The sequence below is a fragment of the Oculina patagonica genome, chromosome 2, assembly GCF_052425735.1.
Source record: "Oculina patagonica isolate OP01 chromosome 2, crgOcupat, whole genome shotgun sequence".
Classification (NCBI taxonomy): domain Eukaryota; kingdom Metazoa; phylum Cnidaria; class Anthozoa; order Scleractinia; family Oculinidae; genus Oculina; species Oculina patagonica.
This window is the reverse complement of record NC_135759.1, coordinates 34,073,095-34,181,910: the sequence shown is the minus strand read 5'-3', so window position 1 is coordinate 34,181,910 and position 108,816 is coordinate 34,073,095. Positions and strand designations below refer to the sequence as shown.

At 38.8% G+C, this 108,816-nt stretch overlaps 17 protein-coding genes and 2 pseudogenes across 30 annotated transcripts in view; 10 read left to right on the top strand and 9 right to left on the bottom strand.

The window, feature by feature from the left end:
* Nucleotides 1-1,464: 1,464 nt before the first annotated feature.
* LOC144644332 (uncharacterized) lies at nucleotides 1,465-12,272 on the bottom strand. 4 transcript variants are annotated; one of them, XR_013569093.1, is made up of 6 exons: nucleotides 12,246-12,272; nucleotides 5,873-5,989; nucleotides 3,280-3,358; nucleotides 2,522-2,634; nucleotides 1,816-2,287; nucleotides 1,465-1,748 (listed from the first exon to the last, which is right to left on the bottom strand). XR_013569093.1 is itself a non-coding variant. In XM_078503798.1 (5 exons), exons 2-5 carry the CDS (start codon nucleotides 5,906-5,908, stop codon nucleotides 1,988-1,990), a joined length of 528 nt encoding a protein of 175 aa, XP_078359924.1. In that variant the 5' UTR covers nucleotides 5,909-5,989; nucleotides 12,246-12,272; the 3' UTR covers nucleotides 1,761-1,987. The 4 variants fall into 4 exon arrangements, 3 of the variants coding, with proteins under 3 accessions (XP_078359924.1, XP_078359927.1, XP_078359925.1); XM_078503798.1 differs by lacking the exon at nucleotides 1,465-1,748 and having other exon boundaries at nucleotides 1,761-2,287; XM_078503801.1 differs by lacking the exons at nucleotides 1,465-1,748; nucleotides 12,246-12,272 and having other exon boundaries at nucleotides 1,761-2,287; nucleotides 3,280-3,355.
* Nucleotides 12,273-12,547: 275 nt separating this feature from the next.
* Nucleotides 12,548-16,219, bottom strand: LOC144644341 (uncharacterized). Its single transcript, XM_078503809.1, has 4 exons — nucleotides 16,126-16,219; nucleotides 14,788-14,866; nucleotides 14,226-14,341; nucleotides 12,548-13,550 (listed from the first exon to the last, which is right to left on the bottom strand). The coding sequence occupies exons 1-4, from the start codon at nucleotides 16,159-16,161 to the stop codon at nucleotides 13,311-13,313; spliced, it is 471 nt and encodes a 156-aa protein (XP_078359935.1). The 5' UTR covers nucleotides 16,162-16,219; the 3' UTR covers nucleotides 12,548-13,310.
* A 3,423-nt stretch (nucleotides 16,220-19,642) lies between these two features.
* LOC144644343 (uncharacterized) lies at nucleotides 19,643-24,846 on the bottom strand. Of its 4 annotated transcripts, XM_078503814.1 has the most exons (5): nucleotides 21,859-23,309; nucleotides 21,020-21,098; nucleotides 20,246-20,358; nucleotides 19,835-19,970; nucleotides 19,643-19,785 (listed from the first exon to the last, which is right to left on the bottom strand). In XM_078503814.1, the coding sequence occupies exons 1-5, from the start codon at nucleotides 21,892-21,894 to the stop codon at nucleotides 19,667-19,669; spliced, it is 483 nt and encodes a 160-aa protein (XP_078359940.1). In that variant the 5' UTR covers nucleotides 21,895-23,309; the 3' UTR covers nucleotides 19,643-19,666. The 4 variants fall into 4 exon arrangements, with proteins under 4 accessions (XP_078359940.1, XP_078359938.1, XP_078359937.1 ...); XM_078503812.1 differs by lacking the exon at nucleotides 21,859-23,309 and adding an exon at nucleotides 24,656-24,846 and having other exon boundaries at nucleotides 19,643-19,970; nucleotides 21,020-21,095; XM_078503811.1 differs by lacking the exon at nucleotides 21,859-23,309 and adding an exon at nucleotides 24,656-24,831 and having other exon boundaries at nucleotides 19,643-19,970.
* An 831-nt stretch (nucleotides 24,847-25,677) lies between these two features.
* On the bottom strand, nucleotides 25,678-28,816 carry LOC144644339 (uncharacterized). The gene is made up of 4 exons (XM_078503807.1): nucleotides 28,664-28,816; nucleotides 27,292-27,370; nucleotides 26,751-26,866; nucleotides 25,678-26,077 (listed from the first exon to the last, which is right to left on the bottom strand). The coding sequence occupies exons 1-4, from the start codon at nucleotides 28,697-28,699 to the stop codon at nucleotides 25,838-25,840; spliced, it is 471 nt and encodes a 156-aa protein (XP_078359933.1). The 5' UTR covers nucleotides 28,700-28,816; the 3' UTR covers nucleotides 25,678-25,837.
* A 4,598-nt stretch (nucleotides 28,817-33,414) lies between these two features.
* Nucleotides 33,415-38,264, bottom strand: LOC144644329 (uncharacterized). Of its 5 annotated transcripts, none has more exons than XM_078503794.1 (4): nucleotides 37,995-38,264; nucleotides 34,952-35,027; nucleotides 34,172-34,320; nucleotides 33,415-33,973 (listed from the first exon to the last, which is right to left on the bottom strand). In XM_078503794.1, the coding sequence occupies exons 1-4, from the start codon at nucleotides 38,028-38,030 to the stop codon at nucleotides 33,668-33,670; spliced, it is 567 nt and encodes a 188-aa protein (XP_078359920.1). In that variant the 5' UTR covers nucleotides 38,031-38,264; the 3' UTR covers nucleotides 33,415-33,667. The 5 variants fall into 5 exon arrangements, with proteins under 5 accessions (XP_078359920.1, XP_078359918.1, XP_078359921.1 ...); XM_078503792.1 differs by having other exon boundaries at nucleotides 34,952-35,030; nucleotides 37,995-38,254; XM_078503795.1 differs by having other exon boundaries at nucleotides 34,208-34,320; nucleotides 34,952-35,030; nucleotides 37,995-38,157.
* Nucleotides 38,265-38,464: 200 nt separating this feature from the next.
* LOC144644346 (uncharacterized) lies at nucleotides 38,465-41,403 on the bottom strand (annotated as a pseudogene). Its single transcript, XR_013569097.1, has 4 exons — nucleotides 41,292-41,403; nucleotides 40,336-40,417; nucleotides 39,347-39,456; nucleotides 38,465-39,069 (listed from the first exon to the last, which is right to left on the bottom strand). The product of XR_013569097.1 is annotated as an uncharacterized LOC144644346 (transcript).
* A 1,360-nt stretch (nucleotides 41,404-42,763) lies between these two features.
* LOC144644342 (uncharacterized) lies at nucleotides 42,764-45,840 on the top strand. Its single transcript, XM_078503810.1, has 4 exons — nucleotides 42,764-42,893; nucleotides 43,737-43,815; nucleotides 44,768-44,880; nucleotides 45,277-45,840. Exons 1-4 carry the CDS (start codon nucleotides 42,858-42,860, stop codon nucleotides 45,505-45,507), a joined length of 459 nt encoding a protein of 152 aa, XP_078359936.1. The 5' UTR covers nucleotides 42,764-42,857; the 3' UTR covers nucleotides 45,508-45,840.
* Nucleotides 45,841-45,989: 149 nt separating this feature from the next.
* Nucleotides 45,990-50,760, top strand: LOC144644331 (uncharacterized). The gene is made up of 4 exons (XM_078503797.1): nucleotides 45,990-46,288; nucleotides 47,946-48,033; nucleotides 49,357-49,463; nucleotides 50,120-50,760. The coding sequence occupies exons 1-4, from the start codon at nucleotides 46,241-46,243 to the stop codon at nucleotides 50,402-50,404; spliced, it is 528 nt and encodes a 175-aa protein (XP_078359923.1). The 5' UTR covers nucleotides 45,990-46,240; the 3' UTR covers nucleotides 50,405-50,760.
* A 1,042-nt stretch (nucleotides 50,761-51,802) lies between these two features.
* LOC144644333 (uncharacterized) lies at nucleotides 51,803-55,590 on the bottom strand. The gene is made up of 4 exons (XM_078503802.1): nucleotides 55,424-55,590; nucleotides 53,611-53,689; nucleotides 53,353-53,495; nucleotides 51,803-52,696 (listed from the first exon to the last, which is right to left on the bottom strand). Exons 1-4 carry the CDS (start codon nucleotides 55,457-55,459, stop codon nucleotides 52,451-52,453), a joined length of 504 nt encoding a protein of 167 aa, XP_078359928.1. The 5' UTR covers nucleotides 55,460-55,590; the 3' UTR covers nucleotides 51,803-52,450.
* A 1,453-nt stretch (nucleotides 55,591-57,043) lies between these two features.
* On the top strand, nucleotides 57,044-59,828 carry LOC144644334 (uncharacterized). The gene is made up of 4 exons (XM_078503803.1): nucleotides 57,044-57,369; nucleotides 58,020-58,101; nucleotides 58,665-58,774; nucleotides 59,147-59,828. Exons 1-4 carry the CDS (start codon nucleotides 57,331-57,333, stop codon nucleotides 59,399-59,401), a joined length of 486 nt encoding a protein of 161 aa, XP_078359929.1. The 5' UTR covers nucleotides 57,044-57,330; the 3' UTR covers nucleotides 59,402-59,828.
* Nucleotides 59,829-61,375: 1,547 nt separating this feature from the next.
* LOC144644338 (uncharacterized) lies at nucleotides 61,376-65,195 on the top strand. Its single transcript, XM_078503806.1, has 4 exons — nucleotides 61,376-61,500; nucleotides 62,833-62,914; nucleotides 63,468-63,577; nucleotides 64,599-65,195. The coding sequence occupies exons 1-4, from the start codon at nucleotides 61,465-61,467 to the stop codon at nucleotides 64,842-64,844; spliced, it is 474 nt and encodes a 157-aa protein (XP_078359932.1). The 5' UTR covers nucleotides 61,376-61,464; the 3' UTR covers nucleotides 64,845-65,195.
* A 2,953-nt stretch (nucleotides 65,196-68,148) lies between these two features.
* On the top strand, nucleotides 68,149-73,419 carry LOC144644337 (uncharacterized). The gene is made up of 4 exons (XM_078503805.1): nucleotides 68,149-68,284; nucleotides 69,623-69,704; nucleotides 70,337-70,446; nucleotides 71,492-73,419. The coding sequence occupies exons 1-4, from the start codon at nucleotides 68,249-68,251 to the stop codon at nucleotides 71,735-71,737; spliced, it is 474 nt and encodes a 157-aa protein (XP_078359931.1). The 5' UTR covers nucleotides 68,149-68,248; the 3' UTR covers nucleotides 71,738-73,419.
* Nucleotides 73,420-73,688: 269 nt separating this feature from the next.
* LOC144644335 (uncharacterized) lies at nucleotides 73,689-76,708 on the top strand. The gene is made up of 4 exons (XM_078503804.1): nucleotides 73,689-74,028; nucleotides 74,896-74,977; nucleotides 75,104-75,201; nucleotides 75,682-76,708. Exons 1-4 carry the CDS (start codon nucleotides 73,993-73,995, stop codon nucleotides 75,943-75,945), a joined length of 480 nt encoding a protein of 159 aa, XP_078359930.1. The 5' UTR covers nucleotides 73,689-73,992; the 3' UTR covers nucleotides 75,946-76,708.
* A 488-nt stretch (nucleotides 76,709-77,196) lies between these two features.
* On the bottom strand, nucleotides 77,197-87,953 carry LOC144644320 (synaptotagmin-6-like). 2 transcript variants are annotated; one of them, XM_078503783.1, is made up of 4 exons: nucleotides 87,601-87,953; nucleotides 83,926-84,638; nucleotides 82,872-82,998; nucleotides 77,197-77,925 (listed from the first exon to the last, which is right to left on the bottom strand). In XM_078503783.1, exons 1-4 carry the CDS (start codon nucleotides 87,689-87,691, stop codon nucleotides 77,615-77,617), a joined length of 1,242 nt encoding a protein of 413 aa, XP_078359909.1. In that variant the 5' UTR covers nucleotides 87,692-87,953; the 3' UTR covers nucleotides 77,197-77,614. The 2 variants fall into 2 exon arrangements, with proteins under 2 accessions (XP_078359909.1, XP_078359910.1); XM_078503784.1 differs by lacking the exon at nucleotides 87,601-87,953 and adding an exon at nucleotides 84,710-84,899.
* LOC144644326 (uncharacterized) lies at nucleotides 79,254-81,030 on the top strand. Its single transcript, XM_078503789.1, has one exon. The coding sequence runs from the start codon at nucleotides 79,462-79,464 to the stop codon at nucleotides 80,518-80,520; it is 1,059 nt and encodes a 352-aa protein (XP_078359915.1). The 5' UTR covers nucleotides 79,254-79,461; the 3' UTR covers nucleotides 80,521-81,030.
* A 5,869-nt stretch (nucleotides 87,954-93,822) lies between the features above and the next one.
* Nucleotides 93,823-95,515, top strand: LOC144642021 (uncharacterized). Its single transcript, XM_078501021.1, has one exon. It carries the CDS (start codon nucleotides 94,037-94,039, stop codon nucleotides 95,228-95,230), a length of 1,194 nt encoding a protein of 397 aa, XP_078357147.1. The 5' UTR covers nucleotides 93,823-94,036; the 3' UTR covers nucleotides 95,231-95,515.
* Nucleotides 95,516-97,042: 1,527 nt separating this feature from the next.
* On the top strand, nucleotides 97,043-99,210 carry LOC144642020 (uncharacterized). The gene has a single exon (XM_078501020.1). The coding sequence runs from the start codon at nucleotides 97,174-97,176 to the stop codon at nucleotides 98,326-98,328; it is 1,155 nt and encodes a 384-aa protein (XP_078357146.1). The 5' UTR covers nucleotides 97,043-97,173; the 3' UTR covers nucleotides 98,329-99,210.
* A 5,125-nt stretch (nucleotides 99,211-104,335) lies between these two features.
* LOC144644309 (uncharacterized) lies at nucleotides 104,336-107,605 on the top strand. Its single transcript, XM_078503766.1, has one exon. It carries the CDS (start codon nucleotides 105,065-105,067, stop codon nucleotides 106,493-106,495), a length of 1,431 nt encoding a protein of 476 aa, XP_078359892.1. The 5' UTR covers nucleotides 104,336-105,064; the 3' UTR covers nucleotides 106,496-107,605.
* Nucleotides 107,606-107,773: 168 nt separating this feature from the next.
* Nucleotides 107,774-108,816, bottom strand: part of LOC144644307 (proton-coupled folate transporter-like) — a 7,434-nt pseudogene continuing 6,391 nt past the window's right edge. Inside the window, exon 5 of the transcript XR_013569087.1 lies at nucleotides 107,774-108,816. This exon is cut by the window's right edge and continues 511 nt beyond it. The product of XR_013569087.1 is annotated as a proton-coupled folate transporter-like (transcript).

Genomic DNA, 108,816 nt, shown 5'->3' with positions numbered 1-108,816 from the left:
CTCCGTCTAACTGTTCTTGACGGTCAGTAGTTTTGCCACGACACGAATATCGCCGGCCCACTCAGGTGCGCCGCCGTGCCGTTTTTATTTTCGATAATGATTATGTATTTAATAATACACTTTGGCTTAGTTTTATCTTAAAATACTACGCACAAACAGCACATTATTCAAATTAAAAAGGCTCTTTGAACTCATTTCCTGGTTAGTACAGCCCTAGTTCTATATCATCTATCATCTGATTCGCAACGCTCTTAGAATATGGCAGAGATTAAATATGTATCAACCTTTCGCCGTAACTTAATTTAAAAGACTACTCTAAATGGCATGAAATTTTTGTCCGCAAAATTACTCAGTATCACAAAAACCTTTTCTAGAATTTACACTTACACGTAGACTTTAATCATTGTACTTTGGATGTACCGGAAGAACAATAAATTTCCATTTGTGTGACAGACATAATGATGAAATAGTATTTACGTTCAAAGAGTCGAAAAGAGCAAAGTTTTCTGCCATGGCTGCATCATCGAAAAATTCACTAATTATTTGTTCACAGTGGTTGGTTTTCGTTTGGTTAGTTTTAAGTTACTTAATTTTCTGGGGAGTAGCAAAGATTTAATTTCCTCTGTCAGTCTTAAGTAAATAGCAATTTTTTGTGAATTTTGGCTCCTCAAAACCCAAAACATTGCACCAATCCACGCGAAGTATAAAAACCCACGAGCGCAAAAAGGCTTTAGTCATACAATGAGCCTTAAAACTGGAATGAGATGTAGTAGTCTCAACTGCTTCTCGCAGAAGAGTAGAAAACGTAAAAATACCTGCTGGGTTCATCACAAGTTACGAAATTGATGAATAAAGCAGTGCCAGTAAACGTTACTGACTTTTTTGATTCTTTTCCTCTATGCGTGGTGCAGTCAGCTTTTCTTCTCCAAGATTGAGCTGTTTTTCTCCTAACATTTATAATAGTTATCAATGATGTTTTCAGGCTCCAATGAATTTTTTTCAAATTGCAAACACTGCGTATAGACTGCCACGACAGTTTACTTAGTAGAAGTGACTAGTTCGGAATGAACTGCTTCGGAGCATTCTTCGGAGCCTGTCGGAAAGGGCGTAGGACAGGGAAAACCCGAACTTCGAATGTCTCTGAGCTGGAGAAATCCGGAAAGAGCCAGCTCGCTTGCAAAACAATGTATAAGTTTAAGTTTTTTGCACAGCCGACGTGAGCCAATGTTTGTTTTTGTGGCTTGAAAACGCAAATCTTAGTAATTTTGTGGTATCTTTAGTAGTATGGCACCAGACGACAATGAACACATCAGGTAAAGCAAATTTCTCTCTTTGTTGTATTTTATACCTTGGGACCCATCGGTAACACCAGGAGCATATGCACACCGGGTAACATCTAAACACTTTCTATTGTCACGGTATTACGACACATGGACACCTGACACACGGTCAGTTGTGTGCGTTTCTTGTGGTTTCTTCTGATGTTTAATATGTTTTGTTGGAAAACAAGAATTTAATTACATTTCAACAAATACAATAACAAGTAAGATATATAAATATTTTTATCTTCGGTTACAGGTTGATTAACCCAGTAACAAAAGTAAAGGGAATTAAAATGCTTGGCATTTTAACGAAAAAATTACACAATGTTTGTCGATTTCCAAAACCAACCCATCCTCTCTTCTTTCTGATTAAAAAATGCCCTGCTTAAAAAAAAAAACACATAATCCTATACAATTTGTGTTAACCTTCACCCTCCCTTCTCTCTAGTTAAAAATAAACAACAACACATAATCTTATACAATTTGTGTTGACCTTCACCCTCCCTTCTCTCTAGTTAAAAATAAACAACATAACAATGCAAATGATAGTCTGAACCCAGGAGCATCAATGTTTCGACGCTCTGTGCAGTAACCATCTTCAGAGCCACGTTAAAATACTAAATATTCATAATTTACAAAGGTTCCTGCTTTTAAATGTCACATTTTTATTGTAACCAGTGCATAGTCCACCAGATCAGGTTCTGTCCTGTCAGTCTTCGGTTGATTTCCTGCAGAGCACTTGGAAGTCTGGACACTAGTTCTGGTGGGACGGCAGTTTTGCTTTGTGTCGCTGACCGTGGAGCCGGACTCTGGGCTTGAGATTGATTTGGTACAGAGTCTATAATTGGGCGTGAAAGTGTTTTGGGTTTTATTCGTCGCCGGTTGAATGTTTTTGATCCCGCAGATGTGTAAGCCTTTGGTTTAAAGGATGAGCGGATGACTCCAGTTTCATCTGTCGTGTTGGTCTAGGAATGAAATTACAAAATATAAAAACATATAAGTGCTGATCACAGTGAAACAAGCCCATAAACATCGGCACCGCTTAATTTTCACGTCTACGTGTTCCTTTATGGGATACGTCCCATAACTGATGGTTACGCATTATCCATAAGAGATTTATTCATGAACTTCCTTAGGTTTAGCGTACAATTATTGCTCACAACTGAATTTCTGATTAAACATTTTCCAATTCTTAGTACCATGCGTTCTTTTAGTGGTTTTGACTGTTTGTCGTTCTGTGCTTTTCTGTTTTCCCGCGTAAGTCTCTTCATTCTTCTGTTTTCCAAACGCTGATATAGTTCCGCTCGATATTCTGAAAAAGAAATATAATAGTATAGTGAAAATGAAAAATAATATTAATAGCATGATGGCTCAATAATTAAAGCTACTACAAGTCTCCCCCGTAAGATGGGTATCAGCTACACTTTCAATGTAATTTCGTGTCATAACGTGAACTTCTGACTGACTTCAGTCGTGAAGATCCTAAAATAACACACACTTAAAAGAATCTTCTCAGAGATATTTCTGAAAAATATGGCTTGATTAAGATATGAAATGAAAGATAATACTAAAAACTTCGAAAATTCAGCTCAACGGTTTATACCCTCTTACCCCCTTGTCTATTGATATAGCTCCAACCATTAAGTTTGCGACATCTCAGTGATTTGTGTGAGTGTGACCATAAAAATGACAGCTACAGTTGAGCAGTAGGTACTCCCATGTGGCAGTGTCTGTTATGTTGAACAAGGTGTTTCTAACTTTCAAGACTCTGGACGAAACGTTAGCGTTTGACCAGTTTTCATGTGGTGCTGTTTATTACACTATCTGAGGTGGTTCTAACCTGTAGACGTCTCTCGGGTAACTTTTCGTCCAATAATTTCATGTAGTGTTGCAAGTTTCTCTATATTTCGTATAATACAATTTTGGAGTGTTGAAGCTTTAAAGGGTTTTTTGTTACCTGAAAACCTCTTTCCGCCAATCTGCTTCGAGTTCTCAAACACGTGACCACATACACAAGACGTACACGAGTCAGTCTTCTAAGAGGGAAAACGACATCATTGAAACAGATATCAATCACCCAGAAAAATGTTTGCGAGACAGATCGCTCAATCATTTGTCAACTGACCCTTAGCTTCATCTTAAATGCACAGAAAAGTTTGGCGAATTCAGTAAATATTAAAGGGATATAAAGGTTTTACAAGCATTTTTCAGCTCCAAGCTTAATTAATCAGCGCTTTTATTCTTATAGCTGCTTTCATTTTACTATTTTTTTACTATTTCAAAGGCTTATTCCGAGGTTTAATTCTATTACGAGTATTTTGTAAGTGAGAGAATCATCTAAAATAATGCGACTTCAGTAGCCCCATACACTGTAACACGCGCGCGTGTTTGTCGTCACCAGGAAGGGCGGACCGTCTAGATCCTTCCACAAGCCTTACTCGTAACTACATGAAATACTTATGTTCAAAATTGTTTGAAATAAACTTAGTCTGGTAAAGGAATCCCATTACAGAAAATAAAAAGAAGCCTTCACGAGTCAGTAGAGCCTTGTTCCATGCGGACTGAACTGACGAAACAGAATTGTCACGTTGGGAAGACAATACGAAAATTATCAAACTAAGACAAATTTGAATATTCAGTCTAGGTCAAGACAGCTGGAAAAGGAGGATTCGAGCAAAACAAGCTCTTAAGAGTTCGAGTTTTCCTTACCACAGAGTTACAAGCCAAACACTGTTGAAGGACCATTGTCGGTAGGTTACTGAATCGCTGGCAAGGAATTTCTAGGTGTCAGCGACTCACTGATTCACTTCACACGGCTTGATAATAAGCCACAAGCCAGTCTACCTCAGTACTCAGTGACGTCATCCTTCAATTTGAATTGATTAGAAAAAAGACAGGTGCGGAGGTGTCTGTTAGCTGTTGAGCAAGGCTCGGCTGTAGCCTGGCACATCAGCGTTGCCTAGGTTTGGCTTTTTTTTGGTAAAAGCCTCTGGCACTATCGATATTCACGTTAAAAAGTTTCGCTGACAGATAAGGAGACAGAGAATATTTAATAACCAGTCTTATTTAAAGTACCGGTCACTATTTTGCAACAACCAATTTAAGAGAACCGTAGGGAAGCGAACATAGAAAAGAATTTTGTGGCAAATAGCTAAAGTTATATATATTAATTAGTTATCGCATGAATTTCTACTCTCCAAAATTTTACCTTAGTTTATAGTATACGTTTAAGGGCTTTAACCAAGTTTTAAGCTACAGTTTTGGTTATACCGTTATTTTACAGGTGATGTCAAAAGATATTGTTGCAAAATAAAAACAAACTTTTAAAGCGTTGATTTGTTTACCCTGTGATCTTTATGAGAGGAGTTTTCAGTATTTTTTTTCTTTTTTATCCTTTCTTATAAGAAATTCGCTAAGTTACATATGTGCTCACTACTGAGGCAAATCAGTTTCTAAACCGTTGGTAAACCGCAAAGCATCACAAAAACGGTAAAATCAAAATATGTACCTCCATGAAAATTACAATAGCTTTTGCCGCAAAAATATTGGATTCCATATGATTTGCTCTGATTTTAAACCTAAATGACAAAAATTTAATTTGCGCTTCTTCGTAATCCATCTTAAACCCGCTAATCTCTCCGTTTTTTCTGAGTTGTTACACGTTTCAAATTTTCAAACTGATTTGCGCGTTTCAATGTTGCTATAACATGTATGTTCAGTGTTCGGAGGTGTTTCTCGCACTTTCGCAGAGCAGTGAGCAAGGGCATGAAAGGGCTATTCATTATTTGCTCTGCGGATAAAGGAGTAGCACTCAGTAATAATTCTCAATCTATTTTTAAAGGCAAAAATCCCATTTGTTTCCGGCTATTTAGCACGCGACATGTCTTCTTCCCACCTTGACCACTAAATGGAGTAGGCTGGCCCCGTTATTTATTAGGCCTATTGTTACTTGTTGTTCTCGTTGTTTTGGTTTACTCGATAGCTTGCGGTACTTTTTGGAGTGTTAATTATAACCACAGAATGGGCCTGTACGTATACTTGGAATTTAATCCATCCTGAAGGTTTGTTATCAGACAAAAGAAGGCGTGATCAGTTAACAGGGTGTAACGAGCCTAACCGAGGAATGCTTGCGCTTTGTGATACACAAAATATATCAGTGCGATATAAATACATGTAAGCTTGTCGACAAACATGGCAGACAGTGTGAGGACATCAGCTGCAGACGAAAAGTAATTTCGACTTTCAAACAGCAGCCTGGGTGGTAAATTAAAGTAAAATTAAGCCATTTTTCTCGGACTTTAACCAGCAGACAAAATTGAAAAGCAGCTTTGTACACAAGCCTGAGTAACGGCTCATTAAATCTGATTAATCATTATAAGCAATCTTTCCACTATTAAAGTAGAATCGATCGCTGAAATAGAAATGTCTGAAATCATAATACAAAACATTCAGATGAATTATGACCAATACCAATGATTCAGTGGTCATTTACATGACGTTCCAAAGAGTTCATGTCATCTCAAAAAAATACTCAATTCTTATAGTCTTACCAACAAGTTGCATGCAATACACCGCTCAAAAACCATCGTTGAACTTCAAGCTGTACGTCAAGATGAAATCGGGCAGTGAAATGGTTGCAAGTTATTTCCTGCTGATTCATGTATTAACAAGAACATTGAGAAGCTTGAGAAGCTTAAAATCGGGCGCTTTGCCTTGAAAGGCAGGGTTCAGTACAGCAGAAACCACGAAGCAGTTACTTAAGTAGCACTCAGTCCGACTGTGTTTGTGTAAGTCACAGGGCTTGCATGAGCTGTATTAGTGTGCATAATATAATATCTAGAACGTTGTCGAGATTGCATTATTACTTAATGACATGATGGTTTCAATTTATAAATGTATCTCACACAATACAAATAAACGATTGAAGTAGACGACTAGACAATGTAAAGTTTGACTTAGCAAAGTGCAGTGTATTGGTAATACTGTAAGGTGCGGTTTCACCTGACGGTCGTGTGCTTTTCGGTATTTTCCAGGCATTGCACTTTGATGGGACAGTACTACAACTGTTTACCGGGGAACTACTATTGTCAAGAAAATGATCACAACTTGTTGATGAATGATTGAACATTTTTTTCATACCATTACTGTAATAGCAATTGATGAAGGCTTTTAGTACTGAACCAAAGTATAAGGACTGGGAAATACTGAAACCCATTATCAGCCACCTTAAACGGAAATATCTTGTTGGTGTTTCAAGGAATACAAGGAAACTTCACTCATCCCATGTATCTATGTATTGCGGTATTTTGTAATTTTTTGAGTGATTTTTGGGGATGTTTGGCAGGTGATAGTTTTTTTAAAAGAATTAGTAAAATTTAGACAACTAAGAAATATTGAAAATTTAATGTGAATTTAACATTGGAATTTGAAGTTAGAAATTGGCAGACGGACACCAAACAGTCCCGTGACATCCTGGAGTGTTTTTGCATGGGGGTCAACTGTGTGATGATGTTTCCATTTTTTTCTTCAATCCCCACTGATAAAGAACTGTTGTTGGTGTTATGTTGGTGTTATCACATGTCAAGCCTTTAACAAGGTATGAAAGAACACAAGGATTTAAATTATTCTGGTGCTCAATTTTTGCGTAACTAAAATTAACGTTACTCAAATTCCTGATGGATTCTGTCTTAAACTGTTACGAGCTTAGTATTTCCAAATTATTGCATGTCAATGTAAGGCAAGACAAGACATGCCTTGGTTCTTATGTAATTCTCTTAAAAACACATAAGATATTGACTATAATTTTGTCTGTGCTATGGCAATTCACAGTGGGGTGGTCTTGATGTGTCTTTAACTTGTAGACTGGACTGGACTAGTAAAACGCGGACTTGTAAAACGCCTCTAGACACTTCGAATTCCTTGGCCACAATCATCTTACGGCTCTCTTCAATACATAATGTCTCAAAAAAACAGTAACCTCAGAAAGAAGTCAGAAGCAAATAAGGTCGAAAGACCGAATTTGAACATATAACGGCAAATGTTCTAATGTCACGAACGTAGGAGTCGTGTAGGCCCGTCACCTTTATTTACCACATACTGCCCCCAAATTAAAACAGTACCCTCAGAAAGAAGTCAGAAGCAAATAAGGTCGAAAGACCGAACTTAAACATTTAACGGCAAATATTCCAATGTCACGAACGTAGGAGTCGTGTAGGCCCGTCACCTTTATTTACGATTGACTGTTGATTTCTGGACGGGCCCCGTTCTACCTCGTGCGAGCAATACAAACGACTGCACTCAACAGACGTCAAGTAGTGGAAAGAAAGAAACATATGCACACAACTCATAGCATCAATCCCGTTGTTTTAGTAGGGGTTTGCAGAACGAACATGTGCTATACTGCAAAAACATCTCCACGCTAAAACAGACCATAGAGTGCTCAAAAAAGCTAGAAATATGCCGTCGAAGAAACACACAAGAGCTTCAAACACAAATTGTTTCGCTCGCTAAACCGTTTAGTTTCCGTTTAGTGTCCGCGTTCTACAAGTCCGTGCTTAACAAGCCCTCGTTTTACAAGTCCGCGTTTTACTAGTCCGCGTTTTACTAGTCCGCCTTTTACAAGTCCGCGTTTTACTAGTCCGCGTTATACTAGTCCGCGTTTTACAAGTCTGCGTTTTACTAGTCCGCGTTTTACTAGTCCAGTCCAGTCCTCGAAATACAGTATGCCAAAACTCCCCGCCCTCTAAAGATAAGTCCTTGACGGTTCTTGTCGTTTTTCGGTGCCTATTCATCTTCGGCATATTTCTCATCCACCTCTCGTTCTGTCCTGTGTCTGTCATCACACGAAAGAAAAGCTGATTCTCAAAAAATCTGCCACAAAAGGAAATTGACGAAAACAATATGAAAACCATATATCGAAAGTTTCTTATTCTAAAATTTTATCATACGTCTTAATTCAGAGCTACAAAGAAGTTCCTCCTTTTGAGTTATTGATACTGTTCTTACAGTACCTCTTTCCACTAGCGAAATTTTACAAAATTCCTTCGCGGCGAAAAGGTAGCGCGAATCCAGAACAGACTCCAATCGAGCGTGGGTTAATTCTAGATTACTATTAATTAACTATTACAACATTCATTTTTAAAATAGTTTCCCAAGCCGACTAAGCTAACTAAACGTCGAGTGTATCTTTCAGTAAACAAAACATGCCGTTATGACGCCGGAAATCCAGCTCACGCATACTATACCCCGTGACTCACGCAAACCTCCGACTTACGTGCTACTACAGTCATTCCTTTCTAAACATTTTTTTTTTACCACCACCGTACCTTTCTACCCAAAAAACTCATGAAACCGCCCGGTTTTAACCTGTTTTAACCTTTCAAAAATTAGAGCGTTCGAAACTAAATAAGATCCGTAATCACAAACAACATACAGCCGTTTACCAGCACTCTTTAAAACTCCTGAAACCCTTCAAAATCAGGCAAAATAAATCTTTGAAATAACCTTTATCAATGTTTCTTATTTTTTATTCAGTTCTATAAAATGCCTTTCATACACTACTGTCAAACAAAAATTTCAATTTCCTCAAAGTTTCAAGACAAAAGAATAACAAGAACTGCAAGCAGTTTATAATCGTGCGGGCAATGTTTGACCACCTGACCTCTTTCAGTGCTTTGGCTTAAAGGCACGGCGCCGCACAGTAAAATCTTTAGAAAAGCAGTCACTTGAGAAACACACAAGTCGTGTTTGCGTTAGTCACGGAGTGAACGTGACATGAATTTCCTTTACCACATCATCTTTTGCTTTTTAAAACCACATGCCTAGCCGGAAAAATGCCTGCTTACGCATGCAAATATTTATTTTGTTCCGAATGTTCAATAAAATAAACCCAAACCAGTTCATTTAAAAGAAAGCAAAATCACGTCAAAATAAAGAGTAGAGTAAGGCCATCCCATTGTGTTTCTCCGTTGAGCGTCTTTCGACTCCCCTGGCGCGATGACGTGTATCCCGTGCTTTGACACATTCTTGCTGAGCTTGCAACTTTCGTTTCGATTCTCAAAATACCGTAAACTCAAAACAAAAATTGGGATATCCAGAAAATAAGTCGTCGTTTTGCAATATTTAACACGTTCCGGGTAAATTGTACGACTTGTACTCGCTCCGAGCCAAACGCTTGAGTAACACAACAATAAATATTTCACACAAACAGAGCGCAGATTATTCAAACAGAAAATAGGTGAATGATTATTTATAGCTACAAGCAAGAGATCGCGTGACATGGGTCTGACGTAGTGGTAGTTTTAAATAGCTTGGACATGTCCAAGCGGTCTTTGTTTTCGCTATGCGATTTTATTCAACCCTCTCTTCTTGTAAAATATGGAATGGAACAAAATTATACATTTCAGAGAGCAGAGTGTTCATGTTAAACGCGAGTGATCGGGTGATTGCTATTAAATATTAAATCTTGCGTGACTGTTACAGAAGAGCCGGCTGGGCCGCGTGGGTCTGGATCGATTTACCGACAAAACAAAAAAATCTGACACAGATTATGAATCGGGCCCAGGCCCCGCCCGATTAACAAATATTTCGTGCACAATGTAATTTGATTAAGCCAATATTATCACGTCTAAAAATACTTCAAGCAATTCAGTGAAAACCCGTTTTTTTTTTCGTATCAACGAAAACCACTTTCGAATAATCAATACATGAAAATAACAATAAGATCAAAAGGAAGAAAGGAACCTTTCTAATTATTTGAAGACTTTCAAAGCCGTGATATTATGCATCCAATCCGCGATAAAATTTAATTACAACAAAATCCAAGTTCTCATTTTGAATTCCATTTTTTTCAGTTGATACCTTTATCCAACTTGTGAAAAATTCCATTCAAGTTCCTATTAATACTGTACATTTCCAATGTTTTGCTCAGGTCTTCAGAAGCGTCTTACTAACCAAATCTAAAATAATTCCAAAACATGCTGTACAAACATTCTACTCTTTGTGACAAACGACTTGACGACCAATTGTTCGAAATGAAAATCGACACAGTTCTTCCTAAATAAAAAAAAAGTTTTACGGCGGAGTCAGGCTCAAAAAATATACCGCAAGATCACACCCCCATTCATAGTCAGAAACCAGCAAACCATCTAGTTTGCTAAAAAAAACACTGCGTGACATCAATGACGTTACCTTTTTCATTTACAAAAATAACTTTAACTTGTCAAAGTAAGTGCAATTTCACAATGGTGAATATATCGGCCCAGTTCTCGGCCGGGTCCAGTTCTCGGCCACTTTGTGTTTAACGCGTTTTTTCACACTCCAGTTGAATCAAAAAGAAAAGGTATTTCCTTCAAACGATAGACTGATTCATGTGCTTTAAGTATCTTGAGTTTGATCGTTCAATTCGATATAGAAAGCTCACACGTCGAGTTTACGCGGAGGTAGTTGTTTGTTTACGGCTCCAAATTCATGGATGTAGTTAAATTCGTATTTTATCCAAAAGCCCCCACCATACGAGCTAATTTTTGGCATGTGAAACGTAGAATAATTCAGCTTTCTGCTTTAGTTAACTTTTCGTTGAATCGTTGTATTTTTTGGTCTTAATTTACTTCGAAATTTTTTCTTGCGACGTTTGCGTATTTGCCAGTTCTCGGCCACCCTGCTCGCTATCACAGCTTAGCGCTTGGTTTTTAATATAATTTCATCTGCTGCTGCCAGAATGAAAGAAATAAATGTTTTAAAAATAAAGTTCAATCTTATCTCTAAGTTTTGAGCTGACTCTTGTCTTGTCTATTATTTCTACAACACCTAAATATTTCAAGACCTTTTCACTGCAAAATAAACCATCTAAATGCACGGGTCACACAATGCGGTTTTGCCAGAACCTGCACATAGGCAACTAGGCGCGTTAAAATCCTTCTTTTCTAAAGTAAAACAAAGCATCATAAAAATAATTTGGGATCGATATAGTATAAATAGGTTTACAGAGTGATTTTATGACTGTGAAAATTAATTGAGCATTTTTTTACAGATAATTACGCACAAGCTTTTTAGTGGCTGAGAACTGGGCCAAGGTGGCCGAGAACTGGGCCCACAAATGGAGCTTTTATTTTTATTATTGCTCGGGCAAATTAATTTTTGACCGGTCGATAGCTTTACACCAAAAAGCTGAATAATGTAGCTAGCTCTGGGAGAAATTTCAAGTTCCTGCGGTTCTTCTGAGGTAAGAAATACAAGTTTACGTCAAAAGTGGCCGAGAACTGGGCCAAGGTGGCCGAGAACTGGGCCCACAAATGGAGCTTTTATTTTTATTATTGCTCGGGCAAATTAATTTTTGACCGGTCGATAGCTTTACACCAAAAAGCTGAATAATGTAGCTAGCTCTGGGAGAAATTTCAAGTTCCTGCGGTTCTTCTGAGGTAAGAAATACAAGTTTACGTCAAAAGTGGCCGAGAACTGGGCCAAGGTGGCCGAGAACTGGGCCCACAAATGGAGCTTTTATTTTTATTATTGCTCGGGCAAATTAATTTTTGACCGGTCGATAGCTTTACACCAAAAAGCTGAATAATGTAGCTAGCTCTGGGAGAAATTTCAAGTTCCTGCGGTTCTTCTGAGGTAAGAAATACAAGTTTACGTCAAAAGTGGCCGAGAACTGGGCCCCATACTGTACTTTGCACCGTAAGCTTTTTTCTCTGTCCTTCCGCCGAAGCAAAAAAACACAACCTGATTACACATTAACCCAAAAGTCGACCAAGTGTGCCTGCAACGATTTCCTGTCAAAACTAAAATGAAAACCATTGCGGTATGCGTCACCCGTAGCGGTTTTGTAGCAACCCCGAGCTATCCCCGTCTTTTTGGCCGCGCCAGGAGACTACGCTCTAGGACGACCAAAGGGTAAACCTTAAATCGGCCACGCCCGATTAATCAGCTTTTTAGAGAGCTATCTCGCCGTTATCACGTGATTGTGACGTAACAGGTGGTTTGTGATGATTTATGATATCATCAATATCTCTAGTTCTATGAGCGCGCTGAGCAGAGGAAGGATCCCGGATGTGCGTAGGCGATGGAGTCCTGATTAGCAAACGTAATAATTTTGCAGATCTGGAAACTCATGTTCATATGAAACGGTCCTCTTAGCCCTGTTTCGGTTATTGTTGACACAAAAGGCATTTAGGCTCTATAAATACGAAAAGTTCCTCTGTGGTAAAACTTTTTTACTTTTGAAAAGAATCTTTCTCGATCAGTTGCTGATTAAATTGTCTTTATATCGTCCACGAAGCCTTTATTTATCTTTTCAAGTAGACAAAACAAACATTCTTTTCTTTCCTCAGTCAGTTTTATTTTCACATTTTACCATAAGCGGCATGCATTACTCTCATTTTTATGCAGTCTTCGTTTACATAGCCCAGGGGTTAACTATCATGTGCACTTTTACTTTCCGCGCAGTCAATCTCAGCTTGTTCCTGTTCTCTGGGAACGGCTTCCTTGTTTCCGGTGTATATTGCAAGATTTTGAAATACTTTCAGGAACTTCTGTTTGAGCCGGAGCCGTTCAGTCATCTGTAAAACGTGAAAGGATTGCTCTCAAACTGTTTTCGTTTCTACTCCTTCTGTAACGCCAGCCACATAATATTCTGTACGAGTATTCTTCGGTTTATTTCCTTGAGAACGCTTGGCAGTCTACTCAACAGCTGTGGTGATACAATACTTCCTCTGCTTGGTTGCTGCTTCAGCGCAGAAGACAGATTTGTCTGCAATCTAGAATATCGTTTTCTTCTTTTCCTTTTGTCGGAAATGTTTCGCTCTGAGATGTGTTGAACGTAAAAATTCATCGCTAGTAATAGCAAATTAGGTTGGGTCTTTTCCAGCAATTCACCAAATTCAAAGCCTAAAAATAGAAATCAGATAATCCAAAAATAGATTTAGAATGATTGACGTGGGTCAAGAGGGCTGGTTCCCTTGGCCATGCTCTCCTCGTCTCGTTTAGTATCTACTGCAACTGCATTGTCCACCACATCAGGTTCTGTCCTGTCAGTCTTCGGTTGATTTCCTGCAGAGCACTTGGAAGTCTGGACACTAGTTCAGGTGGCACGGCAGTTTTGTTTGGTGACTGGTTTACTGGACGTGAAAATCTTTTGCCTTTTATTCTTCTGTGACACGTTTTCGGCTTAAAAGAGTTTTTCGTGGGTTTGAATGTTAAGGTGGTGACTCCGGATTCTACCGCGTTGGCCTATCGGAAAAAGGAAACGGAAAACAATATTATATACCTGATTGAAGAATCGTTGACCCATGAAAAGCATAAACCATGAACGATGCGACCCAAATGTTTACTGGGAAACTTATCAAGGCTGTCTACCCATAATACCATTGGGTCTTATCGTTCATGGTTTATGCTTTTCACGGGTCAAATTATTTTTTAATTAGGTGTATAACAATAAATCTTTACTTAATCAATTAATCAATTCAGTCTAAATGAAGGTGGGAAGGAGGAAAAGGAGGAGAACAGATACTCCCTAAAGTGAACACTTAGTTGATTATCAAGCAACTGGTAGTTGATAAGTCCGCCGTAGCAAATAGTGAAAAGCTGACGTTTCAAGGTCCGACGAAGTAATAACGCTCGAAACGTCAGCTCTTCATAATTCGCTACGGCGGTTTATTTTGCTTTATCAACTCCAAATGGATAATTTTAGTTCACATGCGGATGCTGCAAAGGAGCTATAGTGAAGTGTGCATGACTGTGCTGATTACAATTTCGCCTTCTCTCTCTCTCTCTTTAATTTGCTTTGTAGCCCTACCCCGTCAAATTACCCATGAACAGCGAGTCCAGGGGTCAAAACGAGGAATTCGGATTTCTTTTATTTTCCTAATTTTCAGCGGAGAGTCCACTCGTGTATTTCATACATACCTTTTGTTCTTTGAGCGGTTGCCGCCCCGACTCCTTTTCATTTGCTTTTCTGTTTCTCCGTGCCACTTGTTTTATTCTTCTGGTCTGCAGACGGGTATACAACTCAGCACGGTATTCTGTAATAACGACAGTGATAGAGCGGTTTTCATTTGAGTGTCGTCTTGTTCTCACTACTACCTTAGTGATTGGTTTAAAAATCTCGCGCTACTTTCTCAACCAATCAGAAGTAAAACCAAAACCAATCGTGACTCGCTCGCGCACGTTTTCCACGCTTCGCGTCGGCTACATGTATTTGCTTCGAATTTTGATTGGTGCACTGGATTGTCTGTGTCTTTTTTGACTGGCTAGAGTAATTTTGTTTTAGCTCCACGACACTCAATCGAGGACCAATGATGTGTGGATTATAATATAGGTAAGATAGCTCAAGCATAAAACTGTTAAAGCAGAAATAACGTTCTTAAAATTCACGGTTGATTTATAAACCATGTATGAAATGATTCACCCTTCACACCTGCACAAATCGAAAAGAAACTGGTTTTACCACATTAACTAGAAAGATTACCTGAAAATCTTTTCCCACCAATCTCCTTGGCGTCTTCAAACACGTGACCACATACGCAGGACTTGCACGATTCTGATATCTGGGGAGATGGGGTGCATGAGGATGATAATGTCAATATTCGTGCAAACGTTCACAACTTCCGCATTTCAAAAATGTGAAAGTTAACACGACATGAAATTACGAGCAAAATTTATAAATCTTTTATTTGCGGTGGTTTGAATTAAATAAATTTGAGGTGATTTATGTTGTTTGTGATGTTTTGTGGATTATACTGTAGGTTCTAGATAGTGGTGTTGGTATTTGGCCATCCACGGACATAATTTTCTCGCAATGGGCGTAAGGATCGATAGTGCAAGTTCTGTTGTTGCTGAATAGTTGTATATAACACGGTACGTTAAGGTCAACGATTCATGTCGGGAATTCGTTGTACAGAAATACAATAGGGAAGCTTAACCTCTAAAATCTATCTAAATTAAAGAGGGAAATTTGTCACAATAAAAGAAAGAAGAAAAAAATCGAATGATGGTCGCATACGCTTCCTGTCTTGCTCGCGCTCGGGCACGCAGCACCGAAAAGGGTCAAGTCGTCTCCAATATTCACACGCGGATGTAGTTCAATCGACAACTTTCTGAGAAAGATCGACAAATACATCTCTAGAGCTACCTAGGTTCAAGAAGAAGGAAGTAAATGTGAACATTTTCGCTATTTGGTGTATTTTTTCGTTGCCGACGACACAGCGAAAAGAATTTTCAATAAACTTTGATCAGTTTAGTCTCGTTCCGCCCACACCTGAACTCCTCAGACCGGAGAGAGCGATGAAAGGAAGTGTTTACTACCAGGCGAACAGAACTAGTGAAACGTACCGTCTCTTATAATGTAAGAACAGTTGTATTTAAGAAAATAAATTTCTCATTTAATTGTAGAGCCATTTACGGCTGGTGCGTGGTCATCGAAAGAGAATGCAGTGCTGAGTCACTGGTTCAGTTCAGTTCCTTGTCTTCGGCGAGGGCCGCCTCGCTGTGTCCGGAGCTGTGACCGCCAACGCTCGCTGATACGCGCCTAAAACTCGCCGGGAATCTCTCAAAACAAGCCTAGAAATTGGTAAATTATAGTTATTAATTAATCCAACCTTTCCTTGAGGGAAATTATCGATAAAACTGCAAAATTACGATTAGTTTAAGTGGCGCGCTGTGCGCTGTTGTGTGACGGAATAGGGCCGTTAAAAATATGAAAATTAACGAACGAAAGCAAATTTGAATATCAGCGAGTCGAGCAAGTCTAGTAGAATTATTGATGTTATTTTATGAGAGAATCCATCTTATTTCCTTAAAAGCTTACCACGGTATTGCAAGCCAAGCACTGTTGAAGAACCATGTTGAATCTCTCGGTGTACTTGGGAAGATCTCGATGCGGTAACTGACGAGCCTAAAATACTTTGCGCAACCTGACATAATAAGCCACAAGCTGGTTTTGCGTCGGTGATGTGTGACGTCACGTCTCAGGGCCGCTCTGCGTTACAAAACTAAAACTGTTCAGTGATCATTTCATTTTCAAGATAAAAAAACCATATTCACTGGACGAGAAAACGAAAATCCCGAAACTACTTGTTACCAATAATAAGAAATCGAGGTAAACCTTACTGAAAAAATTATCGTCGGGCCGATTTACTTATCCCACGTAACGAACGTACATTGTCAACTCGTTTTACTTGTTTTGTCTCAACTGGTTTTTTATCCGATGATTTTCTCAGTGATCAGACATTTTACCTTCTTGGTCTTCAAGAACCGAAAGAGGTGATCAGTCAAATATCGTAAGACAAGTATCCGTTTAAAAAATGATCAGTAAATAAAACAGGTTAATATTCCATTCGCCCTTGTTAAAACATGAGATGATTCAGTTGGCATGCCGCTACTCGGTGCCGGGACTCGGTGCTGGGTACGTACATTTATATCGATTTTATCATTCTTTCTCCGAATACCCATAGCAGAGCAACCTTTCCTGTTCTAAATTAACTTGAAGTTTTGTATTTTCGTTAAGGCCGGGATCAAGTTTTCATTGAGCGTTTGCCTCAAGCCTTTAAAAGCAAATCGTGAATTGAAGTGTCGACGAAACCGACCTCGTGAAAAGCAGAGCATTACGAAAAGTTCATGCACCTGGTACTGTAATGACGTAAGGCGCTTTATACCATGCCATAGAAAATACAGCCAATCAGAATTTAGGAAAGCCGTTGTATATTCGACGGTATTCAACTCAACCTTCCCATCATGCGCTGCGATCTAATTCTCGACGAGATTTAGTAAGCGTATTTTCTATGGCATGGTATAAAATAGTTACACAACACTTTCTCGTGGTATACTATGGAATATCCCACTTGTCACTTGTATTTTCTCGGTATACACACGAGCCTTTAGGCGAGTGTGTATACCAAGAAAATACAAGTGACAAGTGGGATATTCCATAGTATACCACTCGAAAGCGTTGCATAACTAGTATATCCATGTCGATTATAGCTATCGCTTTCCTTTACATGTTGTAAGGTTTCCCTCATCCGGACTGATCTAAATCAAAGATGCACTGAGTGCGTTTTCTGACTAGATATAAGTCATTCAGTTTTAGTCTTTTTCCCATGTCTCACTCAGTTTGTATTTAGAAATGTTTCTAAGAAAACTGATGCTGCATGCAATCATGGCAAACAGTGGGCGAGAGCTAATGTTTTTTCTACCGAACTATAGATTTGCTAGAACTACTAAAACGTAAAGACACATAATGAACTGCTTTTGTACTGAAGCGATATTTTGCTCAACAAGGACGTCTAACGGTTCTTGACGGCTCAGTAAGCTTCAGTACTTTCGCCACGACACGAATATCGCCGGCCCACTCAGGGGCGCCGCGGTGGTTTTTATTTTCGTTAATGATTATGTATTTAATAATACACTTTGGCTCAGTTTTATCTTAAAATACTAGACACAAACAACAAAATTATTCAAATTAAAACAGCTCTTTGAACTAATTTCCTGGTTTCAGAGTAAAGCACTAGTTGACTATATCATCTATCATCTTATTCGCAACACTCTTAATTTATCATGATGGCAGAGATTAAGTATGGGTATCAACCTTTCGCCGTAACTTAATTTAGAAGACTTCTCGCGAAATCGCATGAAATTTTTGTCCGCAAAATTACACAGTATCGCAAAAACCTTTTCTAGAATTTACACTTACACGTAGACTTTAATAATCATCGTACTCTGAATGCACCGGAAGATCAATAAATTTCCATTCGTGTGACAGACGTGATGATGAAACAGTATTGACGTTCAAAGGGCAAAGTTTTCTACCATGACTGCATCTTTAAAAAATTCACTTTTTATTTGTTCCAGTGATTGGTTTTCGTTCGAGTTTACTTAATTTTTTGGGAATATTAAAGATTAAATTCCCTCTTTAATTATGTAAAATATCAGTCTTAATAAGTAGCAAAACTTTTCAACACTGAACTTTGTCCCCTCAAAACCCAAAACATCGCACCAAAATTCCACGCGAAGTTAAAATCTCACGCGCACAAAAAGGCTCTAGTCATACAATGGATCTTGAAACTGGAATAAGAGGAAGGGGTAGGGAAAACGAAAAATCCGCTGGGCTCAGTGTAGACTTGCCTACAAGTCGAGCAGACAGAGCGCGAAGCGCGACAGTGTGTGCAAAGCGTGAAAGCGAGCGGGGTATACTACCACCAAACCCGCGGAAACGAGAAGCGAAAGACTTTGAGAAAGTCTAGCTATAGGTTCAGTGATATATAATTGGACAAAGCGCAGTGCCAATAAACGTTACGGTCTTTTTTCCTTTTTTGATTCTTTTCCTCTTTGCGTGGTACAGTCAGCTTCTCTTCTCCAGGATTGAGCTTTTTTTTCTCTAACATTCATAATAGTTTTCAAATATGTTTTCAGGCTCCAATGAAAATTCTCAGATGCAAACTGACTGCGTATAGACTACCACGACAGTGACTAGTCCGAAGTGAGCTGCTTCGGAGCCTGTCGGGAAGGGCGAAGGACAGGAAAACCCATACGACCGACTGTCTCATGGCCGAGCTGGAGAAATTCGGAAAGAGTCAGCTTGCTTGAAATGCAATGTATCAGTTTAATTTTTTTAACACAGCTGACACCCTCCTGAGACTATGTTAAGTCTATATTTGTTTTTGTGGCTTGTAAAGGTAAATCTTAGTAATTTGGCTACTTCTCAGGATCGGTTTAAAGCCACCGGACGACAACGAAAACATCAGGCGAGACAGTGGTAAGGCAAATTTCTCTCTCTGTTCTATTTTATACCTTGGGACCCGTCGGTAACATCAGGAGCATATGCACCTGATAACACCTGAACACTTTCTATTGTCACGGTATGACGACACATGACACCTGACACGGTCAGTTTGTGTGCGTTTTTTGTGAATTCTCCTGATGTTTGACATGTCTTGTTGGAAAACAATAATTTATTTACATTTTACCAAATACAATAAAGTAAGATATATAAATATATTTTTTACTTCAGTTACAGGTTGATTAACCTATTAATAAAAGTAAAGAAAATTAAAATACTTGGCATTTTAACAAAAAAAAATACACAATGTTTATCGATTTCCAAATCCAACCGATCTTCTCTTTCCCCAGTTAAAAAAAAATTATAAAACACACATAATCTTATACGATTTTTGTTGACTTTCACTCTCCTTTCCCTCTATTTAAAAACACACCACAGAACATTGCTAAAGGTCTGAACCCAGGAGCATCAATCTGTAGTTGTTCTTGGTGACTAACGTTTTGAGGCTTCAGAGACACCATACTATTAAAATATTCATAATTTACAAAGGTTCCCGGTTTTCAATATCACATTTTTATTGTAACCAGTGCATAGTCCACCACATCAGGTTCTGTCCTGTCAGTCTTCGGTTGATTTCTTGCAGAGCACTTGGAAGTCTGGACACTAGTTCAGGTGGCACAGTAGTTTTGCTTGTTGTCGCTGACCGTGGAATCCAGCGGACTCTGGGCTTGAGATTGGTTTGGTACAGAGTCTATAATTGGGCGTGAAAGTGTTTTGGATTTTATTCGTCGCCGGTTGAATGTTTTTGATCCCGCAGATGTGTGAGCCTTAGGTTTAAAGGATGAGCGGATGACTCCAGTTTCATCTGTCGTGTTGGTCTAGGAATGGAATTACAAAATATAAAAACATATAAGTGCTGATCACAGTGAAACAAGCCCATAAGCATCGGCACCGCTTAATTTTCGCGTCCGTCTACGTGTTCCTTTATGGGATACGTCCCATAACTGATGGTTACAATGTAACCGGGACTATGTCCTCTTAAAGAAAGCAAAGCATTATCCATAAGAGATTTATTCATGAACTTCCTTAGGTTTAGCGTACAATTATTGCTCACAACTGAATTTCTGATTAAACATTTTCCAATTCTTAGTACCATGCGTTCTTTTAGTGGTTTTGACTGTTTGTCGTTTTGTGCTTTTCTGTTTTCCCGGGTAAGTCTCTTCATTCTTCTGTTTTCCAAACGATGATATAGTTCCGCTCGATATTCTGAAAAAGAAATAAATAGTATAATAAAATGAAAATGTTATTTATGTATAGCACGAAGGCCCAATAATTAAAAGCTACTACCAGCCCCACTCCCTCTCCGTGGTTCAGCTTGATAAAGACCCCAGATAAACTTAAGATGTAATTTCGTGTCATAAAACATGAGCTTTAGCCGTGAAGATCTTAAGAGAAAACACACTGAAAAGAATCTTCTCAGATATATTTCTGAACAATATGGCTTGATTATGATGTGAAATGAAAGCTATTACTTAAGCCATTGTACATTCAGCTCAAAAGTATTTCACCCTTTTAGCCCTCATTTCTGTTGATATAGCACTACCCATAAAATTTGTGACATCTGAGTGCGCGTGAGTGTGACCATTCAAATGACAGCTACAGCTGAGCAGTAGGTACTCCGCCATGTTGCAGTGTCTATTATGTTAAACAACGTGACGCCGTTTAACTTTCAAGACTCTGGACGAAACGGTAGCGTTTGACCAGTTTTCACGTGGTGCTGTTTATCATGCTGTTCAAGGTGGTTCTAACCTTTAGAGGTCTCTAGGGTAACTTTTCGGCAAATAATTTCATGTAGTGTTACAAGTTTCTCTAGATTTCGAAAAATATAATTTTGGAGTCTTGAAGCTTTAAAGGGTTTTATTCTTACCTGAAAACCTCTTTCCGCCAATCTGCTTCGAGTTCTCAAACACGTGACCACATACACATGACGTACACGAGTCAGTCTTCTAAGAGGGAAAACGACATCATTGAAACAGATATCAATCACTTAGAAAAACGTTTGCGAGACAAGTCGCTCAATCATTTGTCAACTGACCCTCACCTTCATCTCAAATGTCAGGAAGAGTTTGGCGAATTCAGTAAACATTAAAAGGATATAAAGGTTTTACAAGCCTTTTTCAGCTCCAAGCTTAATTAATCAGCGCTTTTATTCTTTTTAGCTGCTTTGTTTTACATCACATGAAACTCAGAATCGCGCCGTCTTAATCCGTTGCCAAATTGTAACTATCAGTTCTGTACGTCTCCGCGCGATTTCTAATTGTTTTTTTACTATTTCGAACGCCTTTTCCGAGGTTTATTTCTATTATGAGTACTTTGTAAGTGAGAGAGTTATCGTAAAATAATGTGACTTCAGTAACCCCATACACTGTAACACGCGCGCGTGTTTGTCGTCACCAGGAAGGGCGGACCGTCTAGATCCTTCCACCAACCTTACTCGTAACTACATGAAATACTTATGTTCAACATTGTTTGAAATAAACTTAGTCTGGTAAAGAAATCCCCTTACAGAAAATGAAAAGAAGCCTATCACGAGTCAGTAGAGCCTTGTTCCGTGCGGACTGAACTGACGAAACAGAATTGTCAAGTTGGGAAGACAATATGAAAATTATCAAACTAAGACAAATTTGAATATTCAGTCTAGGTCAAGACAGCTGGAAAAGGAGGATTCGATCAAAATGAGCTTTTAAGAGTTTGAATTTCCCTTACCACTGAGTTACAGGCCAAACACTGTTGAAGGACCATTGTCGGTTGGTTACTGAATCGCTGGCAAAGAATTTCTAGGTCTCAGCGACTCACTGATTCACTTCACACGGCTTGATAATAAGCCACAAGCCAGTTTACCTCAGTACTCAGTGACGTCATCCCCCAATTTGAATTGATTAGAAAAAGGACAGGTGCGGAGGTGTCTGTTAGCTGTTGAGCAAGGCTCGACTGTAGCCTGGCACATCAGCGTTGCCTAGGTTTGGCGTTTTTTTTTTTGTAAAAGTCTTTGGCATTATCGATATTCACGTTAAAAAGTTTCGCTGACAGATAAGGAGACAGAGAATATTTAATAACCAGTCTTATTTAAAGTACCGGTCACTATTTTGCAACAACCAATTTAAAAGAACCGTAGGGAAGCGAACATAGAAAAATGTTTTGTGGCAAATAGCTAAAGTTATATATATTAATTAGTTATCGCATGAATTTCTACTCTCCAAAATTATACCTTAGTTTATAGTATACGTTTAAGGGCTTTAACCAAGTTTTAATCTACAGTTTTGGTTATACCGTTATTTTACAAGTGATGTTAAAAGATATTGTTGCAAAATAAAAACAAACTTTTAAAGCGTCGATTTGTTTACCCTGTGATCTTTATGCAAGGAGTTTTCAGTATTTTTTTTCTTTTTTAACCTTTCTTATAAGAAATTCGCTAAGTTACATATGTGCTCACTACTGAGGCAAATCAGTTTCTAAACCGTTGGTAAACCGCAAAGCATCACAAAAACGGTAAAATCAAAATATGTACCTCTATGAAAATTATAATAGCTTTTGCCGCAAAAATATTGGATTCCATATGATTTGCTCTGATTTTAAACCTAAAAGACAAAAAATTAATTTGCGCTTCTTCGTAATCCATCTTAAACCCGCTAATCTCTCCGTTTTTTTTTCTGAGTTGTTACACATTTCAAATTTTCAAACTGATTTGCGCGTTTCAATGTTGCTATAACATGAATGTTCAGTGTTCGGAGGTGTTTCTCGCACTTTCGCAGAGCAGTGAGCAAGGGCATGAAAGGGCTATTTATTATTTGCTCTGATAAAGGAGTAGCACTCAGTAATAATTCTCAATCTATTTTTAAAGGCAAATATCCTATTTGTTTCCGGCTATTTAGCACGCGACATGTCTTCTTCCCACCTTGACTACTAAATGCAGTAGGCTGGCCCCGTTATTTATTAGGACTATTGTTACTTGTTGTTCTCGTTGTTTTGGTTTACTCGATAACTTGCGGTACTTTTTTGAGTGTTTATTATAACCACAGAATGGGCCTGTTCGTATACTTGGAATTTAATCCATCCTGAAGGTTTGTTATCAGACAAAAGAAGCCGTGATCAGTTAACAGGGTGTAACGAGCCTAACCGAGGAATGCTTGCGCTTTGTGATACACTAAATATATCAGTGCGATCCAGGCATAACTAATCGATGATCAATGACATCAATTGGTAATCAATGAGTAATCGATGGGTAATCAGTTGATTAGTCATTGATTATTGGCGATGATCAATGAGTAATCGATGAGTAATCGAAGCCCAAAAATTTTGTGGCCTATCGATTACTCATCGATGATATCGATTACTCATTGATGTAATTGATTACCTATTGATGTTATTGATTACTCATCGATGACCCATCGATTACTCATCAACTATCATACTGCACACAAAAGACACATTCCTTGCTTTCTTGTACCATTTTTTGTGATTTTTTTTCTCTGTGTTAGTCATATTTTGCTTTATAACTGGCATTCTTGTTGACGAAATTACGCCCTCACAAAAGGTCAAATAACCTTCCGGCATATCAAGACGTGAAGGGCTAAGCACAAATACTGATGATATTTCAATATTTTACTTTACCCAACTCTTTATTTAATAAAAAAACAATTGAACAGGAAAACCAACCAGTCTGGAAAGAAACTAACAAGTACGAAGACAAGAATCGACTACGTGGTTATAGATTTTGATCGGTGGATGTTTGTCAGCAAAGTAAAACTGCTTCGGCTTAGGGAGACAGCCATCATAAGCACTTACATTACGCACCGGAACAGCTGCAAGCACTTTTACTTTCTGTACTTTTTTCACGTGTTACCATGATATTGTTAGATTGTTATAGCCTGTTATACTTTTACAAGTTCCGGTTTTTAACCACGAGACTATATCGATGAGTATTCAATGCAATCAATGACTAATCGATGCAATCGATGACTAATCGATGACCAAAAATTTTGTGGCCTATCGATTAGTCATCGATTACTCATTGATCATCGGCAATAATCAATGACTAATCAACTGATTACCCATCGATTACTCATTGATTTCATTGATGTCATTGATGTCATCGATTAGTTATGCCTGGTGCGATATAAATACATGTAAGCTTGTCGACAAACATGGCAGACAGTGTGAGGACATCAGCTGCAGACGAAAAGTAATTTCGACTTTCAAACAGCAGCCTGAGTGGTAAATTAAAGTAAAATTAAGCCATTTTTCTCGGACTTTAACCAGCAGACAAAATTGAAAAGCAGCTTTGTACACAAGCCTGAGTAACGGCTCATTAAATCTGATTAATCATTATAAGCAATCTTTCCACTATTAAAGTAGAATCGATCGCTGAAATAGAAATGTCTGAAATCATAATACAAAACATTCAGATGAATTATGACCAATACCAATGATTCAGTGGTCATTTACATGACGTTCCAAAGAGTTCATGTCATCTCAAAAAAATACTCAATTCTTATAGTCTTACCAACAAGTTGCATGCAATACACCGCTCAAATACCATCGTTGAACTTCAAGCTGTACGTCAAGATGAAATCGGGCAGTGAAATGGTTGCAAGTTATTTCCTGCTGATTCATGTATTAATCAGCTTTTTAGAGAGCTATCTCGCCGTTATCACGTGATTGTGACGTAACAGGTGGTTTGTGATGATTTATGATATCATCAATATCTCTAGTTCTATGAGCGCGCTGAGCAGAGGAAGGATCCCGGATGTGCGTAGGCGATGGAGTCCTGATTAGCAAACGTAATAATTTTGCAGATCTGGAAACTCATGTTCATATGAAACGGTCCTCTTAGCCCTGTTTCGGTTAATGTTGACACAAAAGGCATTTAGGCTCTATAAATACGAAAAGTTCCTCTGCGGTAAAACTTTTTTACTTTTGAAAAGAATCTTTCTCGATCAGTTGCTGATTAAATTGTCTTTATATCGTCCACGAAGCCTTTATTTATCTTTTCAAGTAGACAAAACAAACATTCTTTTCTTTCCTCAGTCAGTTTTATTTTCACATTTTACCATAAGCGGCATGCATTACTCTCATTTTTATGCAGTCTTCGTTTACATAGCCCCGGGGTTAACTATCATGTGCACTTTTACTTTCCGCGCAGTCAATCTCAGCTTGTTCCTGTTCTCTGGGAACGGCTTCCTTGTTTCCGGTGTATATTGCAAGATTTTGAAATACTTTCAGGAACTTCTGTTTGAGCCGGAGCCGTTCAGTCATCTGTAAAACGTGAAAGGATTGCTCTCAAACTGTTTTCGTTTCTACTCCTTCTGTAACGCCAGCCACATAATATTCTGTACGAGTATTCTTCGGTTTATTTCCTTGAGAACGCTTGGCAGTCTACTCAACAGCTGTGGTGATACAATACTTCCTCTGCTTGGTTGCTGCTTCAGCGCAGAAGACAGATTTGTCTGCAATCTAGAATATCGTTTTCTTCTTTTCCTTTTGTCGGAAATGTTTCGCTCTGAGATGTGTTGAACGTAAAAATTCATCGCTAGTAATAGCAAATTAGGTTGGGTCTTTTCCAGCAATTCACCAAATTCAAAGCCTAAAAATAGAAATCAGATAATCCAAAAATAGATTTAGAATGATTGACGTGGGTCAAGAGGGCTGGTTCCCTTGGCCATGCTCTCCTCGTCTCGTTTAGTATCTACTGCAACTGCATTGTCCACCACATCAGGTTCTGTCCTGTCAGTCTTCGGTTGATTTCCTGCAGAGCACTTGGAAGTCTGGACACTAGTTCAGGTGGCACGGCAGTTTTGTTTGGTGACTGGTTTACTGGACGTGAAAATCTTTTGCCTTTTATTCTTCTGTGACACGTTTTCGGCTTAAAAGAGTTTGTCGTGGGTTTGAATGTTAAGGTGGTGACTCCGGATTCTACCGCGTTGGCCTATCGGAAAAAGGAAACGGAAAACAATATTATATACCTGATTGAAGAATCGTTGACCCATGAAAAGCATAAACCATGAACGATGCGACCCAAATGTTTACTGGGAAACTTATCAAGGCTGTCTACCCATAATACCATTGGGTCTTATCGTTCATGGTTTATGCTTTTCACGGGTCAAATTATTTTTTAATTAGGTGTATAACAATAAATCTTTACTTAATCAATTAATCAATTCAGTCTAAATGAAGGTGGGAAGGAGGAAAAGGAGGAGAACGGATACTCCCTAAAGTGAACACTTAGTTGATTATCAAGCAACTGGTAGTTGATAAGTCCGCCGTAGCAAATAGTGAAAAGCTGACGTTTCAAGGTCCGACGAAGTAATAACGCTCGAAACGTCAGCTCTTCATAATTCGCTACGGCGGTTTATTTTGCTTTATCAACTCCAAATGGATAATTTTAGTTCACATGCGGATGCTGCAAAGGAGCTATAGTGAAGTGTGCATGACTGTGCTGATTACAATTTCGCCTTCTCTCTCTCTCTTTAATTTGTTTTGTAGCCCTACCCCGTCAAATTACCCATGAACAGCGAGTCCAGGGGTCAAAACGAGGAATTCGGATTTCTTTTATTTTCCTAATTTTCAGCGGAGAGTCCACTCGTGTATTTCATACATACCTTTTGTTCTTTGAGCGGTTGCCGCCCCGACTCCTTTTCATTTGCTTTTCTGTTTCTCCGTGCCACTTGTTTTATTCTTCTGGTCTCCAGACGGGTATACAACTCAGCACGGTATTCTGTAATAACGACAGTGATAGAGCGGTTTTCATTTGAGTGTCGCTTAGTGATTGGTTTAAAAATCTCGCGCTACTTTCCCAACCAATCACAAGTAAAACCAAAACCAATCGTGACTCCCTCGCGCACGTTTTCCACGCTTCGCGTCGGCTACATGTATTTGCTTCGAATTTTGATTGGTGCACTGGATTGTCTGTGTCTTTTTTGACTGGCTAGAGTAATTTTGTTTTAGCTCCACGACACTCAATCGAGGACCAATGATGTGTGGATTATAATATAGGTAAGATAGCTCAAGCATAAAACTGTAAAGCAGAAATAACGTTCTTTAATGCCGGTTGATTTATAAACCATGTACGAAATGATTCGCCCCTCACACCTGCACAAATCGGAAAGAAACTGGTTTTACTGGATCAACTTGAAAGATTACCTGAAAATCTTTTCCCACCAATCTCCTTGGCGTCTTCAAACACGTGACCACATACGCAGGACTTGCACGATTCTGATATCTGGGGAGATGGGGTGAGGATGATAATGTCAATATTCGTGCAAACGTTCACAACTTCCGCATTTCAAAAATGTGAAAGTTAACACGACATGAAATTACGAGCAATATTTTTAAATCTTTTATTTGCATTTTTATTTAAGGAATGGTTTATTAAGCGAATTTAATAAAATTTGAGGTGATTTCTGTTGTTTGCGATGTTTTTGTGGATTATACTGTAGGTTCTAGATAGTTTCGAGGGTATTTGGCCATTCACGGGCATAATTTTCTCGCAATGGGCGTAAGGATCGATAGTGTCAGTTCTGTTGTTGCTGAATAGTTGTATGTAACACGTTACGCTACGATCAACGATTTATCACGGTTTGGAATTATCCGTACGGAAATAAAAACAGGAAAGCTTAACCTCAAAAATTTATATAAATTAAAGAGGGAAATTTGTCACAATAAAAGAAAGAAGAAAAAAAAATCGAATGATGGTCGCGTACGCTTCCTGTCTTGCTCGCGCTCGGGCACGCAGCACCGAAAAGGGTCAAGTCGTCTCCAATATTCACACGCGGATGTAGTTCAATCGACAACTTTCTGAGAAAGATCGACAATTACATCTCTAGAGCTACCTAGGTTCAAGAAGAAGGAAGTAAATGTGAACATTTTCGCTATTAGGTGTATTTTTTTCGTTGCCGACGACACAGCGAAAAGAATTTTCAATAAACTTTGATCAGTTTAGTCTCGTTCCGCCCACACCTCAACTCCTCAGACCGGAGAGAGCGATGAAAGGAAGTGTTTAATACCAGGCGAACAGAACTAGTGAAACGTACCGTCTCTTATAATGTAGGAACAGTTGTATTTAAGAAAATAAAATTGCTCATTTAATTGTACAGCCATTTACGGCTGGTGCATGGTGCGTGGTCATAGAAAGAGAATGCAGTGCTGAGTCACTGGTTCAGTTCAGTTCCTTGTCTTCGGCGAGGGCCGCCTCGCTGTGTCAGAGCTGTGACCGCCAACGCTCGCTGACACGCGCCAAAAACTCGCCGGGAATTTCTCAAAACGAGCCTAGAAATTGGTAAATTATAACTACTAATTAATCCAACCTTTTCTAGAGGCAAATTATCGGTAAAACTGCAAAATTATGATCAGTTTAAGTGGCGCGCTGTGCGCTGTTGTGTGACGGAATAGGGCCGTTAAAAATATGAAAATTAACGAACGAAGGCAAATTTGAATATCAGCGAGTCGAACAAGTCTAGTAGAATTATTGATGTTATTTTATGAGAGAATCCATCTTATTTCCTTAAAAGCTTACCACGGTATTGCAAGCCAAGCACTGTTGAAGAACCATGTTGAATCTCTCGGTGTACTTGTGTAGATCTTGTTGCGGTAACTGACGAGCCTAAAATGGAGTGAACTTTGCGCAACCTGACATAATAAACCACAAGCTGGTTCTGCGTCGGTGATGTGTGACGTCACGTCTCAGGGCTGCTCTGTGTTAACTAAAACTGTTTGGCGATCATTTCATTTTCAAGCAAAAAGAACGTATTGACTGGACGAGAAAACGAAAATCCCAAAATTACTTGTTACTTCTAATAATAAGAAATCGAGATGAATCAAAGCCTAAAAAGACTGTACCTTTCATTTAAAAAATTGTCATCGGGAGCCGATTTACTTATCCCACGTAACGAACGTACATTGTAAACTGGTTTTACTTGTTTTGTCTCAACTGGTTTTTTCATTCGATGATTTTCTCAGTAATCAGGCATTTTATCTTTATGGTCTAACAGAGGTGATCAGTCAAATATCGTAAGACAAGCATGCGTTGGAAAAATGATCAGTAAATAAAACAGGTTAGGGGGGGAGGAAAAAAAAAGAAGGGGAGGGGGGCAAACGAAACGATTCCATTCGCCCTTGTTAGAACATGAGATGATTCAGTTGGCACGACGCTACTCGGTGCTGGGTACATATATATCGATTTAATCATACTTCCACGAATAGTATACCCTTACCGCAACAAACTTTCCTGTTATAAATTAACTGTGTTTTAGTATTTTTTTTAGGTTAATCAATTTTTCATTGGCGTGCCCGCCTTTAAAAGAAATCGTGAATTAAGTGTGCCACGAAACCGACCTTGCGAAAAGCAGAGCATTACGAAAAGTTCATGCACGTGGTACTGTAATGACGTAAGGCGCTATCCATGTCGATTATAGCTATCGCTTTCCTTTAAGGTTTTCCCTTATCACCGATCTAGATCGAAAATGCATTGAGTGCGTTTTCTGCCTAGTTATATGTCATTCAGTTATCGTTTATTTTTTCCATGTCTCAGTTTGTATTTAGAAATGTTTCTAAGGAAACTGATGCTGCATGCAATCATGGCCAACAGTGAACAGTGGGCGAGAGTGCTCCGAGTACTATTAAAAATAGTATTAGTTTTCAGTAATTTCTACCGAATCTATAGATTTGCTAGAACTACTTAAACGTAAAGACACATAATGAACTGCTTTTGTACTGAAGCGATATTTTGCTCAACAGGAACGTCTAACGGTTTTTGACGGTCAGTAGTTCCCCAATTCGCCGGCCCATTCAGGGGCGCCTGCCGCTGTGGTTTTATTTTCGTTAATGATTATGTATTTAATAATACGCTTTGGCTCAGTTTTATCTTAAAATACTACGCACAAACAGCATTTTATTCAAATAAAAATAGCTCTTTGAAGTCATTTCCTGGTTAGTACAGTCCTAGTTGACTATATCATCTATCATCTCATACGCAACGTTCTTAGAATATGGCAGAGATTAAACAGGCAACCTTTCGCCGTAACTTAAAATTAAGACTTCTCTAAATGGCAGGATATTTTTGTCTGCAAAAGAGACTCAGTAACACAAAAACCTTTTCAAGAATTTATTCCACTACTTACATGCAGACTTCAATGAGTTAAATCATTGTACTTTGGATTCACCGGAAGAACAATAAATTTCCATTCGTGTGACAGAGGTGATGATGAAATAGCCGGGTTGATATTCAAAGAGCAAAGTTTTCTGCCATGACTGCATCTTCAAAAAATTCACTAATTATTTGATCACAGTGCTAGTGGTTGGTTTTCGTTCGGTTAGTTTTAAGTTACTTATTTTTTGGGGGAATAGCAAATATCAAATTTTTCTCTGTAATTATGTAAAATATCAGTCTTTAGTAAATAGCATTTTTTTGTGAATTTTGTCTCCTCAAACCCAAAACATTGCACCAATCCACGCGAAGTATAAAAACCCACGTGTTCAAAAAGGCTCTAGTCATACAATGAGCCTTGAAACTGGAATGAGAGGTAGATAGTCCATCAGCTGAGATCATAAAATTTGAGTTCATGGCTCACTTTCGGGGAACAAACGAAACATGTCTTATCTTAATCCTTGCCTATTGAGCATCACAAAAATGTATGATAGCAAGGTTGGAACGGTAGCTTTCACTTATAAATCGAATTTTAAATTGGCTCCCCTATACGCTTCTTAATTTGGCCGCCATCTTGGATTTTTGGGGTGAAAAAGCTACAAAGCTGCCTGCATTCTTTTAACGTAAACGAATCGCTTTCAAACGCAAATTTAAAACTTATTGGAACTAACAACATGATTTCGTTCATTCGAGTGTTTCAAAAACAACAACGTGATGTCATATGTGACGTCGCCACGGCTGATAATTGTTCACAATATGACTGTTTGTACCACAAAATAAAGCAAAAAGTGCAGATTTAAAAATTATTTCACGAAGAAAAGAGAACGCGTAGATAAAATACCATTGCCATTCAAGTGTCTTGAATAAATCCCCCTAAAAAACAATCGTCATTTTCCAACCCAGCCCTTTATTTCAAACATATCGTCCCACGGACATGCAAAGTACTTTAAAAAAGAGGGAAGAGGTGCGAAGACCAGAAAAGTGGAGCTTTGCCAACGTACGAAACGTACGTCCGAGCTATGGCAATTAGCGGGGAGGAGTTGCAGTATCCGAGGTGATCATTAAAGATACGAAAGCATAAGTGTATCAGCTGTACGAGAAGACGTGTCAGAGTGTGGATGTGCTGTGCTAGGAGATTCACGGCGCCAGGGAAAGTGAAGCCAGAAAAAAGTGAACGGCGCCGGGGAAAGTAAAGCCAGAGGTTCTCCCACCACGCGAGGCATCTCCACTAACCGAACTCAATGTTACAAGAGGAAATTTTCAAGCCACAATCTAGAGAAGAGCTTTTGATTCTCTTCCGGTAATTCCTTCACCGCTCCAGAAGAGTTGACAGAAGCATAGCAGCAGTGAAGGAGGACTTTATACGAGTGTGGCGATTCTGTCTGTTCTGTACTCAACAATCTCTTAACTGAGCCCTATTCTAACCTTATGCGTGGACGTAGCTATGTAATCTGATTTGAGGTATACTGATTAATGGTGTGGTATACTTGAAAAAACGTAGCACTGCGATGGAACGCCTTTATGGTAATTTTGTTATTTTAGATGATTGAGGAGCAAAAGGAAAACGAGCTGAAAACAAAATGGCGGACATTGCGACCTCATTTATTGCGTTTTTTGCTTTTATTACCGTAAACAATGCTAAAATAATGTCCCGAATATGTAGTACCTCTCAAATATATATCTAAGCAAAAAATCAGTAAGTATTTAAGAACGAATAAAAAAAATTAAGGATTTTTGTTTTAAAATCCAAGATGGCGGCCAAAAGAAGGATATGAGAGCAAATTTCAAAGTCGATTTACACAGTGAAAGCTACCGTTTTATCCTTACTATCACACATTTTTATGATGCTTAATAGTCAAAGAGTAATATTAGACAAGTTTCCTTTGTTCCCCTTAAGTGAGCCATACAACCCCACTAGCTGATGGACTAAGAAGTCTCAACTGCTTCTCGCAGAAGAACAGAAAACGTGAAAATACCTGCTGGGCTCAATGCTATCACAAGTTACAAGATTGATGAATAAAGTATTGCCAATAAACGTTACTGACTTTTTCGATTCTTTTCTTCTATCTTTTCCAAGATTGAGCTGTTTTTCTCCTAACATTTAAAATAGTTATCAATGATGTTTTCAGGCTCCAATGAAATTTTTTAAAATTGCAAACACTGCGTATAGACTGACACGACAGTTTACTTAGTAGAAGTGACTAGTTCGGAATGAACTGCTTCGGAGCCGGGAGAAGGGCGTAGGGCAGGAAAACCCGAACTTCGACCGACTTTCTCCGAGCTGGAGAAATTCGGAAAGAGCCAGCTCGCTTGCAATGCAGTGACAGACTGATATTTTTTTAACACGGCCGAGACCCACGTGAGCCTATGTTCATATTTGTTTTTGTGGCTTGTAAAACGCAAATCTTAGGGCATTAGCTACTTTAGGATAGTAAAGCCACCGGACAACAATGAACACATCAGGCGAGACAGTGGTAAAGCAAATTTCTCTCTTTGTTGTATTTTATACCTTGGGACTCGTCGGTAACACCAGGAGCATATGCACCTGGTAACACCTAAACACTTTCTATTGTCACGGTATTACGACACATGGACACCTGACACGGTCAGTTTGTGTGCGTTTCTTGTGGTTTCCCCTGGTGTTTGATATGTTTTGTTGGAAAACAAGAATTTATTTACATTTCACCAAATACAATAAAAGTAAGATATATAAATATTTAAAGATTTTTTTACTTCGGTTACAGGTTGATTAACCCATTAATCAAAAGTAAAGGAAATTAAAATGCTTGGCATTTTGACGAAAAAAAATACACAACTGTTTGTCGATTTCCAAAGCCAACCCATTCTCTCTTCTCACCAGTTAAAAAGATGATTGTCATGTAAATGTAAATGTAAAATGTAAATACAATTTTAAAGTCCATACGCCGACTCAGGGCTCATGTATAAGACGTAGGACTGATACAGATCGAATTGGAATTTGGAAGTGTTGATTTTTGCGGAGGGGGAAAACCGGAGAACCCGGAGAAAACCCTCGGAGCGAGGACGAGAACCAACAACAAACTCAACCCACATAGACGCCGGGTCCGGGAATCGCCCGGGCCACATTGGTGGGGGCGGTGCTCTCACCACTGCGCCATCTCCGCTCCCCCAACACACTACAATTTTATACACTTTTTGTTGACCTTTACCCTCCCTTCTCTCTAGTCAAAAATACACAGCATAACATTGCTAAAGGTCTAAACCCAGGAGCATCAATAAGAAGTTCTTCTTGATGACTGACGATTCGACGCTCTATGAGCTAGTCAGCTTCGGAACCACGTTAAAATACTAAATATTCATAATTTACTAAGGTTCCTGCTTTTAAATGTCACAATTTTATTGTAACCAGTGCATAGTCCACCACATCAGGTTCTGTCCTGTCAGTCTTCGGTTGATTTCTTGCAGAGCACTTGGAAGTCTGGACACTAGTTCAGGTGGCACAGTAGTTTTGCTTGTTGTCGCTGACCGTGGAGCCGCCGGCGGACTCTGGGCTTGAGATTGGTTTGGTACAGAGTCTATAATTGGGCGTGAAAGTGTTTTGGATTTTATTCGTCGCCGGTTGAATGTTTTTGATCCCGCAGATGTGTAAGCCTTAGGTTTAAAGGATGAGCGGATGACTCCAGTTTCATCTGTCGTGTTGGTCTAGGACATGAAATTACAAAATATAAAAACATATATAAGTGCTGATCACAGTGAAACAAGCCCATAAGCATCGGCACCGCTTAATTTTCGCGTCTACGTGTTCCTTTATGGGATACGTCCCATAACTGATGGTTACGCATTATCCATAAGAGATTTATTCATGAACTTCCTTAGGTTTAGCGTACAATTATTGCTCACAACTGAATTTATTAAACATTTTCCAATTCTAAGTACCATGCGTTCTTTTAGTGGTTTTGACTGTTTGTCGCTTTGTGCTTTTCTGTTTTCCCGGGTAAGTCTCTTCATTCTTCTGTTTTCCAAACGATGATATAGTTCCGCTCGATATTCTGAAAAAAAAATATAATAAAATGAAAATGTTATTTATGTATAGCACGAAGGCCCAATAATAAAAGCTACTACCAGTCCCTGGTTCAGCTTGATAAAGACCCCAGATAAACTTAAGATGTAATTTCGTGTCATAAAACATGAGCTTTAGCCGTGAAGATCTTAAGAGAAAACACACTGAAAAGAAGCTTCTCAGATATATTTCTGAACAATATGGCTTGATTATGATGTGAAATGAAAGCTATTACTTAAGCCATTGTACATTCAGCTCAAAAGATTTCACCCTTTTACCCCCATTTCTGTTGATATAGCACTACCCATAAAATTTGTGACATCTAGTGCGCGTGAGTGTGACCATTCAAATGACAGCTACAGCTGAGCAGTAGGTACTCCCATGTGGCAGTGTCTATTATGTTAAACAACGCCGTTTAACTTTCAAGACTCTGGACGAAACGGTAGCGTTTGACCAGTTTTCACGTGGTGCTGTTTATCATGCTGTTCAAGGTGGTTCTAACCTTTAGAGGTCTCTAGGGTAACTTTTCGGCGAATAATTTCATGTAGTGTTACAAGTTTCTCTAGATTTCGAAAAATACAATTTTGGAGTCGTGAAGCTTTAAAGGGTTTTGTTCTTACCTGAAAACCTCTTTCCGCCAATCTGCTTCGAGTTCTCAAACACGTGTCCACATACACATGACGTACACGAGTCAGTCTTCTAAGAGGGAAAACGACATCGTTGAAACAGATATCAATCATTTAGAAAAACGTTTGCGAGACAAGTCGCTCAATCATTTGTCAACTGACCCTTAGCTTCATCTTAAATGCACATAAGAGTTTGGCGAATTCAGTTAATATTAAAGGAATATAAAGGTTTTACAAGCCTCTTTCACTGAGCTCCAAGCTTAATTAATCAGCGCGTTTTTATTCTTTTTAGCTGCTTTCATTTTACATCACATGAAACTCAGAATCGCGCCGTCTTAATCCGTTGCTAAATTGTAACTATCACTTCTGTACGTCTCCGCACGATTTCTTGCTCTTTGTTACTATTTCGAACGCCTCAGTTCCAAGGTTTAATTCTATAAAGAGTATTTTGTAAGTGAGAGAATCATCTAAAATAATGTGACTTCAGTAGCCCCCATACACTGTAACACGCGCGCGTGTTTGTCGGCACCAGGAAGGGCGGACCGTCTAGATCTTTCCACCAGCCTTACTCGTAACTACATGAAATGCTTATGTTCAAAATTGTTTGAAATAAAATTAATCTGGTAAAGAAATCCCCTTACAGAAAACTAAAAAGAAGACTTCACGAGACAGTAGAGCCTTGTTCCGTGCGGACTGAACTGACGAAACAGAATTGTCACGTTGGGAAGACAATACGAAAATTATGAAACTAAGGCAAATTTGAATATTCCGTCTAGGTCAAGACAGCTGGTAAAAGAGGATTCGAGCAAAACAAGCTCTTAAGAGTTTGAATTTCCCTTACCACTGAGTTACAGGCCAAACACTGTTGAAGGACCATTGTCGGTTGGTTACTGAATCGCTGGCAAAGAACTTCTAGGTCTCAGCGACTCACTGATTCACTTCACACGGCTTGATAATAAGCCACAAGCCAGTTTACCTCAGTACTCAGTGACGTCATCCCTCAATTTGAATTGATTAGAAAAAGGACAGGTGCGGAGGTGTCTGTTAGCTGTTGAGCAGTAAACAGGCACGGCTCAACCCCGCCACATCAGCGTTACCCAGGTTTGGCTGTTTTTGGAAGGCCTCCGGTACTATCGATACTTCATGGTAAAAAGCTCGGCTTTCGCTGACAGATGACGGACCAGTTTAAAAACCAGTCTATTTAGAGTACCGGTCACTATTTTGCGACAACCAATTTAATAGAACCGCAGGGAAGCGAACATAGAAATATTTTTGGTGGCAAATAGCTTAAGTTAGTTATCGTATGAATTTCTACTCTCCAAAATTATACCTTAGTTTACAATATACGTTTAAGGGCTTAAACCAAGTTTAAAGCTACAGTCTTGGTAATACCGTTATCTTACAGGTGATGTTAAAGATATTGTTGCAAAATAAAAACAAACTTTTTAAGCGTCGATTTGTTTCTCTTGTGATCTTTATGCGAGGATTTTTCAATACTTTTAATTTGTTTTTCCTTTTTAACCTTTCTAATAAGAAATTCGCTAAGTTACATATGTGCTCACTACTGAGGAAAATCAGTTTCTAAACCGATAGTAAACTGCAAAGCATCGCAAAAACGGTAAAGTCAAAATATGTACCTCTATGAAAATTACAACAGATAAAGCCGCAAAAAAAATTGGATTCCATATAATTTGCTCTGATTTTAAACCTAAAAGGTAAAAAAATTAATTTGCGCTTTTTCGTAATCCATCTTAATCCCTCCTAATCTGTCCGTTTTTCTGATAAGTTGTTACACATTTCAAAATTTCAAACTGATTTGGGCGTTTCAATGTTGCAATAATCTGAATGTCATTCAGAGGTGTTTCTCGCACTTTCGCAGAGCAATGACAATGAAAATGACAATGACAATACAATTTTATTGTCCATACGTGGGACGAGGTCTCCCTCAATGTCCGAGCCAGAGGCTCATGTATAAAACGTAGGACTAAAATTAAAATACACTTAAGTATATGCTATTAAAAATATAAAAAAATTATCCCACCCATTAAAACTAGAATGAAAAACAAGAACAAAACTAACACCATCCCCCTCTCCTTACCCCATACTGTATAATTAGTTTAAATCAATGGATCAAGTGATAACAATAAAATATCTATAAAAACGCACAAGGATAAAAAGATAAAAATACATCAAAAGATAAAAATACATCAATGAGCAAGGGCATGAAAAGGCTATTCATGATTTGCTCTGATAAAGGAGTAACACTTGGTAATATTTCTCAATCTATTTTTAAAGGCAAATACCGTATCCTATTTGTTTCCGGCTATTTAGCACACGATAGGTCTTGTTCCCACCTAAACCACTAAATGGAGTAGGCTGGCCCCGTTATTTATTAGGCCTATTGTTACTTGTTGCTTCGTTGTTTTGGTTTTCTCGATAACTTGCGGTACTTTTTGGAGTGTTTATTATAACCACAGAATGGGCCTGTTCGTATACTTGGAATTTAATCCATCACGAATTGAAGGTTTGGTTATCAGACAAAAGAAGGCGTGATCAGTTAACAGGGCGTAACGAGAGCCGAGGAATGCTTGCGCCTTTGTGATACACTAAAAATATCAGTGTATTATAAATATAAGCTTGCCGACAACCATGGCAGACAGTTTGAAAACATAAGGTGTAGACAAAAGTAATTTCGTCTTTTAAACAGTAGCCAGAGTATTTTCTGTAAAATCAACGTCTCATCAACAAATTAAAGTAAAACTAAGCAATTTTTCTCGGACCTTAAAACAGACAAAATTGAAAAGCAGCTTTGTACGAAAGACTGAGTAACGGCTCATTAAATCTGATTAATCATTATAAGCAATCTTTCCACTATTAAAGCAGAATCGATCACTGAAATAGAAATGTCTGAGATTATAATTCAAAACGTTCAGATGAATTATGACCAATACCTTAGATTCACTAGTAAGTCATTTCAGTACATATAGTTTTAAAGAGTTCATTTCATCTAAAAAATACTCAATTTATATAAACTTACCAACAAGTTGCATGCGATACACCGCTCAAAAAGCATCGTTGAACTTCAAGCTGTACGTCAAGATGAAATCGGGCAGTGAAATGGTTGCAAGTTATTTCCTGCTGATTCACGTATTAATCAGCTTTTTAGAGAGCTACTCGCCGTTATCACATGATTGTGACGTAACAGGTGGTTTGTGATGATTTATGATATCATCAATATCTCCAGTGCTATGAGCGCGCTGAGCAGAGGAAGGATCCCGGATGTGCGTAGGCGATGGACTAATTAGCTAACGTTAGAATAGACTACAAGTGGCCTACGCAAAACGTTTCTGATCTGAAAAGATGATTTTTTTGTTCATTTTCATGCAGATCTGGAAACTCATTTTCATGTGAAATGCTTCTCTTAGCTCTGTTTCAGTTGATTCAGACACAAAACGCATTTGGGCTCCCTAGATCAGTTGCTAATTAAATTGCAACATAGTCTTAATATCGCCCACGAAACCTTTATTTATTTTTTCAAGTAGCTAGACAAAACAAACATTCTTTTCTTTCCTCTGTCAATTTTTTTCACATTTTACCATAAGCGGCATGCATTACTATCATTTTTATGCAGTCTTCATTTACATAGCCCAGGGGTTAACTATGATGTGCACTTTTACTTCCGCTCAGCTCAATCTTAGCCTCTTCCTGTTCTCTGGGAACGGCTTCCTTGTTTCCGGTGTATATTGCAAGCTGCTAAAACAATTTTTAGCAACTTCAGTTTGAGCCGTATATGTAGCCGTTCAGCCATCCGTAACAGGTGACAGGATTGCTCTCAAACTGTTTTCTTTTCTACTCCTTCTGTAACGCCAGCCACATACTGTTTTGTACGAAAATTCTTCGGTTTATTTCCTTGAGAGCGCTTGGCAGTCTACTCAACAGCTCTGGTGATACAATATTTCCTTTGCTTGGTTGCTGCTTCAGCGCAGAAGACAGATTTGTCTGCAATTTCTAGAATATCGTTTTCTTCTTTTTCTTTTGTCGGAAATGTTTCGCTCTGAGGATCGTCTGTTTGGTTTTGAACTCAGCGCTGGGCTGTTTGTTGCAATCCGGTTCTAGAGATATAGCAGAAATTTTAAGGTTAGACTCCGAGACTGTTTTAAGGTTTTTCATCGGTGCCATTTTAAACCAACAGATACGTTTTCGCCAGGGCCCAAAGCCTTTTTTAATGCTTCGGTCAGCGCAGCAATTAGCCATTGACTGACTGGGTTTGAACTAATAAGACAGTCTATACTCGAACTGGCGATCTTCCAAATCATCAGTTCGAAGCCCCAACCTACAGGAAACCAGCGCGCCCCGGGGCGCGCCTCCATTAGCAAACTCGACTGTTACCTGAGGGTTACTGACTGGCTGAGGAAGACCGTTGGTCTGTGGTTTGTTTTCTTGAGCTTTTCTCCTCATCCTGTTAGTTTCCAGACGAGAATACAGTTTGGCGCGGTATTCTGTTTTAAATATAAAATCAATATGCAGAGCTTAGACAAATAGTGCGACTTTATAAGAAAAAAATTATTGAATTCATCATCAAATTCTCCAACAGAGGCGTTATCAAGACTGAAGACGGTAAGGAGAAATTTGTATGTTTGCATCATGGGAAGGTGGTTAATATGTTGTCGTGTCAACCGTTCAGCTCAGAAAACATCGTTTGTGAACTGATTGTTGTTTCTTGTAATATATATAAATGTAGGCATTCAAGGCCCGATGTTTCAAAGCAGGGATAAATAATCATTTCTGTTTTCATTCTAACCTTCTGTAACTGTGAAAAATGCAAAATTGTATTTTTTAAGTTTAAGCTCTTGGTAAAGACACCGTGATAGTGTCTCTCTCCACCAAGGTGTATAAGTTTGCGAATTTCCTGCTTACTGCTGGCGGTAACCGCCCTACGATGGGTGGTTACATACTCCCATCCAGGGGGGGGGGGGGGGGAGTAGAAATACTCATATTCACTTAATGCTATCGAAAACCGGGATAAGCTCCGACCTGACGGGCCATTAGGCTCGAACGCAGACTATAGTTTTGAACAACAACAAAAAAATCCTCCATTAACTTTACGCCGGGTTACCGTTCCTCCACTTCCAAACAACCAGACTATAGTACTTTGTTTCGGCGGCAGAGTCCCGGCTTACGCATGTTACCCGCGAGGGGAAATTTGACTGTTCCCTATTCTCCTCGAGGCTTCACCGCTCTCGTCAGAAACTCCACTACAGCTACGCAGGCTAAACTGGCTAAACCTTGCTTTCTTCTAAAGTTGAATATCTTGAACCAGTTTTGAGGGATTGGAGTACAGCTCGGGCTTCAGTCAGATTAGTACGACATATCTTTACCTGAGAATCTTTTTCCACCAATGAAACGACTTGCTTCTTCAAATACGTGACCACAAACACATGCTCTTGACAAATCAGTCATCTGGTAAAAAATATTCACGCGTTATAAAAAGCTACGTCACGTTCGTACGGCGCTTCTTGAAAAACTCGTAATTTGAAGTCGTCCGTCGTTCGTTATCCATCTTAGCTAGTCCTCCCAAACCTTACTATCTTTGCATCTTTGTGGTCTATCAGCCCCTTAGAAAACTATTATTTTGAGTTCTCCATCGATTTTTAATTTTTTTCTTCGCAAAAGTTGGCGTAAATATAACGTGACATACAAGGGTCCTTCAATTTTCAAACCCTACTTTACAGCCTAGCACCGGCAACAATTAAGTTAATAGTCTCTTGTCCGTGGCCAAGATATTGCAATGAAAAGAAAGTTTGACTTAACTTGAAAGGACGGGATCTTTTTATTGGATCATTACCGCTATTCAAATTGTATGTCTGCTGGAAACGTCGTATTGCTGAGTTTGTAGATTTCCAAAACAAGCTGATTCAGCAGGGCTACAGGCAGGCCGGAGTCATGACTTGACAATAGCTACCCGCATAGAAAACTAACGTAATCTGGTTTGCAGCTCGTTGTGGCTCTAGACGAAATAGAAGAGAATTCGAAATTCGAACAGAAAATCCGTTTTACATAATAGCAGTTTTGTCCTCGCGTCTGTAAACATCCCTTACGTAAACTGATACGCTTGGAGTGTATACATTGACCGTGTCGTATGTTTCAATATAGAAAGTACCTTCAATATACCCATAAAAACGCGGAGTGTTTTTTTTATGGAAATGATGCTGTGTAATGTTTGTGTGACTCAGGAAAAGCAACATACAGTGACTTGAAAACAGAGAGTAAAACAGAGAGCAAAAATTCACATAAACGATGTGTATTTTACAAAATCAAACCAGTAATCACTCACCAAGTTATTGCAGGCTAAACACTGTTGCTGAACCATTTCTCGGATAGTTTTTTGCCTCTACGATCTTTGCATTCCCTAAACAACGCATTATGCACTGTCAGTGCTCCAGTTTGTTTTGAATATCTTTTTTACATGAATATGCAAGAAACGGCTTGTGTCGTCACATTTAAAATTAGCATTATATTGTGTGACCTCATCTGGAAACTGAAATGCTGCCAAATATGTGCACGGTTGCGACATTCAGAATCCATACATACTGCTCGTGTTGGGCGAGGTTTTGTTGGAATAAGACGGTAACATTAGCCATTTTAAAACCACCAAAAAAGGATATTTTCCTTCGCCACGTAAAAAATTTGCCTGATTAACATTAACAATTACAATTTTCGAGTGTAGATTCCTTTTTTTTACCCCGGAGAAAAAAATTACCCCCCCGGGAAACCCTTAAAATGGTGAGCACTCCCTTTCTTGTGTATTACTGTTAAATGCATCAAATGGGATTATTTCTCAAAAGTTACATTGTTGGGTATTCTGATTTTTCGGTGAAAAGCTAGCTTTCAGTTCATTTTAAAACTACACAATCTTCTGCGATCGTAAATCTAGTTGTCTGATACGTGTTTGCACCTGCTCTTAGAACAAAGCTTTCAAATAAGAAACGAGCTCTTGACCAAGGGCGTGAAAGTGACATCATTAGAATTTCCTCTACTTACCTTTCTTACGTTCATTACTGAGTTATCGAAATACAACTGTCAGACTGCACCCAGACGAGATTGTTCGCGTTGTTATAAATGCCTCGAGTTATACTTGAAAGCCTATAATAAGGATCACTATTAAACACCATGTTGATATAGTTTCTTGATGATGTTTTTCAAATCTTCAAAGTTCTCACTTAGAATCTACTTTGTAAAGGGAAGATGTGCATATAGTAAACCAGCTGTACACTTCTATTTGTATTTTTCTAAGCCAAAAGGTTTCATTGATGTTTTGAGTTGGTTAAGTCTCAAATCGGCGTATGATTTCTCCCACCCCACCCCAGTCCACCCGCTGTCAAATGGCATTTTAGCATTCATAATCTATTTCTTTGGCTCCTGATTTTAAATGGCCGCTATCCAAAAACTTTTAACGAGTTCAACCTCTTCGAGTGTCATTTGCCCGGGGGGGGGGGGGGCATTTGAAAATGTTTTGTTCGCTCTGAGCGATGCCAGCAGGCAGACTGGGAGTACAGAATCTAGAAGTCGACTGTCGCGGGAGGGCCTGAATTACAAATGGCCCATTAAAAAAATCAAGCTGTTGATGTTAATGATTTAAATCACAGGACGTCGACTAACAGATTTCAACCAATAACATTTTGTTGACTGAAGTAAGAGATAAACAGGTTTCTCGTATCCGCTCATGAGCGCGGCCTTCAGCTGTGTGCTGAACGTGACTAAGACAAGCGTTGTGTGACGTCCACGTGACATCTAATTCAAGTGATACAACTAAGGTTGCATTGACAACATCCTTCCTTTTGGATCTGAACCAGGCACACTGACACACTAGCCGGCGTTTAAAACTACGTAAGCTGTCATTATGGTTCTCAGACAGTGCCTTGCTTGCAACACCACGGTGAGTAACAAGGAGAATGATTTTGAAAGAAGCCTGAAAATTATTCGTTTCTTCTTCTACGAAGTGATATTCATGTCGTCGCTTGCATGGTACGTAATAGTCACGAGTCGTTCTTTGCCCACCGAGTCGCCGGGTCGGTATACGTATCACGGTCTGCGGTTGGAAATCGAGAGTGAATCGAAGGGCCATGGTTTGAGAATAAAGGAGGTAGAAATCCTAATTTCGGCCCGGTACAAGCGAGATTTGTTATTTTGTGATGTTTTCGCCAAGTGGTTCAGGTTGTAAACACAATACAAAAGCATTGTCCGCCATTATTATATAACTGCCGTGCTCATTGTTGCACGTTGCTCAGATCAGAACTTGTTTGCCTGTTTGAGATAATCAGGGATTTTAAACTTCACAGCGTAGAGGCGACTTAAATCACTGAACCATTCTTTAATTTCTAAAAATAAAATTTGAATTGCCCTAAAACAACACTGACTTGGGGTAAGGCACATGCACGCGTTTCTTTGAAGTGAATTTCAATATTCTTATTCGTGCGGGTGATCAATTCATTTTTTTTTTTTTTGCAATCAAATAATTTGCCCCTTGCAGTTGTATTAAAAAGTGGAAATTTATTGTTTATTGTCACCAGGACGGTGGTGTTTGCCGTTTATTTCTGTCACTGCGGTTGCCTTCAGAAATCAAGTTGATTTGTGACTTGCTTGAGGGCTTACTTGGCAATGCGGGAGATAGTATGGAGTTCAGTGTTCTCAACTGATCTGTGTCAGTGAACCATCTGTAGCAACGACAGACAACTCATACGCCAGTGTTTACTCACATGCTCTTTCTGTTTGCCATTAGATTTTAGGAACTTTGCAGATTTGTACCTGTGGCCACGTGTTTGAAGATATTCGACAAATTGGGGGCAAGAGATTCTCAGGTAGTGTCCTGTAACAAGCCAGATACTGTGCCTTTCGGCGCAACCCGTCGAAACTGCAATGAACGCATATCATAGAAAAGGTCCACCAATGCAATTTTGTCTCAAAACTTTGTCTCCAGAAACTTTATTTCCATTGTACCCTAGCCGCAGAGGTTTTCTTTTTTCTTTCTTTTGTTGCCGCAACTCACTATTGCCACTTTGCGACTCAACTAATTGAGAAAAGAGAAAAAAGAAAACCTATAGAACCAGGGTAAAGATTTTGAGAGTAACTGGTTGAATGACTACTGTCTTACGGTAAGGCCAAAAGGGACCAAAAGTGAGACATGATATACAAGATGTTTACAATAAAACCAAGTGTCCAAAAACAGTTGCATGGTAATACAGGGCGTTTAAAATGACACGCTCAGACGTGAGGCGGCTGATTTCACAAACGAGTAGTGCACACTTGTCGTCCGAGACTGCAAAACAGTACTAGTGGGAGCTCATTGGGCGAAACACGGTTCCCGGACAGGATAAGGGGAAAACGCCCTGTGAGCTCGCGAGGCTCGCGCGCGCAAACTTATCGGTGTTTGAACCCTTCGCGCGCGTCACGCATCGACACTTTGAAAGAAAAACAAGAGGAAAAAGAGAGTGTTTTGCAGTCTATGCGTCACTATATATGCGAGTAGGTTGATGCTTAAATACAGGAGCTGTTACACAAAGTAGCGTCTCCTCCAAGTTGCATTTTGTCTCCTCCTTGCAATTTTGTTGCGGCAAAACTTTTATGACACATTGCTTTGTGTAAAACAACCGTCCGTAGTTGCGAAAACCAAAACTTGATTCACCACGCGCGCGCAGGGATATTGATAGCTAGTACAATAGGGTGCTCATCTTTTCTTTCGGCGCATCGACTGAACAACAGATAGGAGAGATACCCCTCTGTTTTGTGAAATAACACCTCCTTTTTTCTTAGAATATCGCGCCAATCTGTACACGAGACTGGAAGCCAAACGATTAAAACTCGCTCAAGATGAGAACAAAACCCAAAGTGACACAGACTCCAACGATGACGACCGCGAGAAGCAGGTAACGCGATTTTTAAGTTAAGATGGTGTGAAAGAACATTTGTCACACTATCGCTTTCGGGTGTGTGGCCTGTTGACTCTAGCGGCGCTGTATATGTATTTGTGTATGTGTATATATATGATGTCACTGTGAATAGCATGTCAGATGTGAAAGCAAAGAAACAGCATTTGTAAGTTCTCTCTTAGATTCGGCAGAGCTGGCAATCGTTGAGTACCAATCCTTAACAACCGTACAAGTACAAAGGTGTCCTTTTGACTCGTCACACAAGTAATTCTCATGGGGAGGAATATATTGCGTGACCTGCAAAGGTTAGGTCTGCGCAGCAGTCTAGAAAGGCCCTCTCCTCGGGAAGCTTCTCAAAAGGACTTTTTTTAATTGTGTTTTTTTTTGTCATAGGTTGTTTTAAAACCTAAAAGGAGCCGTCCAACCCAACCCTCTTCCAGAAAACCACGAAGAAGCAAAGGAAAAAGAGAGAGAGGAAATGCAACAGCTAAACAGGAAGATCACCATGGAAACCAGACAGTCACTCTGTTTCAGTCCCCTGAAGAGCAAGCCGCGCGATTTTCCAACGCTCTTCAAGAAATAAACCGAAGGCTCATGGGACAGTCTATGGCGTGGCTATTATAGAAGGAAGAAAGTGATCATAGTGATCGATTGGTTTCGGTCCCAGAACGTTTGTGTAAAATAGCGTAATGTGAGAAGTGCAAAGAAAACGTATTGCACAGGATGCAGGGGATTTGCCGTACATTCACATCTTGTCAGTGTACAAATAACAAATTTGTTCCTACAGTAGTTTCCTTAGAGGAGACGAAGCGTTTATATCGAAATGATTTTTTCATGGATTTGTCGCCTGCTGTACTTGTTGGTAGCTCTGTTTGCCATTGTTCTTGTACATAGAATGGTAGTAAACATTTAAAACTTGGAAGAGTCGTACAAAAAATAAAAACATTGAAAATGAGACTCTGGAAGATCTTTATGGCTCCTTGATGCAACGCAACCCCCTTCACGTTGCTCAAATACATGGCAACGAGCAGAAAAAAGCACTTAAAATTTGGAGAATGTTATAGTTTCCTGCTGTTATGTTGTTTTCGATCAACATTCTTTGCCAGAAACTGCGTTTTTGGCAAACTCTTTGCCCAGAAACTAGCGTGACAGTCATAGTCACAATTACTGAGTGTGATGTGACTGTCACGCTGACGTAAGAAATAATGTCGTCAGTTAACTCGCGCGCGTGGATGACGCGATAACGTTTTTCGACTTATTCAAACTGCTAGTGTTTGGCTTTTCGTCTTTAATTTTTCTTTATTCGCTGTTAACTTCTACCCTTTCAAATTCATAAGTTAAGGTGTTAAAGTCTGTCATGCTGCAACGACAACAGTGTCTGCAATGTGTGGCTTGTAATCTCATGGTAAGTTCTTTTTATTTTAAACCGTTGTGTGTTATAAACCTAGTCATTTTTAAAATCTCATTTTTGTTTGTATGTTATAAGTTCTTCGCAGCTTCGAAACCTATTTTGTCTACGAATTTTCCAACGAATGTCTTCTGCCATTGAAGGATCGCGATCGGTTCTTCACGAATTATGATGAACTTATACAACATAAGTTAATCACGTTTTATTAAATATTGTCAGTATTGTCCTGATTTCCCTTACAAGTCTGAATAATTTGTGCTCACAGCACTTTTGAACCAGCTTGTTTGGTTTGCAGTAAACTTAATATTACGAAACAACATTTGTGGTTCTCCGTCTACTCAGACTCTTGTAGAAATAAACTGTATTAAATGTCTATAAGCCCCAATTTACACACGCTAAAACATCGGCACGGCACGGCAAATTTTTGGCACCGTGATCAAATCATTTCGGCACGGCACTACCCATTTACACGACCAAAACAAGAAGGGTTTCTCCTGCTAGGCACGGTTCCAATTTTTATATCGGCACCCCAACTTTCCATCAGTTTTCTTCCCGAAAAATGGCAGAAAAATGCTTTGCTGTGATTGTTCATCGTGCTTTCAGTGCAAAACGCGAATTTTATCGGAAAGGAACGAGTTGTCGACCATTCAACATATTCAAGAGTGTTCAGGGGCAAAACAAATCGACATCTGAAAGGAGTTAACGAAATCAGAAGAAGACGATTAAAAAATAAATGGCTCTTTGCAGTGATGGTTGAGGTGGCTTTCACACGGCGATTTTTTTGAGAGCGGGAGCTTTCTCTTATTTTCTTCCTCGGTGGCATTCTCATCCCCCAGAACTTCTCTTTTTTGCACTCTGTTCGCCGACCATGTGACTAAGTCTCTTGGGGCAAGAATGCCGCAGTGGCCGCCTTTTTCGTGGAAACAACGCATGCGTCACACTTGTTTTCGGCATGGTGCCTCGATTTACCCGTGTCGAGACTACCTCCCTGGAGGTAGTCTCGGCACCCCTAAAAAATTGGGCACTGTTGCCACATTTCTTTGGGGACCGGTACGTTTATACGTCGATAATTGGGTGTGTCGTGCCCAAAATTGTCGGCACGGTGCCAAACATTTGCCGTGCCGTGCCGATTTTTTTTGCGAGTGTAAATAGGGTTTATATACTAATTAGATTACACCTCGCAAAAATTATCAACAAGTTTCATACAACTATAGTTAACAAAACATTCACGAACTCTAACATTGAAATTTGATTAATACAACTGCATATGCTAACCGTGGGAGGCGCGGTGGCCTAAGTTGCCCGGCTCCGGGCGGCGTTCCGGGTTCGGCCCTGGCCGGGGTCCGTGTTGCGTTCTTGGGCGCACTTTCTCTCCGTGCCTCTCTCCCCCAGGTGTATATGGGTACCGGCGAATATGCTGGGGGGTTCCCTGCGACTGCATCCCTCCGGGGGGTCTCCTGCTGCTTGCTGGCCGAGCTCCGGCGTTGCGCCACCTTGCTCGGCTGACCTTTTTTTTTTTTTTTTTTTTTTTTTTTTTTTTTGCTCCACCTTGTTTGGCTCTCTCCAGGGTGATGCTAAACAAATATTTAATTTTGGTAGGATCGATGTGGGTTAATTCTGTACGTTGACTAATCTGTTGTTTATTTATAAACAGATCCCGGACTCGCATACCACAGACGGTTCTTGTCCCTGTGGTCACGTGTTCACAGAGAAAAAGTTGATTGGTGGAAAGAGATTTTCTGGTGAGTTCCCCTGGGAAATTGTAAAATTCTTGCTTTTTCTTTCTTAAGGTCATTACCCTGAAATAGAACTGAACACAGATTTTTAACCAAACTTCGCCTACTGGTTTATTACTTTAAGGGAACTTAAATTTTGAAATTAAAAGGGGGGGTCACCAGATTCGTTTAGGAGCAGGAAGACCATGTATATTCCATATAATTCCTTTATAATTCCTCTAAGAGTACTGGCAAAAAACACTTTTTTAGCGATAATTGCGTTCGACGGCAGGAGAACGCCTCCGGTGGCCTGTGGTCCCGTGGTTGTCCGGACGCACAGCGAGTGGTTCTGGTGGTACTTCTGTCGGGTGGCAGGGCCTCGATCTCAGTGATGAGAAGCAATTAACTGCGTCACAGCGACGTAACAAAGACAGCGAACGCGATACGCTAGGCTGTAAAATGTTCGACGGTGGAAAACAAATCCTATCTTGTGGTGGCGTGTGGTCCCGTGGCTGTCCAGTGAGTCGTGTGTCGTTCTGTCTGGTTGTGCGGTGGTATGACGTCGCTTCTTTGCGGGACCCTGGGAACGAGGTTGTTCTTCTGACGTCTTCGGTTTGCGTTTGCGGTTTGCTCTGTAATTGTGCTGAAATACGTTCGGCGTCCTCCTTTTAACAGTAGTGATTGCTGTGCTGCCTCGTGCACTGTTGGATTGAGATTGTTTCTCTGTGTTTCAAGTGATGTTGGATGCGCGCTTTATGTTGCACACGCGGTCGTTTTATTTGTTGACGATATAATATAAACAGTCGTGTCTCGGATACGTTGCGCCTTATCTTGGGTACCTATCTTGGGTCGAACGCACTCCCGTAATCTCTGATTATTACTAGTTTATTTTTCAAACATAGGAATTGATCTGTTTTCATTTTACACAAAGAATTTGATCGCCACACCCAAAATATAAAAAAAATTGATAGGTCACCAGACTGGTTTAGGAGAAAGTGACAATTTACTTCTCTGGCGGACTAAAAGCCGCATAGAAAAAAGCCGCCATTTTGTTTATGTGCGCGCGCTCGCGCGCGCTAATTACGCGTAAAATTCTGCACAGTAAGGATGCGCAATGCAATACAGGGCAATGACCTTAAATATAATTTTTCTCTCATTCGATTTGGATTGTTTAGTTTGATTACGTGAAGTCAGCTAATAAAATTGCTCTTACGGCTATGACACAAGCTAGGGTTTTACTGGGCCATGCAGCCATCTTTTAATTAGCGGGGCCGTTCAGTGGTGTGATAAAAACACTTGGTCCGTACATTACCGACCCCTCACCACTCAGCTCAATCTTCTCTGTTCTAGAATACCGAGCAAAGTTGTACTCTCGACTGGAAATCAAGAAACAGAGACTTGCAATCAGAGAAAACAAACTACTGAACGATAAAATTCAAGATAAACGAAGACTTCAGGTAAAGGTGGACATGTATACCCTACAATAGTTGAAATAAACTCTGACACTCTCTAAGAAACATGTGTGTCCGTACCGTAGAGTGAAGTTTAGTAGTCCAGTAAAACTTTCCTCTCCTTGATTTTTGGCTGTTTTGGAGAATAATTAACAATTATTCACCGAAGTGGAGATGAATAGTGGTGGATATTTACAGAGCCGCGAAGCGGCGAGGTAAATATCCACCACATTCACCGACTCTGAGGTGAACAATTGTTTTAGTATATACCACACAAGTTAAATAACAAGTGGACTAAAACATCACTTTCTGTAAACAAAGCGACGCGTGAAGGCAGTTTGTTTATCTTTAGCTGCCCGGAGGTGAATAGTACTTTGCTAATCACCTCTGAATTAACCAATCAGCGCGAGCGAAAAGCACTATTCACTTGTGTGGTATATACTAATGGTTGTTATTTCTTCAGATTAGTTTTGAGATATTATCGTCGAAAATTCAGCCATTTATAATTTCTGGATTCCCAAATGAAGTCGCACACAATCCTTAATTTATATCAAGTAAGCTTCACCTTGTTTCCCGATAAATTTCTCATAATGTGCTAGCAATGAATCCAGGTTTGGAGGAATGAAATATTTACCACATTCTTCAATTTGCTTTCTCGACAGCACCCTCACAGCTTGGAAGTCAATTGCCCAAAATCTCCCAACACTGAAAAAATCCACAAACGAAACGTCATCCAGCGAACGAGAGAAACATTTGTAAAGCCCAAGACGATAATGCGACGACAGTTCAACCAGCCGAATGTCATAAAGACTAAGTTGATCGAGCCAACAGAGACTTTAGCTTTACAAAATCTTATACTAAGATTTCCTAGTGCCCTCGCCGAAATTAACAAACGTCTTGTCTCGCAGAATTTGTTATGGTCTTCGCTAGACAGCAGAAAACTTTAATCTTCGGTGCATATTCATGGCGAATCGTGCTTTGTTTTATTTGTCTCTGAGCGTGCGTTGAAAGTGGCACTCTTGTTCCCAGACCGTTCGGCAACTGAAACAACAGGTGTGTTGCCTTCGAGGCTAATTTTTGCACGAGAGTGAAATTATAAAAACAAATTGAATACTTTACGTTTTTAATAGCTTGCTAAATAAAGTTCGTTTTCTCTCGAATATAAAATTCAGTTTTTTCTTTAGTTATATGAAAAGAATCACAAACAAATGTTTCCGATTATTTCCGATGGTTACCGATTGGTGACGTGATCACACCAATTTTGTAGAACATGAATAAACTTTCTTGAAAAAGTTCATTTGATGACTTTGCTGTCGTCTGTAATCTCGCTAAGGTTAAAAGTGATAAGTGTAAACGGTTGTGTTTCACGGGACAACTTACAACAACGATTTTTCGCGCAACAATGTTGGCAACACATTGAAAGTTTTTTGACTTGGGTTCAAAAACTCGCAACTTGTTGCAAGTTGTCCCATCTACCACCGCCTTGATTCTGGGTCGATCTCCATTCTCGTCCCCATAGCCCTTTCGTTTCTCTTAGCCGGCTTGGCACGGAACGGAGGGCTCTGGGGACTGGTTTTTGATATTCGGTTTTTTTGTTGGCTGTTTGGACAGTCCTACAGAGTCCGTACGACTCTCCCATACATTCTTCTTCATACTGCACTGGTCCGGTCCGTCTCTGTCCTGTGTCCCCGCCCTTCTTTTCTCTCCCTCTCCGGCTGGCGGGCTATGGGGACGAGTGGGTGACGATGGGTCGATCTCGCTCTCTCCGCCCCTCTCACCCCTGTTCAATGAAGATAGAGTTCCCCGGATGATAACGATAGCAAACAACACAATGGAAACTGGTTGAGAGGGGACCTTTAAACAAAGCCTCGCTGTGCAAATCCCAGGGGGGGGGGGGGGGGGAACTCCGGCTTGTTAATGACGGGGATGATCGAAGGATTTTTTTGGGTTTGGAATTTTCGATTCAGGGATTTTTTTGGATTGGGAAATTTGGCAAGTATTTTTTTGGGTGACTTGATTTAGATAGGGGATTTTTTTTGGGTATTAAAAACGAACTAAAGTGCCTTGGCGCGGCCTTGGCGTTTTTATGGTATGATGAATAAACAAAACGAGCGTTCTTTGTGTTATTATATGTTATTGCGGCTCCTGGCAATTTAGGGGTCATTTGACAAGGGATTTTTTGGGGGGTTATTTTTGGTCCAGGGATTTTTTTGGGTAATGTCGGAAGACTTAGGGATATTTTTGGGTCCTGAGTTTTGCCTCCATTCGATCATCCCCGTCATTTACAAGCCGGAATACCTCCCTTCCTGGGGTGCAAATCGCATAATAATTTACCGACGTTCCTAATTTTTGTTTTTTTATTTATTTTATCTTTCTTACAAACTCGTCATAGTATTCGTACAACGCTCAGCTTTACTATAATTACACTTCTTTTCACGCGGTTTAAGTTAGAATTAATGGGGGTAGCAAAAAACCAGTGACCGTTTTTTTGCCAAAGACTCAATGAAAGTATCTTTTCCGTCTCCACCCCAGCTTCTTTAGGCCCCACTCAATCAGCTGGTTGGAATATCGGCAACAAAGCTCCTCTGGGCTTGCCCCACCTGTGGCATTTCCTGGTCAGGATATTAAATAACGTTACGTATCATTCACTCGGTTTTATGACAGCACGGTGAAAACTAAAGAAGACTAATTACCAGTTGATACTTTGTAAACGATCAAGGGTACGAACGAGAAATCTTGTGATTTATTTTTTAGCGATGACCTTCGCCAGCTGCGAATAACAATCGCCGTGCCATGAATCTCCATAACAGCAGTTTCAGAGGTACTACTCCAGTTACTTTTACCAGTAAAAGCCCGTCTCGATTGGAATGTTCTCTCGCGAAACACGAGAGGCGAACGTGGTTACATCAAATGACAGTAATGATTTTAAAGAAAGATCACCACTGAATGGTGCGTCGCCAGCCGCAAGTCCATGTCCCGGCTTGTCGTCAAGTTCACAATAAACTCTTCCACACCAGATTTTGTGAGTGAATCTTCTTGTTGATTTCTTCCAGAGCTTTAGAGAACCTGCGCAGTTCTTCAGGTGAGACGGTTTTATCACTGGAGTGTTGCACGTATGAGTACGTCAAAGGAGATGGCTTGTGATGTCCTTTGCTGGCGGAATGCAGGCCTTTAACTCTGCGCTGGAAGATTCTTTTCCTGGAGAGTTGCGTTAAGCGAGCAGCTGGCTTCTTGTCGGCCTGTCAATCAATCAATCAATCAATCAATCAATCAATCAATCAGTCAGTCAGTCAGTCAGTCAGTCAAATAGCGGATCGTAAACGTAAAGCATAAAATGAAGGGAGATTTATGAACAGGAGTATTGCTACTCCTTATTGGATGAAATGCTTGTCCATTGCAGGCACAGTTTGTATTTTTTATCCTTTTCCCCAACAATTTACCGACACCTATATGCAGACGCGACGGTGCCAAAGGCATTTTGGGTCCCTGTTTGTGGCCATTGCCTGATCGAAGTTCACAGCGTTTCATCACGAAGGAAGAAACAATGATTGTACGTACTCGCGCTTTCTCCTTGGGCTATAGCGCTGAAACACCTGAAACTTCGCTTAAGCAACAGTGAACAACCACTATAATACCTTATGGCATTATCGCGCACGCTTTTACGCTTCTGTAGGACACCTTTTACGAAACAATCATGTACATCTGCGTGGGAGAAGTATTGTGAGAGTCAAGTGACTTGTCCAAGTACACAACACAACGAACCGACCCTGGCAAGGAGGACCTGAAGTTGAAGCTTGGACCGTTTTTCCATCCGAACAGGGCAAACCACTCGGGCGCCTCATCATCCACAGAACATAAATCATGGAACCTAAAGGGCTTCAGTTATCAACGTTACCTCCTTATTGGATCCTTTGTTGTCTTTGTCAACATTATTGTTTTGGTCAGCGGACGTCACCTCGTTTACAAATGGAGTATTCTCTTTTGACAAGGCCTTCATTCGTTTGCTTTCCAGTCGCCAGTACAACTCGGCGCGATATTCTAAAGCATAAAAGAAAACAAAAAAGAAAACAAAACAAAACATAGAGTCTGAAACTACGTAGCTTTTCCTTTCCACCTGGACGAGAGTGTTTGTCATCAAAGATCTGATGTTTACCTGAAAATCGTTTTCCCGCAATCTGTCTGACGTTTTCAAACACGTGACCACACTGGCATGACTTGCTTGATCTGGGAACCTGTTCGGTAAGTGGAGAGAGACGGGTGAAGTAACGAAAAAAAAACATGAAGTTTCAGCAAAAGAGGAGTAAGTTTGTTTAGTTTTGTTCATTACGGTTTAATACGATTCACTGGCGCGCTATTTGTTTATAACCAGCTGCAGGTACGAATTTTTTTTTCTTTCAAAAACCTCCTGGGAAGCTTTGAAATTAACTTTAAGTCGTTTACTCTAAGTTGCAAAGAGGCCGAATGCAACAATTCTACTTGTACTGATTGTCCGTCGTCGTCATAATGATTTCATGCTCAAGGCAGATTTGCCGCAGATATACGCTTGGTCGGCCTATTAAGAAATTTGATGTTCATCTCTGGAAATATTTCAAAGGTTAAATAGCCTATTAATTGGATGAAACCAGAAGCATATGCTTTTGGATGAAACGTGGTAAACAGGTAAAATCAAAGACAGGCCACCCATCGTTAAACTTCTTTTCTCGTAAGTGTGTTAAATCCCGAGCCAACTCTGAGATCCCTCGCTTTCGTGCACACGTTTATTTTTTTCGAAACTCGACAAATTATGAAATCGTTCCGAGTTCTCCAGTCTCTTCTCTTGCTCTATATTCGAGAAGTCAAAGTCAGAAGCCAGGCTTTCATAAACACAGATTAGTCAACCGGTTCAGCCTACCCCGATCAAGCATCTTTAACGGCTTGTTTTCCCCAAGATGTTTTATTCCCCTAGCCTTAATACTGTACATTTGACAGGGCCAGAATAATTAATCATATCTTCAGGAACAGACTGGAAACTTCCTTTTAAAAGTACTTTAAAATTCACGGTCATCACAACTGCTCTTTGCCCAGACCGAAGCAACTAACAACTGTTCTTGAATGAAGGACGTCCATGTTACGATGACATGACGGAGAGATGGGCACAAGACTTCAATCATGGTTGCTTAGGAGATGAACGGGAACGAATAAGATGTTGCTGGCGAAAAACAAGGAGTAATCGGTTTCTTGGGGATACGGGAAGGAAAGCAGCGAAAACCGAAATCATTTCTTTTATTAAATAACTAGATTCTCAGATTGAGAAACAGCTACTTGCTTGCAAGCAACTCAACTGAAGATTGCTTCGACTGAATAAGGATTATAATTCCCTTGATTTTTATTCCCCTTTATTGCAAGTAACCACCGTAAAAGGAGAACTTGAATGAGATATCGGTGCCTTTGGCTTCGGACACGACCACGAAACGGGGTTTTCTTGAAGACATCTTCCGACATTACTTAAGTCATAACCTCTGATGCGCGGCCAGACTAAATATAGATCTGTATTGACTTGGAGTCCACGCGCGACAGCTGTCCACTTGGCTTTCTAGCACGCGTCTTTGCTTCTGAAATTTCAACGCGTTTAATCCGTAAAAGCAGCATAAATTACATTGCCCAATATTCATTAATCAGTGCGTGTTGACTCAGTAGTATTAGTGGCACACTCAATATCTTTGCAATCAAACGAAAAATTTGTTACACGGCACATGATGTACTTATATAATAAATTCAATTTGTTGTTTTGTTGTAAAATCAAATGTCATGAATCAAGAATTGGATGCGACGTCCGTAGATTTCCGCGAAGAACGTGAATTCTAAGGCGCCGTCAAGTTGGCAGTTTTCGCCAGACAAGCTGAAGCACATGTATTTAAAATCGGTCGGCAGTGAAAAATTGTACAAGCTAAACAATATAAACGATTTTCAAGACATGGTCTACTCACCACAGCGTTGCAAGCTAAACACTGTTGTACAGACATGCTAATAATGTCCCCAACTCGCTCGCGTTCGAAACCACTGCGTAGTTTCGGGAAAGTTCAACGTCTCGTTGGTGTTTCAAGCCGTCCGTGTTTTGACCTGAGTCTGTCTTTGCGTGAAACGGGTAAGTAACACAACCTGTGACGTCACTGTATCGAAAACAACGCACGGATTTAGCACAATCCCTTAAAAACATGCCAATGAAAATTAAAATGCGGATAGTTCAAGTGCACCAAAGAATATCGTGATGGCACATGGCTCGCATCTTTTAAGAGCTAACCAAGGAATAAATTTACTTCGGCAATCGTTTCAATTCAAACTTCGCTACTTCAAAAAGAAGTTCTTAAACCCTACGTGAAGCAATCAAATTTAGTTTTATTAACCATTGCATACTAGAAGATATTTTGTTGCCCCGGTTGCTTTAGTTGTAGATCAGTAAAACTAAATAAGTGCAACAATAGAACTTAAACAAAAGAGAATGATAATTGTATTTAGGAGATGTGAAGAATTCTTATAATCAAAAGATACGATCTTTTGCCAAATGTTGACACTTCTAGACTTGATAAAATTTCACTTCTCGCTGCGTTAATCGGTTTCTTTTCTTGTTAAAATTTCATTCCATGCCAGGTGCTTCTTTACATTTCTTAAGAAGTAATTTATTTAGGTATCTAGTATAAAATGAAGAATTTTTTGGATTGCTTCAAATAGTATTTCATATTTCCGATTGCCACGAAGTGAATAGTTTTTTTTTTCAATTTCTCTAACCTGATCTTTACATGACATAACATAACATAACATAACACATCACTTGCTTCAGTACGGACAAAGGGAAAAAGGAAAATCACTCTTAGAAAGCAAACCTAAGTGCCGGAGACTGAGTCGTCTTCATCAGACGTAGTCTGAAACAAGTTAAACTTACATTTGTGTACTGTTCCATTCTAGATATAAACTTTAAAATCCCTCAAAGAGGTTTTGCCTTACCTAATTCGGCTTTCTCATATTAGGACGTAAGATATGTAAACGTTTGTACGCATACTTCATAATTACTGTACGTATCAAAGTCTTATCAGTAATGCAATGTCATTGTAGCGAAAGCACTGAAGCAGTACAAAGTTTCTAATGGGGCTCTGATTAAAGAGCGGATATTTAACAAAAAGTTAAAAAGTTTTTCGCAAAGGATGTTCGGCGATAATTAGGCACATGTTTAGGCGTAAGTCTCACAGTAAACTTTTACGTCGCCGGTAGGTAGATCGTAGTTACTTAATGCTTACGCCCCATGTACCTTGATTTCTCGGAGAATAGCCAACTTATAGAGTAAAAGCTGAGTCGAAAGAGGGAATAAAAAATGGGTAACAATTAGTTGTGATTTGAGCTGACAAAAAAAAAAACCAAATAAAAAAAGGGTAAAAGGATCATATCTTTTGTGGTATGTTTTAACAATGATTAAAACTCTTTCGCAGAACTGGCTAACCATTTTTACAAATGCGCGAGAAACTTTTAAGCTTTTTTTTTATTGAAATTCCTTTCGATTCCAAGCTACACAATGACCAGCCTTTTGTTGTATGCCATTGTGCTAAATGCGACGTGGAAAAATCCTGATCTTTCTAGCCACAATACTTTTGACCTTCCCATTCCGCGAAGGTATGATCTCATAAATTGTGGAATGTCGAGCACGCTTCTGCTGTCATTTTCGAGAATCATTGCATAACATGCCTCAATACAGTGTGATGTCACAGCCAACGCCTGTGGGACATTGCATACCACGATTGAAACCTTAAATAAAATAAGCAGTTGTGAATTGTGTGTTGTCAAGCAAAGAAGCTGACATCGAAATACTGGCAGTTAATGAGGAAACAAAGAAACTATCTGAGGCATGATACCCCAACAGCAGTGCCTTGCATGTAACGCTTTGGTAAGTTTAAACATTTTATCTCGTTTTACTATTCATAGTTTACAGATCTTTTTAAAAGCTTGATTTTAGTTTCGTTTTGCTTTGACCTGCCTGTTTGGTCAGCTGCATCAGCCAAATAATCATCACATACTTAACGGGCGGCGCAGAAGTTAGGCTGGCAACTACAGAATTGTTCGCAAGATTTATTGTTTGGAATGTGCTCGGCTGTGGTTTCTTCTCTGACGCATTTTAAATTCAGCTGTGGTCAGCAGGCGGCCTCAGTTATTTTGGCAATAGTAGAATGAACGTTGTGATAACAATATCAGGACTTTTATTAGAAACACGAACCGTTTGTACCGCGAAAAAAATCAGTGAACTGACGCCAGATCAGTACTGTCTTTGAACCTAGTTTCTCTCTCGACTTTCCACTTTGGAAGCTTGATTACATTTGCATGCGCGCGTTACACACCGCTATTAAAAGACAAATGTGGTACATCTTAGTAACTGTTTGGTATGAAAACGCAACCAAACCAAAAATCAGTTTCCAATTGGCGATCGTATTCTCTTTCTCAGTTTAACAATCTAACGAAGTTTTCTATGTCAGTTTAAATCATCATTCACTATGTTAATTAACGACAAAAACATGAACATGTAGCTGTCTCAATCTGTAGATGACTTCATCATCAAGATCTTGTGAGTGTGGTCATGTTCTTGAAGACGCAAGCCGTTATATTGATGGGAGACGGTTTACAGGTAAAACATTTCTGAATGTTGATTGCTATCATCCTGATAACTGATCTCAGCGTCTTAATTTAAGGTTGCTTTGGGCACATGTACAGAAGTTTGAAAATTAGTCAAAACATTCATTTTTCAAGTTCAGAAAATAAGGCCTTTTGTACTTTTAGATTTATCGTGAAAACTGAACGAGGTCATCCGTTTCTCGTATTGTTCACTAATGATATCAACGCCTCGTCAGTGCCAGTGGGCTTGCTGTGGCATGTGGTATAATGTCACAGGATGGCCTTATATTAATCGAAAGCCGTCTCCTCTTTGCGGCTAAATCCCAGGTGTAGGGGATATATGGATAGGACCAAATTTAAAAAAATTATACTGGAAATTTTGTCGCTGAGCTTATTTCTCCTTTCTGTTTGCTAAACGACTTTCTCATCCATCCTTTCGTTGTGTTTGTGTCGGTTTTGTAAATCAGACAGGCTGCTGGATTTAAATCAACCATAACTGAAATAGTTCAACCCAACACACCCTTTTCAGGTTTTATTTTTATCTATTTATTGACGTCATCCTTTTGTTTTCATTAGAATACCGCGCGAAGATGTATTCCCGTTTGGACAATAAGAGAATAAAGAGGAAAGTGCAGGAAAACGGAAATAGGAAGAACAACCAGCCAAGATCAATTAACAAACTCAAGGTATATGGTAATAGTGATATATAACACAGCACAAAGGGTACAATATGGTAATGGCACAATCAAGCAAATGCAAACTATGGCTCTTTCATAGCTGTAGTGTCGGTATTAAAACAGTTTGGATGCAGGGGACCACCCACTAACGATGAATAAAACTACTTGGCTTGTTTGTTGCCGGATCTCTTGTTTAAGAAATGCTCGTACCAGACGTCACTTAAAGTGTCAATAAAGCCGGACTGATTGCAAAAATGGTACTACCAAGCATACATCCTTTCACTAAACGCCTCCTGACAATCCCAACCCATTTATACATCTGGGCATTTGTTCATTTTATCAGTGTGCACTACAATGACAAATATTATTTCTCATCCGTAGAACCAGCCAACAGAAAGGAACAGTCCACGTTTCAAACCTAAACGACAGGCAAAACACGAAAACAGGGGAAGGAGCTCCAAAGGATCTTCCCGGATAAACCTATCTTCCACATCAACAGTGCAGCCCGCAGTGCAGCAACAAGGCACCAAATGTGTTCAAGTCCCATCAGAGCTGCAGTCAAGATTTCCCAACGCACTCCAGGAAATAAACCGAAGAATAATTGGACAGAACTTTATGTGGCTCTTATTATCATGACTAGATTAGAGAGAAAGCTCACAAAATTAAGTCGTAATTGCTAACTTTCTAATTAATTGACGAGGACTTTCTCTGTCACAAGACACCGAAACCTCAGTTCTGCCGAGCCGTGCCAGCGAAGATGACGTCAGAGGGATTCAGTAACATGACGTCATGGCAACAGGCAGACGTGATAACATTCCAAGAACCGACCTTACTCTTTTCTTATTGGACGATACGAGATGAAAGCACCTGTATCGTTTTCAGTGACAGAAACCGGAAATGCTAGAGTTTTCGTCGAAACTTAACTTCAGGAAGTGTGAAATGCGGTGGAACGTTCCATTGAAATTATTTCACTCATTCATAGTTATGAGAAGTTGTGACTTAACAACAAATTGAGTTATCCAATACCTTTGTCATCAAATAAATGTAACGTGCTTCCTCTTAATTTGCTTTGTGTTCATTTTGCCGTTTTTACTGCTTAAAAAATTATTTACTGTCATACTGTAATTATATACAGTCAATAATGTCAATAATACTATATAAATATTGCTTTCAGAATATTCTACTTCCTGCATCCTTTGGACATAATTCAACTCAATTTTAAAGAATTATACACAGCTATTTCGAGAAAGGTTGTCGAAAAAAAAAAAACATCAAAGTGCACGCGACAAGACCGAAAGGTGGTCTGGGTATTCACTGGAATTTTGCATATTGGCCTAGAGGAAATTTACAAGTTTGTATTTTTGCACGTGGAGAACTTGTTTTTCTTCTCAGGAGGCCTATATCTGTAGCTTTACTTTTACTGTCGCATGTCTTTGAGTGAGGAAAAATTCTTCTGAACTTCACCTTGTTTCTACATGTCTGAAAAGAAAGAAAACCTGAAAATTGCGCTTATTTTGTTGTTATATCTCATTAGTATTCAACACGTGCAGTAGCTCAATACGTCTAGGGATTGGCTTGTGCAGTTTTGTGCTTTTTTCTGACAACGTTTCTCGAAATAGCTGTATAAATCTTAGTTGAAAAACATTGTCCTTCATGTAGCTATACGGTTGTGTTGTAAACGTCCAAGTGACGAATTACGTAGAACATTTATGTCTTAGCTGTCGATTAATTGAACTAACGCAAAACCATTCTAGAGCTACTTATGGCGAGAAATTTGAACCAGTTAGAATTACCTATTACCCAGTAATTTTCCTGTTATTTTAGTGTCAATTTTAAAGGTTTTCCAAAAAGTTTCTTTGAATAACTAAACCTAAAACTCGCATTCTCTTCTGTCTCTTATTTAAGAATTGCCATCAGCCAATTAAAATAAATAACAATCCTTATCACCCCACCACCGTCGTTAGCATGTATTTCCTGTTTTAAACCTGCTTGACGAGCATGTTTCATTTTGTGGTATTGTGATATTCTACAAAGTTTCAGTCCGCAAAGTCTAAATCTGCATAATTTTCAATGCATAATACATACCATTCACTCCACTTCCGTGCAGCAACAGACACGCTAAAACGCATGCGGGCAAGCACGAAAAAATGTGCTGACAAAAAACTTTGCTCAGTGAAAACCTTATGCAGAATAAAGTTGGTTTTATTAAAAGAACGAATTATTGAAGTGGATAACTCGTACACGTCAGTACTAGTACATGCTGTACATACTACATCGGTTTAAGTTAACTTCTGTTGTTAAACACAGATGATATGAAATGTAACCTGCCACACTTCGTTTTCGATGCAGTTACCATAACCCGGACCCAGGCCTTAAAAAATCCCTGGAAAATTCAAGCTTTCATTTCATTTCATTTTCAGAATTTCCCAGAATTATTTTCTTTGTCAACTCGACTTCTTTACGCAGGGATCAAAAATCTGCTAAAGATATTTGTCATTTTGCGATTGGTTGCATCACAATGAGGCAATCAGGCCCGGATGCTGGATGCTAATTTTAGAAGTGACGTCACACTCCAGTGCCGTTTATAAATTAAAAACAATATCAAAAGAAAGCAGTTACAACTGGTTCGTCATCAAGCAAAGAAGTCTGCGGGAAGAAAATTACGATAGTGAACTGGACACAAAATAAACGTCTGAGTCATGGTACTTCAACAGTGTCTCGCATGTAATACGTTGGTAAGTGAGACCTACTTGGTCAACTACTTACATTGTATCTCGAACATTTATGTAATTCAAGTTTCATAATATAATGATAATGTTTTAATTTGGGCCAGGTTTTGACCTGCTTAATTTCCGTGGTGAATTTAACAGGCGACTACAGTATCGGCCCCCTATCGAAAAATCCCTGCTTATTTTGCATTAGAGTTCTCTTTTTATCCTGTGGAGAGCATTTCTCAGAACTAAAGGGACATCCACAGAATTTTGGTTCGCTGGACATAATAAAATGTTAAAGTACTCTAGTATCGGTTTCCCAAAGGAAATTGGAAGACGGAGTCGGCTGCGGCCTGCACCCATGAATATCATATATTCCATTGTTTACGACTTTCATGTGTAAGCGAGTAACACATTTGTGCCCATTTTGCTTCTTTTAAAGAGGCTGTCAAAAGGCATGATAAAAAAGCGTTTTTGACCCATTTCAGGTGGCACTCGAGAGATCATAACACAAAAACAATCCGAAATTGGCTTTATTATGCAAAACTAAGTCCAAAAATCCGAAAACCTTCGCCCCATAACCATCGTGGTTGACGTAGAACTTAGGTTAATTTTCGATAATTTTTATTGTTTATTTAAACTAAATTCATTTACAAAAAAATACAGTAAAATTATGAATTCTGTGACGCGTGGCAAACTTAATGGTGGCACGTCGCGGACGGTTTAATAAATATCGTAAAAACTTTAGCCTAGAAATTTCAAGTCCGTCGTTCCGGCGTAATCGGCCTCAATCCTTGCCAATCTTAACCATCATTGCTCCTCTTCGGTCTATAATAATCTCTTTGGTATTCTTCTACCTAAGTATGCTATTACTTTCAGTTTTCCATCGATTTCGAGGAAATTTTGTGCAGCGCGGAAAGTGAATTGCAAATATTATGCTCGTAATGACGTAGATTCAAACTTATTCTTCGTTCATATAAACCTCTTTGATGCTTTATTGTTCCGTTTATGAACTCAGAACTGTTTTCCACTTTTTTGAGGTTTTCTTTTATTTTAAGATACGATTTGTATTGCAAAAGAGTACTCTAGTACTGAATTTTTAAAATAATAATGATTTAAAATAAAAAGTTTAACCCATTCACTCCTCTCGTCAATAATTGGTTTGACCTCAGTTGTTTTACGTGTAAGTCCCTCGTGCGTGACAAACCAAACACAAATTATCGAGCAGTATTTTTCTTGTGGTATTGTTTATTATCAATATATTACAAAATGAATGTTATTATTTTTTTTCAATTTTGAAATTGGAAATTCTTGGCGGTGGGGACTTAGTTTGATAACTGCTGATTCACTCCACAGATAACAGGGCTGACGCGATCGTGTGCGTGTGGTCACGTACTCGGAGATGCGACTCGCTATATTGGTGGTAAACGATACTCAGGTATTTAAATTGCATTATACATAAATTAAACTGAATACAGTCATTTTCCTTCTTCCTGCTTGGCATAAATGTTTCAAGGGATTTGTTTGAAGAAAAAACGACCATTTTTTTTTAAATGTGCTTCAGATATGGCGCGAAATATAGTGTAAATAAAGTTTGTAAATACAGCCTTTAAACTAAATATTTCTAACAAAAGATTGTGCTGACCAAATATTTGATCGGGACGGTTAATGTGGTGGGTAGTGGTAGCCTCGTTTTAAGAATTTCGTACATTTATTTGTACAAATTAAACTGACCGTCAAATTGCTCGGGAAAATATGCTGACTTAAAAATCAGCGAAAAATGTATTTGAACACTGGAAAGTCTAAACTCCCAGGAAATACAGTCCTCAAATTTTATTTGCAAAATCTTTTACCAGAAGCTCAAGTTAGCAGTCTTTGAGTGTTCTTCAGAACATTTCTAGAGAAATAATTCCCACCATTAATACTGCAATAGTAGATATTGCCGCGAGAAACTTGTTCAAAATCCCACCGTCTTATTTTGGTTTCACCAGAATACCGCGCCACGTTATATTCTCGTCTTGAAAGCCAAAAGAAAAGGAAAGAAGCGCGAGAAAGCAAAAAACAGAAAACAAATCAGCAACAGACATGTGGAGAACCTAAGGTAAACGATTGAAAGAAAAATGATCATGATGCAACTCGCGCGCCTATAATTAAGCTAGCTTTTTAATATGTGAATTCTGTACTCTTTTGTTATGAGCGTTTGAAGTCAATCTTTCAAGCAGAACAGCGCACTTTTTGTGTTGTTTGTTGGCCTAAAACTCTATCCCTAGGAGTATATTTTCTCATTGCAATCCTTAAACGAGACTGTCGCCTTGCGGACATCGCCTCGCGCATCATGATACAGTAGCCATAAGTCATCACGAAACAACTTCCGCTATCACATATTGCTCTGCTCATTACAGACGGCGTCCGTTGTAACGGCTTGGAAAGAAACAGTTGCTTTGTAAAGAAAATGTTGTGCTAAGTAAACGACAAATAGAAAGTATACTACGAGCGGATAATCGGGTCAACTTGAGAATGGCAATGCAATCTCTAACTGCCGTGATAAATTGCAAAGCTCCCTTTTCGAGTACTGCTTATAGCTGAAACAGATTTAAACAACGAGGAATTGCGGAAACGACCGGTTTGCAGAGATAGCGTGTTTGTAATGCCATTTACAGTTGAGTTGTTGGAACTCATCCGCTGAATTGTGTATTGCTACCCGAATATTTTATGAAATAGTCAAAATTGTACGAGCCCTCTTTATTGGTCCAAAAATGAAACTTGAAAAAAGAGTATTTCCAGCCTAACACCCAGCCGTTTTCTTCTCGCTATATTATAAAACTCATGACGTCAAGATTTTGCGAGAGCTGCCGCAACAAGGTTTTCTGGAACTCATTCTCCTTTCTCATTACCTGTTTGTTTAGCGTGTAGTGAGTCACTAGTGAGAAATTAGATGTTGGTATTATATTTTCGATTTCAAAAAGTGGTTTGATATGAATTATGCAAGTTACTGAAAAGCATTTCTATATCAAAGACTTTTTACTACGACCCTTTTTCATAGCCGAGAGAGGCACTCGCAAAAGCCGGTAGCCTTTTAACTGTGTATCTATTTAAAATTGCTACTTGTCTTATTTCTTCAGGACCAAATGTCAGTTATATCAGATCGCACCAACTTTAAACCGGTCAAGCGACGAACATTGGTGAAAAGAACGTCAGGTAAAAAGAACATGAGAAAGTCGTCGTATGCATTGAAACAACATCGTACAACTGTCAAAACTGTTACAGTTCCACCAGAACTGTTGTCAAGATTTCCCAGCGCCCTCCAGGAAATAAACCGAAGGATAATCGGACAGAACATTATGTGGCTGGCATTACAACTGGAGTAGGCAAAGATCAGAGTCCTGACAAGGAAATCCACGCAACTGAAAGTGGTGAACAAATGCAAGAATTCTTAGCTCTTACAGGACTACAAACTGGTGCGGTTTCAAGTTGGTATCAACGGAAAATGTTCTACCTTGCGCTGCGGAAGATATCTCCCTCCACACCCTCTAGAGGGATTGATAAATGACCCATAAATGGAATATGGCACTTGGGACACAGGGAATACAAAATGGGTCAAATGCGACAAAATCAGTGACAGCGGAGATGTTAGACTAAGGGGAGACCACTCCCCAGCAGAATCGGCGAACTATTTTTGTAATGAAAAAACCGAAATCAGTAAATAATGTTTTCTGTTATTTCCACTGTGTGACATTGGAGATCAAGGTTGGGTTTTCCCCTGATTCAAGATATCAGAATACTATATAAACTTTCAGCTTATAACTTTTCTACTTCCATTACTTTCAAAACCTTAACTCAATGTCCCTGTCGTGAGTAGGTTATTTTTAGATAGCCTTCGTCGTGCAGGAAGAAACTGGACGTCTAGATGCAGGCGATATCGAAAGGTGTAGAAGTATACTTCACCATAATGACGTTTGATAATTTCAAGCAGTTCTTATCCTGAAAGGTGCTTAAAGGGGCTATGTCACGGTGTTTTAAGTTATTTTTTTGATTACTTTCAAATTGAAGGAAACCTCAAAATAATAAAAGTGACAATAGAAAGCAAAGGACCGCGGACGAAAATGCTGTTAGTGTACGTAGGAGCTGGAGACAGCTCTAATCAGCCAAAAATAAAAATACAGAGACAAGATTAGCAAGGCTGACACTACGTAGAAATGAAAAAACCTGAACGGGACAACGACATGATAGAGTCCAAACTGTCCAGAGTTTGCATTTTTGACTTTCAGTTTGGACTCTATCATGTCGTTGTCCCGTTAAGGTTTTTTCATTTCTACGTAGTGTTAGCCTTGCTTATCTTGTCTCTCAAAATAATACTGATTTATCTAACCTAGGAAAACACCTACGGAGAAATAAAAAGCCAAAAATAAACAAGGATGGTTTCGACTGACGAAGATTAAGACAGATTACGATCGACAAAGTTGAAGAAATTGGCATTTTTTTTTTTCAAGATGCGTTGTCCGTGACGTAACTCCTCTAAAAATCAACATCGACTTTGTAGAGCAAGTGATACTTAGACCGGAGTGAACTTGCAAAGGGTTTGTCAGTAAATTTAGCTGTCTTGCCAGTTAAGAAAGTAACGAGGATGTAATAGGCACTTCCAGTAAAAATTGGGTACAATTTAGAAACTTAAGGTCGATCTGTACGAAGTGAAAAAGGGATTTTGTTGCAATTAAAAAAAAAAAAAAAGAAGAAAAAGGGATTTTCAGATCAAATTGGTACACGTCCCCCATCCCCTCCCCCTCCCGACCAGTACGCTGTCGTGTTAAAAGCGGAGTATTAAGTGCTTTAATAGCAATAATATACGAAGCCAATCTAACAGTTGTCATGTCCACTTCCTCCACGCATACCTACAGTAATCTTTTGCTATAAAGTCTATAAACGTACACGGATACAATATTTTGTTGTAAATTGCACCAAGCTTTTGCTGCTTTGGGTCAGGGCGGGTTTGGGTTAGGCGCATAATCTAACTTGCTGCCAGGTCTTTTAACCTGCAAAAGCAGTCAGTTTATGCGCTTGTTTCAAGTTTCTGGAACAAAGAACAGGTGAATTCTGCCTGCTCAAACATACTACATGCAAGTCTGCACAAGTTTGCAGATTGCTTTGTGACACGATGCATAACTTTTAATAAGAAGGTTGCCTTAATAGCTGTTCTCATGCTTACTGCAAACAAAATAATACATAGAACTGACGAGATTGTACACCGCGTCCGCATAAACAGTAGACTAGCACAGTACTGTAAAAAGAACATAAGAAAGTCGTCGCGTGCATTGAAACAACAACGTACAACTATCAAAACTGTCACAGTTCCACCAGAACTGTTGTCAAATTACCCAGCGCGAAGATTTCCCGAGAAGAACACAGAGGATACCCCATTATAGCACCTGTATCGTTTTCAGTGACAGAAACCGGAAATGCTAGAGTTTTCGTCGAAACTTAACTGGAGGAAGTGTGAGATGCGGTGGAACGTTCCTTTGACTTGGGAAAGGAGAAGTTGTGACTAAACAACAAATTGAAATACTCAATACCTTTGACATTCAAATAAATGTAAGGTGCTTCCTCTTAATTTGCTTTATGTTCATTTTGCCGTATTTTCTGCCTATTTTTTTCACTGTCATACTGTAATTATATACCACCAATAGTGTCAATATAAATACTAATAGCATATAAATATTACTTTCAGAATATTCTACTTCCTGCATCCTTTGGACATAATTAGTATAATTCAACTCAATTTTGAAGAATTATTATAAATCTTAGTTGAAAAACGTTGTCCTTCATGTAGCTATAGCTTGTCTTGTTAAAAACCAAATGACGAATCACGTAGAACATTGATGTCGTAGCTGTCGGAACCATTCTAGAGTTACTTATGGCGAGAAATTTAAACCAGTTAGAATAACCTATTACCCAGTAATTTTCTTGTTATTGTAGTGTCAATTTTGACGGTTTAAGAGAACTCGGTCCAAGTAATTTCTCTGAATATGAATAAAACTCGCATTCTCTTATTTACAAATTGCTCTAAGCCCAATTAAAATTAATAACAATCCATATCCCTTCATCCCCCGTCGTTGGCACGTATTTCCTGTTTTAAAACTGCTCGACGAGCATGTTTTATTTTGTAGTATTCTGATAATCTCTAAAGTTTCAGTCCGCAAAGTTACCGGCTAACTCTGCATAAATTTCAATACATAATACACCATTCACTCCACTTCCGTGCAGCAACAGACACCCACTAAAACGCATGCGGGCAAGCACGAAAAAAATGTGCTGACATAAAACTTTGCTCAGTGAAAACTTAATGGAGAATAAAGTTGGTATTATTAAAAGAACGAATAACTGTTGGTGAACAAAGATTATATGAAATGTTAGCTACCACGCGTCGCTTTCGTTTCAGTTTTCACTTCTGTCTTTGACTATCAACTGGGCGGCCACCGTAACCTTCGATGCCCAGTCCTCAAAAGATACCAAGAAAATTCTAGTTTCAACCTGTTTACGCAGGTATCAAAAATCTGCTAAAGATATTTGTCATTTTTCGATTGGTTGCATCATAATGAGGCAATCAGGCTCGGATACGATGCTGGATGCTAATTTTAGAAATGACGTCACACTCCAGCGCCGTTTATAAATTAAAAACAATATCAAAACAAAGCAGTTACAACTGGTTCGTCATCAAGCAAAGAAGTTTGCGGGAAGAAAATTACGATAGTGAACTGGACACAAAATAAACTGAGTCATGGTACTTCAACAGTGTCTCGCCTGTAATACGTTGGTAAGTGAGACCTACTTGGTCAACTACTTACATATCTCGAGCATTTATGCAATTCAAGTTTCATAATATAATGATAATGTTTTAATTTGGGCCAGGCTCTGACCTGCTTAATTTCCGTGGTGAATTTAACAGGCGACTACAGTATTTGCCCCCTATCAAAAAATCCCTGCTTATTTTGCATCGGAGTTCTATTTTCATCCTGTGGAGAGCATTTCTCAGAACTAAAGGGACATCCACAGAATTTTGGTTCGCTGGACATAATAAAATGTTAAAGTACTCTAGTATCGGTTTCCCAAAGGAAATTGGAAGACGGAGTCGGCTGCGGCCTGCACCCATGAATATCATATATTCCATTGTTTACGACTTTCATGTGTAAGCGAGTAACACATTTGTGCCCATTTTGCTTCTTTTAAAGAGGCTGTCAAAAGGCATGATAAAAAAGCGTTTTTGACCCATTTCAGGTGGCACTCGAGAGATCATAACACAAAAACAATCCGAAATTGGCTTTATTATGCAAAACTAAGTCCAAAAATCCGAAAACCTTCGCCCCATAACCATCGTGGTTGACGTAGAACTTAGGTTAATTTTCGATAATTTTTATTGTTTATTTAAACTAAATTCATTTACAAAAAAATACAGTAAAATTATGAATTCTGTGACGCGTTGGTAACTATAATGAAGGCACGTCGCGGACGGTTAAATATCGTAAAAACTTAAGCCTAGAATCTTCAAGTCCGTCGTTCCGGCGTAATCCGCCTCAATCTTCGCCAATCTTAACCATCATTGCTCCTCTTCGGTCTATAATAATCTCTTTGGTATTCTTCTACCTAAGTATGCTATTACTTTCAGTTTTCCATCGATTTCAAGGAAATATTGTGCAGCGCGGAAAGTGAATTGCAAATATTATGATCGTGATGACGTAGATTCAAGCTTATTCTTCGTTCATATAAACCTCTTTGTTGTTTCATTGTTTTGTTTATAAACTCAGAAGTCTTTTCTACAGTTTTGAAGCTTTCATCTATTTTAAGATACGATTTGTATTGCAAAAGAGTACTCTAGTACTGAATTTTTAAAATAATAATAATTTAAAATAAAAAGTTTAACCCATTCACTCCTCTCGTCAAGTCAACTGAATTGGTTTGACCTCAGTCGTTTTACGTGAAAGTCCCTTGTGTGTGACAAACCAAACACAAATTATCGAGCAGTATTTTCCTTGTGGTATTGTTTATTATCAATATATTACAAAATGAATGTTATTATTTTTTTTTTTTTCAATTTTGAACTTGGAAATTCTTGGCGGTGGGGACTTGGTTTGATAACTGCTGATTCACTCCACAGATAACAGGGCTGACGCGATCGTGTGCGTGTGGTCACGTCGTCGGAGATGCGACTCGCTATATTGGTGGCAAACGATACTCAGGTATTTAAATTGCATTATACATAAATTAAACTGAATACAGTCATTTCCCTCTTACCTGCTTGGCATAAATGTTTCAAGGGATTTGTTTGAAGAAAAAACGACCATTTTTTTAAAATGTGCTTCAAATATGGCGCGAAATATAGTGTAAATAAAGTTTGTAAATACAGCCTTTAAACCAGGAGCTCCTGCTTTAAACTAAATATTTCTAACAAAAGATTGTGCTGACCAAATATTCGATCGGGATTAACGTTAATGTGGTGGGTAGTGGTAGCCTCGTTTTATGAATTTCGTACATTTACTTGTACAAATTTAACTGACCGTCAAATTGCTCGGGAAAATATACTGACTTAAAAATCAGCGAAAAATGTATTTGAACACTGGAAAGTCTAAACTCCCAGTGAAATACAGTCCTCAAATTTTATTTGCAAAATCTTTTACCAGAAGCTCAAGTTAGAAGTCTTTGAGTGTTCTTCAGAAAATTTCTACAGAAATAATTCCCACCATTAATACTGCAATAGTAGATATTACCGCGAGAAACTTATTCAACATCGATTACCACCCACCCATAAACCTTTAAAAGCACGTCCACCGTTTAACCACATATGCATGAGGTCTTATTTTGGTTTCACCAGAATACCGCGCCACGTTATATTCTCGTCTGGAAAGCCAAAGGAAAAAGAAAGAAGCGCGGGAAAGCAAAAAACAGAAAACAAATCAGCAACAAACATGTGGAGAACCTCAGGTAAATGATTGAAAGAAAAATGATCATGATGCAACTCGCGCGCCTATAATTAAGATAGCTTTTTAATATGTGAATTCTGTACTCTTTTGTTATGAGCGTTTGATGTCAATTATGATCTTACAATCTTTCAAGCAGAACAGTGCACTTTTTGTGTTGTTTGTTGGCCTAAAACTCTATCCCTAAGAGTATATTTTCTCATTGCAATCCTTAAACGAGACTGTCGCCTTGCGGACATCGCCTCGCGCATCATGATACAGTAGCCATACGTCATCGCGAAAGAACTTCCGCTATCACATAAGTGCTCTGCACTGTGCTCATTACAGACGGCGTCCGTTGTAACGGCTTGGAAAGAAACAATTGCTTTGTAAAGAAAATGTTAACGTTGTGCTAAGTAAACGACAAATAGAAAGTATACTACGAGCGGTTAATCGGGTCAACTTGAGAATGGCAATGCAATCTCTAACTGCCATGGTAAATTGCAAAGCTCCCTTTTCGAGTACTGCCTTATAGCTGAAACAGATTTAAACAACGAGGAATTGAGGAAACGACCGGTATGTAGAGATAGCGTGTTTGTGATGCTATAAACAGTCGAGTTCTTGGAACTCATCCGCTAAATTGTGTATTGCCGTACCCGAATATTTTATGAAATAGTCAAAATTGTACGAGCTCTATTGGTCCAAAAATGAAACTTGACGAAAGAGTATTTCCAGCCTAACACCCAGCCGTTTTCTTCTTGCTATATAAAACTCATGACGTCAAGATTTTGCGAGAGCTGACGCAACAAGATTTTCTGGAACTCATTCTCCTTTCTCATTACCTGTTTGTTTAGCGTGTAGTGAGTCACTAGTGAGAAATTAGATGTTAGTATTATATTTTCGATTTCAAAAAGTGGTTTGATAAGAATTATGCAAGTTACTGAAAAGCATTTCTATATCAAAGACTTTTTACTAAGACCCTTTTTCATAGCCGAGAGAGGCACTCGCAAAAGCCGGTAGCCTTTTAACTGTGTATCTATTTTAAATTGCTACTTGTCTTATTTCTTCAGGACCAAATGTCAGTAATATCAGATCGCACCAACTTTAAACCGGTCAAGCGACGAACAGTGGTGAAAAGGACGTCAGGTAAAAAGAACATAAGAAAGTCGCCGTGTGCATTGAAACAACATCGTACAACTGTCAAAACTGTAACAGTTCCACCAGAACTGTTGTCAAGATTTCCCAGCGCACTCCAGGAAATAAACCGAAGAATAATCGGACAGAATATTATGTGGCTGGCATTACAACTGGAATAGGCAAAGATCAGAGTCCTGACAAGGAAGTCCAAGCAACTGAAAGTGGTGAACAAATGCAAGAATTCTCAGCTCTTAGAGGACTATAAACGGATACAGTTTCAAAAAAGTATCAACGGAAAATGTTCTACCTTCGCTGCAGGAAGATATCTCCCTCGACACCCTCTAGAGGGTTTGATAAATGACCTATAAATGGAAATATGCCACTTGGGACACAGGGAATACAAAATGGGTCAAATGCGACTTACCTGACGGAGATATTAGACTATTTATACTATTATTAGATATTATAAGGGGATACCACTTCGCAACAGAATCTGTGTACTATTTCTGTAACAAAACATATAAAGAGATCAGTAATTTTTTTTTCTGGTATGCCGGCTGGGTTTTCCCCCTGATTCAAGATATCAGAATACCGCAATTTTCTAATTACAACTTTATTACTTTCATCACTTCCATAACCTTAACTCGATGTCCCTGTCGTGTTAGTATGTACCCCATCAGATTCGCGAGTAGGTTATTTTTAGATAGCATTCGTCGTACAGGAAGAAAATTCGGGACGTCTAGACGCAGGCGATTCGAAAGAGGCAGTGATATACTTCACAGTACTGATGCCTTTGATAATTTTAAACTGTTCGAATACTGAAAGGGGCTTAAAAATCAACATCGACTCTGTAGCGTTAGTGATACTTAGGAAAAAAAAAGTTGCAAAGAGTATGTCAGTGAATTTGGCTGTCTCGCCAGTGAAGGTTAACAGTTGGGTTCAAAAGTTCTAGCAACGTAAGGTCTGAATTAATTAAAAAAAAAGATTTTAATATCAAATTGGTACACTTCCACCCAAACCTCTGACAAGTACCCTGTCGTATAGCAAGCGGAGTGCTAAGCCTAAAGCGGCCTTCACACGACAAACTAATGGCCAACTCTTGTTGGCAAACTGACGTTGGTGTGTTAAAACGATGCAACAACGGCAAACAAGTTGGTCAACAGTTGGCGACAAATAGACCTTGTCTCTATTCTCGCCAACAGTTTGCCAACTTGTCTACGGACTGTTGTTGTGTCGTTCACACACACCAACTTGAGTTTGCCAACTTTAGTTTGTCGTGTGAAGGTCGGTTAAGACAAGTTAGATAACACAGTGAAGCGTGGCTTGACACATCGTGTGGGTACCGATAGTTACTTGAAGACGCGAATAGCGGGCTCTCATGATTCCTTTTCTACATTCAAAAAGAATTTAAAAAATAAATATCAAAGCTTTAATATACGACACCAAACTGAAAACTGTCATGTCCACTTTTCTAGCCCACGTATACGCACAGTAAACGTTTGCTATAATCATAAAAGGATACAATATTTTGTTGTAATTGTTGTCCTAAGTGTTTGCTGCTTTGGGTCAGTTGCATTGTCAGGCGCATAATTTAACGTGCTGCCAGGTCTTTTAGCCTGCAAAAGCAGTCAGTTTATTCGCTTGTTTTAAGTTTCAGGAACAAAGAACAGGTGAATTCTGCCTGCTTAAACAGGCTACATGCAAGTCTGCACAAGTTTATTTTCTGATACGATAAATAGTTTTCATGATAAAAAGGATTATTAAGTGGTTGTCACTGTTGTCATGCTTACTGCAAACAGCATAGTAAATAGAACTGACGAGAATATTGTACACCGTCCGTATAATCATTAAACTGGTACAGTACTGTAGAATAAAAACCCAATAAAAGCCTTCAAACGACAGAATCTCTTTTTCCTCCGTGAGAGGAGCACAGAGAATACCTCTCAAACTGAGATGATTTGATGACAAATTAGTAGTTGATTCGACTTGCAAATCGCTTTTCATGTCTACAGAACAACAGACAAACGCTGTCGGTTATATTCAATCTCGGATCTTTTTTTGTTATTTTTGTTCCCGTAACTAAATATATTTTTCTCAAAATGGATCAGATGCAAACCGTGCTTCCGTTGTAGTGTTTTGTTTCAGCTTTAATTTTGTCCAAAGTGCAGAAAGTGCTGTGGATATTGCGACACCGCGGCAGAAACAAAAGCCTTGAATGTTTAGATTCATGGATGAATATAGATTTGTGTCGTCATGACACGTCACGGTTGTCATGTGGCTGTTGCTATTTTAGAAGCTGACGTCACACCTGGCTTGCCACAGCTATAAAACTGATAACACTCGGCCACAACAAAGCAGTCAGGAGTCGAGCGTTGCCAAGCAAAGAGAGTTTAATAAAAGATTGCAATTGAAGAAGACGAAAAAAGGCTGAGTCATGGTGCTACGACAGTGTCTTGCTTGTAACATACTGGTAAGAACCCTGTACCACAATATGAACGTATAGTAAATGATTGTCACGATTTCTTCCATCGCAAATTCCAGTTACATAATATTTTTAAATTTTAAATTTATTTGCATGGCTGCGACTTGCTTTGTTTAAAGCGTCCGGCATTTTGCGGTCGACTGAATATTGTAGAAACTGCAAATTTTGCAAGATGCAATGGTGATGTAATATTTCGTGACTAAATCACGGTACTCTGCCATTTTTATCATCATCCATTTTCGCGGATCCATTTCACCAAAAGAAATAATTATTTGGATGGCTGTGCAAAAAAATAAAACAAATACGAATGTCACGAATGCATGCCCATCTACAAATTTTTAAACATTGATTTCCGTACGGAAATTACAGACTGCATGTAAAGGTGACACCGGTCAAAGCGATATCAGGACTGAACTATGAGGAAGGGTATACATCGTTTCAGTTCTGAGTAAAGATCCTTGCACGATCGATTTCAAGTAATTGAGTTGATCTCTCTTAGTGCTATCACTTTCTTTCTCAGAAAACCTTTTGACATTTAAAGACAACTAAACAGGGCAAAACGATAACGGCATTCGAGATTAGTGGAACGCTGTTCCAGTTTCCGTTTCAGAAGAACCCGGCTGTTCAGGTCAAATGTTATTTATCCAAAAAATATTGCGGGAATCTTAAGTCGGGAAACGATGTAGAATTTTACGTATCATTCGTACCTTATAAGGCCGAATTTCGGTGATATCTGTCGGTAGAGTATCGGCTGAGTGTCGGTAAACGACATTTACCGAGTAAGCAGCCTTATTTGGGCTGATATGAGGACTGAAATTGCATGGAAACTGACCAGGGATACAATCTAATTCACAGATTACAGAATCATCAAGGTCATGCGTATGTGGTCATGTGCTAGAAGATGCAAACCGATACATTGGTGGAAAACGTTTTTCAGGTATATTATCAAAACAGTAATACCACGCGAAATTAAGAGATGTTAAAATAAATTTTCGACATCGTTATTTATTCAGCTCAGTGTCTTTTTAATGATCTGATAAATATATTGCCTTCGTTGAATTAGAATACCGAGCACAGCTTTATTCTCGTCTGGAAAATAAAAAGAGGAAAAAAGAATTGCGGGAAATCCAGGAGCAGTCAAAACCGCTTCAAGAACACAAGGTAATTGTCTTGTATTTTTTGTGAAAATCAAAAAAGACTTCTATAGACATTCCCTCTATCAATTTTCTCAAACGTTCCCTTTATATTTTGCTAAAATGAACGAGACCAATAAAAGACGTGATACGCGCTGGCGACTTCGTGTGGCCGGTCTCACGTCCTCCTTTCTTGATCATCTGAGAAATTTCACAGAGGGCCTCAGGAAACTAACAGCCTGGTTATTAACAGCCGTTGAGATTTTCAGCGAAGCTGGTTGAGTTTAGTAACGTGTGTTTATTTATTTAGTGGTTTTAGTACACTGTGAACATGCCCTTTCAGTCCTTTCAGTTTAAATGGGAGTTTTCTTTTTTTAAAATCTTCAAGGCGTTATCTCGTTAAAAACAATGGCTTTGAAATGGCTGGTTGGCAAAAGGCCACTGTCATTACAGGCTAAAGATTGCAGAAGACTAAAAAATAAAGTTGTTATTTTTTATTTTTGCGCAGACCCTAATGTCAGGAGCACTGTCAGAACAGCCGAGTTTCAAACCCGAGAAACGACGGTCAACGGTGGTCAGAGCGCCAAACAGAAAGAAACGATGCAAGAGAATGCCTCGTTTGCAAACTGGTCTGTCCTCGTCAACAAAGCGGCAAGCGGACAAAAATGCTGTTCCACCAGAATTGTTGTCAAGATTTCCCAGCGCGCTGCAGGAAATAAACCGAAGAATAATGGGCCAGAACTTTCTATGGCTGGCATTACAACTGGATTAAAAAGAGTTTCGAGTGAACAGAAATCCGGTAATTTTATCGTCGAAACTGAGATAAACACAACAAGCATCCAGGCTATCACAGCTGAAACGAGATGTCATTGAAAGGAAGATATTGCAAAGGAAATGAAGGCGTCTTCCAAACAGGAAGAGCTAAATGCATTCGAAAGCTGAGATATAAATACTGGAAAGGCTGCAAAATGTCCCTGTTTAAATTTTCAGGCTTTGAGGAAGTGTTAATCTCATACGATTTTCGAGTCGTGCGAGACACGAGACATAAAAGCAACCTAGTATGAGAACGATTTTGTAAATTTGGTGCTGTTTATACCAGACGTTTCAATTGTTAATTTTATAGTAAGTCATCTGTAAACTGGACATGAAAGCCTGAAAAATGCTTGAGGAAAATGACTTTGATTTTAGCTCAAACTCATTGAAGAGATTTAGGGCAAATGTGACACATTGCCGTTTATTTAATATTATAAAAGTTACAAGAATTAGAAAAGTTAAGGTTTTTACAAAAAAATATTTAATTCAACATAAAAAATCGCATACAAATTGGGAAGGCGCAGATAATATATACCACATACACTTTTACAAACTTAACTAGATTTGTCACATTTTGTTCTCTGCATGTCAACTGAAAAGAAAAAAATGCAAGCGTATTGAATAATATGAGTACCTCTATCGGGTTTAAGAGTACTGAAATTCCTATGGAGTGTAAACCAACATGTAACTACTGCTGTAAATAAAATAAATAAACAAGCAATAAATAACACTGCCTTCCTTATTCTCTTGTACGTAGAGTTTACAATGGCGACGTTTATTTTTTATGTTCGTGAAATAAGATAAGTTAGGCAGTGATCAAGACCTGTTTTGTTACATGGTGCAACTTTACGCGAAACTTTTAGCAACGGCCTCGGGAAGTCATAGTCGATAGAGGTTCCCCTCTTCAAACCACGATGCAATGTTTCCAAATATTTGTTTTTAGGTGGTCGTTGCTTCAGTACAAGGTACTACTCCGGCTCAAAACTCTAACGTCAAGTGTTTTCCTCCAGTCGACCACATTACAGACGAGGTGCAATTCTTTCGCGAAATTATAAGGTGCATCAGGGAAACTACTTCAAATAACAAATTCTTCAATTTTCTGATATTTTCGAACTCTATCCCAAAAAAGTCAAAAAAACAAGAGAGGACCTCTTGTCAAAATTTATTTCTTAAAAGCAGTGTTATCCATTATTGATCAATATCCCCATCGTCGTTCAAAAATATTCTTTATAAAACCCAAACATTACACTGAATATATATAATAGGATATAAACCGTTTTTTAAAAACCTCAAAAACACTTCAATAAATTACATTCATATATCAAAGATTTTCTCCTCTTAGTCTTTCCCTTTTACTGAGCCCGGCCGGACAGTGAATAAATCGTTAAATTTAACTTGGCCATTTTCAAAAAATATATTTATTGGGGAGGTTCCCGTAAGTGGTTAAATTGAACACTGATAAACAGTGTTGAGCCGCGTTTTCAATTTTTATTTTGTTGAGCAGCGTTTTCAAATTATATTTCGCTTGCACCCAGTTCACCAAGCTTAAAGCTAAACAGCGGTTTATGGGTAAATAATTGTTACAGAAGTGTTCCAACTCAGTTTTCTGATATATTCTTGATCGCCGGTCATGTTTTCACCAATGGATGCCATTGTGCAATGGGTTTCCTTGGAGTGGTCATCATACAGTTCCAGTGATGCAATCCAATGCTGGTCTGAGCATCAGGTCCCACAATGGACTTGCCAATAGTCCTGGGCCGCTTCCCATCCCCGTTATCGAGCACGCGTACTAGCAAGCTGACGTCACTCAGGCGGTCGATTGGGACGTCAAAGACGAATGCCTCATTATAGACCGGAAGTAGGGTGTTTCTTGCCACGGAGGTCTTTGTCTTCTTCATTTGACGACCGGCTAGCATCAGGGAAACCTTGACAAATGGGTCTAGAGGAATTCAAAGAATAGAATAATTGAATTTAATATCGGTCACTTGCATCAGATCTGCATTACTAGAAGCCATTTGCTGAACAAAATGTTTTCAACACCCCTCTGTACGAGGGGCCTGAAGGAGTAAAATTGAGAACTGGGATTTGCCTATTTTTCACTGGGAAAATGGGATTTTGGTCACTGGGTCACTGGACTTAGAATCACAAACCACAACAGTAAGTTATTACGCTCTCCCTGGAGTTGACCTCTCTGGTCCTGGTAGATTAACTCCCCCCTGTTGTTAAAATTAAGATGTATACGTTTCTCATAAGAGTTCCAAATGGCACGGCAAATCTCCTGGGTGCGAAAAAAGACGCTTAAAGAATTTACTTTCACGGAGTTTGTTAAATTTCAACTGAATTTTGGTTCAAACGGAGGACCTTTTTTTCACTGCATGTCCTGGTAAACGTTTATCGAGTTCGTGGTAAACATTCAGGTATCACCAGGTTTTTAAAAATAGATAACTGATATACTGAGGGATTCGTTGGTCATGTACTCTTGGCCAAAAGGCTAAGTTTACGCATACGTGTATCTTCAACACCCAATTTTTTTAAAAGTTTGCTCAAGTTAGTTTATCATGATTAAAATCAAGTTGTGTCGGTGTTGCCTTAAACATATCCTTCCGACATCACAAAAAGCACTTATTGTCTTTAAAATTTAGACAATTGTATTGGTAGCCGCTCAAATGTAATATAGGAGGTTGTTTCCATAGTGATTAAAGTTCCAGGTAAATATTGACGAAGTGTAATGTAGTAAAGGATTGACACTTGGACAGTAGATTTTACACTTTATTCGAAATACGGGATTTTAAAATACCTATTTCCTTTTTCTTTTTTTTTAAATTCATTTTCAAAAAGATGAGAACAATCCTTTCAAGAATTGCTTTATCAACTGAAAATTGGCCAACCCTATCTCCTTACGAGCTGCGAACTAAATTTGTAATTTAAAAAGTTATATTGAAAAACAGACACTGTAATTTGTTCAGTATCAGTTGAAAGATGGATTTTGGCCAATGAGCTTTACTAAAATTAAAAAAATAAAATAAATACACCTTGGCTAAAAAACAACGTTGCGAGCGTTACCAGATTATAAACTAAAACATGACTTTTTATTTAAAAAAGTATACTTTTTAAGAAATTTTTTGTTCTCACTGGGGTCATTGACAGCTGAGTTAAAATAATAACCAGCGGTTAAACACAATACCAGCTGCGTGTGCACATTGTTGAATGTGCAGTGAAGTGTATCGGAGCCGCCTCATTTGAATTGGAAATTGAAATTGTCTACAAGTGAAAACTCAAATAAAAACACCTTACACAACATCTGAATATACTTGACACCTGAGTTGAAACCAAAATATATTCGAACGTGACGCAAAATGAAAATACGTTTTCAACATGAACAATGAGTGATGAGACCATAATATTGAGGATCTGAAGCCGGTAGCTTCCTTTCAATGCCAAAAGATGGAAAATTGAACTTTTTGAAAAAGTGCACATGGCTGAAGAGGCAAGCAGAGATTCTGACGACAACGAGCACAAATTTGAATCTTTTCAACCGATCGAGGAACTAGATATTCACGCTCCGATTGTCGGCTACGAGGTTGTGGAAGCGAGGAAACGATTTACGGTGTACCAGATCTTTGTACAACTGGGAAGTGAGCGAAGTTGGCATGTTTTCCGAAGATACTCCGACTTCGTTCGCATGGACGAAGGATTGAGGAAACTTTTTAATGATTTTAACGGCGCCCTTCCACCTAAAAAATATTTTGGAGATAACTTTGACCCTGCTTTCATCGAAATGAGAAAGCTAGGACTTCAAGAGTACATCGACAATGTGATAATAAGGCAGGATGTAATATCAGCGCAACCGGCAGTGGAGTTCTTTTGCTTCGATGATCCGCCCGGGCCGTACGATAGCATAGAAGAAAGTAGAGCGTTCATTGAAACGTTAGAAGACACAGTGAACGATATGAGGAACAGGCAGAACGAGCTGGCGTCGGAGATAAGGCTGGTGAAGTCGCAGCTTCGCCAGTCTCAAGCGCAGAAGCAAGCACTGCTAATTGCGTTGCGGTCGGAGCGCGTTTTGAACGGGAAACCATCGCACGACGACGATGATGTACAGCTATTGTCTGAGTATTCAAGACTACCAGAGGTGGCACAACTTGATTTTAAACTCTTGTCGAGGAGTAATTTAAGAATTAACGAGGAAACCTCCCGGCAAACGCATCGTTTGAGATCTAGCCGGTTTCCCACTTCAACAGCAGCTAGCCAGTGGGATTTACGAGTTGAAACAGCGGAAGGGTTGGCCAAGCGAACACCACCTTTGGCAGGTAGAAGAGCACGGTCGACATCGGATTTGTCACATACAAGAAACCATAGAAAGCGAAACTTGACGCATTTGCCTTCAAAATCAGGCAGCCGTGGAAATTTAACTTTACTTGACAAATTTATGACACAAAGTACTGAAGCACTGCAATTTATAAGGAACAGCGTTCGACAGAAATTAGGGCCATCCGAGGATGCGGAACCTACAACTAGTGCTGCAAACGACTAGAACGAACGCAGTCTTTCAGTTTTTGTTTCAATTTAATGTAGCCATTTAATTCTGCAACCAAGCGAAAATGATCACAAACAAATGGAAATTCTTACTTTTAGGTTTTATGGAAAGGTACTGCGAGAAGCATTCAATATAATAATTACCGAGATATTGGCTTATGACTTACGCAATTTGATGGAAATATATTTATCGTAATATTGTGGAGAAAAACCGCAAAAGTTATTCTTTAATAGAAATGAAATTACAAAAAGTATAATAAGATATTTTAAACATTTAAACTTGAATGCTAAACAAAACTTAAAATTGTATGCAAGAGTGTTGAATACTGTATATCAGAGACGAATCAAGCATCAATTTCAGAGAAACAAGAATGTTCCACAAATTTCGAAGTGCTGGAAAGCTGTATTTTCTAGAATCAGTATATATCAAAGTCACGACATTTTGACATGTAACTCTGCAGCTTCCAAAATAGCGGCTTTCCCTGCCAAATAAATAAGAATGAATATTTATATGCCATTTTGAAGCAGAAAGCACGGAACACTTTAAATAAAAAAATGACTAATTCTACAAGAACATTCAAGATAACAAGGATAGGGCGAGTTTGTTTTTACCTGCGGTTAATATTGTATGTTAATTAGAACAAGGAACGCCTTCTGTCACAAACTCATTTCTTTTTAGATAAACCACCAAAGAGGTATATTTTGTTCATTGTTTTCGAAGGCAAATTTCGCAAAGAGCTTAAGTTCAAAGCGTTTGGAATTATACAACATCTGAACATTTGCTTCCATAATTTGCAAGACGCTTTTACGTGGCAACGTACTGAAATACGAATTAATTATTTTAAAAACAATAGATAATAACTCAAATGTAAAGCCTGGGGGTAAAAACAAGAAGAATAAAAATGCAGTTGCTCGGCACAGCAAGGAATAAAAACATTCATAAAACCCTCCAGCTGAGAGATGATACATTAGGACGCTCATTTACTGTACGAACAATCAAACTTTTTTTTTATAAAGATATTATCAAAAATAAACCCTGCTGGAGTTTGAAGAGAACTAATGTGAAACAAATGCACAAAAGAGCTCGAACTACAAAGAACGGGGCGGACAAGTGTCATGTTTGAGCGAGTTTCGCATGTTATTAAATCAAACAAAACGCTTTGCTTTGAATAGTAAATAGAACTTTGCCACTTATTAGACTTGTAGCCTGTTCTAGGCGTTGGTCTTTCTTTTCAATTCGCTATTCTTTGCATTGCTTCCAAAGTAACTGAAAGTCTAGAAGAAGCATTCAAACTTGTTACTGCAATTTTGCTCTTTTCTCATGTACTTTGTGCTGGGTTTTTATTACATCATTTAAATTTAAATAAATTAAATATATCAAGTATTGATGTCGACCGAGGATTTTTTCTGTTCACTCTTTCAATCCCAGACTCAAAAATATTGATTCTTCCGCTAAATGGACTGTGTAACATTTCTTTTAATCGATGGTGGAAATGGAAATGGTATTTTGTTAAGCCTGATGATTGATAAAAAAGTGAAAGATGATGTTTTTCTTTTCAGTAAGGTGACACTATCATACTCGGTAACAGAAATTCCGAGTGCTCCAAACAGGAGTCCATCCCATGACTCTTCCGATATGAGTATTTCCACGTTTTACCATAGGAGACTTGTGGTGGCTAGGCCATTTAACTAGGTTTACGTGACAAACATTCTGTGTTACTTCTAGAAAAAGAATGTTAATGCGATGCTTTTGCGCAATGATCCGCGAAATTTAAGATGGTATATTTTAAGCCTGGTGATTAAAAAGTAAAAGATCATGTTTTAGTAAACGACGCTGGCATACTCATATTTCTTTTTCCGAGTATACCTGTGTCTCCCTTTTAAAACATCATCTTTTAATTCTTTATGTTCGATTTACTAAACTTTGATGCTCATGATGATTTTATACGTTCTTATTACCTGTCTGTGTGACTGTGCATTGATATTTTATGGAGAAGTTAGATATTGGTCAGTCTTTAAAGTTACACGTTAACTACTAGGTACAAGACCTTGGACAGACTGGACATTTTATTAAGTAAGCTCACCCAAAACTCTGCCACGGCAACGTATACAAGACAATTCAGATTTTTTACGGAGTACAAACGGTTCGCGCGCGCGCAAGGGCGAAAATCATGCAGCCACACGAATACTGCACTATAACCTCGAATGATTGGAGCAAAAATAATTTTAGATTTGATGAAGTAATTTTTAAACTTTTACAAGAGTTATTAAATAAGGATTCTATTTTATAATCAAGCACCAGTAGCTCTGTAACGTTAAAAAAAAACAACCTTAAAAACATTTACTCACTTGGCAAGTCATCAGGAAATGTGTTTTTAGACAGCCTCGCTTTCAGGACGACAAATGTCAGCCTGTTGGTGGTGGGAAGGTAGCAAAGAGACACCAATACCTCTCCTACACGAGATGGACTATCCTCCTAAAATAACACAAGTGACGGGAAAAGAAATGCAAGAATGAGACAGAGTATCTCAGCCTGCGTCTGAAAGGGATACACATTGGGAGTTCAGTCACCTAATAGACCTATGTGTGCTACTAAGCTAGAGTACAGCAACAGTACCGTAAAAGCTAGTAGGTAAGGGACTTTATTTTACCAGGGTGGCCCATTCAGCAACGAGACTGGTATCAATAGGGGTCCTGGGACAATACAATTATATGCAATATAAAAGTGTTAAAAATTAAAAATTATAGAAAAATTTATCAATAAGCCCCCTCCCCTTCCCTAGATAGATGGCAAATCATAACAACTCATGAACAAGAAAACTTTACGCTTTAATTTAAAGTTATTCAATCCACCATTTGCTTATTATTGTTGCTATTATATGAAAATGAGTTACCAAACAACACTAAAACATTTTTTTAAACCTTCAGCAACTGAAATATGATTTGTAATAAGTCACCCCGCCTCCAACAAGCCCTCTCTATACCCCCAAGACAGACTTCCCCCTTCAGAAGGTCAAAAAGTCATAAGCCCTCCGGAGGATTCATAGAGCTTTTAAGGTATTTTGGGGTGGGGCCCCTCCCTTCCTGGTTTTTTTTTTTTTAAAGATATAAAAAAAAAAAAAAATTTTTTTTTTTTTTTAAACCCGCAAAAAAAAAAAAAAAAAAAAAGGCCCAATAAGGGGGGGGGGGGGGGTGGGTAGTATCCCGTATCCCGTTAATTTTCGGTCGAAATATCCCGTATCCCGTTAATTCCTGTGGATTGTATCTCCCCAAAACATCCCGTATCCCTACAATTGTTTACCTAAATATCCCGTATCCCGATAAACCCTAGCAGGGCCTCAGATCTGCATGCATGGTTTTAAATAAATGATAAATAAAGAATTTAGCTGATTAACAAACTCACCTTTAGCAAAAACACATCTCTCTTGATGTCTTTACACAGTGATACACCTGTATACTCAGATAACTGGTCGTCCTCGCCAAACGAATAAAAAACTTCTCCAATGGATTGATGCCGAGAAAATCCATCATAACTAAACACACAGCACTGTAAAGTACGCTCAGCCAACTCCGAAAACCCAATATCAAACTCGAATTCTTCGTTGTAAACAGGACTGCAGTTAGAATAATGAATTTTCGTCTGATGTTTTTCCACTCTGTCTGGCAACAGGTACAATTCCACGTAACTCGTGCTGTGAATAGATGGTAAATCATACGCAGCCACTAGCGTCACTCGTAGAGACTCAGTTTCTGTGTCGTAATGGATGTTAAATTCGAGCTTACCTAGGTTAAAACTTGGCTCTTGGCTGCTGTCCGATTCAGATGATAACATATTATTGTTTTTCAACCATGATTGATCAATGTCGATCTCTGACGCTGAGCTATCGGATCTCATCAGAGGGTGATGCCGGCATTGTTGACGAGTTCGTTGGAAGTCTTGTTCCGTCACACTTGGCGCGCGCTTTTGTACGACGCTTTTAGCTGGTGGCTTGCTTGCGGCATTGCTCTTAGATCGAAACCACAGTACCTTGTATAACAACAATATGAATATTCCTACTAGAAGCACAGCGCAAGCGATGGCAAATCCGATGGCAACTTTGACTTTGACTCTGTCCGCTGGAAAAAAGGAAAAGAACTGTTAGTTGATAGTAAACTAAAACTCAAGTGGAGGAAATTAGTAAGACTACCTCTTTCGCACTCATTTAAGAGTTGCAGCAGACGCGAAGGCCATGTGATCATCGCCGGAGAACATATAATCACATTCCCGCGCTAGATCACGCGCGTATTTGGACTCGAGCGGTTCAGTGATCTCCACAAGCTATGTTCACTCCAGCATATCAAGATGACAAGCCCTTTACTCAACTAAACCTTATGAGCATAAAATACTTCAATCAGGTCTCGTAACAAACGATCAGTAAAGCCAATACTTTTGTGGCGGTTAAAACTGAATAATCTCTAAACAATAGACGCGTAACGACCACAACAAAACATTGCGCACTTATAATCATCTCGAAAAATATTGTACGACGCTTCCAAGCCTAACATAGACGCCTTGCGGCTAGCTTTCTTGTCCGACACGAGTATATATTAATCATAAATTCGCAAATATTTCACTTCTTGGGATCGTAGATTTCGAAATCATATATAATGCACAAAAATATCTTGTTATCGCCTGTTATGTAACGTTTGTATAGCGTATTGTCTTTTATACAAAAGTTCATCCCCTGCGTTTCTTAAAGATGACAAAAGTTCGATTGTCGATGATTATTCAAACAGATTTTCTACGGCAGAACTATACAACATAATTTATTAGCAAATATTTAATTATAATCTGACAAACTCAACGTACTGTCTTAACATTATGTGTGTGCGCAAAAGTGCCTTACACTTCTTTAAGTTAAAAAATGATAATCAGTGCATTGTGTTTTTCTTATGGGTGGTTTTAAGTTACTATGACCTGACCTAAGCAAGTCTAAGTAGGCTCAAATTAAGTTGTAATGTTAAGGGTTGATAAAGGGGTTTTTTGACCTCGACATGTTTGGTTGGGGCGTCCAATTCAGCCCTCAATACCCGTACCCAACAACAACGAGGAACAACAATCCTGAAGTTAGTTGTTCTATACAAAAGAAAAAAAAAGTTGTACGACCTGCAATAGGTAACAGCGAATCGCAGTGGGAAGACCGGGTGTGGAAAAATGAATTTCAAAAAAACTTATAGAAATCGTAAAAAAATCTTTACCAGTCTAAAGTTTTCAATTCATTCAGGCCAAAACAGCTTGAAAACAAATCCTTTGAGTGGCATATGCCTGGCGGCCGGAGGGGGTGATCTGCGTAAATTGCGATACTCTCGGAACGAGGCAAGCTATTGGCTCTTAAAACAATAGAAAACAGATCAAATCAATACCATAACCCTAAAAAACAATAGAGGTAGTGTTTAAAACGAACGAATAAAAGAGGTTCCAAAGAGGTAGTGGCTTACTGTCAATTGCAAACGACCGCATGTTATCAAATTATGCAATTTTCTTCTCTTTAATTGGTCATTGGTTTAAGTGAGCAATACCGTGAAGAAAACGAACCAGACACGTGATCAAGTCAACTATTAGTAAACGCCCTCTACCTGACCACCCTTTATTTAAATCACTTCTTTATTCCACCCTCTGCTGCGAATTCCTAGCCTGTTCCCAACTAACCGAACGCTTGGAACATGCTAGCGAATTCCTTGCTTTACTGGCGAGTTGCATACAATTGCCAAGTCCAATTATTCTGAGAATGTGGAGAAGGCCACATTTCAGTTAATGAACACCCTACACGTAAAAGGGCCAGTTTACTAAATCTTGCAGATGTGCTCGGCAGTTTTGAAGCATTTAGATATAATCTTTAGGCGTGAGATTTGTAAATCGCACGATTTGCAAATACCATAACACGAAGATAAAACTAATACAGGCATTAGCTGATTACTTCAAGAATATGCACAAAAGCATCAAATTTCCTATTTATACTTTCTTCAAGGGTATATGAATATTCCCTGATTTTGTACGTTGTTTTACTTTTTCAACCTGCCATTTAAGTTTCTCCCTTTCAAAGCAATCTAAAGACAAGAAATTTGTGCTACACGATAACCTTTTAGAAGACATGAAATTTTAATTGCGGGCACTGATTTTTAAAGCTTTTGTCCTTTTGCTTTTCAAAGGAACAAAACAGTTCCTCTGGTGTGAAAATTTTTAAAGAAACTTCTACTCAAGCCACTAAAAATTCTTCAACCTTTTCCAAAATATCCTTGTCTACACTTTGGTTCTTTGTGAAGAAAAAAAACCGTGCAAATCTTACATTTCAAGCTAATCTTCAAGGTCATTCGAGAGAGCTTCACAATGGGGATTCTTGAAAAGCACAAAAATCAAACTGATTATATATGCATTCTGAAGAGCGGCTATTGAATAATTGAATTAACGTGCCTTCCCGAACAAGTTTCAAAGTGTGTTAACTTTACAGCACCATTCCCTTATTGTACCCTTCTTAGGCAAAAAGCAAAATGCCATGTTTTCTTCTACTAGATTGAATCATCAGCCCAGTACTCTAATATTTGCTTTGATACGAAATTAATTCAGTTCTAAACAATGTTATTTTAATCGGTTTAAAGTTTTCGCAATTGACGATCGATGTGTTCATTTGCGATTGACTTTATGTGGTTTACACACGACGCAAACACTGAGCGTAACGGAAGAACAAAATCATCCGACGATATCCACCGATATAATCCCTTACAAGCGACCAATTTTGTCTCATCAAAACAATTGTTAGGTTAAAGAACATAATTAATTCTCCTCGTGGTTTTTTAATGTTATTTCCCGCTTTTAGTCTCCAACAAGGGGAAACTTAGGGGAAAACTCTACTAAGCGAAGATAGCTAACGCAAAACCACACTGAACAGCGACGAAAACATTTTGAGTAGATTCTCGAACGGAAGTCTGTGCGAAACAACCAGTATCGAAAACATGTAAGAAATTAATCATGCAATCTTTGTTTGAAGTTCCTCCACTTGTAAACAAGTTTAGAAACTCGCTGATTCTAAGTTAAACTAACCTGACCCAGCACTGAACTCGCCGGATTCTTCATCATTTGTGTAATAATCCAAAACTCTGCGATATGTGTCGATGTCGTCGGTTTCTTTCATCGAGTCTTCTCACGTCGAATGCAAATCTTCTAAAATTGTGGTAATCATTTGCCGACCGCGCCGTTTTATATTCCAAATAAAACCTTAATGTAAAGGCTACATGAGTGTTTTTAACTTGGCCCGGGGCGCAGAGAGACGGTTGCAGACGGGCAGCACGCGAAGGAAATTCAGCAGAAGTTCAGCGCTTCAAAAGGTGTCCACCCTTTGGAGTGTAATTCCTCTTGGGTTTGTATTCATTTGTTCAACTAACATCGTCGCCGCTTTAACGTGCATGAGTTGACGTGAACAATAAACTCGTCAAATCCTTTCAGAAGCTTTAACGACATGAATAAACATGTGTTCTCTTTGTGGTTCAAGAACGACAGCTACCTGCTCGGTTGAGTGGGTCTGAAAGAAAAATGCCTGCAGATAAAACAAAAATAGCATTCAGTAAGCATATGTGCTGAGCTATAGTTCCCAAAACTCGAAAAAGGAAAGTTATTATTTTCTTTTATAGTAGGGGCAAAGGCACATTTTACGCGAAAAATAGTTTGGCAGTTAAAAAACAAAATTATTGCTAAAATTTTATTCTTTGTTTGCTCAACGCGCTGACATCCCAGTTTCGCGAAACTTTCCTTGAGAGTTTAACACTTTGGCTGGCCACCATTAAGTAAATTGTAGTCAAGGAAACAAAGTTCGCATTTACAACAATGCGGCAGGGAAAAAGATATCCTTTGAAAAATCAAACAAATTTAATACTATCATCGATCCACCCATACAAAAGCAGAGATGTGAATATTCAATCCAATCAGTCCAATCACATTCTAGTCATTCTAAAAGCTGCATGTGAAAAACATTTACTAACGCGCTTTGTCTTAGTAATCTACAGTTCTTTCAGTCAGTACATACATAGACTTTGGAGGTAAATGTCTCCAGGGAACATAAAAATGTTTTAGTTGTAAAAGCAGACCTTTCCGACGCAAACCTGCACGCTCGCCGCTTACTTAAAAGTAAGTGAAACCCGATACTCTTTTAAATGTCTTAAAATAGTTTTTCCCCGCTAAAATTATGGAAGACGACTGAAAAATGCACTAGAGAAAACCATTCCAATCCATTTTGTACTTATTCGTATTCAGTGTATTGCTGTAGATCACGTGATCCCCGGCTGCAGAGGACCTTTTCTACACTGATGGAAGAGACAGAAGTGAGACGTGTGTAAATTTTTCTCCATTCTGATATCTCGTAAGATCTTGTACGTTTCTTGATCTACCAAGATCTTCTGAAAAAAAAAAAGAGAATGCAAAAAAAAATGAAAAAGAATTTTGTTGTTGGTGCACCGTTCTCAAATTTATATCAGTAAAAATAAAATGATGGCACTTGTGTAAATTGTTGTATCCCTATTCGTGATATTTCCGTAACGGAAGCTTGGCTTCTATTCGCATGTCCGTTTCCGTTTTTATTTTCAGTAATTATTCATTCTGTTTATTGTCAAGGAACTGTCTCGTAAACATTTTCTGGTAAGGGTTTTTACTTCGTGATGTATAAAAATGCCTTTAAACCGAAGTAAACCTCAAAATGAACATTTTTTATACATTTCAGTGAGTATATAGTACACGTTTCATGTATTTCTGTACTTTGTTAGCGGGAGCTAATAAAACATGTAAAGGCATTGCTGACACCACTAAAGTACTAATCAACCAAAAAATAACAAGGATGGTTTAGAAGATTGGAGAAGATTGAGATGGATTACAAAGAACATGAAATTTCAAGGCTAAACTGTTGAAGACGCGCCTTGATCCGTGACGGAGCTACTTTAAAGCAACCATGACGAAAACAGCAACGCACAGATCACGCGATTTAGTGCAGTGGAATCGCAATTTCTCAAACCTCCCAGGGGAAACGAAAATTGGCTTAAAAAATCGGGAGGTAAAATTGCAGTGTTCGACTAAGTGAAGTAAATCCGAGGAAACGAGTTTTGGTTCGAGTTATTGGGAGGCTGGAACAATCGAGGGTTCGAGAAATTTGGATCCCACTGAATCGTCATTCACCCATGCAGTGAGTATCTCCTCGAAGTCATGACTATAATACGACATTTAACTTCAAGAACTGTGTAGAAATATAAACAAAAAATAGAGGCTAAAACTCAAAATCATAATCCTAATACTAAAACTCAAAATCCCTGGCCTGTTGTTTTGCAAAAGATGCCTGAGAGATTTTCCAACAAAATGTTTATTAGAACATGAACGTTCTGTAAAGCCATTGTCAGTCTAAAACACTTATTTCTATACTGTCTTTTGTTTTAAAAATTGCCTCTTATTTGCAAAACACTTACTAGCCTCGAACACGTAACAGGCAGCTCCTGTACATGTTGTACCGCTTTCGCTTTTACTGCTTTTTAAATCAGGAATATTACACTTTATTAACACCGTAATTAAAAACACGAAGCAAGCTGACAACTAGCAGAAAGCAATTAAAATGTGAAAACGACCACACAATGTTCTTGTTTTGTTATTCGCATAGAGTCTTGAACGTGATAACAATTCAATTTACACCTTAGCAGAGACAATTAGAGGCATTTGTAGAGGAAAATTGAAGGCGCTAATGAATTTAAAAACTCGCTAACAACGGAGTAAATTCAAAAGGTGTAACTAGAAAACAGACATTGACAACACAAGTATAGTATTTCTGTATTTCTAAACTTCAGCAGATTGCAATACTTCAAACAAAATTTTTCGTTGCTTTTTCCTTTCAACCAAGACATATAATACGGCAAAGATTTCATTCAATCAATCCGAAGGCCTTTTATGTCACAAGCTAACATTTCTGCAATGGAAAATCTGCTTCGTTCTTCATCGAAAACTCGGTCCATAGAGATTCCTGTTGCTAACATGATCTCACCAGAGAGCGAAATCAGCAGTGGGAATACGATGTACACAAGACCGAATAGCATTGAATCAGCTCTGCCTCGTATAAAGTCAGCATTTTGTCCCGGTCTGCCTGACAAACACATGCAACAGGTACGAAGTAAAAGTTTCTCGTTTTCTGTGGCTGGCAAGGAAATGAGAAAAAGTGAAGACGGTTTAGAGCTGCCTGATGTACAAAAGTCGAAATATTTGGTGTCGTTTTCGGATTTGGAACAAACTGAGAAAACAAGCACAGCAAAAGACGCGGGCTTTCCCGAAAGACCATTTAAAGTTTCAAAGCTTCTACAAGATCGTATTCGTGTGCTTGAGGACGAGGTACAAAAGCACTTAGTGGCAGCGAAGGAAACTATTTCACAGGCAGAAATGGATGGAAAACAGGAAAGGGCGACTGCATCAGGAAGCCAAAGAGAAAGGAGCGTGAAAGGTTCGCATTCCGGGAAAGACTCGACAAAAAGTTTCGAAAGTGAAAGCTTCAGCTCAGAAGAAAGGTAGAAGATTGAGAAAACCAAACAGTGAATCGCCTGGACAAACTTATCAAAAACAACAGGATCAGAGAGAAAAAGAAGAGGATGGTAGATTAAGATCAGAAACTAAAGAAAAACATGTAGTTTCTATGCTAGAAATTACTGAGCAAACAACTAGAGAGAAGGACGGCAAGTCGCCAGATGGAAAATTAAATCGCATTGTAAAGGAAGGTGGATTACCATCAAAGAGCATTCTTAAAGAGCGCAAGCATGGTTCTTCGAAGCCGGACAATCTGACCAAAACTGTGAACAAAACTATACGACAACTCTACAAGCTCAACAAAGTGAATGAAGCCGAAAGCCTGAGCGATCTTTTGGAATCCAAATTGATGACAGAAAAAGAGTTGAACAAGGCAATAAAGAGAGAACTGCAAGAAGAAAGGGAAGAGAAAAAAAGAATGGAAGCGAAAAACTTCGAGAAGAGCAGACGAGAAGCTTTCTTTTTAAAAATGGAGGAGCTAGAAAGGTTGGAAGAGGAAATGAGAGAAACGAGAATGCGTGAAAGAGAAAAGAGACGAGCTGAAGCTCAAAAACGACGAGAGAAGAACATTGCGCTTTGGAATGAAAAGCAAAAGTCCATCTTATCCTCAAAGATATCACGGGCTTTTAAATTCTCATATTTCCCTCTACTCATACACGACACCAGATCCTCGTCTTCTGATGAGCAGTCAAGCAGTGAGGACAGCGATAGTAGTAGTTCAGATTCCACCGAGCGGGTTTCCCGCCAAAACTCCGCATGTACATGTGCGTCATCAAGCAACAAGAGAAAGAATTGCTCTTCACATTCCAGGAAGAAAAAAATAAATCAACCAAGATGAAATGATAAGAAAAACCAAAACTAAACCAACAACACTCTTATAACACGAAACACATAGCCAATCAATACTCCCGCAAACAGCGCAGTTAACCAATTAGAACTCGTAGTAAAACATGCAACCGCAAACATTCAACCGGTGACCGATAACATGCTGAACACATACAACTGATGAAAAGCGCGGGAAAACATGTAACTGATGGAAAGCGCGGGAAAACATGCAGCTAATGAAAAGCGGCGCGGGAAAACGTGCAACAGGAGCAAGCGCGGGAAAACATGTGACTGCATGGTGGAACCAATGGCAAGCGCGTGCAAAGTGAAATGAACCCAAATCTCGATGGTGCTAGCCTGTTTTTCAATTTCCTGATAAAAACCATCTTTGCTCTGAATGGTTACAGCAGGTTAACTCAGCAAGCTCAGCAAAAAAGGAAACACGAAATTATTTACTTCTTTCTTTAAAAGCTCCTTCACAAAGCACAAAGTCATTGAAATCTGATCTCAAAAAGACACTACTAAAGAACTTTTCAGACCCACTAACACATAAAGGCGAGTCAAGGAAAGAGGCACAGAATAACTCAAAATATTATTTCTTTTATTCGTTATTTTTCAAAGTCACTCTTACAGACAAAAACAGCAGTCAGCAGGCATGATATTTTTAGTTTTTTGTTTTTAGCTGAAAAGGGTTATTCAGTCATTTTTTCATAGTTCTTTGTATAAAAACGTTCATCAGAAATTGCATGAAAACACAAGCATGCGTACATTTTCTCACACTGCTTACATTGTATCTTACTGAAAAATCGGCCTGCCAAACATTTCTGTACGAAGTTTAGAAGGGGAGAAAAAAATATCTCAACTAGATATTCAAGTCAGTTTAACCACTGCAAGGCGGCTTGACCCTTTGATATAATAGGCGGAATAACTGAATGCTGTGTTTGTTCTGTTTTAACACCTTTCTTCATCGTGAGGTTTCATGCAATCTACTAATGCCGTCACAGATTTTCAATGGAAGGTTCTACGTAATTTTAAGAATTGTTTAATGATTTTTAGAGATGTTTACGAGGGAGGAGGAAAGAATGGTTTTGTGGATTTGAAAAAAAGAAGGAAGAATTCGAATTTTCTAGTTAATAATTGATAGATGGACATTAAAATAGAATGCTATCAGTATGCGAAGTTCTCTTGTGCAATGGTAGTCAATTTGATGGAGTGTTTTTTTATTTTTTCCTTTTTAATTCTCCTTAAACTTGAATTCTGTTTCATAAAAATTCGAACATTACGCCCCTTGAATAAAAATAACATACTTTGGTGCTTCCATTAGCAATCATTAAACGCTTTGTGTATGTTATTGTGGGTTTCCCTCTTGCTATCACCTGCTCTAATGCCGACTATAGAAAAAAATCACTAAATCGATATTAAATCAATTTCTCGACTAAGGCAACAAAGCCAGGAGGATTCATATAATAAATCTAAGTGAGACAGTTCTGCGCCATTTCTCTTATTCAAACTGTCTTAATAAATTTCCGTATATTGATTGATTTTATTGTATTTCATTTAGTCTCTATATAAGTACTTCAAGCAAGCGAATCGTCCGCCGCTTTATTATTAAGATATGAGGTTCTTTGTGCACTTAAATAAACACGGCTGAAAAAAATATTGACAAGACATTTCAGTAGCAGCCACTGAGAGAGGAAGGTTGTTGTAAACATAACATACTTTTTTGTAACACACATGACAACGGATTTAGGAGTTTCTGGCCACACTTGAAAGATGCATCATAATAATTTTGAGGAAGATAAGAGATCAACAAATAGTACCAAAAGCGGAAAAACAACTTCCAGTGCAAAATTTAAAATGAACGTCTGGAATAACACAAAGACCGAGTATGGTTTATCTAAAACAATTATTTCTTATCTCGGAAAATCAACTGGGTTTCGTGATTCTTGCGGCTATAGCTGAATAATCTCATGTCGTGCAAGATCTCCATAACGTATAAAATAATTATCACATCTAATTAGGTACCGAAAATTATTTTCATCCCACGTCTGTAAAGCTGTATAAAGAAAATTGACGATCAATTATTACTACTTCTACGAAGCGAAAGGGCTGGATGTCGTTTACGCGCAATCGACCGCTACTGGCGGACATTTATGAAGCACATGAGAGAAGAAATGTATTTGAAGATGGGAAAACTCCAGGCAAGGAAATTTGTCAAGCAAATTCACGGAAAACCAGCAGCTTTAACCTGCCAAGTATAGATTCTGCTTATGGCGACTCAGAAAGCTTGTCCCCTGTTTCCAACAGCTATAGCCACGAGGACGAAAAAAGCATTTCAACCTCCGAATTCTCATTGGAAGATTTCGATGAATTTCGGAATGATGAAAAACTTTCCTCTGGTACAAAAGCGGAAGAGTACATGCTCACTGAGAAAGATATGCAAGAGATCGAACATCGAGTTCAAGAAAAGTTCAGGGAAGATTTCAAAAAGATTTGGCAAGATGCCAAGGCTAAAGAGTTGAAGATAAAAAAGAAGTTTACGAAAGTAATAGACAACGCGCGTGAAATGCTGGTAGAAGCTCGGGTTAACGGGGAGAAAGAGGCCGTAAATAAATTAGAAGAGAAAGCAGAAGAAAAACAGAACGAAATAATGAAGAAAAGATCTTTAAGAAGGTGGCAAATATTAAACGAAAAAGACCAGAAGATAGATATTAAACACAACTCTGGCGCTGGCAGTAAATGGGTCCGAGAACAAATGGAAGAAATGGCTAGTTTGCGAAAAATCCAATCAGATTTAGACAGAGCTCGGGCAAGACGAAAGACTTCGTCCGGACTTGTCTCATTACTTAATTTAAAGAAGAAAGGAAAAATAAAGCAACTTATGCAAACGGAGATACGCAAACTTGAGAGAATCGATGAAATTCAGAACCTGATTCAAGACTTGAACCGTCTTGGGTTAAGCGAGCAAGCTAACTCCCTGCACCTCTCAATACAGTCAAAAGAGCAGGCAGACTTTTCATTACGCATCCAATTGAAGGAAGAGAGGAGTAAAGCGCGGATCGAGGCTTTAAAGAAAAAGGAAGAAGAGGTACAAAAGTTGCGTAAGAAAAGAATCGCCGAGATGGAGAGGCTAGAGAAAGAAAGAAAAGCCAGGGAGGAGAGGGAAAGGCGCGAGCGAGTGATGGCCGCTTTGGCGCGTAAAGCTCACAATCAGGCATTGAGGCGAAGTTTTGATCAAACTCTGTTAAATTCAAGGATCTCAAAATCGCATACATTCACCTATTTTTCTCCTCCAATACGCAAATAGTTCAGTTTCAACACGAGTTCTCGTGGCTGTCTTCTACAACATAAACAAACACACTAATGATCTGCAGGTTTGTAACCTGCAGAGTTTTCTTAACCACAACACATTGGTAACAATTAAATCAACACCTGGAAGGGCAATTGTTATGTTGTAACTACCTGCTTGCTATGGTTACAAACTGATACCATTCCGTGCAGACTTCCGAGGATAATATCGTCGTTATCTGTTGTGGTTAAAATAATTGCCATTTAAGACTGTGACAGGTTCAAAAATTTTAATAAAATTGAAATTCTCATTAGTTCTCTAACAATTAAATTGTTATGATTGTCTGGTTAGCCAAGAATCAAAATAGCGATAGAACACGCATATTCGTAATACTCAGCCTGCTACAGACACAAGATTTAGTTTGAGAGTGACCTCAAAAAGTGTGTCCAGTGAACCTGACTGAGAAACAGGCTTGAGTTCTCACACACGCAATCATAAAATTAAAGCAATAAATTTGGCGTGACCTGATCCCGGGGGAGGTACTCCCTATAATGCCCTATACGGGGAGGCTCCGCCCGAAAGAGGTACCTTTTTCATGCTTCAGGTATATAAAAGGGTAGGGATTTCACGAGTTTAAGTATATGAAAGGGTATGGAAATCTGTCATTTGGCTATTCAAAAGGGCCTTTAATAAAAATATTTCGAACAGACGCAATTATGGCTGTATTATTTTAATTTATTAAGCGCTACATAAAAATGACAAGAAAACGTCCTATTTTAAGTCCACGCCATGTCTCTTAGGTATATGAAAGGGGTACCTTTTTCCAGTTAAAGGTATATGAAAGGGGTACAATTTCTGTCAAAAATGGTATATAAAAGGGTAAGGGGTTAGAACTTGGGGCGGAGCCTCCCCGTATAAAATATTTTTGAATACCCCCCCCCCCCCCCGGGACCTGATCCGGTATAAACATGTTTACAGTAACAAGAAAGCCAGTCAGACGGCGTGTTTTCATTGTACCTCTACTAACTATGATTGTACATAGTTTTATCACTCAAGAATTCCATCTTATCTCAAGATAGACGGTTTGGATCCTTGCTTTCGATAGCTTCATCAATAAGTAACTGATGTACCGCTCGAACATTTTACATAAACAACACGCTAGTGTGGCTCCCAGCGACAGACTCTTCAAGATTAGCCCAATTATTGTCCATGCGGAGATAAGCATATCTAGATGTAGCCTCTCATTACAGACTCAATTAATATCATCATGATTACATTATTTGTAGTGAGATTACAAACTAACAAACTTTACTTATGCCAGTTTACTCTACACAAGAAAGTACATAAGAAATTACTCCGCAAAAGAGATCACAACTAAGTAGAAGCAAAGAGTGGAGAGGGAAGGGGAGCATCCAAAAAGCGCTCGAGACATCATGCTAAGAATGTACCCCAACATCTATTTACAACAATAATTATTAACTGTGATCACCTCTTATTTATCCAAACTACGAAAGACCGTTAAAAAAATAAAATACTAGACATTCATTATCGTTTTCAACAGCCTCTAGTATCTACGGCTATTATTCCAGTTATCATATTTGATGCCCTTCTTTTTTTAGTTTTATAGTAGCGAACACTTCGACGTGTTACCACCTTACAAATGAAGCTTGCTATTGGCTGAAGCCAAGCTAATCTCATCAATTTTGGTTAAATGTTGATGTTTAATCGTGAGACTAAGAGAGGAGATAAATGACAAGATTAAAAGACGATAACTGAAAGGAAGAATAATATTTGGGCCAGTAGTTCTGTTGAGATACACGACAGATAAAAACCTGGTTCGACGAAAAAAGAGGAACAAAAACATTTTTCAAACATTTCCTTGATGCGCTGGCGCTGTTTGCGTTGAGACACGAATTGAAAGTAAAGTTCGCGCAACTTTAACGCGGTTTTATACCGTAAACATGGAACGTAAAGACAAAGTGGAACTTAAAAAAGACGCGGCCGCAGGTTTTAACAACAATGCACGCCTTGTGTTACCGAAAATCGAAGGGACAAAGAGGAGAAGTCTCACTGGATCAGAAACGTTTTCTCTCATAACAAGCACCAGTTCACTGAGTCCTGATATAGACAGTGACTTAGAGGATATGGCGCTTCAAGAAGAAGACGAAGAAGAAGATGGGAACGAGAACGAGGAAGAGAGTAGCGAAAATGAACGTAAACAAGGCGACAAAGAGGAAAGTAATATACAGCTTTCCATAACTTCGGAAAAAGAAATTCGCCAAAGAGCAAAAGAAGTGTTAAAGAAAGAACTCAGAAGAATACGACTCGAGGCCGCCTCGAAAAAGAATGACACACGCAGAAAGTTTAAATCTGTAATCGACGAAGCAAGATCGCAACTCATCGCTTCCCGCATCGAAGCTGAGAAAGTTTCCATTGATAGGTTAGAAGAACGAGCGGAGATGCAGCAAGCGATGATTATACAAGAGCGAGCACAACGGAAAAAGGAAGGGAAAGGAAAGAACAGCGAGTACGACAAAAGTAGGGCGCATTCTGAAGAACTCGCTTCGCTCCGAAAGATTCAGTCAGACTTGGATCGTGCTCGCGCACGAAGGAAACACAGTCTAGCTGCTGCGCTAACCACAGTGAACGGAAAGGCCAAGGTGGCAAACCTGTTACAACACGAGGTGAAAAGGCTTGAAAGAGCTGAGGAAGTGCAGAAGATTATTGTAGAGCTTTACTCGTTAGGATTAACAGAATCTGCCATTGACTTGACGCACGCTCTCAGAGGAAAGGAAGAATCAGAGAACAAATTCCGTGCACAACTACATGAAGATCAAGTCAAAGCGAAAAGACGAGCCGCACAGCTTGTAGAAAGCGAAATACAGAAAGTTCGGAAGGAATGTTTGGCCGAGATGGAGCGCAAAGAACGAGAAAGGGAAGAAAGGGAAAGGCTTGAGAAGGAGAGACAGGAAAGAGAACGAAGAGAACGAGAAATGACCAAGTTAAAAAAGATGGCGAGGGATATGGCGATGAAAAAGATGTACAAAGAATCCATGTTTAACACAAGTGTTTCAAGGCCATTTAGCTTCTCATATTTTCCGTCCTTAAAGAAATAATTTTCTAATTGCTTGTTACTGAAACAAGGCTTTGCTCTTTAGACTTATGCTATAGTTTACAACTGTTGGATGAGGTTGAATATGATATTATTTATAGGTATGACGCCACAAGTAAACGCTATCGTTGTTAATTAAGTGTTTGATTGAAGCCAATCAAAATCAAATAATGTACATAAACAATAGCTTTATTTATGCTGCAAAATAGATCAAGATAGTTTAAAAAATGTATAATAGTATAATATAGCTACTGTAAATTTAGATGTCACATGTGCAAAGGATTATGAACTTCTGATAACAGTCATCAATGAGACTGAATTTTCTATGAGCGAGTAATCAGCAAGGCGCACAGCGAAAAAAAAAAAGCTTAAAGGGCTCGCCGTCTAGTTGTTTTAGTAGACACTATAAAGGGTAACAGTTTAAAAACATACCATTTTACGATATTTTTAAGCCAAATGTGAAGAATAATTTTCCCTTTCAAGGCAAAGCGCTTGATCGTCCTTTACAGTATGTTTATATGTAAGGACGGTGTGAATAGCGTTTGACTGATAGCTGAAAAAAAAAATCTGAATATATATTACCCGAGATCGTATCTTTTTTTTACATCTTTGAATTGTATCTCTGGTGTTTAAATGGCCAGGGATAGCTTAAAATAGGCCCAGCGCCCTCTGTGAGGCATATAACAAGATAGCTTTTTATAGATACTGTACTTTTCTTCAAAGAAAACGTTACCTATAGTTGAGATTTCAACTTACGTTGATTGAAATGCTAATCTAACAGAACACAAACACTTGACTAAAAGCAAATCAAATTATGATTTCTTTGAGCTGTTCACACGATAATTTCTCGTGAAGAGAGGGAGCAGGCAGTTTGAACTCTTGATAGCCTCACACTTTGCTGAAATAATTAATCACAAGTTTTTTCAGGATAAATTTCAATTTTCTCAAACTGACGCATTAACTCTCCCTCCAAGCCTGGTAGACAACAGTTGTTTGAACGCTAAACGAAAGACGATAGAAATGCGGACACTTTACGCTTAAACTTTATCAATGCGACATGCAAACATTTTATAGCTCTACCTCCTTTCAATGTCGAACCCTTCGTGGATAAGGATGGGGAGCTGAACACTGAGACGGGAACGAGAGAGGAGAGAAATTTGACAATCGTGTCAACACTTTTGACGAGGGTTGTACAATTTGTTGCCCCACTCTGTTTTTCTCGTCCATTACTTTATACTAGTACAATGTTTTTTTATTGTTTCCTTATGCGCAATTAAACGTGTTTTGCGAGCTAAAACAAGCGTATAAATTACACCAGCCTAGCTGTGAACAGGCTGTCCGGTCGAGGATGGGGCGAAAAGAAAGTTTTTATTCTTCCCCCATTCCCTTATCGGCTCGCTTTGCTCGCAGGCTACCTATCAATGTTAAGCCCGAAGGGGGGGGGGGGGTCGGGCAAGGGGTGGGGATTTTGACATTTTCTATAAAAAAATGTCAAATTCCCCACCCCCGGGACAAAATAATTTGTCAAAATCCCCATGAAAAGTGGTCAGATGTCCTTCAAACCTTCTATAAATGACCAAAATCCCTACCCTGGGGCCATCACGTACGATCAAAATCCCTACCCTGGGGACCTACCTCACGATCAAATGCCCGTGGTTAGCCCGACCCCCCCCCCCCCCCCCCCTCGGGCTTAACATTGATAGGTGCATTAAATACACTACACTATTGCGCGCCATTCTCGACCCCAGAGCTCTTCTCTTTTGCGCGTGGTTTGTCGCCGTCAGTCACGTGAAAAAGACAATAGCTCTGGGGTCGAGAATGTAGTGCGCGCAAGTTGTCAAACAGTCTTTCCACGCAATTTTGGTAAATGCTGGCTAGCACACGCGCTACAGTCCAGGACCGGTTAAAAATTTTTAAAAAAATTGCGTGAGATGGTCTTGGTGAAAGTACTCAAGACATCACAAGTATTAAATGCAAGTACATGCAATTCCTGGCCAAACGAAGCTGAACAAAGACGCAAGACAACCCAAGACGACACAGTTGCCTTGATTAGGACTTTATTAAAGGAATAGGTTAATGTTGGGGAAATGTACTTAAGCATCATCCTTACCTGTTTCCAAGGCCCTGTTCACAAGATGTGTTTCTCTCTGTATGCATGATAAGCCTCATTTGCATTTGTTTTCCTTTGCATCCAGGTGAGCTGCAGAGACAGGAGAGAGCAGCCATCTTGAAATTTTGGTTCTGCCGCGCCGCTGACGCACTTCAGCGAAGGCGCGCTAATCCCAAGCCTCAAGTTGTTTCCCAACGGATAACCTTCATTCATCAATGAAATCCGCCAGTAGATGAAGCGTCCATTTGTATAACCAAAACTTGCTGAACCGAATCGATAGAGTTTTATCCACCAGCTCGAACCAGCAGCTGGACAAAGCTGTATGCTCCTTGGCAGCTAGAGCACAGGCAGACCACCCTATGTGTTCGTGGTTAATTATTGTTGTGGACATGAGACGAACAAAAGAAATTTTGAAATGTATAAGGGTTACTGAAATAAAGCGCTGGAAATTAAATATCTAAACTACATTTCGCTCTAAATATCTCAATAAAGATTAATGAAACGTTTATCGACTCGTGTTGCATTTCTTCGCCTGCGCGGCAAAGAAAAGAAAAAAAGAAAAGAAAAGAAAAAAAGAAAAGAAAAGAAAAAAAGATTTCCAACACATAAATTATGTACATGGAAGTTTGATTCACACATACCTATACGGTGCCGGATCCAGACCTTAGGCTAAGTGAGAGCCCCGATCATCCAGACCTTGATAATTTATAAGGGGGAGGCCCACTCTCAAAATTAGTTTTTCTCGACCGTTTGGGCCTAAGTTTGGCCTGAAAATAAGGTGGGGGGCCCTTCCCTAGATCTGACACTGCTATATTGTTTATCTAAGGGAGTACCTCCTTCAGGGAGGGAGGGAGATTTGAACAGCCAAAGTGGCCAAAACACCTTAATCTGAGATGGGATCACTAAATGAGTAAAAATTATGTCAAATTTATAACTTTCTGCTTCAGGTTGTTTTGAAATGTAATCAAAAATATATAGTGGATGCTGTAGTATTGCAATAAAGAAAATCTTAAAATGAAAACATCCCGTTCGCTTCGAGTCTGAGACGGGTATACAATTTAACTCTCTAGTATGAGATGGGGTGCTAACAAATTTAAGCTTTTCTGGGGCAGTGACGTGGTAAGGGTTCATAGATCCCAGCGGAGCACCCCCACCCAAATGTCCCCCCATCCCAGGACAGTGTCTACAATTGATTTAATCAGAGACACATTGTCTACCAGCACTCAAGTTTTGCTTTATATAAATTAAAACCAGCTGGTTTAATAATAATAATTATTACCTCTTGATTTCAAAATAAATAATTGTTTACCCCCTAATTAAGCAACTATTATGACCCACACCAGGTCACACCAATAAAAGCAATAATTCAGCTATTAGAAGGAATCGGGAAATAAACCTGCACGACAGTTATAATGTGCATAGCCTAGAGTAAGTGCTGACGATTGTTCTTGTACTATATTTATATGGTAAAATCTCATGGGCAATTCCTCGATATCATGCACACAAGATCTCTACTTGGTAGTGTTCAGTTTATGAATATTTTGTTGATGACTGAGCAGTCCGATTCCCAAAAGGTAGATCCACAGACAAACCTGAACTCTATAGAAGTTAGAGCTCTAACAGAATGAAAGCGGGGAAAGCCAGAAACAGTTATTCCTCATTTACTGCCATGTAGCTTCACAGGCTGGTACTAGAGTAGGGGTGTCGAATGGTTATTGCAAGACTTTACGAGACTGATATCTTTTCTGCGAGTCCAAGACCTTTTTAGCCTTGCAAAAGAAATTGAGACTCCAAGAAGGCAACAAAGAAAAATTTAAGACAAAGAGAGCCCTGAAATTTGGCTAAAACTCTGCGAGACTTGCCTTTTTGAAGGACCATTCACCACCCCTTAGAAATGAAAGTCAAACTCATGCATAAATAATCATCACCAGCGAGCACCCATTATAAAGCTTTGGATACTGCTTCTGAAACTTCGGCATGTTACGCAATTAATAGGTAATAAATTTTTATAGCTAAAAGTCCTAAAAGTTATCGTAGACGACAAATTTTCTTTTAAAGTTTTATTGCCCCAAAAGAAAATTCTAAAATTTAACAATTTATTATAAACTTTTCAATTCTGAATATATTAAAGTTTGAACACTGTAAAAGCATTCTTTGCATTTAAGGTGAACCACACTTTTTATATTTATACAACTATTTACGTCTAAAAGCTCAAGCATTCGATGTTCTTTCAAGTGTTAACAATTTTAAGAAAAACATAAACTCGACTAATTTGCAGACTAGCTCTCACTACATTTACACATAACATATTAATCAACATAATGTAAACAAAACGTCTAGCTATCTGAATGTAAAATTAAACTACAAAATACCACTGGATCTAATCCTTGAAGTCGACAAATCATCAGCCATACAATGTTCCATTGTTAATGACTTTATAAAGCGGTTGAGTTCCTCGCAGCATATCGCGAACTCCGGGTCTTCCAGTGTAAACTTCACGTGCAAACTCGTCCCTAGCAACGTGAACGTTCCGTTTGACAGTGTCAAGAAGCACTTTTCTATGATGTTGTACATCGGTCAGAATTTCGCTTTGGTTTGTAAGAACGCTTATCTGCTGGTCTCTTGTAAACCTCATTCTATCTCCTTGATCCGTGAGCCCAACAAGGGTTTTGTTTCGCGGCCACTGAATTGTCTGGAATCGTTCTTCCATCCGCCGCGTCTCTTGCGCGTTTGGGTAGTTTTGCGGATAGTTTAGCCTGTAGCCGGTTCGTACAAACGGTCCTGGAGCTTCATAACGTTTGTAGTCTTTAATCTTGACGTTATGTTCCATCTGATTCATGTTGGAAGCGAATTACTGGGAAGAAACCTTCCTTCGATTCATGTATTCTTCCCCGAAGCTCGAACGAGTGTAGATTCTATAGCAACAAGTGTTGGTCGAGAGGAGTCTGGGTCACATGAAAGTTAAGGTGGCTCTGCGCTAGCTACCAGTATGTCTGCGGTGCTAAACATCGCATGTCCTTTAATTTATTTTGTTACTTTTATTTTTACTCGGGCCTTATTTCATTGAGACATTTTTCGCACGTAAAAATTCAAAACCGTTTTTTGGTTAGCTTTAACGACGAAACAACCAAAATATAGTCAGGATTTTTGTAAAGATCTCCAACAAAGCTGATGTGGACCTACTCAAATCAAAAGATAAAACTATAACCAAAATTAAAACAATTCTTACAAAAAAACAATCTATTTACAATAAAATCAAAAATCATACAAAAAACCCTACTTAGAAGCTGTCTGGTTTTTAGCTGTCTGATTTCCTTTCGAGAAGAAAACCATTCTTCATGCTTTTGTGTTTGATAAGTGCTTCGAACTTATTACTTCCCGAAGGTGACCAATTAAACATTCTTTACTCTCTATATCTATTTAGCCCGTTTCTTTGCTGCTTTTGTGGTTAAGTGGTGATTAGTGCCGATCCAATAATAATTATATGTCATTATCTTTTATCTGGGCCGAAGGTTACAGATAAAATAATATATCGTTTACTCGCTTTGTGTTTTCAACATCATTAATAAATTAAAGAGCGCATTACGTACAAGTTTTGTTGTTTGGTTCAAAAGAAAGCTGTTTGTTTCGTTCTTTCTGAGCATGGATACAAAATCAAGCACTGGGCTGCATGCAATAATACAATAATGCAATACAATCTACAATAATACACAGAGTTACAAATTTTAAATGCGTGTTTTTTATTTCAAACACTAAAGACGAGACATGCTTCTAAATAATACACTGTTAAAATATTGTCTTCAAAATCACAATATGTCAAGTGATTCCGAACAAATGACGCAGCTCGACTAACAACGCAAATCTTAATTATCACCATTTTCACAGCAGTGGCCACAAAAAATTTAGGCGTTTCTAAAAAGTATAATTATAATGAGTTAGGAAACGGTAACAGTTCTTTGTCATTTTTCTTTTCTAACTTTGCTCATCAAATATGAACAGCTTTCAGCTGAGCTTCGGTGTTATGTCGTCTGAGCACGTCTTGCAACTCGCAAACAAAGCAACGGGAAACCAAAATTAACATCGATACACCACAGAGGTCCGCATGTTTTTCTTATCGCGTTGATAAACACATCTATATCTGATGTTACACACTGAAGTGTTACGGATGATCACAGTAAAACAGCCCAGCTGAAAAATCGACGTTCTGTTGTGCTAAATAGCCTTCCAAATGTTTTCAAAAATTGGTGCTTGAAGAAGACGTGTTGTTGTGGAACTCCAGTGTTTACCTTGAAATCTCGGTCGGACAGGTGAAGGGAAGTGTAAAATCCGCATGTTCTTCCTTAATGGTTCTTGTGCGCCCTTCGGCGCGAGAAGAAAATCCTCCCATATATCTTAGCTGAATGAAGAAAGAAGCAAGTATTCCCTGTTGTTTTGAATTGAGGAAGGAACCTGGTGCTTTTGCCGGAGATACTAGAACTAAAACTGTTCAGATGCTGAGGAACTTTGTTGTTTTGCTGTTGCTTATAGTGTCTGTGGCTACAAAGAATCCAAAGAAGTCTTCAGTATAAAAACAACGTCAGTTGGAGACTAACTTGCAGCGTTTAACTCTTCCCATAAAGTGTCAGTAAATATGTCCAGGCCGTCAACTTCTTCAACACTGGTAAGCCGCAAACTTTCAGCGCTTACGGAATCTTATGACGGAGACACCGAGAGCTTGACCTGCCCTGGAGCACAAGTGGAAAATAACAGCGTATACTTCAACTGTAACGAGTCACTCACTTCTCCAACGTTTCCAGTAAAGCTAGAGGGGATAAAACCGAGCGACACTAATTTCACGAGAGAATTGTCGCTTCCATCATTTGAATCCGATACTGAAACTGAAACTTCGACATCTGGCACTAGTGCTGTGAACTATACTGACAGTGAGTTCTGTCGCGTGAAACGACCTGTTGAAAAAATTGTCGAATCAGCAGAGATTTGTCAGAGAAATGAAGACTGTTTTAAATCCGAAACCACAACTTGGGACAATAGAAATGATACAGTAGATGGTTTATCCACACTACTATTTCAGTCTAAGTTTATATCAGATGAAACTCCTAATACAAATTTTTATGATCATGTTCGATGTGAAGCAAATACCGCCGAGGAATCAATTTCAGGTCGAGCCATGTTAAGGGAAAATTCTGTCATGATTGCCGAAAATGGCACAGAAAATATAAATTCTAGTGAAAAATTTGATCAGCGTCGAGAAACCGAGCGAGACATCAAAGAAAAGCAAAGAGCTTTGAGAAACAATTTCCGAGAAATAGTGAAGAAAGGAAGAAAGGTTTTACGAGAAACGCGCGCAAAAAGAAACAGGAATGAAATTAGCTCAGGACGCAGAAAAGCTGTCAGTAAAAAGCAAACTGAAAGAGTGAAGACAAACAACGCAGCCGCTTGGACAAACTCAAAGAAAAGTGACACTTCTCTTGAAAATTCCACAAAGGTAAAGGATATTTGGATAGGAAAACGCGCGCACGGCTGTCCAAAAGCTAACAATCTTCTAAAGCAGCGTAAAAGGCAAGAATGTTTAGACATCGAGAAAATTCAAGCGCAGCATTTAATAACAGAGTTGACACACTGGAATTTACATGAGCAAGCTACGGATGTTGAACGCGCCCTGACCTTCACTGAAGAAAAGGAAAAAGAGTTCGACATCCAACTGGAAGAAGAGCGGCGAAATATCAAAAGTCTGAAAAACGCTGAGAAATTGCAACAGAGACAAGAAGAAAAGAGAAAACGGCTAGAGGAGATTAGGAAACTTGAAGCTGAGCGGAAAGAGAAGGAAGCTGTAGATAGGCAAAGGAGAGTCGAAGAAGCAAAGAAAAAGCGCGAACGTAACCTAGTGCTCTGGGAAAGTTACCACTCGGCTGTTCTTGCAAATTCTATCTCGAGATCTTTCACATTTTCGTACTTTCCAAAGCTTCGGCTTCAGCCAATCGAACGGCCACAAACAGAACCTCAGAAACTAACACATGCTGCCAAGCATCATGAAGCCCGCAGAGGAAAATACGAACGGTAGTGGTGGGGAAAAAACATTTATGGAAAAAAAAAAAGAAAAAAAAACCGCTGCAATTATACACTACACGGATAAAACGACCCGCATACAATTCCATACAAGATCCTAGTGAGGTTCATCAGATTGCACTCCATAGGATAATCTTGTACACTTTTTTTGTTAAATTCTTGCACGCTATCGGTTCTCGTTGATATTTTACACAGGGATTACTGTTAAATTGTCTCAGTTCAAAATCGAGTATGGCTATCAAAAATACGCACGCAACGCGTGCATACAGCTGGAGAAGTCCACCACCAAATAATTTAATGGTCACTGCACAGAACTGACTGCATATAATTTCAGTGAAAAATACCGTTCGTAATCAAGACCAGACGTGCATTTTGTATTCTCACACTTCCATGGGATAGCCAAAAGAGAATGATTTGCCCACTTTTTAAAGCCAAGCCGATTAGTTTCGAGACTTCGCAATATTCCACTAAGCTTCCATAAGGTAGTTATGCTTTTTATCGCGTGTTCTATTGATTAAATCAGGTGTCAGTTTGCCACACTTTAGTGATTAGAGAAATTGCTTCTAGTCTTCAAAGGCCACTGTAGCACTCACTGTTAACAAAGGTCTATATATTTCAACCCTGATAGAGAAAAGATAAACACATATGGAACTAAACAGTAAACACTCTCCACTCAACAGACTCAAGTCACTTGGCTAATAAGCAAAATATTATTTAACCGCACGGTTTTCAGGAAAACTGGATGTAACACAACAAAGAAAAACTATAAAATATCGCGGGAAATTTATACTCCTTTTGTGGTTTTGTGTATTTAGTTATAGTTTCACTTGCCCACCGAGGAAGCACATTTTCTTTAAAAATTAATAACTTTGTTCATTTATTTGTACTCTGCTCTTAGAAGGTGGATAATGATTTTATACGCAACATTCGAAATTTAACGTTTTAAATTGTAAGTTTTTATTTTTTAGGACTTTTTATAGCGATGTTAATCAATCAAGGTGTTTTAATTTTTTATATTTTTAATCATGTTAATTATATTATCTATAGTAGCTAGCATTTTTATATTTATCTATCTATAAAGTATCTATCTAAATGAAATGTTGATCGCTATCGGTAAGATTTTGTTTTTGTAGCCTTCCTTAACTATGACTTAAGGTTTTCTATGGCCTCAAAATATTTTTTTTCACTGCTCACCAAATATGGTTAAACAATTCAATTGAAATACAGTCGTCAATAAAAAAAAAACAACAATAGCATAATGCCCAGACAATATTCTCATTTTGCAATTTATTGTTGCTCTTTTTTGAGTTCTTAACGGTATCTAATTGAATAAAAATATTTATTAACTATAACTTAAGGAATAAAAGTATTTAACTACCAGGTATAACTTATGGAATAAAAATTTAACTATAATTTATAACTTATCATTTATAATTTATTCATAATATATAACTTATCAGTCATACTTGTTAACTGTAAAATGTAATTAAAACAGCCCTCACATCCTGATGACAGAAAAAAGCAGGGTAAATGTTGGGCAAGTAGGGAGTACCCCCCCCCCCCCCATCATCTCTGGCACTAAATATTTTTTTTTTCTGTCACTTCACAGAATAAAAACTGCATACATGGCCAAACGAAAGATTTCATGGTCACTATTTTGAAATAATTATGCCCTTTCACAAAAATATTAAAATGAAGGAAGTGATAGCTGTAGATTGTCTTTATATGTAAATAGGGTAATTCTCAGAAGCGATATTTATTTAAAGAAATCTCTGGAAATTATTAAGAAGCATGTGGACATTTACAACAGGGCTTAAAGGATTTGCAAAACATTATTTTGTTGTTTCTTGTCATCGGGGGTGTCAAATGGTAAATGTGAGACTTCGCGAGACGGCGAGACTGATATCTTTTCTGTGAGCCCGAGACCTTTTGAGAGCTTTTTAGCCTTGCAAAAGAAATCGAGACTCCGAGAAGGCGTCAAAGAAAAATTCGAGACGACAAGACCCTTGAAATTTGGCAGAAATTTTGAGAGACACATTTTTTGAAGGATCATTCACCACCCCTATCATGCTAATGTGCAGTCCCAGAAAATATCCATACCCACCCCATGGAAGCTCAGTGGAAATTCCAAGGGGGTGGTGTGTCTCAAAAGCCAAAATTTTTAGAGGAAAGTAATTTGGGGCTTTACTGGACTTTCCAGAGAGGTAGGGGAATTCAGACCAAAAAGCCTTCTGTGGAAAGGGTATGGATATTTTCTGGAACAACACAATACACAATTCAGATCATGACCCCAAAATGTGTAAACATGAATGGTCA

Coding starts and splice junctions, on each gene's coding strand:
- LOC144644332 (XM_078503798.1), bottom strand. CDS start 5,908: ATGGTTTTTGAGCGGTGTATTGCATGCAACTTGTTG. Junction 3,359..5,872: donor GTATTGCATGCAACTTGTTG/GTAAGACTATAA, acceptor TTTCCCTCTTAG/AAGACTGACTCGTGTACGTC. Junction 2,635..3,279: donor TGGCGGAAAGAGGTTTTCAG/GTAACAAAAAAC, acceptor TTTCTTTTTCAG/AATATCGAGCGGAACTATAT.
- LOC144644341 (XM_078503809.1), bottom strand. CDS start 16,161: ATGGTTCTTCAACAGTGCTTGGCTTGCAATACCGTG. Junction 14,867..16,125: donor GCTTGGCTTGCAATACCGTG/GTAAGCTTTTAA, acceptor CCATCTCCCCAG/ATATCAGAATCGTGCAAGTC. Junction 13,551..14,225: donor AACCGCTCAAAGAACAAAAG/GTATGTATGAAA, acceptor TTTTTCCGATAG/GCCAACGCGGTAGAATCCGG.
- LOC144644343 (XM_078503814.1), bottom strand. CDS start 21,894: ATGGTCCTTCAACAGTGTTTGGCCTGTAACTCAGTG. Junction 21,099..21,858: donor GTTTGGCCTGTAACTCAGTG/GTAAGGGAAATT, acceptor TTTCCCTCTTAG/AAGACTGACTCGTGTACGTC. Junction 19,786..19,834: donor CCCAATTATAGACTCTGTAC/CAAACCAATCTC, acceptor GGTCAGCGACAA/CAAGCAAAACTACTGTGCCA.
- LOC144644339 (XM_078503807.1), bottom strand. CDS start 28,699: ATGGTTCTTCAACAGTGCTTGGCTTGCAATACCGTG. Junction 27,371..28,663: donor GCTTGGCTTGCAATACCGTG/GTAAGCTTTTAA, acceptor CCATCTCCCCAG/ATATCAGAATCGTGCAAGTC. Junction 26,867..27,291: donor TGGTGGGAAAAGATTTTCAG/GTAATCTTTCAA, acceptor TCGTTATTACAG/AATACCGTGCTGAGTTGTAT.
- LOC144644329 (XM_078503792.1), bottom strand. CDS start 38,030: ATGCTTTTTGAGCGGTGTATCGCATGCAACTTGTTG. Junction 35,031..37,994: donor GTATCGCATGCAACTTGTTG/GTAAGTTTATAT, acceptor TTTCCCTCTTAG/AAGACTGACTCGTGTACGTC. Junction 33,974..34,171: donor AATGTTTAATAAATTCAGTT/GTGAGCAATAAT, acceptor TTCATGTCCTAG/ACCAACACGACAGATGAAAC.
- LOC144644342 (XM_078503810.1), top strand. CDS start 42,858: ATGGTTCTCAGACAGTGCCTTGCTTGCAACACCACG. Junction 43,816..44,767: donor TGGGGGCAAGAGATTCTCAG/GTAGTGTCCTGT, acceptor CTTTTTTCTTAG/AATATCGCGCCAATCTGTAC. Junction 44,881..45,276: donor ATGACGACCGCGAGAAGCAG/GTAACGCGATTT, acceptor TTTTTGTCATAG/GTTGTTTTAAAACCTAAAAG.
- LOC144644331 (XM_078503797.1), top strand. CDS start 46,241: ATGCTGCAACGACAACAGTGTCTGCAATGTGTGGCTTGTAATCTCATG. Junction 46,289..47,945: donor GTGTGGCTTGTAATCTCATG/GTAAGTTCTTTT, acceptor ATTTATAAACAG/ATCCCGGACTCGCATACCAC. Junction 49,464..50,119: donor AAGATAAACGAAGACTTCAG/GTAAAGGTGGAC, acceptor CTTTCTCGACAG/CACCCTCACAGCTTGGAAGT.
- LOC144644333 (XM_078503802.1), bottom strand. CDS start 55,459: ATGTCTGTACAACAGTGTTTAGCTTGCAACGCTGTG. Junction 53,690..55,423: donor GTTTAGCTTGCAACGCTGTG/GTGAGTAGACCA, acceptor CTTACCGAACAG/GTTCCCAGATCAAGCAAGTC. Junction 52,697..53,352: donor ACAAAGGATCCAATAAGGAG/GTAACGTTGATA, acceptor ATTGATTGACAG/GCCGACAAGAAGCCAGCTGC.
- LOC144644334 (XM_078503803.1), top strand. CDS start 57,331: ATGATACCCCAACAGCAGTGCCTTGCATGTAACGCTTTG. Junction 57,370..58,019: donor GCCTTGCATGTAACGCTTTG/GTAAGTTTAAAC, acceptor CTCAATCTGTAG/ATGACTTCATCATCAAGATC. Junction 58,775..59,146: donor GATCAATTAACAAACTCAAG/GTATATGGTAAT, acceptor TCTCATCCGTAG/AACCAGCCAACAGAAAGGAA.
- LOC144644338 (XM_078503806.1), top strand. CDS start 61,465: ATGGTACTTCAACAGTGTCTCGCATGTAATACGTTG. Junction 61,501..62,832: donor GTCTCGCATGTAATACGTTG/GTAAGTGAGACC, acceptor TTCACTCCACAG/ATAACAGGGCTGACGCGATC. Junction 62,915..63,467: donor TGGTGGTAAACGATACTCAG/GTATTTAAATTG, acceptor TGGTTTCACCAG/AATACCGCGCCACGTTATAT.
- LOC144644337 (XM_078503805.1), top strand. CDS start 68,249: ATGGTACTTCAACAGTGTCTCGCCTGTAATACGTTG. Junction 68,285..69,622: donor GTCTCGCCTGTAATACGTTG/GTAAGTGAGACC, acceptor TTCACTCCACAG/ATAACAGGGCTGACGCGATC. Junction 69,705..70,336: donor TGGTGGCAAACGATACTCAG/GTATTTAAATTG, acceptor TGGTTTCACCAG/AATACCGCGCCACGTTATAT.
- LOC144644335 (XM_078503804.1), top strand. CDS start 73,993: ATGGTGCTACGACAGTGTCTTGCTTGTAACATACTG. Junction 74,978..75,103: donor TGGTGGAAAACGTTTTTCAG/GTATATTATCAA, acceptor TCGTTGAATTAG/AATACCGAGCACAGCTTTAT. Junction 75,202..75,681: donor AACCGCTTCAAGAACACAAG/GTAATTGTCTTG, acceptor ATTTTTGCGCAG/ACCCTAATGTCAGGAGCACT.
- LOC144644326 (XM_078503789.1), top strand. CDS start 79,462: ATGGCTGAAGAGGCAAGCAGAGATTCTGACGACAACGAGCACAAATTT.
- LOC144644320 (XM_078503783.1), bottom strand. CDS start 87,691: ATGAAAGAAACCGACGACATCGACACATATCGCAGAGTTTTGGATTAT. Junction 82,999..83,925: donor GAGATGTGTTTTTGCTAAAG/GTGAGTTTGTTA, acceptor GTGTTATTTTAG/GAGGATAGTCCATCTCGTGT. Junction 77,926..82,871: donor ATTTCCTGATGACTTGCCAA/GTGAGTAAATGT, acceptor GAATTCCTCTAG/ACCCATTTGTCAAGGTTTCC.
- LOC144642021 (XM_078501021.1), top strand. CDS start 94,037: ATGTCGTTTACGCGCAATCGACCGCTACTGGCGGACATTTATGAAGCA.
- LOC144642020 (XM_078501020.1), top strand. CDS start 97,174: ATGGAACGTAAAGACAAAGTGGAACTTAAAAAAGACGCGGCCGCAGGT.
- LOC144644309 (XM_078503766.1), top strand. CDS start 105,065: ATGTCCAGGCCGTCAACTTCTTCAACACTGGTAAGCCGCAAACTTTCA.